Genomic DNA, 144179 nt, shown 5'->3' on the forward strand with positions numbered 1-144179 from the left:
CCACCTCAATTCGTCTCTCGTTTCTGCATCCAACGTGACGAAATCGGCATAAGAGGCGTTGCAACGCCCGATAATGGAGGGGGGCTGGAAAAATGGCTTGGATTGAGGCGGCCAGAAGGCCGATAACTCTCGCCAAATGCCGCAAGGACATCTGGGGTAAACGAAGAGCATGTCGCAGTTCTTTGCGAATGGCCTTGACCTTGGAGAGAGGGAGACTGAGGGATAATTCCACTGAATCTACTTGAAACCCTAGGAATTCCATTGACCTGGCGGGGGTCAGACAAGACTTCTCCTGGTTGACAATAAAACCCAAATTGGAAATGAGGGACACCGACATGTGTAGATGTTTCAGCAGGAGAGCATGTGATTGGGCCATGATCAGTATATCGTCCAAGTAGACGATCAGACGGACTCCTCTGCTGCGGAGCCACGCCACCACTGGACGCATGATCTTGGTGAAGCACCAAGGGGCGGAGGAGAGGCCAAACGGGAGGCAAGTGAAGCGCCAAGTTTGACCGTTCCATAGAAACCGCAGAAGGTCCCTCGAGGAAGGAGACACTGGAACCGTGAGGTAAGCGTCTTTGAGATCTATTTTGGCCATCCAGTCGCCTGGAAGAAGCAGATCTCTCAAAAGATGGATTCCTTCCATCTTGAAATGCCGGTACTGTACAAAAGCGTTTAAGGCTTTCAAATTGATGACGGGACGCATTTGGCCCCCTTTCTTTTGCACCAGGAAAATATTGCTGACCACTCCACGTTCTATCGCGCCTTTGTGCAGTAGATCTGACAGCTCCTTCTGAAAGAGGGATTGTGTCGAAATGGACAGCGGAATTGGCGGGGGATCCGGGATGGAACTTGGGTCGGCAATCAAATCTATCGTGAACCCCTGCACAGTAGATAGAACCCAGTGGTCGGAGGTCACGCCTGACCACACATGAGTAAAGAACCGGAGTCTGCCTCCGACACAATGGTCTAAAAAAGGTAACTGATGAAGGATAGAACTTACCAAAAGGCCGTCGGGCACTCGGATTTCCTCTGAAGCCACGGGAACGATAGGGGGCGCCTCGTGATGGAAAAAAGGCCGGCTGGTGTCTCTGATCCTGGAGAGATGCACGAAAGGTAAAGGAGCCTCTGCCGGAACCCCTGGCATGGAAATTGGAACGGCCGGACAGTCGGCCCCTTGAGCTGCCGGCCCTGTTGAAAAAACGCCCTTGAAAGACTCGACGCATCGATGTCTGGGCCTTATCGAGAGCCGTAAAGGCTCCTACATACTTGCCCAACTCTTTAATAAAAGAGTCGCCAAATAGCAAACCTTGGGCCTCTTTGCCCGCTTCCGTCAGAGCCAAGTTGGATAATTTCGGCTCTATTTTCATGAGTATCGCCTTACGCCTTTCAATGGCTAGTGAGACATTAACATTGCCTGCCACGCAGATGGCTCTTTGGACCCAACCCCTCAGTTCTTCTGGGTCTACTTGGCCACCTGCCGCCTTAGCGGATTCAGCCATGTCAAACATTTCAGCTAAAGGACCTGTAATGTCCAGTAACTTATCTTGGACAGCCCTTAAGGCAGCATCCAGACCTTTGCGGGGATTAAACCCCGTTTTTGACAAAAATTGGACCATCTTTGGATCCACTGATGGGGTATCACACACTTTGTGTGGTATCAATGGGCGCGGACATTCAGCCCGTAGTTTATTTTGCGCCTCCTTGCTAAGAGGGTTGCGAATGCGGGCCTCTAAATACTGCGCCACATGTGTGGCGGGCATCCATTCTGCAGAGCGGGGATGGTGCAGCTCGTCAGGGTTGAATAATAGCTCTCCGGAAGGATCCTTTAAGAGATCCACTGAAGACCCCTGATTTTGTAAGGGTTCTGGACAAATATTGTGACGGTAGTAGAAAATATCCTCGTCAAGCATTCCCTTCTTCCCATAAAAGAAAATCACCCAATATTCCACGAGTAGGAATATCCCTGGAATCGCCGAATAATCCACACATGAGTCAACTTAATGCTGGAACAAGACTGATTTACTGGTACACAGAACTCACAATTTATGCAGCAAAACTCCTCCTCTGGGCCAGGCTAGATAATTGAGTTTTAAGAATACACACAGCTCAATTATCCTAAAACTCCTCCTCTGGGCCAGGCTAGACAATTGAGTTTTACCAATACACACAGCTCAATTATCTGCTGGCCAGAACATTTACAATTCTTAACAATTTCACACAAGTACTTTCTATCCCACATACAAACATAATCTCAACATCATTGTCCGGTACACGAATACATTCATTCTTGACACTTGGAACCGAACAATATAGTCCTCAAAATAGCAGGGAGAGAATCAAACTGAAGCATATAGGCAATTGCATAAAAGTCCTTCACAATGGCCCCCCTTTTTCTCCCTGCTCCGGCAACTCGGTTGGACCTTTCCTGGTCCAGTAGGGTTGACGGGTTCAGAGCTTTTAGTCCGAGGTTAAATCCGTTTGGCGTGACAATCCATCGGCATTCCCGTTTTGCTTGCCTGCGCGATAATGAATCGTAAAGTCATAGGGCTGTAAGGCCAAGCTCCAGCGTAGCAAACGGGCGTTGTCCCCTGAAACCCGGTTAAGCCACACCAAGGGGTTGTGATCGGTGATGAGAGTGAACGCCCGGCCATAAAGGTAAGGTGTGAGCTTTTTGAGTGCCCATACCAAGGCCAAACACTCTTTTTCAATGGTGGCATAACTGACCTCCCTTGGCAACAGCTTCCGACTCAGGTATGCCACCGGGTGCTCTCCTCCATCCTCCCCGATCTGGCTTAGTACTGCCCCCAGTCCAAACATTGAAGCGTCTGTATGGACAATAAATCTTTTGTTAGGATCTGGGGTAACCAACACCGGAGCATTAACCAGAGCAGTCTTTAGTGCTTGGAAAGCCACCTCGCATTCCGGGGACCACAGGACTTGTCGGGGTAGCTTCTTTTTGGTCAAGTCGGTCAGGGGTTTGGCCAGGGCACTATAGTCGGGTACAAAGCGTCTGTAATAGCCGGCTGTGCCTAAGAAAGCCATGACTTGTGTCTTGGTGTGGGGAGTGGGCCAATTGGCAACGGCCTCGATCTTAGCCGGCTCCGGCCGTTGCTTACCACATCCTACTCGGTGGCCCAAATATTGTACCTCCGCCATACCCAAGTGACATTTGTCGGGTTTCAGGGTCAGCCCGGCCCCCCTGATCCTATCTAATACTACCCCTACGTGCTCTAGGTGCGCTTCCCAGGTATCGCTGTGGATGACGATGTCATCCAGGTAAGCGCATGCAAAGCTCTGGAGACCCCTAAGTAACTGATCCACCATCCGTTGGAAGGTGGCCGGGGCGTTCTTCATCCCGAACGGCATAACCCGGAATTGGTATAGGCCGAACGGGGTGATGAAGGCCAGTATCTTCTGCTAGGGGAATCTGCCAATATCCCTTGCATAGGTCTATTGTGGTCAGATACTTCCCTGCAGAGATACGGTCAAGCAGCTCGTCCATCCGTGGCATCGGATAGGCGTCTGTAACTGTCTTGTCATTGAGGCGCCGGTAATCTACACAGAAGCGGGTTGTCCCATCCTTCTTTGGCACTAAGACTACCGGCGAGGCCCAAGGTCTTTCTGAGGGTTCGATTACGCCTAGCCGAAGCATCTCATCTATCTCCTTCCGCATCCCTTCCCGGACTGCTTCGGGGATACGGTAGGGAGGCTGTCTCAGGGGTGCCTGTCCTGGAGTCTCTACCTTGTGTATGGCTAGGAGTGTGTATCCAGGCTCCTGAGAGAATGTGGCCTGTTTTGTTTCTAGTAAGCGGACAGCTTGATCCCGCTCTTGCGGCTCCAGCTGTTCACCTAGCTGGACTTTCTTTATCTGGGTCATCCCTTCGTTACTGCCCAATAGGTCGGGAAGGGGTAGGGTCTCTGTGTCTTCTCCTGCTGGTGCACAGATAGCGGCTACCTCCTCTGCCCGTTCCTGATAGGCCTTGAGCATGTTGATGTGAAAGGTTCGTTTCACATCTTCATCCTCGCAGCTGGCTATCGTGTAGGTAGTGTCGCATATCTGTCCTATAACTTTATAGGGGCCCTGCCAGGCGGCCTGGAGCTTGTCTGTTCGGACCGGCCTTAATACCATGACCTTTTGGCCTATCTGAAAGCTCCGGTGCCTAGCCCGTCGGTCATACCATACCCTCTGGCGCCGTTGGGCCGCCCGGAGGTTCTCTCGCACTGTCTGGGCTAATTCCTCCATGCGGTCCCTCAGCTCCAGGACATAAGGTACAACCGGGGTCCCCTCAATCTCTGTCTGCCCCTCCCAGTGATCCTTGATGAGATCTAAGGGCCCCCTCACCCGCCTTCCATAGAGAAGTTCGAAGGGTGAGAATCCGGTCGATTCCTGCGGTACCTCTCGGTAGGCAAAGAGAAGGTGTGGCAGGAATCGCTCCCAATCCTTGTATGCCCCCGTGAACGACTTCAACATTTGCTTTAGCGTTCCGTTGAAGCGCTCGCACAGGCCGTTAGTCTGGGGATGGTATGGGGAGCTAGTCAGGGATTTAACTCCACAGGTTTTCCATATCTGCTGGGTTACCTCGGCCGTAAATTGGGTACCTTGGTCGGACAGAACCTCCTTGGGAAAGCCTACTCGGGAAAATACTTTAACTAGGGCCTCTGCTACGGTCTCAGCCTGCATGTTAGAGAGAGCTACCGCTTCGGGGTAACGGGTGGCGTAGTCTACTATGGTGAGTATATACCGCTTGCCGGAACGGCTAGGTTGGGCCAGGGGCCCTATAATGTCCACGGCTACCCTTGTGAACGGTTCTTCAATAATGGGCATGGAAACTAGTTTAGCCTTTGGGTGGTCTCCCTTTTTACCTATACGTTGGCATACCTCGCACGTTTGACAATACGCCCTGACGTCGTCGGACACCCCAGGCCAGAAGAAGTTCTGGGTTATCCGATACCCTGTCTTGCGTATTCCCAAATGGCCTGCCAAGGGTACGTCGTGCCCAATCCTCAATAACTCCTGGCGGTATTTCCGGGGAACTACCAGCTGGCGTTTTTGCTTAGGCCCTGGTGTATTACCCCGGGTCTCGGTGAGCCTGTACAAGCGGCCTTCCTCCCAGATAAATTGCTCCTTCTCTAACCCCCCTTGGCCCCTCCTGGCTTTCTCTCGATACTTTCTGAGGGAAGGGTCTCCGGTCACCTCCCGCCCAAAATCCTCTGGGGTGTCCCAGGGTAGGGGTTCTACAGTCAAGGATAGGTTGGGTTGGCTTACCTGGGTCTCAGTAGGAAGCGGATGGCTCTCGGCAGCGCGACTTTGTGCTCTGGTGGTTACTGCGTGGGCCTCCTGAGCGGGGGTAGAGGCGAACGCCGAAGTCAGGGGGCCAATGTCGTTGCCCAGGATGACTTCAGAAGGTAAGTCTTTCATGACGCCCACATGAACATTGCCAGCTCCCGCACCCCAGTCTAGGTGTACCTGTGCAGTAGGAATACGGTATACTGCCCCCCCTGCCACTCTCACAGCAATTGATTTCCCCGGTTTCTCTGATGCCTTAATAAGGTGTCTTTGTACCAACGTGATGGTTGCCCCACTGTCTCTTAATCCCCGGGCGGTTTTTCCGTTAACCATGACCAGCTGACAATGGTGTTTCCTGTTGTCCGTAATAACAGATTGTACCATGAAGGCTTCGTAAAGGGTGCCCAATGGTTCTTCCTGACCCAGTTCCTGGGGATCCCAAGCCGAGTCTACACAATGGGCTGCTGCTGGTAGGCGGTACCCAGGTCGAGACCAATTTGACCTGGTGTTGTTGTCCATGGGGCAATTCTGCTTGTAGTGACCCAGCTGTTTGCACCGGAAGCAGCGTTGTTCATTGTCCTCCTGGCGTGGATAGCGAGGGCTAGATGTCACCGGTCTGTTAGGAGGTTGGTATCTAGCGGCTGGTGGGTGTGAGGGCACCGTTGGTCGTGGAGGTTGTACCCGTGGTGTGACCGGGTTCGTCTGGCGAGTATCCGCATATTCATCCGCCAACTTAGCGGCCTCTGGTAGAGTCATGGGCCTGCGATCTCTCACCCAGTCTTTGACATCCGTCTGGATGTGATTGTAAAATTGTTCCAGGAGCATTAGTTGTAAAATGTCCTCTGCGGAGGTGGCCTGGCTGCTGTTGACCCAGTTAGAGGCCGACAGGGATAACTGGCATGCCCATTCCACGTAAGAGTCTTTCGTGGTTTTGCGTGAGTCCCTGAACTTTTGTCGGTAGGACTCTGGGGTTACTGCATAACGAGCCAGGAGCACTTCTTTAACCCTGGCGTAGCTATGGATCTCCTGCTCTGGCACAGTCCGGAAAGCATCAGAAGCTTTGCCTGACAGTTTGCCTGACAATATTGCGACCCACTCTCCTCTATCTATTCGGTGCAGGTTACATTGTCGCTCAAAATCTGCCAGGTAATTATCAATGTCACAGTCTTTTTCATCAAAAGCTTTAAAAGCGCTAAACGGAATCTTCCTTGTGTCTGCTGTACTGTACTCACTGTTTGGAGAATGTGCGGCTGCTTGTTGGACTGCTGCCAATTTTAACTGTAGCTCTGCGTCTCTTATTTGTTTAGCCTCCTCCGCTAACAGGTTCATCACTTTCAGCACCACATCCGCCGTTGGGTTCGGACCGAACCATGCTAGCTTCTCTCTCATTGCCTTGTTGGCTGGTGATTCCTCCTCCTGAATCACTGGTGTCCCCATCTCTTGTACTGCTGGCGTTGCTGCAACCAAGTTCTCCTGGTCTAGCTCCATTAATTTCTGCTATAATGACCCGCTTGGTTTTGTTGCTAGCAATCCTTCCACGGACTTCCAGTAGTTCTTTCAGTGTATTTCTTTTAAGCAGGGTGTACCAGCCTTCCATTCACTGTTCCCAGTGTCTGCTTGGAATCCTGGTGTAAAGGAAAGTAGAAGGGAAAATCCCGCTGCTGCCAACCAATTGTGACGGTAGTAGAAAATATCCTCGTCAAGCATTCCCTTCTTCCCATAAAAGAAAATCACCCAATATTCCACGAGTAGGAATATCCCTGGAATCGCCGAATAATCCACACATGAGTCAACTTAATGCTGGAACAAGACTGATTTACTGGTACACAGAACTCACAATTTATGCAGCAAAACTCCTCCTCTGGGCCAGACTAGATAATTGAGTTTTAAGAATACACACAGCTCAATTATCCTAAAACTCCTCCTCTGGGCCAGGCTAGACAATTGAGTTTTACCAATACACACAGCTCAATTATCTGCTGGCCAGAACATTTACAATTCTTAACAATTTCACACAAGTACTTTCTATCCCACATACAAACATAATCTCAACATCATTGTCCGGTACACGAATACATTCATTCTTGACACTTGGAACCGAACAATATAGTCCTCAAAATAGCAGGGAGAGAATCAAACTGAAGCATATAGGCAATTGCATAAAAGTCCTTCACAAATATTAATAGCTGGGTCAACAGCTACATCAGCCAAATCATCCTCCACGTCATAAATCAGATCATCCTCCTTATTAGGTGCCTCTTCCTCTGACTCTCTGTCAGAGTCAGATAGTGGCTCAGGTAGTGACCTGGCAGTCTTCCATGCCCGCGTGGATTCTGCCTGGCGGGTACAGGCTCTTTTACGCGAACGATGCGCGTTATCATGGGATGGGGAAGGCCCATCAATCTGAGGCGTTCTGGAGGTAGACGGGAGTAAACCTATAGACGGAGCCGGGGTCTGAATAGTGGTATTAGGGAGAGCTATGAGGGCCTGCGAGATAGAATGGGTTAATGCAGAGGACATTGAACCCATGGCGACGATAATAGCATTTGATATAGATTGCTGCAGCGCCAAATTGGGATCATCCGGGTGCAGCACCTCGGATCTCCTATCCTCAGTAGGGGAGCCCTGACCTACAGGGGGAGGATCAGTAGGGGCTACAGAGGCAATGGAACTTTTCCTAGTGGACATGGTAGTATAAGAAAAAATGGCAGGAGTTTGTCACCCCAGCCAGAGAGCAGAAGAAGAAGAAGGGACCTAGAAGAGAAAAAACAGATATAGCTATAGAATATATCCTGCTAGTAAACGGTAATGTATTAAGTGGAAATAGGGCACTTACAATAGTAATATAAGTGACCGCAACGAACAGGCGAAAGCAGTGAATGTCCGGTGCGCTCAAATTGACAGATCCCTGAAGAAGCCGAAGTCTCGCGAGATCGCGGAGCCCGCAAAAAGCCGGACAGAGCTAAAGAGAAAACAGGCGCCCGAAATCTCGTCTCGCGAGATCTTGGGCGGAGAAGAAGACGGGCCGCAATGTTCGGAGCGCGCGAAATGGCGACCGAAAGGTAAATAGAGTGGAATACCAAGAGGGGGAAACCTGGAAATAGCGCGCCCCACGCCCGGAAGGGCAGAGGGGCCGCAAGGGACAGCCAGGAAAAGGGAACACAGTTAAAGGAAAACTGTAGGGAAAAACGTATATAAATAGATAATGAATACCAGGAAACCCCAGAATAATAATAAGTTATCAAGGGAAACAATAATCCTGAGAATAAAGGATTAAATCCCAATTAAGTAAAACGATATACCAGACCCTGAGCCAAAATTCAGAGCTGGAGTGTACTTATCTGCCTGGTAGCAGCAAAGAAAGAGGAGGATCCCAGGCAGACAAGGACTGATATACTGGGATAAGGGGAGGAGTTTGTTACCATGGTTTCCATTTGTTGTACCATTTTTTCTTTGCTGCTATGGTAGATTCAGTAAAGAAAGGTAAAGCAATACTCGCCTTCGTGTCTTGTGATAAAATTATGGATTAACATAACTATCACAGACAGTAAAAATACAGTTTTTAAACATACACTGTAACTTTAAAACCATACATTCCATCTCCATAAAAATTACATATTTAAACTCGGCATACATCAAACATAAACACTTCCAAAAATCACACAAATCCCTCCAGCGGATCAAAAGTTTAGTGGAAGTCCTTTATGACCGACCGCAAGCACAATTTCCTGCCCAAAACAGTTCCATAGATTTGGGCTGTGCGGTCGGTCAATTTCATGCAGAAAAACGACTAAGTCCCATCTTCGAACGGGACTTAGTCTCTGGAGCTGAAAGTTCAGTATGGAAGAAGGTAAGGGTCAGCGGCGTTCGTGTATCTGCGCATCCGATTCCAGCTCCACAGAATCCCCAGCATACACCGCTGACCGCGTTTGGTCCCACCAACAGTCCAGACATGTGGCACAGTTCTGTCACACTGTTCCTGAAGGGCAACATGTCCCGGGGCCATAGTCGTAGGGCAGGAGGCTAGCCATAAGTCCTCTACAATGCCCAGTGGCAAATGGCAGTTTGTCACACATCTCCCCTTTGGGGGGAAGACTAACCAGGCACCTGACCTTCTGTCGGTCAGTGCCTCTGTTAGTCGATCCACCAACCCACAGTAACCAGATGCCTGAGTAGCCCACCCACAACAAACAGGTACAAGGGTGACCCACCCACAAGAAACAGTTACTGCACCTGGGTATTTTGCTGTGGTGATGGGGCAACATGCTGTGGGGACTTGAGGGAGGGCAGAGGCCGACTGCACTCTGCCCAGCTGCCAGCTCTTCTGCTGGGGTGCTGAGACCATAGTCCGGCTCAGTAGCCAGAGGAACATGGGAGTCAGCAGGGGTTAACATCGCCTCTGTTAACCCTGAGGCCACGTTAGGAGTTAACTGGGGAGGGGAATTTGAACTTACCCCCTCCTCCTGTTGTCCTGGTGAGGGTAGTGGGGGATCTGGACAGGCTGTCCAGCATCCCGGTAGGTCAGGCGCAGAGACCGCGGTCCCATCTGCGCCGTCTGGGCGATTGGTGTCTCCCCTTGTTATGGTAAGCTGCCGCTGGGGAGAGAGGGTGCTTCGCTCCTCTCCCTGAAACACAGGCTGCCGCTGGGGAGGAAGGACGACACCTTCAGCTCCCTGGGGTACACACTGCCGCTGGGGGGGAAGGAGGACACCTTCAGCTCCCTGGGGTTCACACGGCCGCTGGGGGGAAGGACGACACCTTTGGCCCCCTGGGGTACACACTGCCGCTGGGGAGGAAGGACGACACCTTCAGCTCCCTGGGGTACACACTGCCGCTGGGGGGGAAGGACGACACCTTCGGCCCCCTGGGGTACACACTGCCGCTGGGGAGGAAGTACGACACCTTCAGCTCCCTGGGGTTCACACTGCCGCTGGGGGGGAAGGACGACACCTTCGGCCCCCTGGGGTACACACTGCCGCTGGGGGGAAAGGACGACACCTTCGGCCCCCTGGGGTTCACACTGCCGCTGGGGGGAAAGGACGACACCTTCGGCCCCCTGGGGTTCACACTGCCGCTGGGGGGGAAGGACGACACCTTCAGCTCCCTGGGGTTCACACTGCCGCTGGGGGGGAAGGACGACACCTTCGGCCCCCTGGGGTACACACTGCCGCTGGGGAGGAAGTACGACACCTTTAGCTCCCTGGGGTTCACACTGCCGCTGGGGGGGAAGGACGACACCTTCGGCCCCCTGGGGTACACACTGCCGCTGGGGGGGAAGGACGACACCTTCGACCCCCTGGGGTACACACTGCCGCTGGGGAGGAAGTACGACACATTCAGCTCCCTGGGGTTCACACTGCCGCTGGGGGGGAAGGACGACACCTTCGGCCCCCTGGGGTACACACTGCCGCTGGGGGGAAAGGACGACACCTTCGGCCCCCTGGGGTTCACACTGCCGCTGGGGGGAAAGGACGACACCTTCGGCCCCCTGGGGTTCACACTGCCGCTGGGGGGGAAGGACGACACCTTCAGCTCCCTGGGGTTCACACTGCCGCTGGGGGGGAAGGACGACACCTTCGGCCCCCTGGGGTACACACTGCCGCTGGGGGGGAAGTACGACACCTTTAGCTCCCTGGGGTTCACACTGCCGCTGGGGGGGAAGGACGACACCTTCGGCCCCCTGGGGTACACACTGCCGCTGGGGGGGAAGGACGACACCTTCGACCCCCTGGGGTACACACTGCCGCTGGGGGGGAAGGACGACACCTTCGGCCCCCTGGGGTTCACACTGCCGCTGGGGGGGAAGGACGACACCTTCGGCCCCCTGGGGTACACACTGCCGCTTGGGGGGAAGGACGGCCCCCTGTAACTCACGTTTTTGCTGGGGCGCAGGGATGGAATACTTTGCTATCTCTGCCCGATATTCTGCTTCCTGCTGCAGATACTCCGCCAGTTCTCTCCTCACTTCCGGTACAAGTTCCTCTGTTAGGAGGGGCCCGTAGATAGCCAACCGCCTTTTCAGTATAGCGTCAAACCGTACGTGACTATACCAATATTCCAGTTTTGCTTGGTGTTCCCAGGATGCTGCTCCTCGCACTAGGGAAGCCATCCCACCGCTTGCCACCAATGTAACAGATCCCCTTCCGTTAATGGACGCTTCCTAGCTTGCGCCGAGGACCACAAGCACCGCACTGGACACCACAACCACCGCAGACTCCACAACCGCCGTAGCTTAACTGGAGCCGCGCCGTCTTCCTTCCACCCTGAATGAACCTCCAGCATTCAGGACCGTGTGGGAAAGATCTCTCCTCCAGGGAATATGCAGAACATAGCAATCCCCAGCGTGATACAGCAATTCCCTCCAATAACGAGACGAGGCTGCGTTTTGAAGGGTTAGAAAAACATGAACTGAGCTGAACTCCTTATTGAGGGCTACCCGCCCGTATTTATGCAGGTCCACACAATGCATCATGGTTTCCTCCTCTCTGCCCTGGAGACACCCGAAGAGCAATTCAATTATCTCTCAGGACAAAGGGAATCACCAATACACATGTGGGAACAATAGGGCAGGAATTACCACCCAAATACACAAAATCCTCCCTTCTGTCTGGGATATAATTATGGATTAACATAACTATCACAGACAGTAAAAATACAGTTTTTAAACATACACTGTAACTTTAAAACCATACATTCCATCTCCATAAAAATTACATATTTAAACTCGGCATACATCAAACATAAACACTTCCAAAAATCACACAAATCCCTCCAGCGGATCAAAAGTTTAGTGGAAGTCCTTTATGACCGACCGCAAGCACAATTTCCTGCCCAAAACAGTTCCATAGATTTGGGCTGTGCGGTCGGTCAATTTCATGCAGAAAAACGACTAAGTCCCATCTTCGAACGGGACTTAGTCTCTGGAGCTGAAAGTTCAGTATGGAAGAAGGTAAGGGTCAGCGGCGTTCGTGTATCTGCACATCCGATTCCAGCTCCACAGAATCCCCAGCATACACCGCTGACCGCGTTCGGTCCCACCAACAGTCCAGACATGCGGCACAGTTCTGTCACACTGTTCCTGAAGGGCAACATGTCCCGGGGCCATAGTTGTAGGGCAGGAGGCTAGCCATAAGTCCTCTACAATGCCCAGTGGCAAATGGCAGTTTGTCACACTATGTACAAGAATTTAACTACTATAATACTGCTCCTATGTACAAGAATATAACTACTATAATACTGCTCCTATGTACAAGAATATAACTACTATAATACTGCCTCCTATGTACAAGAATATAACTACTATAATACTGCCTCCTATGTACAAGAATATAACTACTATAATACTGCTCCTATGTACAAGAATATAACTACTATAATACTGCCTCCTATGTACAAGAATATAGCTACTATAATACTGCTTCCTATGTACAGGAATATAACTACTATAATACTGCCTCCTATGTACAAGAATATAACTACTATAATACTGCTCCTGTGTACAAGAATATAACTACTATAATACTGCTCCTATGTACAAGAATATAACTACTATAATACTGCCTCCTATGTACAAGAATATAACTACTATAATACTGCTCCTGTGTACAAGAATATAACTACTATAATACTGCTCCTATGTACAAGAATATAACTACTATAATACTGCTCCTGTGTACAAGAATATAACTACTATAATACTGCCTCCTATGTACAAGAATATAGCTACTATAATACTGCTTCCTATGTACAGGAATATAACTACTATTATACTGCCTCCTATGTACAAGAATATAACTACTATAATACTGCGTCCTATGTACAAGAATATAACTACTATAATACTACCTCCTATGTACAAGAATATAACTACTATAATACTGCTCCTATGTACAAAAATATAACTACTATAATACTGCTCCTATGTACATGAATATAACTACTATTATACTGCGTCCTATGTACAAGAATATAACTACTATAATACTGCTCCTATGTACAAGAATATAACTACTATAATACTGCTCCTATGTACAAGAATATAACTGCTATAATACTGCTCCTATGTACAAGAATATAACTACTATAATACTGCTCCTATGTACAAGAATATAACTATTATAATACTGCTCCTATGTACAAGAATATAACTACTATAATACTGCTCCTATGTACAAGAATATAACTACTATAATACTGCTCCTATGTACAAGAATTTATCTACTATATTACTGCGTCCTATGTACAAGAATATAACTACTATAATACTGCTCCTATGTACAAGAATATAACTACTATAATACTGCTCCTATGTACAAGAATATAACTACTATAATACTGCTCCTATGTACAAGAATATAACTACTATAATACTGCCTCCTATGTACAAGAATATAACTACTATAATACTGCCTCCTATGTACAAGAATATAATTACTATAATACTGCCTCCTATGTACAAGAATATAACTACTATAATACTTCCTCCTATGTACACGAATATAATTACTATAATACTGCCTCCTATGTACAAGAATATAACTACTATAATACTGCCTCCTATGTACAAGAATATAACTACTATAATACTGCTCCTATGTACAAGAATATAACTACTATAATACTGCTCCTGTGTACAAGAATATAACTACTATAATACTGCTCCAATGTACAAGAATATAACTACTATAATACTGCCTCCTATGTACAAGAATATAACTACTATAATACTGCTCCTGTGTACAAGAATATAACTACTATAATACTGCTCCTATGTACAAGAATATAACTACTATAATACTGCTCCTGTGTACAAGAATATAACTACTATAATACTGCCTCCTATGTACAAGAATATAGCTACTATAATACTGCTTCCTATGTACAGGAATATAACTACTATTATACTGCCTCCTATGTACAAGAATATAACTACTATAATACTGCGTCCTAAGTACAAGAATATAACTACTATAATACTGCTCCTATGTACAAGAATATAACTACTATAATACTGCTCCTATGTACAGGAATATAACTACTATAATACCGCTCCTATGTACAAGAATATAACTACTATAATACTGCTTCTATGTACAAGAATATAACTACTATAATACTGCCTCCTATGTACAAGAATATAACTACTATAATACTGCTCCTATGTACAAGAATATAACTACTATAATACTGCTCCTATGTACAAAAATATAACTACTATAATACTGCTCCTATGTACATGAATATAACTACTATTATACTGCGTCCTATGTACAAGAATATAACTACTATAATACTGCTCCTATGTACAAGAATATAACTACTATAATACTGCTCCTATGTACAAGAATATAACTGCTATAATACTGCTCCTATGTACAAGAATATAACTACTATAATACTGCTCCTATGTACAAGAATATAACTATTATAATACTGCTCCTATGTACAAGAATATAACTACTATAATACTGCTCCTATGTACAAGAATATAACTACTATAATACTGCTCCTATGTACAAGAATTTATCTACTATATTACTGCGTCCTATGTACAAGAATATAACTACTATAATACTGCTCCTATGTACAAGAATATAACTACTATAATACTGCCTCCTATGTACAAGAATATAACTACTATAATACTGCTCCTATGTACAAGAATATAACTACTATAATACTGCTCCTATGTACAAGAATATAACTACTATAATACTGCTCCTATGTACAAGAATATAACTACTATAATACTGCTCCTATGTACAAGAATATAACTACTATAAAACTGCTCCTATGTACAAGAATATAACTACTATAATACTGCCTCCTATGTACAAGAATATTACTACTATAATACTGCCTCCTATGTACAAGAATATAACTACTATAATACTGCTCCTATGTACAAGAATATAACTACTATAATACTGCTCCTATGTACAAGAATATAACTACTATAATACTGCTCCTATGTACAAGAATATAACTACTATAATACTTCCTCCTATGTACAAGAATATAACTACTATAATACTGCCTCCTATGTACAAGAATATAATTACTATAATACTGCCTCCTATGTACAAGAATATAACTACTATAATACTTCCTCCTATGTACACGAATATAATTACTATAATACTGCCTCCTATGTACAAGAATATAACTACTATAATACTGCCTCCTATGTACAAGAATATAACTACTATAATACTGCTCCTATGTACAAGAATATAACTACTATAATACTGCTCCTGTGTACAAGAATATAACTACTATAATACTGCTCCAATGTACAAGAATATAACTACTATAATACTGCTCCTATGTACAAGAATATAACTGCTATAATACTGCTCCAATGTACAAGAATATAACTACTATAACACTGCTCCTATGTATAAGAATATAACTACTATAATACTGCTCCAATGTACAAGAATATAACTACTATAATACTGCTCCTATGTATAAGAATATAACTACTATAATACTGCCTCCTATGTACAAGAATATTACTACTATGTTACTGCCTCCTATGTACAAGGATATAACTACTATAATACTGCCTCCTATGTACAAGGATATGACTACTATAATACTGCTCCTATGTACAATAATATATCTACTATAATACTGTCTCCTATGTACAAGAATATAACTACTATAATACTGCCTCCTATGTACAAGAATATAACTGCTATAATACTGCTCCTATGTGCAAGAATATAACTACTATAATACTGCCTCCTATGTACAAGAATATAACTACTATAATACTGCTCCTATGTACAAGAATATAACTACTATAATACTGCTCCTATGTACAAGAATATAACTATTATAATACTGCCTCCTATGTACAAGAATATAACTACTATAATACTGCTCCTATGTACAAGAATATAACTACTATAATACTGCCTCCTATGTACAAGAATATAACTACTATAATACTGCTCCTATGTACAAGAATATATCTACTATAATACTGTCTCCTATGTACAAGAATATAACTACTATAATACTGCCTCCTATGTACAAGAATATTACTACTATAATACTGCCTCCTATGTACAAGGATATAACTACTATAATACTGCCTCCTATGTACAAGAATATGACTACTATAATACTGCTCCTATGTACAATAATATATCTACTATAATACTGTCTCCTATGTACAAGAATATAACTACTATAATACTGCCTCCTATGTGCAAGAATATAACTACTATAATACTGCCTCCTATGTACAAGAATATAACTACTATAATACTGCCTCCTATGTACAAGAATATAACTACTATAATACTGCCTCCTATGTACAAGAATATAACTACTATAATACTGCCTCCTATGTACAAGAATATAACTACTATAATACTACCTCCTATGTACAAGAATATAACTACTATAATACTGCCTCCTATGTACAAGAATATAACTACTATAATACTGCTCCTATGTACAAGAATATAACTACTATAATACTGCTCCTATGTACAAGAATATAACTACTATAATACTGCCTCCTATGTGCAAGAATATATCTACTATAATTCTGCTCCTATGTACAAGAATATAACTACTATAATACTGCTCCTATGTACAAGAATATTTCTACTATAATACTACCTCCTATGTACAAGAATATAACTACTATAATTCTGCTCCTATGTACAAGGATATAACTACTATAATACTGCTCCTATGTACAAGAATATAAATACTATAATACTGCTCCTATGTACAAGGATATAACTACTATAATACTGCCCCCTATGTACAAGAATATAACTACTATAATACTGCTCCTATGTACAAGAATATAACTACTATAATACTGCCTCCTATGTACAAGAATATAACTACTATAATACTGCTCCTATGTACAAGGATATAACTACTATAATACTGCTCCTATGTACAAGAATATAACTACTATAATACTGCTCCTATGTACAAGAATATAACTACTATAATACTGCTCCTATGTACAAGAATATAACTACTATAATACTCTCCTATGTACAACAATATAACTACTATAATACTGCTCCTATGTACAAGGATATAACTACTATAATACTGCTCCTATGTACAAGAATATAACTACTATAATACTGCCTCCTATGTACAAGAATATAACTGCTATAATACTGCCTCCTATGTACAAGAATATAAATACTATAATAGTGCTCCTATGTACAAGGATATAACTACTATAATACTGCTCCTATGTACAAGAATATAACTACTATAATACTGCTCCTATGTACAAGGATATAACTACTATACTACAACATAAATAAAGTTTATTAATAAGTAGATACATCTGTTAGTCAGCGCACTGTATCCGATTTAGTTTAAGTCAATACGAAGCTGTAATTTTGTAGATGCCTTACAAGTTGTTAAATTCCTTGATGCCGTTTCTGGAGATGTCTTGGACATTAAGATGCTGGCAGCAGTTATAATTCCACTTTGGCAAGCAAATTATTTGGACTCAGAAGAAATGTAAGCTGGGCAGCTGCTCGTGGGGGCGTTCCAGTGAGTGAGGCAGGACTTGCCCTTCAGAGTGGATGTAATAAATTTAACATCTTCATTCAATTCCCTTCTATTCATGACAATCTCTCCACATAGCGCCTCTCACTGGTCCAAAGTAAAAGCACCACGCACAGCTCTAATAATGCCAAATTATATGCAGTATCGAAGAGATTCCCAAATGATACTGCCATATAGAGGTAATAGTTTACTGCTATAATTCAGTACTTCTAAATGCCCAAGGATTAAAAAGGATATTCCATAAATGTCCGAGTGGTACAGGCCCTACTTATGGGTCCTCACCTTGAATGAAGACAACAGCACATGCACAACATCTTCTCTATTTACTGCTATGTAGTTTCCAAAGTTAGTCAAGCCAGTGCGCTTAACTATTATTGTAAGTTCCACAGCACTGAATCAGGAGCAAACTGCGCAGGCGCTGCCACCCATCCAGGGAGGTGGTCATGCATCACTGGCTTTTATTCATTTGTTGGAGGGCTGTTCTTAACTGGCTTCATAGTGAAGGAATATTGGATCATTCATTGGCAGTGTAGGGCGATGAAGGTTTTTATTATAAATTCCCAGGTGGTCTAGGCTGTTCAAGGGGTGCCTTATAAATGTCCTTTTGGTCTGAGGTAGTGAGGAGGTTTAATATTAGTTTCTTTGGTGGTCTAACATCTTGAAGGAGGCTTTTTTTAATTTATTTTTTATAAAAATGGGTGAAGAGTTTTATTATTAGTTTCTTCGGTGGTCTAGCGTGTTGAAGGGGTTTATAATGAATTCCTTTGTGGTCTATGGTATAAAACATTTTAGTATCGATTCCATGGTGATATAGGATAAAGGTCAATGGATAATTCACTGGTGTTGTGGGCAGTAAGATTGTGCTGAATGTGTTTTCTATAAGTTCTTTGGTGGTCTATTATAATGTCATTAGTGTTCAAAGGTGTAGAAAAGTTGTTTTTATAATAATTCCCTGGTGCTCTAAGGCGTTGATTCCCTGTTAGTTTAGGGTGTTGATGGGAATTATTATAAAATTCTTCTGTGTAGTGCATGGAAAGAATTTAATATTCATTCCCTGGTATTCTAAGGCAGTGTAGAGTGACTGGATAATGCACTGGTGGTGTAGGATGTTTGGATAATGCACTGGTGGTCTAGGGTGGTGTAGGATGTTTGGATAATGCACTGGTGGTCTAGGGTGGTGTAGGATGAATGCATAATGAACTGGTGATGTACGGTAGTGTAGGATGAATGGACAATGCACTGGTGGTCTAGGGTGGTATAGGATGAATGGACAATGCACTGGTGGTGTAGGATGACTAGATAATGCACTGGTGGTCTAGTGTGGTGTAGGATGAGTGTATAATCACTAGTGGTATAGGGTGGTATAGGATGATTGGATAATGCACTGGTGGTCTAGGGCAGTGTTTCCCAACCAGTTTGCCTCCAGCTGTTGCAAAACTACAACTCCCAGCATGCCCGGACAGCCTTTGGCTGTGCGGGCATGCTGGGAGTTGTAGTTTTGCAACAGCTGGAGGAACACTGGTTGGGAAACACTGGTCTAGGGTGATGTAGGATGATTGGATAATGCACTGGTGATGTAGGATGAATGTATAACGCACTTGTGGCGCAGGGTGGTGTAGGATGAATGTATAATGCACTGGTGGTCTAGGGTGGTGTAGGATGAATGTATAATGCACTGGTGGTCTAGGATGGTGTAGGATGAATGGATAATGCACTGATGGTCTAGGATGGTGTAGGATGAATGTATAATGCACTGGTGGTGTAGGATGAATGTATAATCACTAGTGGTATAGGGTGGTATAGGATGAATGGACAATGCACTGGTGGTGTAGGGTGGTGTTGGATGAATGGATAATGCACTGGTGGTGTAGGATGATTGGATAATGCACTGGTGGTGTAGGATGAATGTATAATCACTAGTGGTATAGGGTGGTGTAGGATGATTGGATAATGCACTGGTGGTCTAGGGCAGTGTTTCCCAACCAGTTTGCCTCCAGCTGTTGCAAAACTACAACTCCCAGCATGCCCGGACAGCCTTTGGCTGTGCGGGCATGCTGGGAGTTGTAGTTTTGCAACAGCTGGAGGCACACTGGTTGGGAAACACTGGTCTAGGGTGGTGTAGGATGAATGTATAACGCACTTGTGGCGCAGGGTGGTGTAGGATGAATGTATAATGCACTGATGGTCTAGGTTGGTATAGGATGAATGTATAATGCACTGGTGGTCTAGGATGGTGTAGGATGAATGGATAATGCACTGATGGTCTAGGGTGGTATAGGATGATTGTATAATGCACTGATGGTCTAGGGTGGTGTAGGATGAATGTATAACGCACTTGTGGCGCAGGGTGGTGTAGGATGAATGTATAATGCACTGATGGTCTAGGTTGGTATAGGATGAATGTATAATGCACTGGTGGTCTAGGTTGGTATAGGATGAATGTATAATGCACTGATGGTCTAGGTTGGTGTAGGATGAATGTATAATGCACTGATGGTCTAGGATGGTATAGGATGAATGGATAATGCACTGATGGTTGAGGGTGGTGTAGGATTAATGTATAATTCACTAGTGGTCTAGGGTGGTGTAGGATGACTATATAATGCACTGATGGTCTAGGATGGTGTAGGATGAATGTATAATGCACTTGTGGCGCAGGGTGGTGTAGGATGAATGTATAATGCACTGATGGTCTAGGTTGGTATAGGATGAATGTATAATGCACTGGTGGTCTAGGATGGTGTAGGATGAATGGATAATGCACTGATGGTCTAGGATGGTGTAGGATGAATGTATAATGCACTGTTGGTCTAGGGTGGTATAGGATGATTGTATAATGCACTGGTGGTCTAGGGTGGTATAGGATGAATGGATAATGCACTGATGGTCGAGGGTGGTGTAGGATTAATGTATAATTCACTAGTGGTCTAGGGTGGTGTAGGATGACTATATAATGCACTGATGGTTTAGGGTGGTGTAGGATGATTGGATAATGCACTGGTTGTCTAGAATGGTATAGGATTAATATATAATGCACTGGTGGTGTAGGATGGATGTATAATGCACTGGTGGTCTAGGGTTGTATCGGATGACTGGATAATGCACTGGTGGTCTAGGTTGGTATAGGATTAATGTATAATGCACTGGTGGTGTAGGATGAATGCATAATGCACTGGTGGTCTAGGGTGGTATAGGATAAATGGATAATGCACTGGTGGTCTAGGGTGGTATAGGAGGAATGCATAATGCACTGGTGGTCTAGGGTGGTGTAGGATTATTGGATAATGCACTGGTGGTGTAGGATGATTGGATAATGCACTGATGGTCTAGGGTAGTATAGGATTAATGTATAATGCACTGGTGGTGTAGGATGAATGGATAATGCACTGGTGGTGTAGGATGGATGTATAATGCACTGGTGGTCTAGGGTGGTGTAGGATGATTGGATAATGCACTGGTGGTGTAGGATAAATGGATAATGCACTGGTGGTGTAGGATGAATGGATAATGCACTGGTGGTGTAGGATGATTGTATAATGCACTGGTGGTCTAGGGTGGTATAGGATTAATGTATAATGCACTGGTGGTGTAGGATGATTGTATAATGCACTGGTGGTCTAGGGTGGAGTAGGATGATTGCATAATGCACTGTTGGTCTAGGGTGGTATAGGATGAATGTATAATGCACTGGTGGTCTAGGGTGGTATAGGATAAATGAATAATGCACTGATGTTTTTTGGTTGGTATAGGATGAATGTGTAATGCACTGGTGGTGTAGGATGAATGCATACTGCACTGGTGGTCTAGGGTGGTGTAGGATGATTGTATAATGCACTTATGGTCTAGGGTGGTATAGGATGAATGGACAATGCACTGGTGGTCTAGCGAAGTAAAATGGAGTTGTAAGGATTACTTTTACCCCTCTCATCTAGGGTCTTGAAGGGGTTTACTATAATATCCCTGATGGTCATTCACTTTATGCTTGTGCTTATGATGAATCTCTCAGGGTTTTAACCCCTTAGAGACCTATGGTGTACTAGTATGCCATGTTGATCGGGCTGGCACCAGAGCGGTGTGCGCCTAATCCGTGCAGGGGCCCGGCAGTCCTGCATTCCAATCCCCATCGGGTCCCTACTCAGCGGTGATGGTAACCTGATGGATGAGAAGGCAGCCTTCTATGGAAGCCTAGGAGATCCAGCCCCAGTCAGCAGGCAATGCATATATTGTAATGCTTTGCAATCGGTATCAGACCCCCAATAATTTAAGTATCAGAGTGGGACAAAAATAAAAAGTACAAAACAAGCACCCCTTTCCCATAATAAACACATATAAAGTTGAAAAAAAATTATAAAAACTGTGCCACTGTGTTACCTTACATCACAAAAAGTGTAATACCAAGCGATAAAAAAGCCATATGTACCCTAAAATCATACCAATCAAACCATTACCTCATCCCGAAAAAAATGAGCCCCTACGTAAGACAATCGTCAGAAAAATAAAGAAAATATAGCTTTCTCAAAATGGAGACACAAAAACATGATTTTTTTTTTCTTTAAAAAATGCTTTTGTTGTGTAAAACTGAAATAAATAAAAAAAGTAGACATATTAGATATTGCTGCATCCGTAAAGACCTGCTCTATAAAAATATCACATTATACACTCTGTCAGGTGAGCACAATACAAAATAAATAAATAAAAACTGTGCTAAAACAAAGAATTTTTTGTGATCTTGCCCCATAAAGTGTGATATTGAATAATAAAAAAATCATGTGTACCCAAAAATACAAATAAACCAATAAGAACGACAACTCTTCCGCAAAAAAATGAGCCCCTGCACAAGACAATGGGCAAAAAAATAAAAAAATATGGCGTTCAGAAAATGGAGACAAAAAAACATGTTATTTTTTTTTTCAAAAATGCTTCATTATGTAAAACAAACAAAAGAAAAATACAAATATTGTCGCGTCTGTAACAATCTGCTCTGTAAAAATTGTGTCGGAACAGCTATTTTTTGGTTACCTTGCCTCATAAAAAGCGTAATATAGAGCAATCAAAGATCATATGTACCCAAAAATAGTATCAATAAAACTGTCACCTTATCCTGTAGTTTCCAAAATGGGGTCACTTTTTGGGAGTTTTTACTGTAGGGGGGCATCAGGGGGGCTTCAAATGGGACATGGTGTCTAAACACCAGTCCAGCAAAATCTGCCTTCCAAAACTATCTGGCACTCCTTCCCTTCTATGCCCTGCTGTGTGCCCGTACAGGGGTTTATGACCACATATGGGGGGTTTTGTAAACCACCATCAGGGTAAGGGCTTATGCACACGAACGTATTTTCCTTCCGCTTCCGTTCCGTTTTCTTTGCGGACTGTATGCGGAACCATTTCATTCAATGGGTCCGCAAAAACAACGGTGGTAACTCCATGTGCATTCCGTTTCCGTATTTCCGTTCTGCAAAAAAGTAGTGCATGTCCTATTATTGTCCGCAAATTACGGTTCGAGGCCCCATTCAAGTCTGTAATAAATGTGGTTTGACGGTAGTAGTTTATCCGTCAGTAAGCGGCTTTACAAAGGTCGCACGTCTTTACGGAAAAGTCACATGTTCTTTAAAACAGTCCCATAAGATAAGCAGGGTCCTCACTGGAGTGATTTTGCGAATTTTTTTGCGACTTTTTTGCGACTTTTTAAATTGTCTAGAGATTCATTTACATAAGAAAACACGCCCACTTTCAGAAAACTGGCGAGCATAGTGTGGAGCCAATAAAAGTCGCACATTTTTCACTCCATTATTCTGACTTGAGCTAATGATAATTCTGGCCCATTGAGTTTTGTTTGGCTGTTAACCCTTCATGTGTTACAGAAAGAAATGGATTAAAGTGGAAAATCTTCCAAAAAAGTGAAATTTATAAATTTCTTCTCCATTTTCTTTTAATTCTTGTTGAACACCTAAAGGGTTAATAAAGTTTGTAAAATCAGTTTTGAGTACCTTGAGGGGTGTAGTTTCCACAATGGGGTCATTTATGAGTGGCTCCTACTATGTAAGCCCCACAAAGTGACTTCATCACTGAACTGGTCCTTAAAAAGTGGGTTTTGGAAATTTTCTTAAAAATTTTAAGAATTGCTTCCAAACTTCTAAGCCTTCTAACGTCCGCAAAAAATACAATGACATTTACAAAATGATGCCAGCATAAAGTGGACATATGGGGAATGTAAAGTAAGAACTACTTTATGAGGTATCACTATCTGCCTTAAAAGCAGAGAAATTAAAATTTAGAAAATTGCTAATTTTTCCAAATTTTTGGTAAATTTTGTAATTTTTTTTATACATAAAGGTGAAATATATTGACTCAAATTTACCAGTGTCATGAAGTACGATGTGTCACGAGAAAACAGTCTCAGAATGACTTGGATAAGTAAAAGCGTTCCAGAGTTATTGCACATGTCAGATTTGAATGGGTTAAAATCCCTCTATTTGTATTGGGCTGCACCATCCCCGTTTATGCCTTATAGAATGTAAGCTCTTGGACAAGTTTGAAAACTCCCCTCGTTCCCAGAATGGAGTTGCTCTGGCCCCGTCCGCTATGGTTCGCTGCCATTACCTGTAATCAGAGACGTGTAATTAACATTTCTCCTGTAAGACTCCCGGGCTGCAGCCTGGCACACCCGGTGCCCGCTGCATTAATAGGCAGATTAGCAGCTTGCTGGGCATTTGGCTGGCAGCGGAGCTGGAGCCAGGCCCGTTATGTGATCTAGCTGTTTATCTAGTGAGGGGGATACCAGGCTGCTCCGATAATGAATGAAACTATTATAATCTCCAAACGTTGAAAGGATTACTTAAAGGGAAATTCCATGAAATCAACACGACCCAAAATGTCCCTCTTGTGGGAAATATTTCAATAGCTTTAGGGCCTCCTACAGATACTGGGCTGAGCTAACCCTGTTCTGGTCTTCTCCCCTTTTCTGATGTCCCTACTGTGTCAGTCTTCACTGTACTGCCAGCATTCTATTCATGCCTTAAAGGAAATGTATCACCAAAAATGTTATCTGCCAGTTAAAATCAGATATCAACACATATTCTTTTTTCTAATCTTGCCTGAGCTGTTCTTAACAGAATTCAGAAAGCATTAAGAAAATTGCTTTACGGCAGCCCGAAGGGCCATAGACACAATGGCCAGGAGGGGACCTCATATTGGAGGGTTTTCTAGACATGCTCTGTGACCTGTGCAGAGGTCATTGTACAGGGAGGGAATAGATAAGCTCTGACAACCACCTGTTGTGAATGGTGGATCCTGTCTTATCTATACACAGAGGTGATATCATTACAGGCAGGATTAGTAGAACAGATAAGCAGATAACTGCGGTAAAGTGATCTGTACAGACCAAGAAGTGGCGCCTATTATTAGGCTTAGTCACCAGTGTGAAAACTGCAGGAATTTATGGTTTTTGTTTACATATAGATATTGACCAGATTTTTTTTAAAATAACATTATCAAAAATTCTTTAAAAATACATTAGACATAAAAACATGATAGGTTGTTTTCTGATGACACATTCCCTTTAATGTTGCAGAAAATTTGCAGCCATGAGTGGAGACCATGTTATGCAGATTTTTGGGGACGCAGCACAATACCTGCGCAAGTCTGAGAAGGAGAGGATCGAGGCACAAAATCAACCCTTTGATGCCAAGACGTTTGTGTATGTTACGGACAGTAAGAATCTGTACGTGAAGGGGGTTATCCAGAGTAAAGACGGGAAGAGCGCCACCGTGCAGACAGATGGGGGAAGCGTGAGTATCTGTTGTATCTTACCGGAATGTATAAGCCTGATTATAGAGATTTACGTGGTCCTACGACGGAGCGTCAATCAACCAGGTGTGAGTAAAACCACTAAGTGGAAATAATCCTGATGGTTGTTATTGGAAACAGTCAGCAAGCTTGTGGGCAGACACCCTCTAATAGTTTTTTCCTCCATCAGATGACCTTACTGCACTGCTATCTTTTCTAGGTTGTCACTGTCAAAGAAGATGATGTCTTCCCAAGAAATCCACCCAAGTTTGACAAGATTGAAGACATGGCGTTACTCACTTACCTCAACGAGCCGTCCGTTCTCTTCAACCTCAAGGAACGCTATGCCGCTTGGATGATCTACGTAAGATATTTTCTGGATGTTTCTATTTGTGATAATTGTGTGGAGATAGATCCAAGGGTAACCCTCGATAATAATATTTCTGGTTATTCAGTCCTTGTTTTTGGTGGGCCTGAAAAACATGTCATAACACATAAAAGGAGAGGTGGAGCTGACAACTGGGGTTGTCAAGAAACTGTTTGAGGGTTTTTGTCTCTCTCAGTACAGTGCAGGGTGCTGGTTTTCTAGGTAAGAGGCCTTTCATGTTACAAGTACTGTTAAGGGTCGGAAACTGCCCATAGGGTAGCCACCTCCACTAGGTGGCACTACAGAGACAGCTTTCTTTCTCTTGGAAGAGAGCTAATCTGCATATTCCTTTTCCCAGGGAGCATTGCTGAACATATAACGATCCCATTACCAGCTCTGGTGTTACGGCAGTGGGTGTGCCACTATGTCAACCCATAGATTTGACTAGGGTCTACTCCTAAGGGTATTATCCTTGCAGTCCCCCGGTTCTCACCCTTTAACCTCTATACAGGGATCTGGACTTTGCTGCAGGGGATCCACCGGGCCACTTCCTCCTGGAGAAGTCATTGTATGATTGACAGCTGACTCATTGGTGTCAAGAGACACTGGTGGGGGACACTAAGGGGACAGGCAAAATCATAGTCAGGAAAAAGCCAAGGTCAGGGCAGGCAGAATACATGCATCATAGTAAATGCTCCAAGGTCATGGCAGGCAGAGTAAGGTCAATATGGAGGTCAGGCAGCACAGAGTCACAGTCCAGGAAATAGGCAGAAAGTCGGTGCACAGGCAAACAGAGACAGCACACCTTTGCAGGATACTAGCAAGCTAGGGAACCTATTGCTCAGGCACCCTCCTAAGGGTGAGCAGCTATAGGCTGGAGCAGAATAGGGTAAGCACGCTGGCAGTTGGGAGGGCACACATACCCTATGGGCAGAGAGAGAGTGCCCTTGCCAGCAAGCAGGCTACAGCCTGCTGGAGGGACAGAGCAAGAGCAGGAGGCAGGTCCACGCCGTCAGGATACAGAAACTGGGACTGGTGAATAAACATCTGGTGCTTTGTTGAAAGAGAAACAGTACCCCCTGAGACCTACATTAAAGGCTTCTCACCGAGCTAACATTGATCTGTATGGGTGAGGGGCAAAAATCCAAAAACAGCTGTCAGCAGATGGGTTGCCTTTTCTTGGAGAAAGTGCACAGTTTGGTTTGGTTAACATTCATATTGCAAGGCCTGTTGAAGGGTTGGATATAGACTATAGCTTAACCACCTCTACTGAGTGGCACTACAAGGACAGCTTTTCTGCTCCGAGCTAATCTGCGGGTTTTTTTTTACCCAGGGAGCATTGCACAGCCTATAAGACTCCATTTAGCCACTCCAGTGCTCTACAAAAGGAGAAGCATTAGTCCCGAGATCCAAAGTGTCTCTTCTTGTGTGTGGGTCTTTAGGCTTTTCCATGATGCATTCATTGCCTGTATACATCCCATTCCTGGTTGTCCTTTTCCTAGCTTCTCATATTGGTCTTCTCCAAGGAGCTGTGTCTTCTCTTCAGGGCCGGCTCCAGGTTCATGTGAGCCCTTGGGCGATAAATCCCAGTGGGCCCCCTTGAGGCATTTTTGTACATTTACATGTCCCTCTGTGGCTCCCAAACAGTATACACTGCGTGCAGAATTATTAGGCAAATGAGTATTTTGACCACATCATCCTCTTTATGCATGTTGTCTTACTCCAAGCTGTATAGGCTCGAAAGCCTACTACCAATTAAGCATATTAGGTTATGTGCATCTCTGTAATGAGAAGTGGTGTGGTCTAATGACATCAACACCCTATATCAGGTGTGCATAATTATTAGGCAACTTCCTTTCCTTTGGCAAAAGAAGGACTTGACAGGCTCAGAAAAGTCAAAAATAGTGAGATATCTTGCAGAGGGATGCAGCACTCTTAAAATTGCAAAGCTTCTGAAGCGTGATCATCGAACAATCAAGCGTTTCATTCAAAATAGTCAACAGGGTCGCAAGAAGCGTGTGGAAAAACCAAGGCGCAAAATAACTGCCCATGAACTAAGAAAAGTCAAGCGTGCAGCTGCCAAGATGCCACTTGCCACCAGTTTGGCCATATTTCAGAGCTGCAACATCACTGGAGTGCCCAAAAGCACAAGGTGTGCAATACTCAGAGACATGGCCAAGGTAAGAAAGGCTGAAAGACGACCACCACTGAACAAGACACACAAGCTGAAACGTCAAGACTGGGCCAAGAAATATCTCAAGACTGATTTTTCTAAGGTTTTATGGACTGATGAAATGAGAGTGAGTCTTGATGGGCCAGATGGATGGGCCCGTGGCTGGATTGGTAAAGGGCAGAGAGCTCCAGTCCGACTCAGACGCCAGCAAGGTGGAGGTGGAGTACTGGTTTGGGCTGGTATCATCAAAGATGAGCTTGTGGGGCCTTTTCGGGTTGAGGATGGAGTCAAGCTCAACTCCCAGTCCTACTGCCAGTTTCTGGAAGACACCTTCTTCAAGCAGTGGTACAGGAAGAAGTCTGCATCCTTCAAGAAAAACATGATTTTCATGCGGGACAATGCTCCATCACACACGTCCAAGTACTCCACAGCGTGGCTGGCAAGAAAGGGTATAAAAGAAGAAAATCTAATGACATGGCCTCCTTGTTCACCTGATTTGAACCCCATTGAGAACCTGTGGTCCATCATCAAATGTGAGATTTACAAGGAGGGAAAACAGTACACCTCTCTGAACAGTGTCTGGGAGGCTGTGGTTGCTGCTGCACGCAATGTTGATGGTGAACAGATCAAAACACTGACAGAATCCATGGATGGCAGGCTTTTCAGTGTCCTTGCAAAGAAAGGTGGCTATATTGGTCACTGATTTGTTTTTGAATGTCAGAAATGTATATTTGTGAATGTTGAGATGTTATATTGGTTTCACTGGTAAAAATAAATAATTGAAATGGGTATATATTTGTTTTTTGTTAAGTTGCCTAATAATTATGCACAGTAATAGTCACCTGCACACACAGATATCCCCCTAAAATAGCTAAAACTAAAAACAAACTAAAAACTACTTCCAAAAATATTCAGCTTTGATATTAATGAGTTTTTTGGGTTCATTGAGAACATGGTTGTTGTTCAATAATAAAATGAATCCTCAAAAATACAACTTGCCTAATAATTCTGCACTCCCTGTAATGACCACCAGTGGCCCCTATACAATATATTGACCACTAGTGGCCCTTCACACAGTATAATGACCCCCCAGTGACCCCAAACACAGTATAATGATGCCCAGTGGCCCCACACACAGTATAATGACCCCACAGTGGCCCCCTATTCAGAATAATAACCCCCATTCGCCCTCCATTCAGAATAATGACCCCCAGTGGCCCCCACACTGGGGGTTATACTGTATGGAGGGGGCAATGGGGTCATTATATTGAATGGGGGCTCTGGTGGTCATTATACTGAATGGAGGGTCATTGGGGATCATTATACTGAATGGGGGGCACTGGGGTTCATTATACTGTGTAAGGGGCCCTCACATACCTATCATTGCTGGAGTGTAGGGGAGCGGCGGTCCTGTCTTTCACTAAACACAGCTCCCTGAGCTCCACCTGTAGCAGTGAGACACACGTCATGATGTCACCCCTGGGCCGGGCGTGGAGGAGAGAAGGAGATGTGCAGTGATGTAGCTAGAACTGACTGGGCCCCACAGCAAATTTTAGTATGCCCCCACCCCCCCAGTGGATTCGCATCACGTTTTTCCTATCGGTTTGATGTATACAAATATGCAGCACTCCACGTTTTTGCAGAGTCCAGTAAAAAATGCATACGTTAAGGTATATGTTTTTTTTACAATAGAACTGTATCATGAACGGACGCCACTGTACGGCATCAGTCTGAGGCATCTGATAACGCATACATTTTTGTATGCATCTAATGGATGGCAAAAATGGGATGAGAACCCAGCCCTAGTGTCAGAATAAGCACCAGTACACAGCGGAGCAGCGTGGCGGAGAGGGGAGGCCGCCATGTACTGACAGAGCGCTACCTGGTCCTGGTGGTCAGGGGTGAGGACTGTGTTTCCCAAAGATCATTTATCTACTGGGAAATACAGGGCACAGTATAAACATAGAAACCTAGAATGTGTCAGCGGATAAGAACCATTTGGCCCATCTAGTCTGCCCAATATACTGAATACTATGGATAGCCCCGGCCCTATCTTATATGAAGGATAGCCTTATGCCTATCCCATGCATGCTTAAACCCCTTCACTGTATTTGCAGCTACCACTTCTGCAGGAAGGCTATTCCATGCATCCACTACTCTCTCAGTAAAGTAATACTTCCTGATATTACTTTTAAACCTTTGCCCTTCTAATTTAACACTATGTCCTCTTGTAGCAGTTTTTCTTCTTGTAAATCTTCTCTCCTCTTTTACCGAGTTGATTCCCTTTATGTATTTAGCAGTTTCTATCATATCCCCTCTGTCTCGTCTTTCTTCCAAGCTATACATGTTAAGGTCCTTTAACCTTTCCTGGTAAGTTTTATCCTGCAATCCATGGACCAGTTTAGTAGCTCTTCTCTGAACTCTCTCCAAAGTATCAATATCCTTCTGGAGATATGGTCTCCAGTACTGAGCACAATACTCCAGATGAGGTCTCACTAGTGCTCTGTAGAGCGGCATGAGCGCCCCCCTCTGTCTACTGGTAATGCCTCTCCCTATACACCCAAGCATTCTGCTAGCATTTCCTGCTGCTCTATGACATGGTCTGCCTACCTTTAAGTCTTCTGAAATAATAACCCCTAAATCCCTTTCCTCAGATACTGAGGTTAGGACTGTATCACTGGTTTTATATTCTGCTCTTGGGTTTTTACGCCCCAGGTGCATTATCTTGCACTTATCCACATTAAATTTTAGTTGCCAGATTTTTGACCATTCCTCTAGTTTTCCTAAGTCCTTTTCCATTTGGTGTTTCCCTCCAGGAACATCAACCCTGTTACAAATCTTTGTGTCATCAGCAAAAAGACAAACCTTACCATCGAGGCCTTCTGCAATTTCGCTGATAAAGATATTAAACAATATGGGTCCCAGAACAGACCCCTGAGGTACCCCACTGGTAACAAGACCTTGGTCTGAATATACTCCATTGACTACAACCCTCTGTTGTCTGTCCCTCAGCCACTGCCTAATCCATTCAACAATATGGGAGTCAAAGCCCAAAGACTGCAATTTATTGATAAGCCTTCTATGTGGGACAGTATCAAAAGCCTTACTAAAGTCTAGATAAGCGATGTCTACTGCACCTCCGCCATCTATTATTTTAGTCACCCAATCAAAAAAATCTATTGGATTAGTTTGACATGATCTCCCTGAAGTAAACCCATGCTGTTTTTCATCTTTCAATCCATGGGATTTTAGATGTTCCACAATCCTCTCCTTAAGTATGGTTGCCATTAATTTCCCCACTATTGATGTCAGGCTTACTGGCCTATAGTTGCCCGATTCCTCCCTACTACCTTTCTTGTGAATGGGCACAACATTTGCTAATTTCCAATCTTCTGGGACGACTCCTGTTGCCAGTGATTTGTTAAATAAATCTGTTAAAGGGGTTATCCGAGTTATGGGAAAAAAAATAAAACCTAACAAAATTAATCAGGATATACATATACATTAGTCAAGCTTGATTTTTTGAAAAAAGAACGATCCTTACACCTTTTCCAGGTTCTGTTATTGCTGTGTTTACATGCAGCAGTAACAACAATGACTCATCTCTCCCTCATGAATATTTGTGGGAGGGGTTGATCTGTTATATTTGTGGGAGGGGTTGAGCTATTAGCCGCAGTTAGAAAGTTGGAGGTAGCCTCGGCACAAGTGGCTACTTTCACACTTGCGTTCGGGGCTCCGCTTGTGAGTTCCGTTTGAAGGCTCTCACAATCGGCCCCGAACGGATCCGTACTGCCCCAATGCATTCTGAGTGGATGCGGATCCGCTCAGAATGCATCAGTTTGGCACCGTTTGGCCTCCGCTCCGCTCAGGAGGCGGACACCCGAACGCAGCTTGCAGCGTTTTCGTGTCCGCCTGGCCGTGCGGAGCCAAACGGATCCGTCCAGACTTACAATGCAAGTCAATGGGGACGGATCCGTTTGACATTGACACAATATGGTGCAATTTCAAACGGATCCGTCCCCCATTGACTTTCAATGTAAAGTCAGGATTATACCATCAGATCGGAGTTTTCTGCAATCCGATGGTATATTTTAACTTGAAGCGTCCCCATCACCATGGGAACGCCTCTATGTTAGAATATACCATCGGATTTGAGTTACATCGTGAAACTCAAATCCGACAGTATATTCTAACACAGAGGCGTTCCCATGGTGATGGGGACGCTTCAAGTTAGAATATACTGAGAACTGTGTACATGACTGCCCCCTGCTGCCTGGCAGGTGCTGCCAGGCAGCAGGGGGCAGACCCCCCCTCCCCCCCCCTGTATTTAACTTATTGGTGGCCAGTGCGGGCCCCCCTCCCTCCCCAGTATTAATTGTAACCAGTGCGGCCCCCCTCCCTCTATATTCATCGATGGCCAGTGCGGCCCCCCCTCCCTCCCCAGAATTAATTGTAACCAGTGCGGCCCCCCTCCCTCTATATTCATCGGTGGCCAGTGCGGATATTAAATATGAGCAGTGCGGTCTCCCCCTCCCTCCCTCCCCAGTATTAAATATGAGCAGTGCGGTCTCCCCCTCCCTCCCCAGTATTAAATATGAGCAGTGCGGTCTCCGCCTCCCTCCCTCCCCAGTATTAAATATGAGCAGTGCGGCCTCCCCCTCCCTCTATTCATTGGTGGCCAGTGCGGATTCAAAGTATTGTGATCAGTGCGGCCTCTGCTCCCCCCCCCCCCCCATCATTGGTGGCAGCGGAGAGTACCGATCGGAGTCCCAGTTTAAATCGCTGGGGCTCCGATCGGTTACCATGGCAGCCAAGACGCTATTGCAATCTTGGCTGCCATGGTTACTTAGCAACAAATAGCAGCATTATACTTACCTGAAGAGCTGCGATCTATGTGACCTGCCGGGAGCTCCTCCTACTGGTAAGTGAAAGGTCTATAGGCAATGCGCTGCACAGACCTTTCACTTACCAGTAGGAGGAGCTCCCGGCCGGTCACAGACATCGCAGCTCTTCAGGTAAGTATAATGATTCTATTTGTTGCTAAGTAACCATGGCAGCCAAGACTGCAATAGCGTCTTGGCTGCCATGGTAACCGATCGGAGCCCCAGCGATTTAAACTGGGACTCCGATCGGTACTCTCCGCTGCCACCAATGATGGGGGGGGGGGGGAGAGGCCGCACTGATCACAATACTTTGAATCCGCACTGGCCACCAGTGAATAGAGGGAGGGGGAGGCCGCACTGCTCATATTTAATACTGGGGAGGGAGGGAGGGGGAGACCGCACTGCTCATATTTAATACTGGGGAGGGAGGGAGGGAGGGGGAGACCGCACTGGTCATATTTAATATCCGCACTGGCCACCGATGAATATAGAGGGAGGGGGGCCGCACTGGTTACAATTAATACTGGGGAGGGAGGGGGGGCCGCACTGGCCACCAATAAGTTAAATACAGAAGGGGTGGGGGGGGTCTGCCCCCTGCTGCCTGGCAGCATCTGCCAGGCAGCAGAGGGCAGTCATGTACACAGTTCTCAGTATATTCTAACTTGAAGCGTCCCCATCACCATGGGAACGCTTCTGTGTTTAGAATATACTGTCGGATCTGAGTTTTCCGAAGTGAAAAATCAGATCTGAAATAAACTGTTATGCAAACGGATCCGTTCTGAACGGATGCAAGCGTTTGCATTATAGGAGCGGATCCGTCTGATGAAACATCAGACGGACCCGCTCCGAACGCTAGTGTGAAAGTAGCTTGAGGATCGCGCATGCACGATCAACTCACAGCCGCACGGACTGTAATGCAGAGAGGTGGGGGCGTGGCCAAGGCTGATGATGTTCCGTTGACATGGCTTAGTCACTCCGACAAGCAGAGAGCTCCATGTCAACGGAACGTCACAGCTGATGACGTGGGCGGTCACATGACTGTTTAGTGTAGCAGAGAAACGGCACAAGATAGGTACAGTAAGTGATTTAGGAAAGCTAAGGGATAGGAGAAATAAAGCAATAAAGATAAGGTTAAGTTAACTCGGATAACCCCTTTAATGGTTTTGGTAGTTCACCGCTGAGCTCTTTTAATAGCTTTGGGTGTATCCCATCAGGCCCCTGTGACTTATTTGTATTGATTTTAGACAGCTGACTTAGAACCTCTTCCTCTGTAAAGACACATGCATCAAAAGATTCATTAGTCTTCCTTGATACTAATGAAGGTATAATACCCTAGAATCTATATAATATAAAGATATTAGCTCTACAATTAGGGGATCATTTATTATATAGAAATACGTCTATATTAGGTGTATTTCTGACACAGATGTGGCGCAAAGGTCCTTAGCACCGCAATCTGTATATTTTTCCCGCTTATGCCAGGTCTAAAAAAGGTGGTGTGGGCAGGGAAAGGGATATAGTTATGGCCATACAGTTATTGGATACCACTGCCATACATTGACCAGATAACACCTCTGTACAGTGACCGGATAACACCGCCATACCATGACCGGATAAAAGGGTATAAGAGGGCACAGTACAGGGAATGACTAGGGGCACTGCACAGGGTGTGGTAAGAGGGCACAATGCAGGGTATAAGGGGGCACAGTACGGGGTGGGGGGCACAGTCACATGACCTTGTGATGTTAGAAGGTCATTATGGTGAAACCTTTTTTCTTCTTCTATTGCACTTGTTTTTGAATACATCAATTATACTTACAGTGGGATGCAAAAGTTTGGGCAACCTTGTTAATCGTCATGATTTTCCTGTGTAAATCGTTGGTTGTTACGATTAAAAATGTCAGTTAAATATATCATATAGGAGACACACACAGTGATATTTGAGAAGTGACATGACGTTTATTGGATTTACAGAAAGTGCTATAATTGTTTAAACAAAATTAGGCAGGTGCATAAATTTGGGCACCACAAAAGAGAAATGAAATCAATATTTAGTAGATCCTCCTTTTCCAGAAATGACAGCCTCTAAACGCTTCCTGTAGGTTCCAATGAGAGTCTGGATTCTGGTTGAAGGTATTTTGGACCATTCTTCTTTACAAAACATCTTTAGTTCATTCAGGTTTGATGGCTTCCGAGCATGGACAGCTCTCTTTAAGTCACACCACAGATTTTCAATTATATTCAGGTCTGGGGACTGAGATGGCCATTCCAGAACGTTGTACTTGTTCCTCTACATAAATGCCTTAGTGGATTTTGAGCAGTGTTTAGGGTCGTTGTCTTGTTGAAAGATCCAGCCCCGGAGCAGCTTCAGCTTTGTCACTGATTCCTGGACACTGGTCTCCAGAATCTGCTGATACTGAGTGGAATCCATGCGTCCCTCAACTTTGACAAGATTCCCAGTCCCTGCACTGGCCCCACAGCCCCACAGCATGATGGAACCACCACCATATTTACTGTAGGTAGCAGGTGTTTTTCTTGGAATGCTGTGTTCTTTTTCCTCCATGCATAACGCCCCTTGTTATGGCCAAATAACTCAATTTTAGTTTCATCAGTCCACAGCACCTTATTCCAAAATGAAGCTGGCTTGTCCAAATGTTCTTTAGCCCACCTCAAGCGGCACTTTTTGTGCTGTGGGCGGAGAAAAGGCTTCCTCTGCATCACTCTCGCATACAGCATCTCCTTGTGTACAGTGCGCCGAATGGTCGAACGATGCACAGTGACTCCATCTGCAGCAAGATGATGTTGTAGGTCTTTGGCGTTGGTCTGTGGGTTGACTCTGACTGTTCTCCCCATTCGTCGCTTCTGTCTATCCGAGATTTTTCTTGGTCTGCCACTTCGAGCCTTAACTTGAACTGAGCCTGTGGTCCTCCATTTCCTCAATATGTTCCTAACTGTGGAAACAGAAGCTGAAATCTCTGAGACAGCTTTCTGTATCCTTCCTCTAAACCATGATGGTGAACAATCTTTGTCTTCAGGTCATTTGAGAGTTGTTTTGAGACTCAGACCCCCATGTTGCTACTCTTCAGAGAAAATTAAAAGAGGAGGGAAACTTACAATTGACCCCCTTAAATACTCTTTCTCATAATTGGATTCACCTGTGTATGTAGGTCAGGGGTCACTGAGCTTACCAAGCCAATTTGAGTTCCAATAATTAGTTCTAAAGGTTTTGGAATCAATAAAATGACAACAGTGCCCAAATGTATGCACCTGCCTAATTCTGTATAAACAATTATAGCACACTTTCTGTAAATCCAATAAACTTCATTTCACTTCTCAAATATCACTGTGTGTGTCTCCTATATGATATATTTAACTGACATTTTTTATCATAACAACCAACGATTTATACAGGAAAATCATGACGATTAACAAGGTTGCCCAAACTTTCGCATCCCACTGTATCACCGTTTCAGGAAACAATCTGAGCTGTGTATCAGCCACTTCACTCACTATTGGTACGAGGAAAGCTTTTTACGATACCACATGGATCTCTCTGCATAATATTTGAGGTGTTACACAATACCTGAACAAACTTTGACCTTATTTTGGGAACTTTATTTTAGGCTCTTTTACAGCTCACCAGCTGACATCCGCACAGCATTACTCCATCCTTGGAACATTTCATTGAGTATTTACAGTGCTACTACTTTTTAAATTTTTTTATATATACACTCACCTAAAGAATTATTAGGACCACCATACTAATACGGTGTTGGACCCCCTTTTGCCTTCAGAACTGCCTTAATTCTACGTGGCATTGATTCCACAAGGTGCTGATAGCATTCTTTAGAAATGTTGGCCCATATTGATATGATAGCATCTTGCAGTTGATGGAGATTTGAGGGATGCACATCCAGGGCACGAAGCTCCCGTTCCACCACATCCAAAAGATGCTCTATTGGGTTGAGATCTGGTGACTGTGAGGGCTATTTTAGTACAGTGAACTCATTGTCATGTTCAAGAAACCAATTTGAAATGATTCGAGCTTTGTAACATGGTGCATTATCCTGCTGGAAGTAGCCATCAGAGGATGGGTACATGGTGGTCATGAAGGAATGGACATGGTCAGAAACAATGCTCAGGTAGCCCGTGGCATTTAAACGATGGCCAATTGGCACTAAGGGGCCTAAAGTGTGCCCAGAAAACACCCCCCACACCATTACACCACCACCACCACCAGCCTGCACAGTGGTAACAAGGCATGATGGATACATGTTCTCATTCTGTTTACGCCAAATTCGGACTCTACCATTTGAATGTCTCAACAGAAATCGAGACTCATCAGACCAGGCAACATTTTTCCAGTCTTCAACAGTCCAATTTTGGTGAGCTCGCGCAAATTGTAGCCTCTTTTCCCTATTTGTAGTGGAGATGAGTGGTACCCGGTGGGGTCTTCTGCTGTTGTAGCTCATCCGTCTCAAGGTTGTGCGTGTTGTGGCTTCACAAATGCTTTGCTGCATACCTCGGTTGTAACGAGTGGTTATTTCAGTCAACGTTGCTCTTCTATCAGCTTGAATCAGTCGGCCCATTCTCCTCTGACCTCCAGCATCCACAAGGCATTTTTGCCCACAGGACTGCCGCATACTGGATGTTTTTCCCTTTTCACACCATTCTTTATAAACCCTAGAAATGGTTGTGCGTGAAAATCCCAGTAACTGAGCAGATTGTGAAATACTCAGATCGGCCCTTCTGGCACCAACAACCATGCCACGCTCAAAATTGCTTAAATCACTTTTCTTTCCCATTCTGACATTCAGTTTGGAGTTCAGGAGATTGTCTTGACCAGGACCACCCCCCTAAATGCATCGAAGCAACTGCCACGTGATTGGTTGACTAGATAATTGCATTAATGAGAAATAGAACAGGTGTTCCTAATAATTCTTTAGGTGAGTGTATATACAGTACAGACCAAAAGTTTGGACACACCTTCTCATTCAAAGAGTTTTCTTTATTTTCATGATTATGAAAATTGTAGATTCACACTGAAGGCATCAAAACTATGAATTAACACATGTGGAATTATATACATAACAAACAAGTGTAAAACAACTGAAAATATGTCATATTCTAGGTTCTTCAAAGTAGCCACCTTTTTGCTTTGATTACTGCTTTGCACACTACCAGTCTGGTAGGTGGGCTCGACATATTTTTGATCAATAATATGCGCTAAGAGCTTCTTCACTGCTTTGCAGTAACTATATGGCGTCATGTATTTGACCCTGTTCACACATTCACCTGTTCACTCAGTCTTAGCGCAATTAGTGTTGTGCTGCTACTTTATTTGTTTGCTGTACTTCATTTTTATTATATATATTTTTTTCTAAGTACCAGATATCCCTTTTATTAATAAATCTTATTGATCTTACTGTAGATTCAGTCTATGTGATTCTATCTATAAGAGTGCCCATTCACTTTTCCTCATTAAAATTCACAATAGTCTGATCTTCTAGTTTGGTCAATAAAGTCACTCTATTTACTTCTCTGATGGGTCTATGACTGTTGATAAAGTCTTTGTCATGGATCGTGTTGCAGAAAACTGGAAGTTATAAATAAACATCCGACTGACTTGATCCCAAATTAAGGAACATATGGGTGAGCCCTATAAAACCCCTAGAGCTCTCCCTGACTGCTTTGCCCATGCAAAGATCTTTATGATGGATAATTGCATGCCCTCGTACCTAGACTGTGTGACACCTGAAAACCCTATAATAGTGAGGGGACACGACCACCGGCTCCCTGCACTTAATACGGAGGGAGTCAGTGTCACCTAGAATCAAGCCAGCACGGAAACACAAATAAAGGAAAAGACTTATCTGAGGAACCAGAAGTTGCAGAATCTAGCAGTGAACACAATCCAGGAAGTAGTATAAACCGCAAAGTGAGGCAGTATGGGAGGGAATATAAAGGGAGGCAATTTGTGTAAATAAATGACAGCTGGGAGAAGGAAAAGAGATGACAAAGTGAAACCAAAACAAAGAACATTATGCAAGAGGTACAGAAGAACGTCTGCCAGAGCTTCTCAGAGAGCTGGCGGTGACAGTCTTTTTTGGTTCTAGACGTATTCTGGATTGTTCTGTGTGACGGTCAACCCCTATAAGTGGCTGCCTGTGTACAACCCTGAGGTGGTCAACGCTTACCGAGGCAAGAAGCGTATGGAAACCCCACCACACATCTTCTCCATCTCTGATAATGCCTATCAGTTCATGTTGACTGGTAAGAAAAATAAGATTTGTCTATTCTAAAAAATATGTTTATGGTAGTGGATTATGGGCTCATGCATATAGGCATATTCTATCTCCATATGACCTCTTAATATTGCATCTGTGGACATCCTGTGGTGCATGCTGTGCCTTCAGATGCCTCCTATTTCATACACGGCTTTGATGCCTAATTATAGAAATATTCTCGGCATTGCTTTTATGGGAGAACATCTTCATAATAAGCTGATGTATTTTAGGGCACAAAATGTCCATTTGACTATAGTATGTGCACGAGCCTTTGTACTACTTACAGTCAAGATCTTCTTGATTTTAAATACTCAAGACCAGAGATAGACATAATGTTAATTCTGTAATTCTGTTTCTTCTTGTCCAGATCGAGAGAACCAATCTATCCTTATCACGTGAGAATATTTTTGTAATTTTTTATGCAGTTAGTTATATAATCATAAACTCCATGGTCAAAATGATAGACAATGCAATGGAACTCTGATGGATCCTATGGAAAGTCCATGGGCACTGGTGGAACTCATCGTATGACTGGTCTGGTACTGTGTCATGGCTAATAGGGCCTAAGGCGACTCTCCCATACATGCCATCTTCTATTGGAATACTGACCACTCACAACCTCAAAAACACTCAAAACATGGAGGGAAAAACATTCGGACAAAAACACTAACCTAAAAAACAAAACAAAACCCTGTTTTAACATAATACTTTAGTATCTAACCCCATCCCTTCCTAATCTTCCCAGTATAGGTCTATGGTAGGGGAGATAAAAGTAGTTCCACAAAAAAAAAAATTCATTTAAAATATTATAAAATATTAATTGAAAAATGTCTCGGGAATCTTGCATGGACATTTTTGGATGGAGTTTGGATTTTAGTTAGTGCTTTATAATTGTTATTCTTTTTTAATTCATTCAGTGGAGAATCGGGTGCAGGAAAAACGGTCAACACCAAACGGGTCATTCAGTATTTTGCAACAATTGCAGTTACTGGGGATTCTGGGAAAAAGAAAGAAGCCGTCTCTGCAAACAAGATGAAGGTTAGATTCCATGGTGTTTACCGGCACAGTGTCCACTGGGGGTAGAGCTGACGTGGCTTGTGGGTTTGGCGGGGCGGCAGTTGTTTGGACTCACGTGTAATTTCTATGAAGATGTGTCAAACCTTAGACTTCTGTCTAAGGTTCTTTAATAAGCTTCTTTCCTGTTGATCTCTAGGGGACTCTGGAGGATCAGATCATCCAGGCTAACCCTCTCCTGGAGGCCTTCGGGAATGCCAAGACCGTCAGGAACGACAACTCCTCTCGCTTTGTAAGTCACCAGCGGGTCCGCAGCTTATTATAACACAAGGAGAATAAATTCTAAAAAGATTACAGAATTAAATAAATGTAGTATTGAGTCCATCAAGCCCTTTTTATTAATTTTTGAGGAAAATCCATCAACATTTTTTTTTTTTAAAACAAGTTTTCATGAGTTAAGTCCTTACCTGTAATGAAGGAATTTCTTGAAATTCATTTTAAGTCCAGTTTGCTAAATGTTTTGAAAAAGTTCAATTCAGATATGAAGCAATTCTACCCAAATCAAATATGCTCCCATAGTCCTGAAAGTTTGTATATAACACTCTCCCCCACGTAATGCTTCTCTGGAAAAGAGACACGCTAGGCTCTATGTCTGTCTCTCTTCTCTCTTCACCTGAAACGAATCCCAAAAATTTAGAGTTTGTTACAATCTAAACTTTTTTGGAAATTTTGGATGAAATTCAAACTGGTACAATCGATTCACTCATCCTTACCTGGAATCCAATTCTGAAATAAGCCAAAAAAATGCAGGTTTAAAGGGTAACACTATTTATTTTTTTAATGCCTCTTTTATCTGTAAAAACAAAACCTCCTGGTAATATCCCGAGACATACGTCAAAGTAATCATTTATAACGCAGGGGAAATTCATCCGAATCCACTTTGGGGCCACCGGAAAACTGTCCTCCGCAGACATCGAAACATGTGAGATACAGAATAAATGTCTTATTGTAAATTTAGCTGTGTTTTATTATTATTTATAATTAATATTATTATGTTGTATAAAATAGATTTTATTCTTATTAGTATTTAAATATTTTTTGTATAAGAATTATTGAAACTTTTATTATGTATAATTGTTTACTCTTATGAATGATATTATTATTATTATTATTATTCAGTATGAATTATTTATATTTTTACTGTTTGTAATGACTTATTCTTGATATGTAAAGTTTATTTTTATTTGTATTACTTTTAATATCTATTTTTATTATCATAACCATTATTATTGTTAGGCTTGCCCTGCACATGAGCTTTCTGTCAGAGGTCAGCCTTTGGAGGATTTCGTGATCTATACCTCTGACCGTTGGATCCAACATATGCCACTCTATAGCAATACATTAGTACATGTCGCCCATATGATGTCAATAGCACAGTATGTTTTTTTTTTTTACTGGAAACCTCTAAAGGGAAGAAAATGCAGGCCTGGTATGTTACGGTCATGTTCTCACATATCGGATTTACCATAGACGCACGCTCTTTTGCTCTTCGTCTGGTCAATGGGCCCCCCCCCTCACGGTTCATTAGTTTAACAGAGACATTTAAGTAAGATGCACCAATTTAAGAGGCGGCAGCCTTTTTTGAGATACGGCTGGTGTTCTTGAAACCAATATTTGTCATATAAAATGGCGCAGGTTGTTATATAATGCACTCATTTTATTGTCTTTTCTTCCATTTTCTAGATATGGTCATTTGGTCCAGTTTCTGGCCACCACATAGTTCAGGAGCGTCTCCCTTATAGTTTAATATAAGCCCCCGCGCCTACGTATTATATGTGATTTCTCGATGTTGATGTTATTCCTTGATTGATTTCAGCTCATGGTTCAGATCTTCTTGTATGCGTTTCTTGCAGACTTGCTGGAAAAGTCCAGAGTGACCTTCCAGCTTCCCAGTGAGCGCAGCTACCATATATTTTACCAAATCCAGTCCAACAAGAAGCCTGAGATTGTAGGTAGGTTGTCATGTTTAAACTCAGAAACACAAATGCAATAGCACTCTGCAACCAGCACTCTGCCCTGCCTCTATGCTGGATTCTGAATGAGGCATTGGTGTACATTTTGGCCAAAGCGTAATAAGCCACTCACCACGTCAAGGTCGCCTCTATGGGCCATGATAGCCACACAAAGTCCAGGGAGCGCAGGTATAGCATGCACGCCTGGCACACTCTGCTTTTAACCCCGTCCGGTGCCGTGACAGCTTTCATCGGATTCGGGGATGCAAGCACCAACATGCATGCTGAGCCCACTATATACTTCTCCTGGAGCCAAATGGCTACTGGTAGGCACTATAAAAGTAGACTCAGTTTTATACTGACTTTAAAACCAGCCTCCAGGGCTGGTGAGTGGCTTATTACGCTTTGGCCAAAATGTACACCAATGCCTCATTCAGCATCCAGCATAGAGGCAGGGCAGAGTGCTGGTTGCAGAGTGCTATTGCATTTGTGTTTTTGAGTTTGTATTTTGCCATAGCAATGTGCACCTGCATACAGGGTTGTGCTGACTGAATCCCCCACATTTTTTCTAGGTTGTCATGTTTCTAGGTTGAACACATGGCAGTTCATTTTTCATTGCCATGACTTTTCCAGAAATGGAAAAATATGGATGCTTTCTTCCAGAAATAATGCCTCATCTGGTTGTATCTACTCATCTCCAATGCAATATCATGCACAACCTGTGGACAGGTGTGGCGCTATTCTTGGAATAAAGCAACAACGGAGATAGCTGTAGCATACTTGCTCTCATGACTAGAGAGGGTTAAACCCCCCTCTCACTAATTTTTAGCAATTTTTGTGTCTAGAAATGCTGCTGATTACCACCAATCCCTATGATTATCATTACACAAGTATGGGGGAAATCTCTGTGAAGAGTATAGACGATGAAGCAGAACTCATAGCAACGGACGTGAGTACACAAGAGCCAACAGGAATGCAGCAGAATTGTGTGCAGGTGCAGCTCTGGATGTGATTGGAGTATAGGTCATGAAATAGAAAAGACTCATGATCATTATAAGATAATTAAAGCAGAGTTGCCCAGCATTACTTGAAGGTTTCAATCTTTTCTCAACCTTCATCTATGCTCTGTATCTACGCAATTGCTTTTAAATGGCTTTTGTTTCAAGATAATGCGACGAGTTAAGAAATTTGAGTTAAGAGTGTGTGTCTTGCCCCTGCTACATCTGTACCAAATTGAGCATCAGAGACCTTTTTGCTCCCTGCCATAGACTGTCAGGTTTCCCACCATAGTTGGATCATCTCCTGAGAAATAAATGGCTCGCAGAGCACTGATTTCTTGGCACCAGAGATAGCCCATTTGACCATAGCTGGTCCAAAGCCATAGGACATATCTTTCACTTGTGTTGTTCTCTTAGGAAGCCATAGACATCCTTGGCTTCAACCAAGAAGAGAAAATGGGGATCTACAAGTTGACAGGTGCTGTCATGCACTACGGCAACATGAAGTTCAAGCAGAAGCCTCGTGAGGAACAAGCAGAGCCTGATGGCACAGAAGGTAAGAAGGTTTTAGGGCTCGTAGATGAAACATGATCAGAGGACTGGTCCAGGAAACTGGTAGATACCTACACCAACAGTGACCATAAAGACCAAAACATGATGCTGCTGTGTCTACAGAGAAGAAGGAGAAATCCACCCAATTAAAGAAACTGATCATGTCAACTAAATATTTGGGGCTTCTTTGTAGTGAAGGGTCAGGATTTGCTCAGGCTAGGTCCACGTTTGTATTTCTTGAAGTACTGTATGGGATGAAGGAATGGAGGCCACCTATTTCAGCCTCCGTATTGGTTCAATGTGTGAAGACAGCTTTATTCATTTGTCATTATGTTCTTTGAATACTGGACACACTTCATTGCAGATGCAGATAAAGTAGCTTACTTGATGGGTCTCAATTCCTCGGATCTGGTCAAATCTCTCTGTAATCCAAGAGTTAAAGTTGGAAATGAGTTTGTGACAAAAAGCCAAAATATACAGCAGGTAAGAACAATAGTCAGATTCCTATGAGCTCCAGAATCACAATATGCCGAGGATTGACTCTCAACCAGACCACTATCCATTTCCCAACTGTAGGACTCAATTTTGTGGTCTTTTTCTTTGGTGAATCTTGGTGAAAATTAGAAAAAGATGAAGTAAATAATCAATGACATTTCCCGTTTAGGTCAACAACTCGATTGGAGCTCTAGCCAGGTCAGTTTTTGAGAAACTTTTCCTTTGGATGGTGATTCGTATCAACCAGCAGCTTGACACAAAGCAATCTCGGCAGTATTTCATTGGGGTCTTAGATATTGCTGGATTTGAGATCTTTGATGTAAGTGGTGGATTTTACAACCTATAATTCGATATTTGATATTTCAAGTCTTGTCCCTAAGTGATAAACATTTTGCCTTTTTTTGGTCAGTTCAACACTTTTGAACAACTTTGCATCAACTTCACCAATGAGAAGCTGCAGCAGTTCTTCAACCACCACATGTTTGTACTGGAGCAGGAGGAGTACAAGAAGGAGGGGATCGAGTGGGAGTTCATTGACTTCGGCATGGACTTGGCTGCCTGCATCCAACTTATCGAGAAGGTATTTCTATCTACAGAAAGTCCCCAAAAGTCAAGAGCAAACTTGTCCATTAGGATTAACACTGAAGAAAAGTAACCTGGGCTGTAGAGTCCATAAGCCAAACCTCTGGGTCTAACTCCTCTATATTTCCACATATTTCCACATCCCGACTTTAGCTCTGACTCAGACTTCATAAATAGCTCATGACAGGGGTGCACCTAGCCTTTCTGCTGCCTGAGGCAAAAACTTAAATGGCGCCCCTCCCCCTAATGCCAATTTCTTAACCTAACCCCTTTGCCACAATGAAAGTGCTCATTGCCCATGGCCCTTATGCTGCCCCCCTTTTGCCCCTAGCTGGTGCTGCCTGAGGCTATGGCCTCATTTGTGGTGTACACCTGGCTCATGTATAATTAATAACAAATTTCATCTAGTTTCACACTAACTGTAGACATCTCCGGCAGGGAGCAGTCTGCTGGAGATGTCTGGATCCGGTACTGCTTGACGCTACTTGACACCCACCAGCCCCATTCATTCACCGGCAATCCAGCAAACTTTCCAGAGAAACGGCCGGACGAAAACTGCTGCGTGCTGATGTCTAACATTAGTGTGAAACTAGCCTAAATCTGTAAGGAGTAGCCTGCTGGAGATGTCTGGATCTGGAACTGCTGGACGCTACCTGACACCCACCAGCCCCATTCACTATAATGCAATATTGTCACAATCATGCAATATTTTTGTTTTGAAGCTGAAGATGGAGTCAATATTTCTTCCTACTTCACCCAAAATTGACTCCACAACTGAGACTCCACAGCTCTTAAAGTAACTGAGATATTACAACCATCTTTAACCTATTGATCTGTCTGTTCCTTTAGCCGATGGGAATCTTTTCAATCCTCGAAGAGGAGTGTATGTTTCCGAAAGCTTCCGATACTACCTTCAAGAACAAACTCTATGACCAACATCTTGGGAAGTCACCTAATTTCCAAAAGCCTAAACCGGGCAAAGGGAAAGGGGAAGCTCACTTTTCTCTGGTGCATTATGCCGGCACTGTAGACTATAATATCACCGGTTGGCTGGAGAAGAACAAGGACCCCCTGAATGAGACCGTGGTGGGACTGTATCAGAAGTCTTCTGTCAAGCTTCTCGCCAATCTCTTTTCCACTTTTTCCTCTACTGAAGAAGGTGGATTTCAGGGTCAACGCACAAAAGATTTCATGATTGTTCTCATCTAGTCAATTTTTACAAATAATCCTTTCCTTTTTGTTTCTTTGTCCTGCTGCAGCCGGTAAAGGAGGGAGCAAAAAGAAGGGGTCTTCTTTCCAGACTATGTCCGCATTGTTCAGGGTACGACGTCCACCAAAAGTTTTTTGATGAGGAAAAGAAATGCATCCCTGTTAGAATTTATGTCATATGTAATATTGCAGGAAAATCTGAACAAGCTGATGACGAATCTGAAGACCACTCATCCACACTTTGTCCGCTGTCTAATCCCTAATGAGAGTAAGACACCAGGTAAAATTTAGTGAATGGAGATGGACATGACTCGGATCTCAACAGCTGTCTTCCTCCTTCCTGTGTCTCTCTATGGTCGTTCATTGTTGTCTTAAAGGGGTTGTCCACTTTTTTACTATTGATGACCTTTTATCAGGATATCAGATCAGTGGAGGTCTGACTCCTGTCAGTGATCAGCTGTTTGAAGAGAAGGCGGGTCTTCTAGGAATTCTGGAGGAGATGAGAGACAACCGCCTGGCGCAGCTGATTACGTGCACCCAGGCCATCTGCAGAGGATACCTCAAGAGGGAGGAATTCAAGAAAATGCTGCAGAGAAGGTCACTATATGAGTGCTGCCTTCTCTGCTCTGGTGACCAGGTGTAATTACAAGTATGGCGTCCCCATACACTTCTCTGGGATGACTGTCTGTTCAGGTGAATTCTACAGAGCCGTCCACTGAAGTGAATGGGGGCACCATACTTGTAATTACACCTGGTCACCACTGCTAGGGTGAGCGGGTTAACAGAGCAGAGAAGGCAGCACTGATATGAGCACTGCTTTTTCTTCAAACAGCTGATCGGCAGGGATTCCGGGAGTTGGACCCCCACTGATCTGATATTGATGACCTATCCTCAGTGGACAACCCCTTTAAGAACTCTTCAAATCATGTACTGTAGGATGTAGAAAATTATCATAGATTTGGACCATTCAACGAACCACTAGACCACAGGACGTGTTATCACAGGGACATTGAAGCAGAGGAGCTTCAGGCATCTGATCTGTAAGGCTGAGTGTGAACACCATATATAATGTATGGTATAGGAGCTTCGTATGGATGCATTCCTGCTCTCTGGATTTAGGAGAGGTTCACCCACTGGAAGCTGAAGCCCGGTCTTGGGTCCAGCATGGGTGGAGGACGGTGAGACCCCAACCAAGCTGCGGCGGTTCGTGGGGTCTGTGGTGGTTACGGTGTTGAGCTGGGGGGTTGGAGCCCTCAGGAAGCACTAGGAGCATCCATCAACGGAGGTTACCAGTCGGGGTGCTAGGAGATCCGTTACAGTCAGTTCTTTATGTAATGTCAGACATGATCTAAAGGAAAACAGTCACCTCCAAAATGCCCCCTAATCTGCCTGCAGTACCTCACAGCTGAGGTCATCTGGTTTCTAACGATATCCTTTGCTAATTCCTCTGATGGGGGTTGTATGACGATAATGGCCCCCTAGTAAAACAGGGCCCTTCATGGGGTGGTCCTTTAGATTAATTTCTTCTGGTGGGCCCAACCAAGGGACCAGTGTGAAGTTGATGGGTTGTGTCTGGTATTTCAGCTGAGCCGCACCACCACAGACGACCTGTGCACAGGGGTGGCGCCATCTTTAGAAGAAAGCAGCCATGTTTTTCTAATCCTGGACAACCCCTTTAAATCTGTGATTGTCTTTTCAGGTGAGATGGATAACCACCTCGTCATCCACCAGCTGCGGTGCAATGGTGTACTGGAAGGAATACGAATTTGTCGAAAGGGATTTCCGAGCAGAATTCTCTATGGGGACTTTAAGCAAAGGTTAAAAAAAAAAACCTGACCATCTTAATTTCCATAATTAGGTCACAAAAAATTCTTATCCCATAGGTACAGGTCCATAGCTGTCACCTAGGAAGATTGTGGGTGTGGCATGCAAAGCCCCGCCTCAAATATTGTCCACACCCCCACATTGGCCCTCACATTTAATAGTAGAACCTGACCCCTGTAGGACTCAGGTCTCCAGTCAAGGGTCAGGCATACTCTGGGGCCCATTATAAGACTGGCCCCGCACCCCTTTCCCTATAAACTGGGGGAATAAAATATTCTACTATTTCCGTGTCAGGTACAAGGTCCTGAACGCCAGCGCCATCCCTGACGGGCAGTTTATTGACAGCAAGAAGGCCTGTGAGAAGCTGCTCGGCTCCATTGATATCGATCACAGCCAGTATAAATTTGGCCACACAAAGGTTTGTATGATCAGAAGATGGGAAATCCTCACCATGTTCAAGATACCTGCTTGCTGTCAGTGAATGAATGTATCTGATTAATTAAGAACTGAGAACTCATCCTGTCCGGATTCGCTACATACGCAATCATCTGAGGGTGATACATTGTAGCAAACCATATGTCGCAAACAGATTTTAACCCTTTAATTCTAAAGTATTTGTGTGTATTTTGTCCTAGGTCTTCTTCAAAGCGGGTCTACTAGGTATTCTGGAGGAGATGAGAGACGACCGCCTGGCGCAGCTGATCACGCGCACCCAGGCCATCTGCAGAGGATACCTCATGAGGGAGGAATTCAAGAAAATGCTGCAGAGAAGGTCACTATCTCAGAAGACGTCTCTCATACAGTCTGCAGATTTGGTCCTAGATGAGGACAGGGCGTCATTGCCCAAAGTAACTGATCAGATCCCAGCTCTCATTTCATAGGCCCTATGGAAAAGGAAACCTATGGGGGAGAATTATTATGTAGGCACTATAAAACTACATTGTGTATAGCCATACTATTATGTGGGCACTATAACACTACATTAGTATGTATGCACTGTGTCTGGTATTGCTGTATAGCAGTACTATTATGTGGGCACTATAGGTTACACTACAGTGTCATGTAATCATTGTGTCTGGTACTATTATATTGCTATATAGCAGTACTATTAGGTAGGCACTATAGGTTACACTACAGTGTCATGTAATCATTGTGTCTGGTATTATTATATTGCTATATAGCAGTACTATAATGTAGGAGCTGTTGCTAACAATACATAATTATGTATGCACTGTGTCTGGTACTATTATATTGCTATATAGGAGAAGCATTATGTGGAGACAATACCTAACGTTACATTATTATGTTGACACTTCGTTCAGGAGTATTATATGGCTCTGTGGTGGGCACTATTACTTGGGCACTGTAGCTACTACTCTGTGAGAGACACTTATGGCACTATATGACAGTACTATTATCTGGTTCTGGTAACCAGCACTGCGCTATTAAGCATCACTATGTCTAGCGTTATTGTATGGCTCTGCCACACTGGCACTGTTATGTGGGCACATCTAACACTACGCTTGGACATATTCTATCTTTTTCACACATGGATGCATAAAGTTCCACAAAAGATAGAATATGACCTAGACTTGGCGGCAAAATGCTGTTCACAGACCTATTTTAGTCAATGGTTCTACAAAAAAGACGAATGCAGCATGGACGTCATACAGTCATGAGAATGCACCCTGGTAGAGGTATGTCATATGTCCTAGGAAGTTCGGAACTCTGGGCAAATTATAAAAGTAGAAAGTGGTGGAGGGCACATTTTTCCAAATTGGCCTTCTAATAATGTCCAGAGCCACAGTTAATAGTCCAATAAATTCCATGATATTCCACATTTTGGGAAGGGGCCATTTCCTTTGAACAGTAGAACAGTAAAACAAGGGTGTCCTAGTATGTATCATGACACGCACTCTTACTCTGTTCACAACAGAGACTCCATCACAACAATTCAGTACAATGTCCGCTCCTTCATGAACGTCAAGCACTGGCCATGGATGAAATTGTTCTTCAAGATCAAGCCGCTCCTGAAGAGTGCCGAGACTGAGAAAGAACTGCAGACCCTGAAAGAAGAAGTGCAGAAGATCAAGGAGGAACTGGCCAAGTCAGAGGTTCGAAGGAAACAGGTGGAGGAGAAACTGGTGTCCCTGACACAAGAGAAGAATGACCTTCTACTCCAAGCCAATTCGGTACGTCAACATTTCTGGCCAAAAAATAACCAACCATTACTTTATATTTTTTTATATTTTAACCGGAAAAATCTTGTCAGTCCATGACTTTGCTTATCCTGAATAATTTCTTTGACTCCAGTAACATTCAGAGCAGCTTTCACCCTTCCATCTGCACACACTATTACTCCATTGTGTTCAAACATGACAGATGTCTACATGTCCCTCAAAGGAAGGCATTAAGTGATCTCAGCAAAGCCAAAAATCTATGGAATAAAATAAGGATGTAAATAAATATTTTTGTTTTCTTTAAAATAGGAAAATCAGAATTTGGCTGATGCAGAAGAAAGATGTGATGAGCTAATCAAGACCAAGATCCAATTGGAGGCAAAAGTGAAGGAACTGATGGACAGAATGGAAGATGAAGAGGAGATGACTTCTGACCTCACAACCAAGAAGAGGAAACTAGAAGATGAGACCAGGGAGCTGAAGAAGGACCTTGATGACCTGGAACTGACCTTGGCCAAAGTGGAGAAGGAGAAACATGCCACAGAAAATAAGGTCATTAAAATAATTTCATCATATTCTTCAGTATTATAGTAGTTATATTCTTGTACATAGGAGGCAGTATTATAGTAGTTATATTCTTGTACATAGGAGCAGTATTATAGTAGTTATATTCTTGTACATACAAGCAGTATTATAGTAGTTATATTCTTGTACATAGGAGGCAGTATTATAGTAGTTATATTCTTATACATAGGACGCAGTATTATAGTAGTTATATTCTTGTACATAGGAGGCAGTATTATAGTAGTTATATTCTTGTACATAGGAGCAGTATTATAGTAGTTATATTCCTGTACATAGGAGCAGTATTATAGTAGTTATATTCTTGTACATAGGAGGTAGTATTATAGTATTTATATTATTGTACATAGGAGGCAGTATTATAGTAGTTATATTCTTGTATAAAGGAGGCAGTATTATAGTAGTTATATTATTGTACATAGGAGGCAGTATTATAGTAGATATATTCTTGTACACAGGAGCAATATTATAGTAGTTATATTCTTGTACATAGGAGCAGTATTATAGTAGTTATATTATTGTACATAGGAGGCAGTATTATAGTAGATATATTCTTGTACACAGGAGCAATATTATAGTAGTTATATTCCTGTACATAGGAGCAGTATTATAGTAGTTCTATTCTTGTACATAGGAGCAGTATTATAGTAGTTATATTCTTGTACATAGGAGGCAGTATTATAGTAGTTATATTCTTGTACATAGGAGCAGTATTATAGTAGTTATATTCTTGTACATAGGAGGCAGTATTATAGTAGTTATATTCTTGTATAAAGGAGGCAGTATTATAGTAGTTATATTATTGTACATAGGAGGCAGTATTATAGTAGTTATATTCTTGTACATAGGAGGCAGTATTATAGTAGATATATTCTTGTACACAGGAGCAATATTATAGTAGTTATATTCTTGTACATAGGAGCAGTATTATAGTAGTTATATTATTGTACATAGGAGGCAGTATTATAGTAGATATATTCTTGTACACAGGAGCAATATTATAGTAGTTATATTCCTGTACATAGGAGCAGTATTATAGTAGTTATATTCTTGTACATAGGAGGCAGTATTATAGTAGTTATATTCTTGTACATAGGAGCAGTATTATAGTAGTTATATTCTTGTACATAGGAGGCAGTATTATAGTAGTTATATTCTTGTATAAAGGAGGCAGTATTATAGTAGTTATATTATTGTACATAGGAGGCAGTATTATAGTAGTTATATTCTTGTACATAGGAGGCAGTATTATAGTAGATATATTCTTGTACACAGGAGCAATATTATAGTAGTTATATTCTTGTACATAGGAGCAGTATTATAGTAGTTATATTATTGTACATAGGAGGCAGTATTATAGTAGATATATTCTTGTACACAGGAGCAATATTATAGTAGTTATATTCCTGTACATAGGAGCAGTATTATAGTAGTTATATTCTTGTACATAGGAGCAGTATTATAGTAGTTATATTCTTGTACATAGGAGCAGTATTATAGTAGTTATATTCTTGTACATAGGAGCAGTATTAAAGTAGGTATATTCTTGTACATAGGAGCAGTATTATAGTAGTTATATTCTTGTACATAGGAGGCAGTATTATAGTAGTTATATTCTTGTACATAGGAGCAGTATTATAGTAGTTATATTCCTGTACATAGGAGCAGTATTATAGTAGTTATATTCTTGTACATAGGAGCAGTATTATAGTAGTTATATTCTTGTACATAGGAGGCAGTATTATAGTAGTTATATTCTTGTACATAGGAGCAGTATTATAGTAGTTATATTCTTGTACATAGGAGCAGTATTATAGTAGTTATATTCTTGTACATAGGAGGCAGTGTTATAGTAGTTATATTCTTGTACATAGGAGGTAGTATTATAGTAGTTATATTCTTGTACATAGGAGGCAGTATTATAGTAGTTATATTCTTGTACATAGGAGCAGTATTATAGTAGTTATATTCTTGTACATAGGAGCAGTATTATAGTAGTTATATTCTTGTACATAGGAGCAGTATTATAGTAGTTTTATTCTTGTACATAGGAGCAGTATTATAGTAGTTATATTCTTGCACATAGGAGCAGTATTATAGCAGTTATATTCTTGTACATAGGAGCAGTATTATAGTAGTTATATTCCTGTACATAGGAGCAGTATTATAGTAGTTATATTCTTGTACATAGGAGCAGTATTATAGTAGTTATATTCTTATACATAGGAGGCAGTATTATAGTAGTTATATTCTTGTACATTGGAGCAGTATTATAGTAGTTATATTCTTGTACATAGGAGAAGTATTATAGTAGTTATATTCTTGTACATAGGAGCAGTATTATAGTAGTCATATTCTTGTACATAGGAGCAGTATTATAGTAGTTTTATTCTTGTACATAGGAGCAGTATTATAGTAGTTATATTCTTGTACATAGGAGCAGTATTATAGTAGTTATATTCTTGTACATAGGAGCAGTGTTATAGTAGTTATATTCTTGTACATAGGAGCAGTAATATAGTAGTTATATTCTTGTACATAGGAGCAGTATTATAGTAGTTATATTCTTGTACATAGGAGCAGTATTATAGTAGTTATATTCTTGTACATAGGAGCAGTATTATAGTAGTTATATTCTTGTACATAGGAGCAGTATTATAGTAGTTATATTCTTATACATAGGAGCAGTATTATAGTAGTTATATTCTTGTACATAGGAGCAGTATTATAGTGGTTATATTCCTGTACATAGGAGCAGTATTATAGTAGTTATATTCTTGTACATAGGAGCAGTATTATAGTAGTTATATTCTTGTACATAGGAGCAGTATTATAGTAGTTATATTCTTGTACATAGGAGCAGTATTATAGTAGTTATATTCTTGTACATAGGAGCAGTATTATAGTAGTTATATTCTTGTACATAGGAGCAGTATTATAGTAGTTATATTCTTGTACATAGGAGCAGTATTATAGTAGTTATATTATTGTACATAGGAGGCAGTATTATAGTAGTTATATTCTTGTACATAGGAGCAGTATTATAGTACTTATATTCTTGTACATAGGAGAAGTATTATAGTAGTTATATTCTTGCACATAGGAGCAGTATTATAGTAGTTATATTCCTGTACATAGGAGCAGTATTATAGTAGTTATATTCTTGTACATAGGAGGCAGTATTATAGTAGTTATATTCTTGAACATAGGAGCAGTATTATAGTAGTTATATTCTTGTACATAGGAGCAGTATTATAGCAGTTATATTCTTGTACATAGGAGCAGTATTATAGTAGTTATATTCCTGTACATAGGAGCAGTATTATAATAGTTATATTCTTGTACATAGGGGCAGTATTATAGTAGTTATATTCTTGTACATAGGAGCAGTATTATAGTAGTCATATTCTTGTACATAGGAGCAGTATTATAGTAGTTATATTCTTGTACATAGGAGCAGTATTATAGTAGTTATATTCTTGTACATAGGAGAAGTATTATAGTAGTTATATTCTTGTACATAGGAGCAGTATTATAGTAGTTATAGTATTGTACATAGGAGCAGTATTATAGCAGTTATATTCTTGTACATAGGAGCAGTATTATAGTAGTTATATTCTTGTACATAGGAGCAGTATTATAGTAGTTATAGTATTGTACATAGGAGCAGTATTATAGCAGTTATATTCTTGTACATAGGAGCAGTATTATAGCAGTTATATTCTTGTCAATTATCTTTTTATTGAGCAAGGTCAAGCATAATATTACAAAGTTGACTTTACATACACAATGATACAAGAGCATATTCAGTGCAATAAATCAACAGAGGATAGGCACATCCTTGTATTCAGTCATGAACTACATATGCAGATGTTACAATGGAATAACCCTGTCTTCCATATAGAGTTAGTAAATAAGGCACTGTATCCAGACAAACGAGGAGACCCTTGTCTGCACTATGTCGTTGCGTCACGCATAGATTATAACCTTGTAAAGTGCAAATTACTGCGTGTATGAGACCTTCAAGGACCTCTAGGAACAGCGAGGCAACAGGCCTCACCAACATGAACAAAAACAGTAAAGATCTCTAGATACTTTATTGAGCAGTTAATAGGGTCGACGTGCGAAATTGCAACCATGGACTCCACATCTTAACGTGTTTCTCATGAGATCTGGAATCCCAGCTAGCTAATTCCTCTAAGCGCTGTATATGATCTACCTTGTGTACCCAGTGTAGAATGGTAGGGGGTTCAGTACTAAGCCATCTCTGAGGGATGAGCAATCTTGCTGCTTGAATTAGCTGTGTGGCAAGGCAGCCTCTAGATGGGGAAAGCACCTTTGTGGGTAACCACAGAAGGACCAGTTCAGGCGTTAATGTTATGTCAGTGTGTAAGATCGATTCAAGTGCATTAGAGATTCCGTCCCAAAATGGTTTTATCTTAGGGCAGAACCAGAAAATGTGTGAGAGGTTACCTTCCCCTGAATTACACCTCCAACACTGATCCGTAGAGCAGAGACCTCTTGAAAACATCTGCTTGGGCGTCATATACCACTGGGTGAGCACCTTAAAGGAGTGCTCCTGTACCTTGACGCACCTGGAGAAGCCATGTGAGTGCGCGTATAGCTGGAGGATATCCGTCTCAGAGAAGGTTCTGTCCAACTCTAGTTCCCAAGTTTTCAGATACTGCGGGAAGTATAGCAGTTATATTCTTGTACATAGGGGGCAGTATTATAGTAGTTATATTCTTGTACATAGGAGCAGTATTATAGTAGTTATATTCTTGTACATAGGAGCAGTATTATAGTAGTTATATTCTTGCACATAGGAGCAGTATTATAGTAGTTATATTCTTGTACATAGGAGCAGTATTATAGTAGTTATATTCCTGTACATAGGAGCAGTATTATAGTAGTTATATTCTTGTACATAGGAGCAGTATTATAGTAGTTATATTCTTGTACATAGGAGCAGTATTATAGTAGTTATATTCTTGTACATAGGAGCAGTATTATAGTAGTTATATTCTTGTACATAGGAGGCAGTATTATAGTAGTTATATTCTTGTACATAGGAGGCAGTATTATAGTAGTTATATTCTTGTACATAGGAGACAGTATTATTGTAGTTATATTCTTGTACATAGGAGCAGTATTATAGTAGTTATATTCTTGTACATACAAGCAGTATTATAGTAGTTATATTCTTGTACATAGGAGCAGTATTATAGTAGTTATATTCTTGTACATAGGAGCAGTATTATAGTAGTTATATTCTTGTACATAGGAGCAGTATTATAGTAGTTATATTCTTGTACATAGGAGCAGTATTATAGTAGTTATATTCTTGTACATAGGAGGCAGTATTATAGTAGTTATATTCTTGTACATAGGAGCAGTATTATAGTAGTTATATTCTTGTACATAGGGGCAGTATTATAGTAGTTATATTCTTAACCATATTTCTTTTTATTGAGGTAAGAAATCAAGGCCACAAGCCCACACAAGACAACTGTTTCATAACATTAAGAGTCACAATAGTTATCCAGCATACAAGTCATGTGTAAGCAATACCAGCTATTATCATCTTCATCAAAAACATACATCAGAAGAAACGAAAAGAAGGAAGGAAGAAGGGAAGGAGAAGTGAGGGGATCCTGCTCTATCATGTGAAATTCCTTTGTGATTTCCACGGGGACCATAGCTTTAGGAAACAATGGCGAGAGTTTGTTTCCCAATGTGCCAGTTCCTCAAAGCGGTAGATTTGATCTACCTTGTCCGTCCACATATCTAGATTTGGAGGGGAATCGGTTTTCCACAAAAAGGGAATTAGTAGTCTAGCTGCTGTAATCAGCATTGTAGGGAGATTATTTTTGGCCGGGGTTATCGTGCTATTAGGGCACCATAGTAAGATAAGTTTAGCATCTAGTACGACTTTGGTTTTGCAAACACTATTAATCATTGATTCTACCAATTTCTAAAACGATTGAATCTTATGGCAGAGCCACCAGATATGTGATAGTGAACCGGTTTCTATGCCACATCTCCAGCACACCTCGGGTACCTCAGGGTTAAGTTTGTGCAAGAATTCAGGAGTTTTGTACCATCTACTTAGTAGCTTAAAAGAATTCTCCTGAACTCTCACACAACGACCAAAGCCATGAGAATGAGCAAAAACAAAGGCTCTCTCTGGTTCCGTCAGGGTCATAGAAAGCTCTCGCTCCCACGAAGTCAAATACCCAAGTTCTGGTGGTAAGAAGGAAAGCATTTCTTTATACATCTGGGATAATGGCCTAAGAGAAGGCTTAGGAGCCAGGACTTTCTTCTCAAGCCAAGAGTGGGGGCTGCTGCTAGCAAAGGTTCCAACGCATAATTTGGTATCTCTCTTAAAATCTGCCAAGTGGAAAAAGGGGGCTGTCTTGATTTCGGGGCGATCCAATATTAAATCCCACTGCAAACTACCATCTGGGAGAAGGACATCCCGCAGGAACAAGCCAGCGAGCCTAGACCAAATCCCAGAGGGGCTTGACACAGAAGGATGAATATAGCTCTGTAACAGTTTAAGAGGCATACAGGGGTTAGGGAAGCTAAACTGCTGGGATTTGACCATTTTAGACCATTCTACTAGCATTCCTTTCCAAACCGGGGATGAGGCGTAATGGTTAGCTGAAAAGGGCCTAACACCCCATAGAGTGAGTTGATCTTGGTTGGTGAGTAATACAGATTCAAGCCGTGAGCAAAGGGAGCTAGATTTACATGTTAGGGTAGATACACATCTACATAACTGAACAGCAGTGTAATATGACTTTACATCAGGCATCCCAAAGCCTCCAAACTTCTTATCTCTTGTAAGGACAGAATAGGCAATGCGTGGCGACTTGCCATTCCAGAGAAAGCGCGTGAACACCCGGCGGACCTCTGAGAAGTATGAGTTTGGCAGCCATACAGGAATGGCTTGTAGCAAATAAAGAAATTTGGGGAGAATGAAAGTTTTCAGATAGTTTTTCCTCCCTATCCATGAAACAAAAGGGAGTTTCAAATTTTGTAAGTGGGTGCGAACCTCTTGTAGGAGTGGGGTATAGTTAAGGGATGCTAGGTCTAGAGTATTGGCCGAAACATGTGTTCCTAAAAACGTAATGTCTCTGGAGGCCCAGGTAAATGGAGTGGAATGTTTTAAACTGTTGACTACAGATTGGGGGCAAGAAATATTAAGTGCCATGGATTTCCCGTAATTTATTTTGAAGTTGGATACAAATCCGAAGTCCTCAAAAGTATTCAGCAACTTGGGCAAGGCTTCTACAGGGTTGGAGGTCATGACTAAAAGGTCATCCGCGAATGCTGCAGTAACATGAGTTTGTGGGCCAATCTGAAGGCCTCTAATAACAGGGTCTGATCTAATTTTACACAGAAGGGTTTCCATGACCAGTACAAATAGAGCCGGGGAGAGGGGGCACCCCTGTCTTGTCCCGTTGGTGATGCGAAATGGTGGGGATAATGCTCCATTGACTTTGACCATGGCAGAGGGGGCCGAATAAAGGGTGTTGACAGCACTGATAAACTGGTCCGGGAGGCCAAACTTCGACAGGGTCCGCGACATAAAGAGCCAGCTGACCCTGTCGAAGGCTTTTTCCGCATCTGTGCTCACTAGGACTAAAGGCTTAGAGGATCTCTTGGCCCAATTCACTAGGTGTAGAAGCCGCACCGTGTTTTCCGACCCCTGTCTGCCATGGACAAAACCTACTTGTTCTTCATGCACAATGTCAGGGAGAACATCCTGAAGCCTGGTAGCCAGAATTTTCGCCCACCACTTCACATCATTATTAAGCAAAGATATTGGCCTATAGTTACTGCAGCATGTTGGATCTTTGTTTTCCTTATGGAGGACAGTAATGTGCGCCAATAAGGAATGAGGAGCGAGAGAACCCCCTGTCAGAAGGTAGTTGCACAAGTTCCTGAAACGTGGGATTAAAACTTCCTGAAAGGATTTATAGTATGCAATGGAAAATCCATCAGGACCGGGGCTTTTACCCGATGGGATAGACATAAGGACCTTGTGAACCTCTGAATCGGAAATAGGCTTAGTCAGGAGGGAAGTTTTTGATGGGGATATAGAGGGGAGGTCTAGAGACTGCAAGAATTTATCAGTGGCCTCGGATAGATCTCCAGGGGTAGTCCCATTAGGGGGTGGCAAATTATATAAGGCCTCATAGAAGGCACAAAACGCCTTAGCGACATCTGGGGTGGACTTATGTATTTTGCCCTTGGAGTCTTTAATAGAGGAAACAAAGGAGTCAGAGAACTGCTTCTTGGCAATTGCCGACATCAGTCTGTTTCCTCTATCCCCATGAGCATAGGCCTTGAATCGGGAACGGAGGACCAACTTTGCTGAGGTGACATTCAATAAATTTTTTAGTTTTGTTCTGGCTTCAGTTAGTTCTGCTAGGGTACTTATAGCCCGAGATTCCTTGTGGGAAGATTCTAGACGAGATATGGTCGCCAATAAGGCGTCCAGGGCTAGTGTCCTTTGTTTTTTCACAAAGGCTTCCAAAGCTATGAGTTCCCCCCTTAGGACCACCTTATGGGATTCCCATAGTATAGAAGGAGAAGGAGGTGAATCTGGGGTGTCATTAAGTGTGAAAAATTCAGATATTGAGGCCTTAAGTTTGTCTGCGTGTCTAGGGTCTAGAATCAGGGTATCATTAAGACGCCACAATCGCTCCTTTCTCTGCGGGCTAGACAGGGAAAAATTTACAATGACAGGGGCATGGTCGGATAATGTTATATTACCTATCCGGGCTCCAGAGACATTACGTACATACGAACTAGACAGGAAAATGTAATCCAATCTGTGGAAAGAAAGTTTGGCATGTGAGTAAAAAGTATAATCTCGGCCCTTGGGGTTTAGGGCCCGCCAGACATCCAATACTTTAAGTTTTTTCAGGGAAATTTTCAATCTTTTCAAGAGCCTATAAGATACAGAAGGTCTGCCCGCCGAGGTGTCCACCGCTGGCTCCAGAGCAACATTGAAGTCGCCCCCCAGTACTAATAAGCCCTCTGAGAAGGAGGATAACGCAGCAAGGGTCTGAACGAGCCATGGTACTTGGCCTTTATTGGGAGCGTACAAGTTAGCAAAGGTCACTGGAGATTCGCCCAATAAACCCTTTATAAAAATGTACCTGCCCTCTGGGTCTGCTGAGATGGCCGAGTGTTTAAAGGGGAGGCATTTATGCACAGCTATACTAACCCCTCTACTGGCGGAATCATGAGTACTGTGAAACCACTGGACAAATTTCTTAGGGGGAAGCTTAGGAATCTTGCCCGTTCTGAAATGGGTCTCTTGCAAAAAGGCCACAGAGACCTTATCTTTCAGAAGGAGAGATATTGTTTGAGACCTTTTACATGGCTCGTTCAGCCCGTGCGCGTTTAGTGAGGCGACCACTATAGAAGACATTTCTGAATACATTTAGGTGAGTAAATGCATAATACAACCATGGAAGTATGAAAGAGCACACATATGATATGAGCAGGAGAAGGGAAGGAAGGTAAGGAAAGCACAAAAGAACAAAAAATGAACAAGGGGACATTAAACATGTCAAGTTGACCAGTGAGTAATTCAGACATGACACCCGTCTGAGGAAGGTTAGTACTCTACCTATCACCAGCCAAGACAGGGTTGGACTGGCGAGGGGGCAAGTAAAGCACCTGTGGTCTGAACAAAAGAGACCAAAACAAAAAATGTGTCCAGCATCTTAATCCGTCCGGACATCACCCTGCAATGAGGAGCAGAATGCATTATCCTAGAGGTAGCGTCCCGTAGCAGCAATAATACGGTACAGAACCGTTAAAACATAACATTAAGCCCAACTAAGAGATAGGCCATAAAAATAAAAATAAAAATGCAGAAAACCTTTAAAGTGTAGAGAGGCCAAGTCCGCCTTTAGTAACCTGTGTAACAGAGGTGAGTAACAGTCATCTCCTATTCTGGGGAGGTAAAAATATCAGCAGGTATGCTTACAAGCAACTCTAATCAGGTGGGATCTCTGTCCATCCTGCCGCGTCCCGAACGATCCGGTTTGCCTGCGGACGCCGTCTGCCATGCGGTCACACGAGGTGGTGCGGGAAGGGCGCCATCTTGGTCAGCTGGTCACCATGAGGGGATCTCTATCGGAGGGACATCCAGGGACCGCCAGACAGAATCCAGGTCAGCAGGAGAGCGTACGGTGAGTAGCTTACCATTCCTGGAAATCGCCAACCCAAAGGGGTACAACCAGCGGAATGGGGTCGAGGTTTTCCTCAGGATATCCAGGAGAGGCCTGAGAAGGCGCCGCTTGGCCAGGGTGGATGGGGCGATGTCTTGGAACATCTGAATCGGGGTATTTTCGTACTCCAGTACCTCCATTTCTCTTTGGCTTTTAAGGATGGCTGCGGTATCAACGTAGCTCAATAAGCCGCAGATTACGTCACGTGGCGGTTCTTGCGGTTTAGGCCTAGGGCGCAGCGCCCTGTGTATGCGCTCCACCACGATTCCCGCCGCTCTATCAGGATCCAGCAGCTTAGAGAACAACACGTGCTACAGTCGGTAAGGCCTCGGCTGCAAACGACTCAGGTAGGCCGCGGATGCGGATATTGCGCCGGCGGCTGCGGTTTTCTTGGTCTTCCAATTTCAGGAAGGCATCGTTTAGCAAGGCCTTGTGAGACGCCAGCACCTCCGACGCTTTACTCTCATACGTCATGATGGCCTCCTGAGTGGCTTCTAAAGCCACCACTCTCTGCCCCAGATGCTTCATGTCGTCCTTGATATCAGACAGGTCTTGTTTCAAGGGCGAGAGGGCCGATTCAAGGACCCGGCGCAGGGTTCGCTCTGAGAGAGGTGGGTCTCTGGGTCTTTTGTCCGAGACATCGGAGCCGCTGCCTGCGTCTGACAATTCCCCGGCGTCAGAGTCCTGTGCAGCAGACGTTGCCATATTGGGGCCTTTCTGCGCCGTGAACCTCGACGTTTTCCGGAGAAACTTCTCCATCTCTGGCTGTTTGGAGCGCAGTGGGGTGGACTCTGAGCTTCCTCTGTTCTTTTCTCTGCCAGGTTTCCCCATAATCAGGCAAATTATGAGCTTTTATAGGGCAAATGAGCCGGAATGCTGGAGGAGCTCAAGCTCGTGCGGCCATTCAGCAGCGTGGCTCGGCTCCGCCCATAGTAGTTATATTCTTGTACATAGGAGCAGTATTATAGTATTTATATTCTTGTACATAGGGGCAGTATTATAGTAGTGATATTCTTGTACATAGGAGCAGTATTATAGTAGTTATATTCTTGTACATAGGAGCAGTATTATAGTAGTTATATTCTTGTACATAGGAGGCAGTATTATAGTAGTTATATTCTTGTACATAGGAGCAGTATTATAGTAGTTATATTCTTGTATATAGGAGCAGTATTATAGTAGTTATATTCTTGTACATAGGAGCAGTATTATAGTAGTTATATTCTTGTACACAGGAGCAGTATTATAGTAGTTATATTCTTGTACATAGGAGGCAGTATTATAGTAGTTATATTCTTGTACATAGGAGCAGTATTATAGTATTTATATTTTTGTACATAGGAGCAGTATTATAGTAGTTATATTCTTGTACATAGGAGCAGTAATATAGTAGTTATATTCTTGTACATAGGAGCAGTATTATAGTAGTTATATTCTTGTACATAGGAGCAGTATTATAGTAGTTATATTCTTGTACATAGGAGCAGTATTATAGTAGTTATATTCTTGTACATAGGAGCAGTATTATAGTAGTTATATTCTTGTACATAGGAGGCATTATTATAGTAGTTATATTCTTGTACACAGGAGCAGTATTATAGTAGTTATATTCTTGTACACAGGAGCAGTATTATAGTAGTTATATTCTTGTACATAGGAGCAGTATTATAGTAGTTATATTCTTGTACATAGGAGCAGTATTATAGTAGTTATATTCTTGTACATAGGAGCAGTATTATAGTAGTTATATTCTTGTACATAGGGGCAGTATTATAGTAGTTATATTCTTGTACATAGGAGCAGTATTATAGTAGTTATATTCTTGTACATAGAAGTAGTATTATAGTAGTTATATTCTTGTACATAGGAGCAGTATTATAGTAGTTATATTCTTGTACATAGGAGCAGTATTATAGTAGTTATATTCTTGTACATAGGAGGCATTATTATAGTAGTTATATTCTTGTTTATAGGAGCAGTATTATAGTTACCGCATATTCTTGTAAATTGAGGCAATATTATAGTAGTTATATTATTGTACATAGGAGCAGTATTATAGTAGTTATATTCTTGTACATAGGAGCAGTATTATAGTAGTTATATTCTTGTACATAGGAGCAGTATTATAGTAGTTATATTCCTGTACATAGGAGCAGTATTATAGTAGTCATATTCTTGTACATAGGAAGCAGTATTATAGTAGTTATATTCTTGTACATAGGAGCAGTATTATAGTAGTTATATTCTTGTACATAGGAGGCAGTATTATAGTAGTTATATTCTTGTACATAGGAGCAGTATTATAGTAGTTATATTCTTGTACATAGGAGCAGTATTATAGTAGTTATATTCTTGTACATAGGAGCAGTAATATAGTAGTTATATTCTTGTACATAGGAGCAGTAATATAGTAGTTATATTCTTGTACACAGGAGCAGTATTATAGTAGTTATATCCCTGTACATAGGAGGAGTATTATAGTAGTTATATTCTTGTACATAGGAGCAGTATTATAGTAGTTATATTCTTGTACATAGGAGCAGTATTATAGTAGTTATATTCTTGTACATAGGAGCAGTAATATAGTAGTTATATTCTTGTACATAGGAGCAGTAATATAGTAGTTATATTCTTGTACATAGGAGCAGTAATATAGTAGTTATATTCTTGTACACAGGAGCAGTATTATAGTAGTTATATCCCTGTACATAGGAGGAGTATTATAGTAGTTATATTCCTGTACATAGGAGCAGTATTATAGTAGTTATATTCTTGTACATAGGAGCAGTAATATAGTAGTTATATTCTTGTACACAGGAGCAGTATTATAGTAGTTATATCCCTGTACATAGGAGCAGTATTATAGTAGTTATATTCTTGTACATAGGAGCAGTATTATAGTAGTTATATTCCTGTACATAGGAGCAGTATTATAGTAGTTATATTCTTGTACATAGGAGCAGTATTATAGTAGTTATACTCTTGTACATAGGAGGCAGTATTATAGTAGTTATATTCTTGTACATAGGAGGCAGTATTATAGTAGTTATATTCTTGTACATAGGGGCAGTATTATAGTAGTTATATTCTTGTACATAGGAGCAGTATTATAGTAGTCATATTCTTGTACATAGGAAGCAGTATTATAGTAGTTATATTCTTGTACACAGGAGCAGTATTATAGTAGTTATATCCCTGTACATAGGAGGAGTATTATAGTAGTTATATTCTTGTACATAGGAGCAGTATTATAGCAGTTATATTCTTGTACATAGGAGCAGTATTATAGTAGTTATATTCTTGTACATAGGAGCAGTATTATAGTAGTTATATTCTTGTACATAGGAGCAGTATTATAGTAGTTATATTCTTGTACATAGGAGCAGTATTATAGTAGTTATATTCTTGTACATAGGAGCAGTATTATAGTAGTTATATTCCTGTACATAGGAGCAGTATTATAGTAGTTATATTCTTGTACATAGGAGCAGTATTATAGTAGTTATATTCTTGTACATAGGAGCAGTATTATAGTAGTTATATTCTTGTACATAGGAGCAGTATTATAGTAGTTATATTCTTGTACATAGGAGGCAGTATTATAGTAGTTATATTCTTGTACATAGGAGGCAGTATTATAGTAGTTATATTCTTGTACATAGGAGACAGTATTATTGTAGTTATATTCTTGTACATAGGAGCAGTATTATAGTAGTTATATTCTTGTACATACAAGCAGTATTATAGTAGTTATATTCTTGTACATAGGAGCAGTATTATAGTAGTTATATTCTTGTACATAGGAGCAGTATTATAGTAGTTATATTCTTGTACACAGGAGCAGTATTATAGTAGTTATATTCTTGTACATAGGAGCAGTATTATAGTAGTTATATTCTTGTACATAGGAGCAGTATTATAGTAGTTTTATTCTTGTACATAGGGGCAGTATTATAGTAGTTATTCTTGAATATAGATTTTAGTAATTTTACTTCCCTCACTATAGGAGTATAAGGACTTGTTCACACAGTGGAGTTTGCTGATGTAGTTTTGCAGCAGACACCACTCCAACATTCCAGCAGTGACCATACGATGCCCGCCTCCAATTTTTTTTCAAAATCTGCTGTGTGAACATACCTTAAAAGCAACGTGCAGTGTTTCCATGAGTTTTCCATTTACCTCCCATTAGGTGAAGAATCTGACTAAGGAGATGGCTGCATTAGAAGAGGCAATTGTGAAACTAAACAAAGAAAAGAAAGCCATCCAAGAGGCTCATCAGCAGACATTGGATGACCTACAGGCAGAAGAAGACAAGGTCAACAGTCTTACAAAGATGAAGATGAAACTGGAGCAACAAGTGGACGAAGTATGTCAGCCTAACAAATTCACTGTACAGATCAGAGGTGAATCAAAGACCAGACATTTCAGGCTTAGATTTGTCATATGAAATATTTGTCTGTCTGTATTTCAGCTGGAATCTGCGCTCGATCAGGAGAGGAAAGTCCGTGCTGACCTGGAGAGAACTAAAAGAAAACTGGAGGGGGATTTGAAGCTCAGCCAGGATACCATAATAGACCTGGAGAATGATAAAGTCAACTCAGAGGAAAAACTTAAAAAGTAAGAAAAACTCGTCAACCTTCAAAATAGTGACATTTTACCATGTGCATGGTCATTCCCAGGCTCCATCTTTCTCTCTTTGTCTTCTGGAAGGAAACATTCGAAGGATGTTGGATTAAATGATGCCAAAAAAGTATCTCTTGGTCTCCACATCCCAACAAAGCATTAAGATCTGGGGTTTCAAACTTGTTTTCAAAATGTTGCTGGTTACCATGTGTCTTACATTTTCTTTTTTATTAATATGGTACCCCAGAAAGGATTTTGAAGTTGCTGAGATACAGAGACGAATGGAAGATGAACAGATGACCAATGTTCTACTGCAAAAGAAAATTAAGGAACTACAGGTATCGTCATAAAGAAAGGGTTGGCTTTAGTTCTACATGGTTTACATAATCGCATTCAAGCTTGAAGGTCCAAAAACATATTTTTTTACCCAGTACAATCAGGTAGGAAATCCTCCCAACAATAAAAGGGTTTTCCACCTTGACAAACCCTACGTGTTAGAAAGGTCCCTTGACAAGAAGCTGATCCCAGAGTTTCTCACTGCTAGGACCCCCAGAGATCAGCTGTAATCTGCAGATAAACTTGTTATTAATTAGTTTAGTTTCCTTACAGCGCCACCACAGGGGAAATGAAGCATTGCACAGTGCCAACTCATGTCAGAGGGTTATTTTCTGTATAATGTAGTATAGGACTAGTCCTCCAGAGCCTGTCACATTGGGTATGGAATAGTGCATCCCTGTACTCCACCCGCACCACTATCCCTAATTACTTGGATAAGGCTACTTTCACACTAGTGTTTTAGTTTTCCGGTATTGAGATCCGTCATAGGGGCTCAATACCGGAAAAAAACGCTTCAGTTTTGTCCCCATTTATTGTCAATGGGGACAAAACTGAACAGAACAGAATGCCCAAAAATGCATTCCGTTCCGTTTAGTTGTGTTCCTATACCGGAGAGCAAACCGCAACATGTAGTTTGCTTTCCGTCCCCCAATGCAAGTCAATGGGGACGGATCCGTTTTCTCTGACACAATAGAAAACGGATCTATCCCCCATTGACTTTCAATAGAGTTCATGATTGATCCGTCTTGGGTATGTTAAAGATAATACAACTGGATCCGTTCATAACGGTTGCATTATCAGTAACGGAAGAGTTTTTGCTGAACCCTGCCAGGTCCAGTAAAAACGCTAGTGTGAAAGTAGCCTAATCCGCCCTAAATGGTGGCCCCAACTTGGCGATGGTCCCTAACTAGTGATGAGCGGCAGGGGTCATATTCGAATTCGCAATATTTCGCGAATATTTTGTAGAATAATCGTGAATTCGAATATTCGTTATATTTTACATTCTTTTTTTTTTACAAAAAAATCGGCAAGGTAATGATCACATAATATGCGAATATTACGCGATCAATAGAGGCGTGGGTCAAAAACGAAAATATAGCACTAAATTGAATAAAGTGCTATATATTGGTTTTTTAGAATATTCGTCATTTCTTTTCATCTGAAGTCATGATTCCTCCCTGCTTAAGTTGCTTGACAAGCAACTTAACCCCTTAGGGACTTAGGACATACCGGTACGCCCTGTTTCCCGACTTTAAATCGCGATTGCAGCGCGGCGGGGGTTAATCGCAACAGGATGTCCACTGTAATCATTCAGCAGGCATCCTGTCACAATTCAGACCTGCGGTTTGCGGCTTTTACCTTATCCGGCGGGCGGTGCCATCGGGTCCCCATGCGGCTGTAGGGGGGACCCGATGGCATGGAAGGCAGCGCGATGCCTTCCTTAGGCATCTGCGCTGCCTTCCAGTGACGAGCCTGTGGGATCCAGCCCCCTGGATCTCACAGGCCGGAAGCTGTATGAGTAATACAAACTGTATTACTCATACAGCCAATGCATTCCAATACAGAAGTATTGGAATGCATTGTAAAGGGGATTAGACCCCCAAAAGTTGAAGTCCCAAAGTGGGACAAAAAATAAAGTAAAAAAAAAGTTGAAAAAATAAAGTTTTCCCCCCAAAAATGAAAAGTTTCAAGTAAAAATAAACAAAAACGTAATTTTCCCCAAATAAAGTTAAAAAAAATTGGTAAAGAATAGGGGGAAAAAAAAAGTATACATATTAGGTATCGGCCGGCTCTATAAACATTTCACATGTCCTAACCCCTTAGATGAACACCGTAAAAAATAAAAACTGTGCTAAATAAACAATTTTTTGTCACCTTACATCACAAAAAGTGTAATAGCAAGCGATCAAAAAGTCATATGCACCCCAAATTAGTGCCAATCAAACCGTCATCTCATCCTGCAAAAATCATACCCTACCCAAGGTAATCGCCCAAAAACTTTGACATTAAGCACATGACGCTGGCACTGAGCTTGATTAGCCCCTCTGTCAGTGGAGCTTGTTGCACTGCCGTAGAGAGAAAGGTGAGTACATGATAGAGCCACTCCCCTCTATGATCTCATAGCAATAGGTCTTGATTTATTTTTGTGTATTTTACTCTGCTAAAGGCTAGTAATGAAGAACTACATGAAGAAATCGAGTCAGAACGGGCAGCTCGGGCCAAAGTAGAGAAGCAGCGGGCAGAATTGTCTAGAGAGTTAGAAGACATCAACGAAAGACTGGAAGAAGCTGGAGGAGCAAGTGCCGTTCAAGTCGAAATGAACAAGAAGAGGGAGGCAGAATTCCACAAACTGCGTAGAGATCTAGAAGAAGCCACCTTACAGCATGAATCTGTTGTGGCCACCCTGAGGAAAAAACAGGCCGACAGCATGGCTGAACTTGGAGAGCAAATCGAAAATCTTCAACGGATCAAACAAAAATTGGAGAAAGAGAAGACTGAGCTCAGGATGGAAACAGATGACTTGGCAGGAAACATGGAGTCTGTCTCTAAATCCAAGGTGATAACTTGATAAGATTTACTAAGATTTACATTTCATAAACCCTCCTAAACCTGATAAGCACTGCAATCAGATCAAATTTATGTAAGAGGTGAATGGCAGTCCATGCAGCAGAAAATCTAATTGACGCCAGTTATGAGATGGTGTAGAGTTGCGCTATAATTTACCCTAGTTTCTGCTGTAAATTATACTATATTTGTAGGATTTTCAAAACTTAGCGAGAGAGGTGAAAAATTGCAAAATGTCAACAATTTTTGCCCAAATATGGCTTTCACAAAAATGTGCAAATTTTTTTTATGGCAAAAAACTAGTGCACATTGACAAATTCCCCCCATAGAGTTCCAACTTTACCAATTACTGTACAGGAAAAATTACTTATACTGGCGTTTTTGAGAGGCGCAATTTTGTGCATTTGCTGCCTGTTCGTTTGCCAGTATTTCAGATATATACTTCAGTTTTATAGTGTAAATTATGAAAAATTTGTTAGGAGAGGAGGCCCAGCTCATTCCACTAAGCCAAATCCAGTTTTTAAAATGGTTGTGAGCAGCAGATAATCTAAAAAAGTCAAAAATTTTACAGCACAAATGGTATGTGCCAAATTTACGACAATTTTTTACACCAGAAAACTGGTGCAGAGGCCATGATAAATGTGTTATCTCATGGACATTGATGGCCAGTTCGCATTGTTCGCCCGCGAACACATGCGAGCTGCCATCTTTTCTCACAAGTCTGGCGAGGCACAGGTAATCCCTTACCTGTGCCTGTGCGTGAGCCGGTCTGAAAACAAATGCGGTCACCGGGAGCAGGCAGTTCCAAGAACAGCCCGATGAAGGCCCCCGGCGGCTGTTCTTGGTTCAGCCTGCTCCCGGTGACCGCATTTGTTTTCAGACCGGCTTGTGCACAGGCACAGGTAAGGGCTTACCTGTGCCTCGCCGAACTTGTGAGAAAAGATGGCAGCTCGCATGTGTTCGCGGGCGAACAATGCAAACTGGCCATCACTGCTCATGGACAAACCAATGATCACTTTATTACTCAAACATGTTTCCAGGGTTGTATTTTCTAATGCTTAAAAAGGCACAGAACCCCCAAAATAATGCAATTATATTCTAGGCTAATCTAGAAAAGATGTGCCTGCTGTTAGAGGACCAACTTTCTGAAATGAAGACTCAACATGACGACAACGTCCGTCTTATCAATGACCTCACCACTCAAAAGGCTCGCCTCCAGAATGAACATGGTTTGTAGAGTTCAGTTGTTTCATGGTTGAGGAAAGTATCCAGAAATATCTCTGGAAGATTAGTGTTTTTACAAAACCTATAACTCAGCCAAATGAATTCTAAAACCTTGGAAATATTGGCTTCTAATGTTAACACTCTCATCTTAGGGGAATTATCTCATTTGGTGGAAGAAAAAGAAGCTTTTATTTCTCAACTAAGCAGAGCCAAAACAGCCTTTACTCAACAGGTCGAAGACTTCAGAAGACTCCTTGAAGAAGAAACCAAGGTAAAATGGCTTCCTTCAGTCCAAAAATGATCAACATGTTAAAATGTGTGGTTATAATTGTATCACTTCTTTCAGGCTAAAAACGCCCTTGCCCATGCTCTTCAGTCCGCTCGTCACGACTGTGATCTTCTACGTGAACAGTTTGATGAGGAACAAGAAGCTAAAGCCGAGCTTCAACACATGTTGTCCAAATCCAACAATGAAACTGCAACGTGGAGGACTAAGTATGAGACAGACGCCATTCAACGGACTGAGGAACTTGAAGAAGCCAAGTGAGTTATGACATTACCCATCTATCTCCAACCTAAATGGCTCGAAGTTCTGATGTTCTAAAGTTGTACAGCTTTCTAATACACCTTGTTTTGAGAGGTCTTCTTGCTGTCGGTAAATGAAAACATTATTTTTAGATTCCGAGGCTGAAAACGTTTCTTGACCTATTACTTCTCACAGCTGAGGGATTGCTACAACATAACCAGTACAAAACTCTCTCCTGATAGTCTGCTACAATGTATCAGGGCAGGCAAAATGTATCAGCCCGAAAACCAGGTTGTTTAGATACACTGGAACAAACCTTCAGTTGTAAGCCTGTGCAGGTTTCCAGCCTCTGGATGTATACAAAAATATATCCATTCCCTGATAGCAGAGATTTTGAAAAACTTTTAATTATGCAAAACACAAGCTCTCTTTAAATAAAGCAGAACAATCTCTTTAAGTCAATGGCAGTTGTATAATAATGACCATATAATTATGACCATATAAAATCGGGTTATACAGTATCTATGATATGTACATGGTATTTTGCGATTTTGTTTTGTCGCTAATATGTTGTGCTATGTGATAGGAAGAAACTAGCTCAACGTCTTCAGGAAGCTGAGGAGCACGTCGAAGCCATGAACTCCAAGTGTTCTTCTCTGGAGAAAACTAAGCAGAGACTACAGATGGAAGTAGACGACTTAATGATGGACGTAGAGAGGTCAAACACAGCGGCTGCTGCTCTGGATAAGAAACAAAGGAGCTTTGACAAGGTAAGTACGTCTGCTTACCTAATAAGTCAATAAGTCTCACTGTGGTTGTGGTATGGATATTCTCTTCATGGATCTTGTTCTTGCAGGTTATAGGGGAATGGAAACAGAAGTGTGAAGAGTACCAGACTGACCTGGAGATCTCCCAAAAAGAATCAAGGACTATGAGCACAGAACTCTTTAAGATGAGGAACACATATGAAGTCACCTTGGATCAACTTGAGACAATTAAACGCGAGAACAAAATTCTCCAGCGTAAGTTGCTGCTTTGTTCCTCAAGAATGATAAGTTTTATATGGGTAGATCATGTGGAAAAGTACTTTCTGTAACTGAACGCTTTTGTATTTTCATATAGAGGAGATGTCAGACCTGACCGATCAAATTATTGAGACTACGAAGAGTGTTAGCGAGCTGGAAAAAGCCAGAAAGCAGGTGGAGCAGGAGAAAGCCGACTTGCTCTCTACTTTAGAGGAGACCGAGGTATGTCCTTTAAAAACAAAATGTCACCAGAAAATAAACAGTTTAGTTTTTTTTACATTTTCCATAGTCTGTGTACAGTACTGTGCAATAGTTGTAGGCAGTTGTGGAAAATGCTGCAAAGAATGCTTTTAAAAAATAGAAGTGTCAATAGTTTATTTTTATCAATTAACAAAATGGAAAGTGAACAAAGGCATGAAAAGTCTAAATCCAATGAATATTTGGTGTGACCACCCTTTGGCTTCTTCTAGGTACAATTGCACATAGTATTTGAAGGAGCTTGGCAAGGAGATTGTTTCAAACATCTCGGAGAACTAAGCGCAGATCTTCTGTGGATGTAGGCTTGCTCAGATCTTTCTGTCTCTTCATGTAATACCAAACAGACTGGATGATGTTGAGTTCAGGCCTCTGTGGGGGCCGCATCATAACTTCCAGGACTCCTTGTTCTTCTTTACACTGAAGATAGTTCTTAATGACATTGACTGTATGTTTGAGGTCATTGTCCTGGTGCAGAATAAATTTGGAGCCAATCAGACTCCTTCCTGATGGTGTTGTATGATGGAGAAATATTTTTCTGTGTTTCTTTGAATTGAGGACAACATTAATCCTGACCAAATTCCCATTAGCATTTGTTGAAATGCCGCCTCAAACTTGCAAGACACATTATGCTTACCTCCTTTCGAAAATGGAAGATGTCCAGCAGTGTCATCAGTTAAGAGCTTAAGAAACCAGTGGAACCCAGGTATACCCATCTACTGTTCAGAGAAGTATGGCCAGAAGTGGTCTTCATGGAAGAATTATGGCCAAAAAGCTATACCTTTGATGTGGAAACAAGACCACAACCCCAAGCATATAGCCAACGTCATGAAGAACTATCTTCAGCACATGGAGTCCTGGACATGATGATTTGGCCCACACAGAGCTCTGTTCCCAACATCATCCAGTCTGTCTGGGATTACATGGAGTGACAGAAGGTTCTGAGCAAGCCTACATCCACAGAAGATGTGCTTAGTTCTCCAAGAGGTTTGGAACAACCTCCCTGCTGACTTCCTTCAAAACCTGTGTGTATCTAGAAGAATTGATGCTGAAGGCAATGGCTGGTCACACCAGATACTGACTGGATCTAGATTTCTTGTTTCTGCTTTCACTTTACATTTTGTTAATTGATAAGAATAAACTCTTAACACTTCCACTTTTGATTATTTTTTTATTTTCATGAAAGCAATTAGCATTACTTTGCAGCATTTTTCCATACCTGTATAAAACTTTTGCACAGTACTGTATCTATGTATTTAAAAAAATCCTGAACTTTTGCAGTTTTTACTCTGAACACTAAGCCTCATAATAGGCTAACACCCACAATAGGTGATAGTCACAGTTCATCTCCATTCTTTCCCTGCACAGGTCACAGAGCACACCCAAAATACTCTGCCATCTCCAATCTACATGTACAGTCAGGTCCATAAATATTGGGACATCGACACAATTCTAACATTTTTGGCTCTATACACCACCACAATGGATTTGAAATAAAACGAACAAGATGTGCTTTACCTGCAGACTGTCAGCTTTAATTTGAGGGTATTTACATCCAAATCAGGTGAACGGTGCAGGAATTACAACAGTTTGCATATGTGCCTCCCACTTGTTAAGGGACCAAAAGTAATGGGACATAATAATAATCATAAATCAAACTTTGACTTTTTAATACTTGGTTGCAAATCCTTTGCAGTCAATTACAGCCTGAAGTCTGGAACGCATAGACACCACCAGACGCTGGGTTTCATCCCTGGTGATGCTCTGCCAGGCCTCTACTGCAACTGTCTTCAGCTCCTGCTTGTTCTTGGGGCATTTTCCCTTCAGTTTTGTCTTCAGCAAGTGAAATGCATGCTCAATCGGATTCAGGTCCGGTAATTGACTTGGCCATTGCATAACATTCCACTTCTTTGCCTTAAAAAAAACTCTTTGGTTGCTTTTGCAGTATGCTTTGGGTCATTGTCCATCTGCACTGTGAAGCGCCGTCCAATGAGTTCTGAAGCATTTGGCTGAATATGAGCAGATAATATTGCCCGAAACACTTCAGAATTCATCCTGCTGCTTTTGTCAGCAGTCACATCATCAATAAATACAAAAGAACCAGTTTTATTGGCAGCCATACATGCCCACGCCATGACACTACCACCACCATGCTTCACTGATGAGGTGGTATGCTTAGGATCATGAGCAGTTCCTTTCCTTCTCCATACTCTTCTCTTCCCATCACTCTGGTACAAGTTGATCTTGGTCTCATCTGTCCATAGGATGTTGTTCCAGAACTGTAAAGGTTTTTTAGATGTCGTTTGGCAAACTCTAATCTGGCCTTCCTGTTTTTGAGGCTCACTAATGCTTTACATCTTGTGGTGAACCCTCTGTATTTACTCTGGTGAAGTCTTCTCTTGATTGTTGACTTTAACACACATACACCTACCTCCTGGAGAGGGTTCTTGATCTGGCCAACTGTTGTGAAGGGCGTTTTTTTCACCAGGGAAAGAATTCTTCGGTCATCCACCACAGTTGTTTTCTGTGGTCTTCCGGGTCTTTTGGTGTTGCTGAGCTCACCGGTGCCTTCCTTCTTTTTAAGAATGTTCGAAACAGTTGTTTTGGCCACACCTAATGTTTTTGCTATCTCTCTGATGGGTTTGTTGTGTTTTTTCAGCCTAATGATGGCTTGCTTCACTGATAGTGACAGCTCTTTGGATCTCATCTTGAGAGTCGACAGCAAAAGATTCCAAATGCAAACAGCACACTGGAAATGACCTCTGGACCTTTTATCTGCTCATTGTAATTGGGATAATGAAGGAATAACACACACCTGGCCATGGAACAGCTGAGAAGCCAATTGTCCCATTACTTTTGGTCCCTTAACAAGTGGGAGGCACATATGCAAACTGTTGTAATTCCTGCACCGTTCACCTGATTTGGATGTAAATATCCTCAAATTAAAGCTGACAGTCTGCAGTTAAAGCACATCTTGTTCGTTTCATTTCAAATCTATTGTGATGGTGTATAGAGCCAAAAAATTTAGAATTGTGTCCATGTCCCAATATTTATGGACCTGACTGTACTTATGGTGCACGTGGTTGCTGCAAAACATCTCTCTAAATGCTGTTAAGAGCAGTTCAGGCAAGATGGCCGCCACTATAATCATGTATACAAAACAGAATCAAACTGTCTACAATCAGAAAATATTAACATGTAGACAAGAAGAAAATATATAATGTGACCGATCTAGAACAATGCAATAGAATCTACAATTTTGGTTTGTAGTGAATTGGCCAACCAAAAGACATGATCATCATGGCAAAACCTTCAGCTCCATGTAGGTCATACCACCAGTAAAGACTAATGGCTTAATTTCTGAAACAACCCAAGCAATGATATGGAGATAGGGTCATCTATGTCAACCTCACGGTTTAATTCACTACTTAGCATTAACCCAAAAGAGTTTCTTTCTCTAGGGAAGTCTGGAGCATGAAGGAGCAAAAATTCTTCGTATCCAACTGGAGCTGAACCAAGTGAGGTCAGACGTGGACAGGAAATTAGCTGAAAAGGATGAGGAGATTGACCAGCTGAAACACAGCAGTCAGAGGACAATAGATGCCTTGAATGCAACTCTTGAGTCTGAAGTAAGGAGCAGGAATGATGCTATGAGGGCTAAGAAGAAAATGGAAGGAGACTTGAATGAGATGGAGATGCAGCTTAGTCACGCCAACCAGGTGGTGGCTGAGAGCCAGAAACAGCTGAAGAACCTACAGACAGAGATCAAGGTCTGTTCTTATCACCAAAAACTGTAATTCAATCTATTAATCATATATATTTAGGTTTAAAACAACCTTGAATATTATTTTCGTCTTAAATATCGGTTGCTCCACTACTTTGTCTTGTCTTGAATAGAAAAACCAAAGACTTTGCTGTTTTCATACAGGAATCCCAAATACAACTGGATGAGTTGGCTCGTGCCAATGACGATCTGAAAGAAGACTTCAGTGTGATTGAGCGAAGGAATCTCTTGCAGCAGACAGAAATTGTAGAGCTACAGACAACCCTAGAGCAGACCGAGAAAGTTCGAAAATTGGCTGAACAAGAACTTCTGGATGTTACTGAGAGAGTCCAGCTTCTACACAGTCAGGTAATGCCTTATCATATCTTCAGACTGTTCATGTAAACTGCTGGGCTCAATATTAGGTTAGCTTTCCAACTAATGGGTAATATGAAACCACATGGGCTCTTATCTCCACAAAAATATGACATAGAAGGAGGTGAGCAAGCGTGATGTGATGGTGAGAACATGACTCTGTATGCTCATGCAGTGCATGTTATAGAAAACGTCTAATGTCCTCTAGCTTTTACAGCAGTAAAGGGTCAATATGGCAAAGCATCAATGCCTAATTATTGTAGCTTTTAATATTTCTTCACAATGACTTCCAAATTTAAAATATTTAGAACACTGGTCTACTCAGTGCCAAGAAGAAGCTGGAAAGTGATGCAGCGCAGCTCCAGTCTGAAGTTGAAGATGCTGTCCAAGCATTGCGTAATGCAGAAGAAAAAGCTAAGAAGGCAATCACAGATGTAAGATTTTCTTTTATTATTTACTTCACCCTCCTGAATCACCATAATCTATGTATGACTCCTTGAGTTCCATAATATTGGGGAAACATTTGGTGATTGTTTGTATGCTACTACTTTTAGCAGATTGGTCAAATACAGACTTATGTTACTGTATGCTGCACTTACCAAGTGGTTGTCATCTGAGCAGTCTGTGTTGTAGTAGATCTGAAACTTTCCCACCATGACAGGAGCCATTTACTGAGATGATGTTTTCAAGCCATCTATAGAAGGCATTTTCATAATTTTCTTGAAGTGTTACAATTAACCAAAATGGTCTCCAAAAAGGACACTCATTGGTGCCCTCTGCTTCAGAAACATGGTGGTCACTAATGAATTCTGTGTGAACAAATACCTGATATTCCCATGTAAAGCAAAAGAATAACCCCCTGCTTTGTATCTTACCAAGGCCGCCATGATGGCCGAAGAACTGAAAAAAGAGCAGGACACCAGTGCCCACTTGGAGAGGATGAAAAAGAACATGGAGCAGTCGGTGAAGGACCTTCAAAATCGTCTTGATGAAGCCGAACAGCTGGCTTTGAAGGGTGGAAAGAAACAACTTCAGAAACTGGAGGCCAGGGTGGGTACTACCAGGATTGGTTTTTATATTAGATTGTAGAAAGAAGCCAACTTCTGTGTGTTCATGGCATAATGGTAGATGGACATGCGTTTCAAATTTTCTTTGAACCATCACTTTTGGTGTATAGCTTTAATACAAGTATCTAGAAGTTAAAGGAATGAACTTAGCAGCCTTAGGTTCCTTTTATATATAATCTTCTACATTGTCTACATTCATATGTAAAAATTGCCCCAGTTCACCAAAGTTCAGATTCTGAGGCCCCAACTAGAGATGAGCGAAGCATTCAAAAATTCAATTCGGCTGCTTTGCTGCATTTTACAAAAAGTTAATTTCATAATGAATTACTTTGTCATGAAGCGCATATCTTTGTAAGATCGTGGCATCTGACATCAATATTACAGTGTAAAATACCAAAAAATAATTATTAAAATCATACTTGCCCTCATCCATTTGATGGCAAAGAGCCATCCTTTGCCATCTTGATTGTAGACCCATAGCAAAATCTAGATGAGCGAATCGAAGTTGACTAAGTAGAATTGTAACGGACCGTTTCAGCAGACAAGGGGTTAAAATCCATTTAGGCGATGTGCCCCTTTCTGAGAGACAGGCCCAGCTACTGCAGGACACCAAATTCCCGAACTGGATACAAAGTAGCACTCCAAACTGGAACCTCACGAATAGCTGCTAGCAGACGAACAGGAATCCGCTTACACTCCTGGCAATCAGTCTCTAACAGCATACAGCGGATCCCCCCAATAACGAGACAAGGCTCCGTGTTGAGGGTCAAGCAGTGGTCTGAGGTGCTGGCACACCCAGCCTGGTTTTTATTACAGTTGTTGCAAATACAGGTCCGCCCACAGGGGTTTGAAATACAGCCAATCAATATGTTACAACACATACAATGTAAGTACACGCCCCTAGGGGACCAGAATGAAGACTTGTGACATAGGACAGATATGCAGCACTGTAGGATACACAGAGACAATACATCCCCACAATGCATCATGGTTTCCTCCTCTCTGCCCTGGAGACACCCGAGGCGTAATCCAATTATCTCTCAGGACAAAGAGAAATCGCCAATACACATGTTGGAACAACAGGACAGACATCCCCATTTAAACACACAATGGGACAATGGCACAATAGAAACACACCCAGCATTTTCCTCCCAAGCTGACAAGTTACACTTATTATAAATTGTTACAACTTTGTGAGTTTACATTGGCCATACATATAACTTACATCAATTTAAACAGTATAACTTGGGGACAAACCTATCCAAAATTCACTTGAATAGGTTCAGGGGTTTAAAAGTTAGTATGGGCCATAATCCTGAGGCAAGAGGCTGATAAACAGGCCTCTCCAAAACCCAGTGGCGAGGTTGGTTTCGCCACACATCTCCCCCCCCCCCCCAGGGAAGACTAACCAGATACCTGACCTCATGCCGGTCGGTACCTGAGTTAGTCTGGCAGTCCACCCACACCCCAATACTGGACCTGTTGCATTTGGTAGCCTGTCTCTGTCCAGTGAGTCCACCAAGGTTATGTTGGAAGCTGGTACTCCCGTTCTCTGTGTTGCTCCCTGGCTTAGAGTCTGGTTGTTGGAGGGGGAGACCGACTGTCTCCCCTTTGGATACCCAGCTTTGCTGCTGGAGGGGGAGACCGACTGTCCCTACCCCCTGTGCTGTAAGTGCAGAGACAATGGTCCCATCTGCACTGTTGTGGGGCTTACTGTCTCCCCCTGGTGCGTTAAGCTGCCGCTGGGGAGAGGGGGTAACAAGCTCCTCTCCCATACATACTTCCAGCCGCTGGGGAGGGCGACCGACCGTCTCCGCTCCCAATACAGTGTCCTGCTGCTGGGGAAAGGAGACTGGGCTCTCTATTCCCTGCTGGACACTCTGCCGCTGGGGAATGGAGACTGGGCTCCCAATTCCCAAAAAAATCACTCTGCTGCTGGGGGGCAGGAACAACTACCTCTGCCCCCTGTAACTCAGCCTGCCGCTGGGGAGGGAGGACGCTGCTCTCCTCTCCCTGCATTTCACACTGCCTTCCCGGCATATCACTCTGCTGCTGGGGGGCAGGGACAACTACCTCTGCCCCCTGTAACTCAGCCTGCCGCTGGGGAGGGAGGACGCTGCTCTCCTCTCCCTGCACTTCACACTGCCGCTGGGGAATGGAGACTTGGCTCCCAATTCCCTGCAATTCACACTGCTGCTGGGGAATGGAGACTGGGCTCCCGATTCCCTGCTGGACACTCTGCTGCTGGGGAGGGGAGACTGAGCTCTCTCTGTCCCGCAACTGTAACTTCCGGTGGAGGTCCACCCAACGTGGCAGCTGACCGTCACCTTCTGCCCGGTATAGTAGGGTCTTGAACACTAGACTCCTCACGAACTTCACGTATTTCTCAGCTGGATTGGGTCCGAAGAAGTTCAGCCGCAACCACATCATACGGTCAAATTCCTCCACAGAGTATCTGTACTCCACTGCTGGTTCCATTGTGGTGCTTTTAGGGTCACTGTACTGAGACATGCGTTGCCCTTAAGTTGTAAAATCCAAAGAAATGGTGTCTCCTGTAGCTGGCCTTCTGGCTGTAGGAGCGATCCCGCTGCTTGCCACCAATGTAACGGACCATTTCAGCTGACAAGGGGTTAAAATCTGTTTAAGCGATGTGCCCCTGTCTGAGAGACAGGCCCAGCTACTGCAGAACACCAAACTCCCGAACTGGATACAAAATAGCACTCCAAACTGGAACCTCACGAATAGCTGCTAGCAGACGAACAGGAATCCGCTTACACTCCTGGCAATCAATCTCTAACAGCATACAGCGGATCCCCCCAATAACGAGACAAGGCTCCGTGTTGAGGGTCAAGCAGTGGTCTCAGGTGCTGGCACACCCAGCCTGGTTTTTATTACAGTTGTTGCAAATACAGGTCCGCCCACAGGGGTTTGAAATACAGCCAATCAATATGTTACAACACATACAATGTAAGTACACGCCCCTAGGGGACCAGAATGAAGACTTGTGACATAGGACAGATATGCAGCACTGTAGGATACACAGAGACAATACATCCCCACAATGCATCATGGTTTCCTCCTCTCTGCCGTGGAGACACCCAAGGCGTAATCCAATTATCTCTCAGGACAAAGAGAAATCGCCAATACACATGTTGGAACAACAGGACAGACATCCCCATTTAAACACACAATGGGACAATGGCACAATAGAAACACACCCAGCATTTTCCTCCCAAGCTGACAAGTTACACTTATTATAAATTGTTACAACTTTGTGAGTTTACATTGGCCATACATATAACTTACATCAATTTAAACAGTATAACTTAGGGACAAACCTATCCAAAATTCACTTGAATAGGTTTAGGGGTTTAAAAGTTAGTATGGGCCATAATCCTGAGGCAAGAGGCTGATAAACAGGCCTCTCCAAAACCCAGTGGCGAAGTTGGTTTCGCCACAAGAATTCATTCCGAATTTCAGGAAAAATTCTATTTGCACCGAATTCGATGGCTGCTGCACGTGTAAGGACATGGAGCAGGGAACTCTGGGAACACGGGATCACCCATAATGCCATGCATGCAGCCAATCAGCAGCCAGCCAGCCCTGTGATGTCACAGCCTATGGGGATTCGCTCTGGTAGTTAGGATTAGCGGGGGCAGCACAGGGGCAAAGTACAAGTTCTTGGTTCAAAACATCAGTGTTTATTCACACATGAAAGCAAAACAAAAACGCAAGTTGCTTGGTGATCGTTCACACACATGAAAAGTTCATATATAAAACAGTCACCTTTTCTCCTGGGTAATATCTTAACACCCTGTTGGAAGAACTTGTCAAGTCCACAGGCAGGGGTCTGAGGCCTCCAGCCCGGCTCAAGCCGCGGATCCCAACACAGCCCTCAGATCACAGCACACAGACCTCCTGAGCAACACTGTCAGACGGAGGTAATACTCTTCACCTGGCAGTGCTGGCTGGCTTTTATGCTTGGCAAAACCCGACCTGGAATATGGGGAGTAGTTACCCACCCAGCACTTTGACTACTCCCAGTAAGAGCTGTCCCGCTATTCCAGCCATACTAAGTATCAAGGTGTCAAACAGCAACTGCTGCTGCCACATAAAAAATGGCTCTTACTCCACCAAGGCCAGGAACCTCGGTGACACGTACCTATCATCCACGATGATTCCTTGTACCTTCTTACACAGCCCTATAAATAGTTTCAGCCATCTTGGATTCTGCCTTTTTTCAGTGTACTTAGTGCAGGAGAGACATCAGCAGGCGCTAGGAACAGTGCTAGGAAAGACTTCATTGTGCTGATAAAACGATTTACAAGTTCAGGGAAAGATTATTCAAGGTGTAGGGAAAGGATAGGAAGGAATCATTCCACAGCATTTATGTAGAACAGGGTTCAGTAGGGGAGGTTACAGCCTGGGTAATAGGAACAATCCTATTACACCTTGCTGCACTGACTGCGGATCCAAATTGCCATTATTCAGTTCTGTAATTCCTAGTAATGACTAGTTTGGCACTCAATAATATGTGGCCTATCAGATTTGCAGGAGTACTATGGAATTGATGAATTCCCAAAAATTGGAGAGCTAGTGCGGATGAGGGCAAAATTGTGAATGAAGTGATTTGGGAGATCAAATTGAATACTTGTTGTCAATAGGCAGTTATTTAGGGCACTCCCACAATATATGGTGTAGAGTCCCTCCAATAAGAAGCTGACGCTCCGGGGTACATTTTACTCAATCTGTCAGGCGTGTAATAACATCTCAGTAGCATTTTTATTCCTGCATTTGAAGTTTGAAATGAGGAAACTTATGGCTTGAGACCACTCTTTCCAGGGCCGGACTGGGGATAAAAACCAGCCCTGGAAAAAGTTTCAACAGCTGGAGGCATCCTGGTACGGAAACACTACAGTAGACCATTACAGTAGACCATTATTAAGAATAATCAAAGAACTTTACTTTAAAGAATGGAAGACACAGTTTCAAACTCTTACTTTATATTAGTTACTCAACACACACAAAAGCAGTAGTTGATGAATAGTGCAAAAAAAACTTAAGAGGGCAAAAAAAGTGCAAATAAACCTTTTGAAGTAAAAAGTGCAAAATGTTATTGTAAAGGGGGGATATTAATCACCAATATTTATGCAAATATCGATAATTAATATTCATAAATGGAAGGAGCCGTCTAGTGATAACTCCGCCCATTTATGCCTTTATATAACATCAATACTTTCGCTATGCTTTACACTGATCGCAAATGCTGGCTGCATGCGCCTTACTATCACTATACTACGGCGGCGACTACTAAAAACACCATACACTGCATTATGAACAATAAGGAATATTTATTACACAATACAATTATACACGTCTAGCAATACGCTAATATCTATACATATTCATGGATCAATGGATATGAATATATATACATATAGACGTACACACCGCAGTACAGAAACAGTACTACCATAAACACAATACAAGCCTAACTACTCTACACAGCACAATCCCAAATTCCACCCCACACACTATCTATTCATTGCAATAATACATTCATACACACAAATATCAGTAACCCACCCGACTATTCACTGTCCCTACGGGGTACGACGAGGGTTAATGGTGGCCTCACAGGGGTGTAAGCCGACCACAAACACAAAGGGTTAACAATGGGGATAATATCAGAACTGTACAGCAATGCAAGGGTAAATACCCTGCAAGTGTACAGTGAGGGGGGGGGGGGTGTGGCAGGGTTTGAGCAGGGGTTACCACCAGGGGTTAATCAGGGTAGGGAAAGGGTTACACGGTGGAGATACAGTGGGGGTCATCAGGGGGGTGTAACTGAACCACAAATACAATCAGGGGAACCAGTGGCACAGGATCAGGGGTACAAACAAGGATACAATAAGGCAAGGGTTTGGGGGATCAGGGTGTCCAGTAACACGGCAAGGGTAAATCAGGGCCCAGGGTACACCTCAGGGGCAAGGGTTATAAGGCAGGGCCCAAGGTGCACATCAGGGACACAAATATAGGGGTTACAGGACCAGGGGTGATACTTAGGCCTTATCCAGGTGGTCATCATGGAGCTCCTCTCTCCCATGCGTCTCTGAATCTAGTCTGGTTGCAAGAGAGGGCACCTCTGTCCATTTGGGGTTTTATAGCCCAAAAGCAACCCCCTCCTCCTTCCTCAGGCATGTGACATCATAGTGTGCCTTAGTCCTCCCCCCTAGTCCCAAAAATGCAGGGAGTAATGGGCAAGGCCATGGGGCAGAGGTGTGGAAAAACAGGTATTTGATGTCTCTGATTAGAAGGTCCCCTCACAACGGTGCCACAGAGTCTGATTGCTTTGGGCCTGAACAAAAGGGGACTAGATGCTAATCAGCTGTTATCCTACAGGCTATCAGCACAAGTTTTTCTCTAAACAACTCTGTTGATAACAGTTGGAATTGCATATATGCATATATATATATCCACAGATGCTTGGGGCACATCTATAAACACATACAAAACCGGGGGTATGAATGGGCAGCAATAAGCCCACATACATACTGTCATGCTGACATAAGTGTATATACATAGACACGTGTGCAAATACATACACACATATCTATATATACACACACCCTCGCATATATCTGGGGCATCACATCATATGTCCCCACTTGCCATACAGGGCCAATATATATACACGGTCATACAGGAAATATATACTAACTATAAGGGGACACATATAAGGGGGCACATATATATACTAATATAAGGGGGATTATAAGGGGGCACAGCTTCCAGGGACCACATATTTCCCACAAGGGCCACCATGAGCCCCTGGGGATCACCATGGGCAGACGTGCGCAGATGCTGGGCACATCTGCGCACATCGTCCCATGATGCTGTGGTTAATGTATGCAGATATATACCATACATGACCGCACGTGTTTGCAGGCATGCATGGATATATGCATACGTCTCAACCGTTCCTCAACAGTTACACTAAACAATAATGCACCACATCGTCAACACGGATTGGCACTGTAACAGTCTCTTCAGCTTGCGCCCTGCTTGCGCCAGGCCCGAGGGGGTAGTTGTAGCTGCTGAAGCACCTCCATATCACTATATACACTATATGAAGGGCAGGGGCTTAAGTAAAAAATAAAAAAAGGCCACTTGTCATAATTTCAAAAAATGTTTGTACCACAAAGCTTACTTTTCTAGAAGTCCTAACTTGTTCTCCACAATTTTTTTGATACTGTAATTGTAAACAGGACAGAATCCACAAATATGACTTTTTTGGTTTCGCCGTACATATTATGGTAAAATTATGTCATTACAAGACTTTACAGACTCTAATATGCAAAGAGACAAAGCACTACAACCCCCAGTATGCAAAGGTAACCCTGACCCTGCACTGGTGAGCGGGCGGACTGGTGAATAAATTGTATCGGTGAATAAATTGCGCTGTCACCGGCGGGATGGAGGGGGGGTTGGGCGCGTGCGGACTCGCGGCGCGCTTGTAGTGGGTCGGCTTGGGCAGGGCCGTCTTTAATATTGATGGGACCCTAGGCGAGAATTTACTTGGTCCTCCTGGATCCTGCCTTCCCACACCCTAGCAGACAATCACGCCCTCCACCACTACATATAACATAGCTTACAGTGAATGACTGTAAATACTTACAGTTCTGAAGACTCCAGCAGGATCAGGATCAGTGCTCTGGGCAGTGGCTCAGCTCACCCTAGCGTTACAGTGCCTCCCAGCACCCCACAGTATGCAGTATAGCACCCCACAGTATGCAATACATAGTATAACATCCAACAGTATGCAGTATGGCATACAGTATAGCACCCCACCGTATACAGTAGAGCAGTATAGCACTCCACAATATACAGCACCCCACAGTATACAGTAGAGCAGTATAGCACTCCACAATATACAGCACCCCACAATATACAGTAGAGCAGTATAGCACCCAGTATACAGCACTCCACAATATACAGCACCCCACAGTATACAGTAGAGCAGTATAGCACCCAGTATACAGCACCCCACAGTGTACAGTAGAGCAGTATAGCACCACACAGTATACAGCCCCCCACAGTATACAGCACCCCCAGTATATAATCTCATATAACAGCCCCAGGTATATAATCTCATACAGCAGCCCCCCAGTATATAATCTCATACAGCAGCCCCTCCAGTATATAATCTCATACAGAAGCCCCCAGTATATAATCTCATACAGCAGCCCCCAGTATATAATCTCATACAGCAGCCCCAGTATATAATCTCATACAGCAGCCCCCCAGTATATAATCTCACATAGCAGCCCCCCGCCAGTATATAATCCCACAAAGCAGCCCCCCAGTATATAATCCCATACAGCAGCCCCCCCCCCCGGGCCTCAGTATATAATCTCATACAGAAGCAGTCCCCCCAGTATATAATCCCACACAGCAGCCCCCCCAGTATATAATCCCACACAGCCTCCCCCAGCATACAATCCTCAGACCCTCCCCAGTAGTCACATCCACCTCTCCAGTGCTGACACTCTTTCCCCTCTACAGAAGCTGCTGAGCAGCCATCCCTGATCTTCCTACTCTGCAGACAGTCGGCCTGTGATAGCAGAATGCTGCCGACCCACGTGACCTACCCTTCTCCTGCAGGCTGCAGCAACACTGAGTCCTGGAAGAAAGAAAGGACCTTTGACTACCTCATAGCCATGTGACCAGTAATATAGCTATGTTACTAGTCACATGGTGATGATGTCACGTAAGGTCCTTTTTCACACAGCTCTCACTCTCTCACAGTTCGCTCTGGAGTGCCGGTGTTCTGTCAGAATAATATACCTTCACGGCACGCAGGCAGCATGGCAGCACCCCCCTGTAGCTGACAGCCCGACACCTGGGGCGGACGGCCCCCTTCCCCGCGGCACGCCACTTGATGTAATTGAAATTGTGGGCTTGTTGCTGTCGTCTGTGCCCGGCCGTGCGGCAGTCAGGGCTACTGGCTTAACGGGAATTTTCCTGGTATGCCGGTAGACCAGTCAGGCCCTGACTCTTCCTCAGAGTATGTCTTTCTCAGGTCTAATTCACACATTAAGATGGGCCTAGACTTAACAAAGGTCGCCTTATCATTAATCAGGTCGTAAATGTACCTTGTAGAATGTGTTTTGTGAAGTGTTTGGTTTTGAAAAAGTCTCTGAATATCTGAGTTAACCTTGGGGGGGGGGGGGGGGGTTAAGTGAGAATCATGGTAATGTCTCAAATAGTTGAATACCTCCTTGTGTGACAGGGGAAGAGAGGTTTGGATTGTCTCAAAAGGGAGTAGCGAATTGCCCTGAACAATCTGATCTAGAGTGTCAACACCTGCCTTATGCCCCTTTGAGAGGTTAATGTTCTCAATATTGTTTTCTAGAATTTGGAGAGGAATCAAGTTATATGGGAAAGCGTCCAGATCTCCATCGGAGCGGTGGAAGCATTGCCATAGTGTCCCAGCATATGCTATAGTTAGGAGAGTGGGTTTGGCAGGCGCGTGACAGCATAAAAGCTGCACAAGATAGTTTTTCAGCGAGTCAGGATCTATAGAAGCTGACTCAATTTGAATCCACTGTTTGCTGGTGGAATCATTCCACCATTCCCTTTAGAAACGACAGACCAATTGCACAGTGGTAATCCTTTATGCTAGGAAGACCCAGACCCCCAACATTTCACCTTCTAGTCATCAAATTGTGAGCTATTCGAGGTTTACCCGATTTCCATAAGTAGTTATTCAGGATTGTTTGCGCTTTCTTAAAGAAGGTTTATGGGATAGAGATAGGAAGTGCTCTGAACGTATATATGTTTGGGTAAGGTCATCATTTGGAACACAGCTATTCTTCCCACCCAGGATATTTCTTTCATAGCAAGGCTGTTGAGGTCAAGCTCAAGGGTATTCAAAAGAGATTCATGATTTTGCTTATACAGGAGGGAACAAGGGGTGGTAAGTTTGATGCCCAGATAAGTTAAGTTAATTCTGACGTTTGCAAGTCCAGAGGGTAAAGGGTTTTCAGTTGTCTGATTTCGGAAATGGGGATGTTGATAGGGAGGACTTGTGATTTAGACTCATTGATTTTGTAATATGACAGTAAACCAAAGTGGGAGATCACCTGTAAGGCCCTCCCAAGAGATTTAGACGGATTTGATAGAGTGAGAATAATGTCATCTGCATAAAGCGAGATGGTGTGGGTGGAGGGGCCCACAACAAAGCCCTCTATCTCATCTGTGTTGCGAATATGTTGGGCTAGGGGCTCCAAGGCTAAAATGAAAAGTAGGGGCGAAAGTGGACATCCCTGGCGGGATCCGTTGGTGATTGTGAAACTATTAGATAACATCCCATTCACAAAGACCTTTGCAGTAGGGTTAGAGTAGAGGCTGGAGATAGCATTCAATATGGGGCCTTGAAAACCCATCATGTCTAGGACCGAGAAGGCAAAAGGCCAGTGAAGGCAGTCAAATGCTTTCACAGCATCCAGGGTCACCGCTAGGAGGGGGGATTTGTGGATTTCAGCATCATTAAAGAGATCTAATACTCTGCGGATATTATCGGAGGCTAACCTGCCCTTAACGAAACCTCTTTGGTCAGATTTGATTAGTAGGGGGAGAATGGGGGCTAATCTAGAGCCAATTAGTTTAGCAGATAGTTTACTGTCCGAATTCAATAGGGAGATAGGTCTGAAATTTTGTGGAGTGTCTGTGGATTTGCCCGGTTTGGGAAGTGTTATGATCTGGGCTTGCAACATTTCTGTAAGGAAGGGTGAACCCGACAGACATTTTTTGAAGATAGCTGTTAATTGGGTGTAAAGCAATTAGTGGAATTGTTTATAATATTCATTTGAGAGACAGTCAGGTCCAGGGGATTTACCTTGAGGAAGGGACGATATTAATTTTGGAATCTGCAGGTCAGTTAGAGGGGCGTTTAAATCTTCTTGTTGGGTTGGTGAGAGGGAGGGTAGGGAGACTTTTGCTGGAAAGTCTGAAACTAGTTCACCATAATTCTCTGGCAGAGTGATTGTGTCCCTGAGATTGTACAAGTTCAAGTAGAAGAGTCTAAATTGTTCGGCAATATCTCTTAGATCTATCAGTTTTGCTTTGGTGAGAGGTTTGAGTAATATGTGGGATCTTGGATTTGCCTTGTTGGGATTTGAGTTGTCTGGCTAATAAACGTCCTGTCTTGTTACCTTGCGCAAAGTATTTAGATCTCAATCTAAGCAACCCCTTCTCATACTCGCGTAGCAGCAGCGTTCTTAGTTTATCCCTCTCTAGTTTCAATTCTTCTGTTAGTGGGGCAGAAGGTTTTTGTTTATTCATCGACACCAGTTTAGTGATTTTTTTCAATTTGTGTCTTAACTATTAATTCTCTTCTTTTCTTCTCTATGTGGTTTATCTTAATAAGTAAGCCACGGATAAAGGCTTTGTGGGCTTGCCACTGCCACAGAGGCCCCCTAGAAATGGAAGATGGGTTACTTCAGGTTCTGGTAGACTGAGAGTTGTTGATAGAAGACATGTCCCACAGTCTGTGGCTCTCCATAATTCATTTGCAGCACTTTCAGAGTGCAAGAGCAACATGGAGGATGGCTCAGGCACAGGGGGTGAGAAACAATCATCTCCCATACCTAAAGTATGTAAGACTGCAGTCAAAGACAAAAAGGAGAAGGTGAGGACTGATAGTAAGCAGCTGTTGGTGGGCGATTCCATCATAAGAGGTGTGAAGTTTGAGGAAAATGGTGTTGTGAGATGTCTCCCTGGTGCTACCGCTAGCAGGGATAGACAACGGATCCTTAATATTGTTAGGCAAGCAAAGCAGTAAAGGGAGGTGGATGCTATTGTCCATCTTGGGACAAATGATCTGGCTTGCAATGAGGTTTCAAAGGTGAAGGAAGCTTTTCACACACTTGGAAATGATATACGGGAGGTTGCATCAACTGTTTCATTCTCTGCAGTTTTGCCTGTGCATAACCTTCAGCATGACAGGAAGATGCGCATTAAGGAATTCAATGTATGGCTTGGTGAATGGTGTCTGAACCAAGGGTTTGGCTTTGTGTCTTATGTTAGCTCTCGTTGGAATGGAAAAGAACTGTACAAGAAAGATGGTTTGCATCTTTCTCTGAAGGGAACGAATGTCCTCAGTGAACAGTTCCAAGTATTTGATAAGGAGCATTTAAACTAGGAAAGGGGGGCAAAAGAGTGATAATCCAGCAGTCCGACTGCCCTCCGGAACAATGCCAGAAGATGCCAGTAGCACAAAGGTTAAGAAATGACAAGCTCAGATTCTTGTCTACAAATGCTCGCAGTTTAGGGAATAAGATCAATGAACTTGAGGCTATAATGGCATTTGAGAATATAGATTTAGTGGCTGTTACTGAGACGTGGTTCAATGGGAGTAATGACTGGGATATAACAATACCAGGGTTCTCTCTATACAGGAAAGACAGAGAAGGCAAGAAGGGGGAGGGGTGACCCTATATGTGAAAGATAGCATTAAATCTAATTTGATACAAGTTAGCGAGACCAATTTAGAGTCAGTTTGGGTTACCTTGCAGCTTGATAATCATAAGGTAACTCGTGTAGGTGTGATATATAGACCACCTAGCCAAGTCAAAGAATTAGATGATCTACTAGTTGAGGAAATAGCTAAAATGACATTGAAGGGGGAAGTTATCATTATGGGAGACTTTAATCTTCCTGATGTAAACTGGAAAACCAAAATAGCTCGTTCTGCCAGGAGTACAGATATTCTAAATTCCCTACTGGGATTATCTCTACAGCAATTACTTGAGGAGCCAACCCGGAAGGAGGCCATTTTAGATTTAGTATTCACAAATGGGAATTTGGTATCTGATATTACTGTAGGGGAAAGCTTGGGATCTAGTGATCACCAGTCAGTGTGGTTTACTATAAGTACAGTGACTGAGTCACACTACAGAAAAACAAAAGTTTTAAATTTTAGAAAAACTGACTTTTCTAAAATTAGATTAGTGCTATACAAGTCCCTTTCAGATTAGAACGGTTTCAATGGAGTCCAGGAGAAATAGGACTACTTAAAAGTGGCACTATTGAAGGCAACAGAAAATTGCATTAGGCTTGTCAGTAAAAGCAAAAAAAGGAAGAGACCACTGTGGTACTCAGCAAAAGTGGCCAAAATCATTAAAAACAAAAAGATAGCATTTAGTAATTATAAAAAATAAAAAAACGAGCTTCACAGACAAATTTATAAGATTAGCCAGAGAAAGGCCAAACAAGTTATAAGAACTTCTGAAGCACAGGCAGAAGAGAAATTAGCTCAGTCAGGGAAAAAAGGCGATAAGGCATTCTTCAGATACATAAATGAAAAAAGGAAACTAAAACAAGGAATTACCAAATTAAAAACAAAAGGAAGGTATATGGAAGAAGATAAAGAACTAGCTGACTGCCTCAATGAATACTTCTGTTCAGTTTTTACAAAGGAAAATGAAGGAAAAGGACCTCAGTTAGGAAAGAAGACTAATGATTCTTTTGATGCATGTGTCTTTACAGAGGAAGAGGTTCTAAGTCAGCTGTCTAAAATTAATACAAATAAGTCACAGGGGCCTGATGGGATACACCCAAAGCTATTAAAAGAGCTCAGCGGTGAACTAGCAAAACCATTAACAGATTTATTTAACCAATCACTGGTAACAGGAGTCGTCCCAGAAGATTGGAAATTGGCAAATGTTGTGCCCATTCACAAGAAAGGCAGTAGGGAGGAGTCGGGCGACTATAGGCCAGTAAGCCTGACATCAATAGTGGGGAAATTAATGGCAACCATACTTAAGGAGAGGATTGTGGAACATCTAAAATCCCATGGATTGAAAGATGAAAAACAGCATGGGTTTACTTCAGGGAGATCATGTCAAACTAATCTTATTGATTTTTTTGATTGGGTGACTAAAATAATAGATGGCGGAGGTGCAGTAGACATTGCTTATCTGGACTTTAGTAAGGCTTTTGATACTGTCCCACATAGAAGGCTTATGAATAAATTGCAGTCTTTGTGCGTGGACTCCCATATTGTTGAATGGATTAGGCAGTGGCTGAGGGACAGACAACAGAGGGTTGTAGTCAATGGAGTATATTCAGACCATGGTCTTGTTACCAGTGGGGTACCTCAGGGATCTGTTCTGGGACCCATATTGTTTAATATCTTTATCAGCGAAATTGCAGAAGGCCTCGATGGTAAGGTGTGTCTTTTTGCTGATGACACAAAGATTTGTAACAGGGTTGATGTTTCTGGAGGATACACCAAATGGAAAAGGATTTAGGAAAACTAGAGGAATGGTCAAAAATCTGGCAACTAAAATGTAATGTTGATAAGTGCAAGATAATGCACCTGGGACGTAAAAACCCAAGAGCAGAATATAAAATCAGTGATACAGTCCTAACCTCAGTATCTGAGGAAAGGGATTTAGGGGTCATTATTTCAGAAGACTTAAAAGGTAGGCAGACAATGTCATAGAGCAGCAGGAAATGCTAGCAGAATGCTTGGGTGTATAGGGAGAGGCATTACCAGTAGACAGAGGGAGGCGCTCATGCCGCTCTACAGAGCACTTGTGAGACCTCATCTGGAGTATTGTGCTCAGTACTGGAGACCATATCTCCAGAAGGATATTGATACTTTGGAGAGAGTTCAGAGAAGAGCTACTAAACTAGTACATGGATTGCAGGATAAAACTTACCAGGAAAGATTAAAGGACCTTAACATGTATAGCTTGGAAGAAAGACGAGACAGAGGGGATATGAGAGAAACTGCTAAATACATAAAGGGAATCAACAAGGTAAAAGAGGAGAGAATATTTAAAAGAAGAAAAACTGCTACAAGAGGACATAGTTTTAAATTAGAGGGGCAAAGGTTTAAAAGTAATATCAGGAAGTATTACTTTACTGAGAGAGTAGTGGATGCATGGAATAGCCTTCCTGCAGAAGTGGTAGCTGCAAATACAGTGAAGGAGTTTAAGCATGCATGGGATAGGCATAAGGCCATCCTTCATATAAGATGGGGCCAAGGGCTATCCATAGTATTCAGTATATTGGGCAGACTAGATGGGCCAAATGGTTCTTATCTGCCGACACATTCTATGTTTCTATGTTTCTATATAATAAAAGGGTCTGCTACTGACCCTTCATTGAAGAGAAAGAATTCTCGCAGTGACTGAGAAATTTCTGCCTGATAATTTGGGAAGTGGTATAGTGATGTTTTATTTCTCCATACTGGTGCAGTCTGATTTTGGTATTGGTCCTCTAAGGTAATTGTAATGAGGGCATGGTCTGACCCACTAATTAGTCCAATTTCAGACTTCTTGGTGTGGAACAGAGTGGTGTGATCCACTAAAAATAAATCTATGCGGGAGTATGAAACATGAAAGGGAGAGAAAAAGGAGTAATCTCTCTCTTGACTGTGTTGAGCATGCCAAACGTCAATGAGACCCTCAGAGTGGATGAAGGAAGCCAAGCTGCTTGTGGAGCGCCTGGACGGATTAGTGGAATCTAAAAAGGGATCTATGATGGACTTAGTCACCACATAGAATTAGTTTACCCTTTTTGATTTTTTTGATCTGTCTATTTAATTTATGAAGAATCGACATTTGTCGTTCGTTGGGGGCATAAATGTTGACCAATGTGTACACAATGTTATTGATAGAACAAACCAAAATAACGTATCTCCCTCCTTGGTCCACCTTTTGAGAAATGGGAGTAAAAGAGACTGAGTTTCTAATAGCTATGAAAACCCCCTTGCCTTTTTAGAGTGGTGTGTGTGAGTTTTTATAGGGAATAAGCGATGTCTTACTCTGCTAGCATCACTGTTGAGGAGGTGGGACTCCTGGATGCATAAGATGTCTGCCCCTTGCGTCACTGCCTCCTTCCACAGAAAATTTCTCTTTTGAGGACAGTTTAAACCTTTCACATTCAATGACATTATTTTAACCCCCATGGTACTGTACATAATAAGATTTATGCTGGGAGTGAAATATTGCTTAAGAGAGTTGGTCTGGTGAATACTTGAGTGAATCAACGCAAATAACATAAGAAAACAAAAATAGTTGGAATACAAACATATTAACCAGTACGGTGTTACCCATTTGTAGGTAGAAAGGGCGGAAAGTCCTTTCAATGAAGTTGAGAGTGTAAAGGCTGACCGTTGGTTGAGAGGACCGCACCTATGAAAAGAACATATTAAAGAGAGAAGAACCTCCATAAATGCAAGCTGTGTGACCCAATAGTTGTCACGCTCCCTAGGGGGGAGTACGGGAGCTTTGAACCTGTAATAAAAGGTTAGACATAATGAACAGGTTTAACAGGGGAGTTTTCAATACGGCTTTGCACAGTGCCTCAGGTTTTGCGGTTTCTTCTGTAGGACACTTGTTTCCACTCCTGTGGGATTTGCGGGAGATGCGTAGGGTTCCCTTTTTCTGGGTATGAAGGTGGGATTCTCCACTCTTGGAGCAGCTTTTTGCTCTCTTCATTGGTGCGAATGGCGTGAAAGTTCCCATCTTTGGATATTAGTAGCTTAAAGGGAAAACCCCAATGGTACGCTATGTTGGAGTTGCGTAGTGATAATGTTATGGGCAGGAGGGATCTCCTCTGTCTTAAAGTAGATGTCGATAGGTCAATGAACATTTTCACTGACTGAAAAGGTGAAGGTAGAGTGCCAGCTTTCCTTGCTGCATACATAATGGCTTCTTTGACATGAAAGAAGTAGATCCTTGCTAGGGTGTCTCTAGGGACATCGGGACCCAGGTGTTCTGGTTTGGGGTTCCTGTGGGCCCTGTCTATAATTAGATCATGTTCTGTCAGATCTGGCAAAGGCTTGCTGAATAACTTCTTTATGTAGGCAGAAAGGTCTTGGGGTTGCACCTCTTCAGGTTTGCCTCTGAGTTTGATGTTATTTCTGCGTGAGTGATCTTCAATATCAGTCTTTTTTTTTATGGCTTCTACCTCTTCTGCCATGTCGTTATGAGCGTCTATTACTGCATTTTGGGAGGTAGCAAATTCACCCATTTTTGACTCCACATGTAGTACCCTATCCTCCCCCTCTTGAATTCTGGCGGACATTGGGTTAATCAACGATACAATGTCCTTCTGCAGAGAGGTTTTTAGCGCCATCAATACCTATTTTAAAGTTTCCTCTTAGGGCGGTTTATCGGAGGTTGGGAAGCTGCTAAATGAATCTGTTTGTGAGCTAGGGTACATACTGGGCCCTTGTGAGGCACAGACCAGAGCAATGTCAGAAACGTCAGTTTTTTTAGGGCTGGTGAGCGGAGACTTGGTCTTGTCTGGCGCCATGATGGAAATCTGCTTCTGGTAGCGGCGGAGGTCTTGTGTCTTCTGGCGTAGGTGGGAGAGAAGGAAGGGTAATCTCTTGAGAAAGAGGGGTCTGCTCTCTCTGGTGGGGAGAGCGATCCGGGCGCTTGTGCAGGGGACATGCTGAGGATGGAAGCCGGGGAAGCTGCCTTGCTGTCTGATCCGGCGCCAAGAGTCCAAGTTCCCGCTGTTGAGCCTTGGAAGGGTTCTTTTAGTCTTCCCCATGCTGTCAGTGGGTATTTTAGTGGGATTTGCCGCTGGTAAGGATGGTCTAGGTGAAGGTCCTGCTGTGTAGAAGTCGCTGTGGTGCAGGAGCAGATCATTCTCGGCTGCCTTATTAGCCATTGTGTGGTGAAGTGTGAAAATGACACCTATTTTCTGCCGTGTATTAGTGGCACAAAAAAAATTGATTTGCCGTTCAGTAGTGCAGTCATATGTTCTAAAGCCCTTTTTGTCGTGTATTAGTGGCAAAAGAAAAATATATTTGCCGTTCAGTGGTGCAGTTATATTTTCTAAAGCCCTTTTTTCCATGTATTTATTTTTGGGGTGTTTTAATTTCCTTTTTAATTTATTTATTTATTTGATCTGACAGTATGTCAGACAGAGAAGTGCCAGGCCCTGCAAAGGGAAGTGGCAGAGGCCTAAATGTTTCTGGCGCAGGCAGAGGTCGCAGCAGAGTAAGTGGGGGTGGCAGCAGGAGTCGCAGCTAAAGGCCTGAACTCCCAGTGTACTCTAGCGGTCGTGTCTTGACCAGCAACCCAGCGGTTCTTGAATGGTTGACTCGGTCATCTACTTCATCCCAACTGACATCAGACACCCCCAGCCAAGAGTCGGTGGGTTCGTCAGACACAACCCTTAGTTGGCATGGCCCGGGAGGAGGCCCTGTGCCCTCACCTGTCCTCAACCTGCCTCTGTCCTTTTCTGTTCCCTCAGAAAGAGAAGTATTATATGCTGTGGCTGAGCCCCACTATACAGTGAGGACGAGCTACTAGAGGACAGTCAGCAGCTACTGGCCAGCCAATATGTGGAGGAGACATCCGCCGCTTCCTCCGCTAGGCGGGCAAGAAGTGATGAGGAGAGTGGCGTGGGAGCTGGTGTTGCGAGCGGTCAGGCTCCTGACCCAGAGACCGTTGAGGAGGACATCAGTGACGTGCAGACAGTACTCAATGATGATGATGTAGCTGATCGCACTTGGGAGCTGCGTAAATTTGTGGCTTCATCATCATCGGGAGAAGAGGGTGGCAGCTTGCCAGTGAGGCAGCGGCGGAGCCAGCAAGTCGCTAGCGTGGATGGGAGTCAGCAAGGTGGCAGCAGTGGGAGGTCGGTAGCCAAACGTGCCCGGGCTAGACCACTCGCTTTGCACCGTGGTTCCGATGTGGTTGTCCAGCCTGCCGCTGCATTATCTAGTGGCACGCACCTGGTTTCAGGCAGTCAAGGCTCCACCACCTCAGCCGAAGGGAGCTGTCTGTCCTTCCCATCATCTGCTAGTCCTGATTCTCCTGCTCCTCCACTTACACCTCATCAGTCATTCCGTCAGCAATCGATCACCGAAGCGATTGCCAAGAGACAACAGTAGGCCTGCACTCATCCAACGGCGCAGAAGCTGAATGTGCTCCTGTCCAAGTTGCTGGTGCTGAAGTCCCTCCCTTTCCAAGTGGTGGACTGTACACCTTTCAGAGAAATGATGGCTTGTGCCGAGCCAAGGTTTAGAGTCCCAAGCCATCATTTCTTTGCCAAAAAGGCAGTACCAGCCCTGCACAAATATGTAGAACAGAAGGTGGGCCAGTCCTTGAGCCTGCCGATGTCCGCCAAAGTGTAACTACGGTCAGGGACAATACACCCACTGGGTGAATGTGGTTCCTGCACAGCCACACCATCAACTTGGCCAGGTGATACAGCTTCTGCCTCCACATTGTCACGCCGTTGGTCCTGCGACAATGTCCGCCTCTGCCTCCTCATCCTCCACCGTGTCCTCAGTCTCCACTTCAGGGACAATTTACAGTGCTCCTCCAGCATACCACATGTGCAGGGCACGGCAGTGTAATGCTGTTCTGCACCTCGTTTGCCTGGGTGAACGGAGTCACACAGGGGAGGAACTGCTCCGTGTCCTTCATCAAGAAATCAAATCCTGGCTTTCTCCACGACAACTCAAAATCGGAACCATGTTGACCGACAACGGGAAGAACATGGTGTCGGCGCTGCATCAAGGAGGGCTGAGCCATGCGCCCTGCATGGCACATGTGTTCAATCTGGTTGTCAAGCGGTTCCTTAAGTCTTCCACCCATATGCAAGACATCCTAAAAATGGCCAGGAAACTTTGCATGCACTTCAGCCACTCGTACACCGCAAAGCACACCCTCCTTGAGCTGCAGCGGCAGAACAGCATCCCGCAACATCGGCTGATATGCGATGTTTCCACCCATTGGAATTCCACTCTCCATATGTTGGACCGACTGCACGAACAGAGAAAGGCCATAAACAATTTCTTGATGATCCAAGCGGACAGGAGTACTCCCCTGTGTAATTTTGATGTCAGCCAGTGGCAGCTTATGCGTGACACCTGCTGATTCCTCAGGCCCTTTAAGGAGGCCAACGTTATTTGTCAGTTGCCAGGACTACGGGATGAACAACGTCATTCCACTGCTTCATGTCCTGGAACAGATGCTGCTAAATCTGGCTGGTCAGGGGAATGGAGACGTGGCACCTAGATCTGACGGCCACATGAGCCCTGTGGGGGCTGAACTGGAGGAGGAGGAGGAGGAGGACATTGGAGCACAAGCAATGTGTAGCGAAATGGGTGATTTTTACACACGGGTGATAGGAGAGGAGGAGCAGGAGCAGCCAGAGGAGCTATAGGGTGATGAGGAAGACGAGGCAGAGGACCCAGACACACCGTGGCCGTATGCAGTGGAGATGGATGCAGGGAGTCCCTCCAAGTCACTTTCACAAATGGCCCAATGCATGCTCACTTTCTTGCGTAGTGACAGCCGAATTGTCACCATTCGGCAGAGGGATGACTTCTAGCTCTCCACCTTGTTAGACCCTCGCTACCGGTCCAAAATGGGTGCCTTTTATACACCCGCTGAGAGGGAGGACAAACTGAACTACTATAGAGCCATCCTATGTAGTCAGTCGGCCGCTGCCTATCTGCTCCATTGTCCATCCTCTTGCAGGTCTGACCGGGGGGTCCCTCTGGGCTCACGTTCCTCTGCCATGGCTGCTGTGGCGGAGGGGGGTAGGAGCAGTTCCAGCTCTATCAGCAGCAACTTGAGTCTAGAGTCGCTGATGAGCAGCTTTCTTCACCCGCCTAGTGAAGAAACTACTCACAAGCAGCAGCAGCTAGACCTGGAGCAGGACATGAACTAGCAGGTGGTGGCATACTTGGACAGTACACTGCCACCCCACATTGAAGATCCGCTGGACTACTGGGCAGCCAAACTGGATTTGTCGCTGCAACTAGCAGAGTTTGCCCTGGAAAATCTGTTCTGCCCAGCCAGTAGTGTGGCATCAGAGCAGGTGTTTAGTGCGGCGGGGGCCATAGTTACCCCAAGAAGAACTCGCCTGTCTACCCAAAATGTGGAGAGACTGACCTTTTCTCGAGATCAATCAGGCATGTATCGGCCAGGATTTCCACCCACCAATGCCTGATGCATCAGACTAGATCATCCATGGTGCCACACCAACACTTTGACAAAATAGACCGGTTTATTCTGGCTACCTGCCTCAGCTACTATTCTGATGCTGCCACCCACCTGATGCCACACATCGGATGCCAAGTGTTCCTTCTTTCACCCACCATCTTCAGCTGGTACTCGTATTGCCATCCACCTCTCCACTCTGTCACCGGGTCACTCTGTGGTCTCCTGATGCTGCTGCCACCTCCTCACTATGTCACCTTTCCACTCTGTGGTCTCCTGATGCTGCTGTCACCTCCACACTGTCATTGTGCCACTCTATGGCCTCCTGATGCTGCCGCCACCTCCACACTCTGTCATTGTGCCAGTCTGTGGCCTCCATTCAGATAAACAGATTTCTAGCACGAAGGAGATAAAATCTTACATGTTCTTTATTGAATATTCAAAATGTACACACGGTGCAGTGAAAGAGGTCCCTCTGTGTCCCTGGTCAGACCGACATGTTTCGAGCCAGCCAGCTCTTAGTCATGATCTGTAAGCTGTATGGGTCTGGACACACATATGGGACTCCACCTCCAATCAGGTGCATGGGAAAGGGTAAAGGGGGGATGGGAAACAATGTGCAGGTGATCGGAGGCGGGGCCGCAAACGGAAACCAAGCCCAGGCAGCAACCTGCTTTAAACATAGTGAAATATACAGAGTGAAAAAACCCAACACAAATAGATACAAAAATGAAAGTTCTTTCACGTATAAAACTTTTGGGCACTAAAAAGGCTGTAAAACAGCCCAGGAAAGAGCTAGAGGGCTGCAAAAGGCAGCAACATGTAGGTAAATCCCCTGCAAACAAATGTGGATAGGGAAATGAATTAAAATAAAAATTCCTCTCCCAGCCCCAGAGGGTCCACTAACACCACCACGACCATGTCCACGTCCGCGTCCGCGTCCCTTATTAGATGTTTTCCTCATTGTTCCCATTCACCACAATTTTGAGAATGGCAAATTTGGGAATAGTTTTTCAACCCAGAAAAAAAAGTCTGCTTTTACGGTCACTACAAATAACTTGACCAGCTAAAACTGTGCAGATTTGCTTGAATAGAAATGTGAGACCTGTTTTTTTTTTTTGCACTGTGTGACAGGTATAGGTTTAATCACAGAACCAGACTTCTATCTGCACGGTAGCGTGTGTCTTAGGTTTTTCTGAATCACACTATCAGTACCTTCAATGTAAGATATCCTTTTTGGGATAGATTTCAAGTAGGCCTCAAATACCAGAAACTAGTTATTTGGAGAATGGCAAATTTGGTAATAGTTTTTCAACCCAGAAAAAAAAGTGTGCTTTTACGGTCGCTACAAATAACTTGACCAGCTAAAACAGTACAGATTTGCTTGAATAGAAATGTCAGGTCTATTTTTTAGGCGCTGGGTGACACAGGCTCAACTTGCCCCTGATGTAGTATATGGCCAAAAAATAACCACACTGTTGATGGTTAAATGCACTTGGGTGACACAGGCTCAGCCTGCACCAGATGTAGTATATGGGCAAAAAATAATCAGACTGTTGATGGTTAAATGCACTTGGGTGACACAGGCTCAGCCTGCACCAGATGTAGTATATGGCCAAAAAATAACCAGACTGTTGATGGTTAAATGCACTTCGGTGACACAGGCTCAGCCTGCAGCTGATGTAGGATATAGCACAAAATAACCACACTATTGATGGTTAAATACACTTGGTGATAGCTCGTGCTGGCGCATCACAAGTCACAAAATGGCCGCCGATCACCCCAGAAAAAAAGTGATCTAAAAACGCTCTGGGCAGCCTCAAAAAAGTGAGCAAGTCAATACTAGCACTTCAATGATCCACAGCTGCAGATCGATCACAGAATGAAGTCTTTTGGAGGAGTTAATCTGCCTAATCTCGCCCTAACGTCGCAGCTGCAACCTCTCCCTATGCTTGAATCAGCAGAGTGACGTGCAGCGCAACGTGACCCAAGCTTATATAGAGGCTGGGTCACATGCTGCACTGGCCAATCACAGCCATGCCAATAGTAGGCAAGGTTGTGATGGCCTCTTGGGGCAAGTAGTATGACGCTTGTTGATTGGCTGCTTTGCAGCCTTTCAAAAAGCGCCAAGAAAGCGCCGAACACCGAACCCGAACACGGACTTTTACGAAAATGTTCGGGTCCGTGTCACGGACACCCCAAAATTCGGTACGAACCCGAACTATACAGTTCGGGTTCGCTCATCCCTACTAGCAACCATGCGTGAAAATCGCACCGCATCCGCACTTGCTTGCGATTTTCACTCAGCCCCATTGACTTCTATGGGGCCTGCGTTGCGTGAAAAACGCACAATATAGAACATGCTGCAATTTTCACGCAACGCACAAGTGATGCGTGAAAATAACCGCTCATGTGCACAGCCCTATAGAAATGAATGGGTCCGGATTCAGTGCGGGTTCAATGCGTTCACCTCACGCATTGCACCCACGCGGAAAACTCGCCTGTGTGAAAGGGGCCTAAAGGTTCTTGCACCTCAACCTCCACACAGAAGAGCGTTCTGGGATGTTCCTCCAGCTAGTAGTACTCCTGTACCTCGACATCCTCCACAGCCTCATGCTGCAGCTCCACCCAGCTGTAGGCTAAGTCCAGTCACTGATCATTGGCCAGCTGCAGATATATACTGGCACTGTGCTATGAGGCATCCACAGACTCACACAGAGTTGCCATCAGCTTTCCCTTTATGCTTGGTTTACACCAGCCAATCAGAGATGCAGGCAGCCCTCCTCCCAATATACAGGGAGTGCAGAATTATTAGGCAAGTTGTATTTTTGAGGATTAATTTTATTATTGAACAACAACCATGTTCTCAATGAACCCAAAAAACTCATTAATATCAAAGCTGAATATTTTTGGAAGTAGTTTTTAGTTTGTTTTTAGTTTTAGCTATTTTAGGGGGATATCTGTGTGTGCAGGTGACTATTACTGTGCATAATTATTAGGCAACTTAACAAAAAACAAATATATACCCATTTCAATTATTTATTTTTACCAGTGAAACCAATATAACATCTCAACATTCACAAATATACATTTCTGACATTCAAAAACAAAACAAAAACAAATCAGTGACCAATATAGCCACCTTTCTTTGCAAGGACACTCAAAAGCCTGCCATCCATGGATTCTGTCAGTGTTTTGATCTGTTCACCATCAACATTGCGTGCAGCAGCAACCACAGCCTCCCAGACACTGTTCAGAGAGGTGTACTGTTTTCCCTCCTTGTAAATCTCACATTTGATGATGGACCACAGGTTCTCAATGGGGTTCAGATCAGGTGAACAAGGAGGCCATGTCATTAGATTTTCTTCTTTTATACCCTTTCTTGCCAGCCACGCTGTGGAGTACTTGGACGCGTGTGATGGAGCATTGTCCTGCATGAAAATCATGTTTTTTTTGAAGGATGCAGACTTCTTCCTGTACCACTGCTTGAAGAAGGTGTCTTCCAGAAACTGGCAGTAGGACTGGGAGTTAAGCTTGACTCCATCCTCAACCCGAAAAGGCCCCACAAGCTCATCTTTGATGATACCAGCCCAAACCAGTACTCCACCTCCACCTTGCTGGCGTCTGAGTCGGACTGGAGCTCTCTGCCCTTTACCAATCCAGCCACGGGCCCATCCATCTGGCCCATCAAGACTCACTCTCATTTCATCAGTCCATAAAACCTTAGAAAAATCAGTCTTGAGATATTTCTTGGCCCAGTCTTGACGTTTCAGCTTGTGTGTCTTGTTCAGTGGTGGTCGTCTTTCAGCCTTTCTTACCTTGGCCATGTCTCTGAGTATTGCACACCTTGTGCTTTTGGGCACTCCAGTGATGTTGCAGCTCTGAAATATGGCCAAACTGGTGGCAAGTGGTATCTTGGCAGCTGCACGCTTGACTTTTCTCAGTTCATGGGCAGTTATTTTGCGCCTTGGTTTTTCCACACGCTTCTTGCGACCCTGTTGACTATTTTGAATGAAACGCTTGATTGTTCGATGATCACGCTTCAGAAGCTTTGCAATTTTAAGAGTGCTGCATCCCTCTGCAAGATATCTCACTATTTTTGACTTTTCTGAGCCTGTCAAGTCCTTCTTTTGACCCATTTTGCCAAAGGAAAGGAAGTTGCCTAATAATTATGCACACCTAATATAGGGGGTTGATGTCATTAGACCACACCCCTTCTCATTACAGAGATGCACATCACCTAATATGCTTAATTGGTAGTAGGCTTTCGAGCCTATACAGCTTGGAGTAAGACAACATGCATAAAGAGGATGATGTGGTCAAAATACTCATTTGCCTAATAATTCTGCACTCCCTGTATATGTAAACATGGATGCAATCTACCAATACAATATTCAGGGCTATCAAAATTGGTTGGAAGCTGCAGAAACTTGTCCACCCATCAAGAACTGTAGAAGTCAGAAATACCGAACTGAGTAATATTATAATACATCTTTAGAGAGGTCAGGGCTTCATTTCTTTCTGATACAAACTATAAAAACCCCTACATAGACATGTTACATGAAAAAAAAATCTTTGCTGCCTGCAGCGACCACTAGAGGGAGCACACTGCCTACTGCATGTCCAATTAACTCAATAATAAATCTGTATGCAGAGAGCTCCCCCTGGTGGCAGCTGAAGGCAGTAAAGATTTTTTTTATGTACGTACAGTATGTCTATGGCATCAGAAAAATGGACTCTTGCTGCAAGGAATGAGTGGATACCGCATAAAAACTAGAGTTTCTAAAATTAGAATAATTTATAATTGTTCCAGGTCCGGGAACTGGAAAATGAGTTGGACGCCGAGCAGAAGCAAAGTGGTGAGAACACGAAAACTTACAGGAAAGTGGAACGGAAACTTAAAGAAGTGGTCTATCAGGTGAGGAAATGAGGCGTGCGTCAGACGTTATCTTCCTTTCAGACAGATTTATTATAGACTGGCAGTTTTGGTGGTTGTTATTGGAAACAGTCAGCAAGCTTGTGGGTGGACACCCCCTAACAGCTTAGTGGAGTTTTTATAATGCGGTGGCAGTTTATTTATTTTTTTGTGCCCAGGGTCTGGTGTACAGAATGCAAATCACCAGAGTAATACCTGTGCAGAAGCTTAACAAGGAGAGAATGCTGGGAGATTTCAGCTCTGAGGGTGCAGAATTGTGACTAGATAATGAACATAAATCTTTATTTCCCTTAGTCAGAAGAAGACAAGAAGAATGTCCTGAGACTTCAAGACCTGGTCGATAAGCTACAGGCTAAAGTCAAGTCGTACAAGAGACAGATGGAGGAACAGGTGTGTACTCCAGCTCTCCTTACCTTCAGGACCTCGACGGTTATCATGAGCTCTGGCAGCACACTGCGCTCACGAAGTCCGAGCCGCCAGATCGTACGATAACCGGTTACGCAGTCTAAGACTGTATGCTGCTGTGGCTGATTGTGGGAGGATGCTGGGATCCTAGTCTAACCAGACCTAACTCCTCGTGCGGAGAGTCGGGTCGTTTACATAGCAGGTTTTTTTATATATATTTTTTTACATTTTTTTAAATCCTTTAAAACCGTGCAGGATAAATGATAAACATTGCTATATATCAAACAATTTCAGAGGCGGTGATACCAATTATGTATAGATTTCTTACTGTTTATATTTTTTTTTATATTTGTGGGTTTTTAATATTTAAAAAAATGTTAATTAACCTTTCTTAGCCTCTCTAGGGATCTCGACCTGCAACCCTTAAAGAGCATCTGTCAGCAGTTTTGTACCTATGACACTGGCTGACCTGTTACATGTGCACTTGGCAGCTGAAGGCATCTCTGTTGGTCCCATGTTCATATGTGTCCGCATTGCTGAGAAAAATTATGTTTTAATATATGCAAATGAGCCTCTTGGAGCAACGGGGGCGTTACCATTGCACCTATAGGGCTCAACTTTCTCTGCAACGGCTGCACCCTCTGTTCTTTGATTTGCAGGACCAGGCAGGCATGATGACTTTTATACTGCCTGGCCCATCTATCAAAGTACAGAGGGGCGGCAGTTGCAGAGAGAGCAGAGCCTCTAGGTGTAATGACACCGCCCCTGTTGCTCCAATAGGCTCATTTGCATATATTAAAACATAATTTTTCTCAGCAATCTGGACACATATGAAGATGGGACCAACAGAGACGCCTTCAGCTGCCAAGTGCACATGTAACAGGTCAGCCGGTGTCATAGGTACAAAACTGCTGACAGATGCCCTTTAATCACTGGTGTAATACACTGTAATGCTTCTGTATTACAGTGTATTGTGCTGTTTGCGGTTATCCTTTGACACCCTGATGACACGACAACCACTTGGGGCCCCACCATTGCATCGTACAGGACTGAACGGTAACAGAGGGATCCTTTCCCACCGTGTAGCCACAAGTCAGCTGGCTCCTGCCGTGTGTAAAGCGGACACAGCCCCTGACTCCACACCATGCAATAGCTGTGCTCCAGGGATGGACATTTATGTCATGGGGCACCTCGGGGTGGGGTAATAATTTATCTACAGGCGATACCCCATTTCTGGTGATGGGTCCCCCTCACACAGAGTCCTTCTCTTATGTGCCATTTTATAGGAGGAACAAACCAATGTTTATCTGGCAAAACTGAGGACCCTTCAGCACGAGCTGGACGAGGCCGAGGAGCGAGCGGACATTGCTGAATCCCAGCTCAACAAGCTCCGAGCAAAGAGCCGCGACTTTTCTACCAAGGTATTGATGGCGACTTGTCATCAGGTTACCTGGAGGATCTGTCCTGAAGACCGTTCTCCCCGATAAGGCTTCATGCATGACCATGTCCTTTTTGCAGTCCGTGTGCTGCATTTTATTTGCAGACCTAACAATGGGTCCAGGGTCTGCATTTTGCGTATCTATTCTATTCTTTTGTGAAGCAGACACACGGAAGCACATATAGCAGATGATCCGTGTGCTTTCTCTGCAAAGAGATAGAACATGTCCTATACTTATCCGTAAAATGCGGCTCGTGCACCCATTGAAGTCAGTCCCACCTCACAGACAACGGTCTAGCTCCACCCCCACCTCACAGCTAACAGCCTAGCTCCACCCCCACCTCACAGACAACAGCCTAACTCCACCCCCACCTCACAGACAACAGTCTTACTCCTCCCGCACCTTGCAGCTAACAGTCTAACTCCACCTCCACTTACCAACAGTCTAACTCCACCCCATCCCACAGTCTAGCTCTACCCCCACCTCACAGACAGTTTACCTCCACCCCCACCTCACAGTCTAGCTCCACCCCCACCTTACAGCTAACATTCTAGCTCCACCTCCATCTTACAGCTAACATTCTAGCTCCACCTCCACCTTACAACTAACAGCCTAGCTTCACCCCCACCTCACAGACAACAGTATAACTCCACCCCTAGCTCACACCTAACATTCTAGTTCCACCCCTCACCTCTAACAGCCCAGCTCCACCCCTCACCTCTAACAGCCCAGCTCCACCCCCACCTCTAACAGCCCAGCTCCACCCCCACCTCTAACAGCCCAGCTCCACCCCACCTCTAACAGCCCAGCTCCACCCCTCACCTCTAACAGCCCAGCTCCACCCCCACCTCTAACAGCCCGGCTCCGCCCCTCACCTCTAACAGCCCAGCTCCGCCCCTCACCTCTAACAGCCCAGCTCCACCCCTCACATCTAACAGCCCAGCTCCACCCCTCACCTCTAACAGCCCAGCTCCACCCCTCACATTTAACAGCCCAGCTCCACCCCTCACCTCTAACAGCCCAGCTCCACCCCTTACCTCTAACAGCCCAGTTCCACCCCTTACCTCTAACAGCCCAGCTCCACCCCTCACCTCTAACAGCCCAGCTTCACCCCTCACCTCTAACAGCCCAGTTCCACCCCTCACCTCTAACAGCCCAGCTCCACCCCTCACCTCTAACAGCCCAGCTCCACCCCTCACCTCTAACAGCCCAGCTCCACCCCTCACCTCTAACAGCCCAGCTCCGCCCCTCACATCTAACAGCCCAGCTCCGCCCCTCACCTCTAACAGCCCAGCTCCACCCCCACCTCTAAAAGCCCAGCTCCACCCCTCACATTTAACAGCCCAGCTCCACCCCTCACCTCTAACAGCCCAGTTCCACCCCTCACCTCTAACAGCCCAGCTCCACCCCCACCTCTAACAGCCCAGCTCCACCCCACCTCTAACAGCCCAGCTCCACCCCCACCTCTAACAGCCCAGCTCCACCCCCACCTCTAACAGCCCAGCTCCACCCCCACCTCTAACAGCCCAGCTCCGCCCCTCACCTCTAACAGCCCAGCTCCGCCCCTCACCTCTAACAGCCCAGCTCCACTCCTCACCTCTAACAGCCCAGCTCCACCCCTCACCTCTAACAGCCCAGTTCCACCCCTCACCTCTAACAGCCCAGCTCCACCCCTCACCTCTAACAGCCCAGCTCCACCCCTCACCTCTAACAGCCCAGCTCCACCCCTCACCTCTAACAGCCCAGCTCCGCCCCTCACATCTAACAGCCCAGCTCCACCCCCACCTCTAACAGCCCAGCTCCACCCCTCACATTTAACAGCCCAGCTCCACCCCTCACCTCTAACAGCCCAGTTCCACCCCTCACCTCTAATAGCCCAGCTCCACCCCCACCTCTAACAGCCCAGCTCCACCCCTCACCTCTAACAGCCCAGCTCCACCCCTTACCTCTAACAGCCCAGTTCCACCCCTTACCTCTAACAGCCCAGCTCCACCCCTCACCTCTAACAGCCCAGCTCCACCCCTCACCTCTAACAGCCCAGCTCCACCCCTCACCTCTAACAGCCCAGCTCCACCCCTCACCTCTAACAGCCCAGCTCCACCCCTCACCTCTAACAGCCCAGCTCCACCCCTCACCTCTAACAGCCCAGCTCCGCCCCTCACCTCTAACAGCCCAGCTCCACCCCCACCTCTAAAAGCCCAGCTCCACCCCTCACATTTAACAGCCCAGCTCCACCCCTCACCTCTAACAGCCCAGTTCCACCCCTCACCTCTAACAGCCCAGCTCCACCCCCACCTCTAACAGCCCAGCTCCACCCCACCTCTAACAGCCCAGCTCCACCCCCACCTCTAACAGCCCAGCTCCACCCCCACCTCTAACAGCCCAGCTCCACCCCCACCTCTAACAGCCCAGCTCCGCCCCTCACCTCTAACAGCCCAGCTCCGCCCCTCACCTCTAACAGCCCAGCTCCACCCCTCACCTCTAACAGCCCAGCTCCACCCCTCACCTCTAACAGCCCAGTTCCACCCCTCACCTCTAACAGCCCAGCTCCACCCCTCACCTCTAACAGCCCAGCTCCACACCTCACCTCTAACAGCCCAGCTCCACCCCTCACCTCTAACAGCCCAGCTCCACCCCCACCTCTAACAGCCCAGCTCCACCCCTCACATTTAACAGCCCAGCTCCACCCCTCACCTCTAACAGCCCAGTTCCACCCCTCACCTCTAACAGCCCAGCTCCACCCCCACCTCTAACAGCCCAGCTCCACCCCACCTCTAACAGCCCAGCTCCACCCCCACCTCTAACAGCCCAGCTCCACCCCACCTCTAACAGCCCAGCTCCACCCCCACCTCTAACAGCCCAGCTCCACCCCCACCTCTAACAGCCCAGCTCCACCCCCACCTCTAACAGCCCAGCTCCGCCCCTCACCTCTAACAGCCCAGCTCCGCCCCTCACCTCTAACAGCCCAGCTCCACCCCTCACCTCTAACAGCCCAGCTCCACCCCTCACCTCTAACAGCCCAGTTCCACCCCTCACCTCTAACAGCCCAGCTCCACCCCTCACCTCTAACAGCCCAGCTCCACCCCTCACCTCTAACAGCCCAGCTCCACCCCTCACCTCTAACAGCCCAGCTCCGCCCCTCACATCTAACAGCCCAGCTCCACCCCCACCTCTAACAGCCCAGCTCCACCCCTCACATTTAACAGCCCAGCTCCACCCCTCACCTCTAACAGCCCAGTTCCACCCCTCACCTCTAATAGCCCAGCTCCACCCCCACCTCTAACAGCCCAGCTCCACCCCTCACCTCTAACAGCCCAGCTCCACCCCTTACCTCTAACAGCCCAGTTCCACCCCTTACCTCTAACAGCCCAGCTCCACCCCTCACCTCTAACAGCCCAGCTCCACCCCTCACCTCTAACAGCCCAGTTCCACCCCTCACCTCTAACAGCCCAGCTCCACCCCTCACCTCTAACAGCCCAGCTCCACCCCTCACCTCTAACAGCCCAGCTCCACCCCTCACCTCTAACAGCCCAGCTCCGCCCCTCACATCTAACAGCCCAGCTCCACCCCCACCTCTAAAAGCCCAGCTCCACCCCTCACATTTAACAGCCCAGCTCCACCCCTCACCTCTAACAGCCCAGTTCCACCCCTCACCTCTAACAGCCCAGCTCCACCCCCACCTCTAACAGCCCAGCTCCACCCCACCTCTAACAGCCCAGCTCCACCCCCACCTCTAACAGCCCAGCTCCACCCCCACCTCTAACAGCCCAGCTCCACCCCCACCTCTAACAGCCCAGCTCCGCCCCTCACCTCTAACAGCCCAGCTCCGCCCCTCACCTCTAACAGCCCAGCTCCACTCCTCACCTCTAACAGCCCAGCTCCACCCCTCACCTCTAACAGCCCAGTTCCACCCCTCACCTCTAACAGCCCAGCTCCGCCCCTCACCTCTAACAGCCCAGCTCCACCCCCACCTCTAACAGCCCAGCTCCACCCCTCACATCTAACAGCCCAGCTCCGCCCCTCACCTCTAACAGCCCAGCTCCACCCCCACCTCTAAAAGCCCAGCTCCACCCCTCACATTTAACAGCCCAGCTCCACCCCTCACCTCTAACAGCCCAGTTCCACCCCTCACCTCTAACAGCCCAGCTCCACCCCCACCTCTAACAGCCCAGCTCCACCCCACCTCTAACAGCCCAGCTCCACCCCCACCTCTAACAGCCCAGCTCCACCCCCACCTCTAACAGCCCAGCTCCACCCCCACCTCTAACAGCCCAGCTCCGCCCCTCACCTCTAACAGCCCAGCTCCGCCCCTCACCTCTAACAGCCCAGCTCCACCCCTCACCTCTAACAGCCCAGCTCCACCCCTCACCTCTAACAGCCCAGTTCCACCCCTCACCTCTAACAGCCCAGCTCCACCCCTCACCTCTAACAGCCCAGCTCCACCCCTCACCTCTAACAGCCCAGCTCCACCCCTCACCTCTAACAGCCCAGCTCCGCCCCTCACATCTAACAGCCCAGCTCCACCCCCACCTCTAACAGCCCAGCTCCACCCCTCACATTTAACAGCCCAGCTCCACCCCTCACCTCTAACAGCCCAGTTCCACCCCTCACCTCTAATAGCCCAGCTCCACCCCCACCTCTAACAGCCCAGCTCCACCCCTCACCTCTAACAGCCCAGCTCCACCCCTTACCTCTAACAGCCCAGTTCCACCCCTTACCTCTAACAGCCCAGCTCCACCCCTCACCTCTAACAGCCCAGCTCCACCCCTCACCTCTAACAGCCCAGCTCCACCCCTCACCTCTAACAGCCCAGCTCCACCCCTCACCTCTAACAGCCCAGCTCCACCCCTCACCTCTAACAGCCCAGCTCCACCCCTCACCTCTAACAGCCCAGCTCCGCCCCTCACATCTAACAGCCCAGCTCCACCCCCACCTCTAAAAGCCCAGCTCCACCCCTCACATTTAACAGCCCAGCTCCACCCCTCACCTCTAACAGCCCAGTTCCACCCCTCACCTCTAACAGCCCAGCTCCACCCCCACCTCTAACAGCCCAGCTCCACCCCACCTCTAACAGCCCAGCTCCACCCCCACCTCTAACAGCCCAGCTCCACCCCCACCTCTAACAGCCCAGCTCCACCCCCACCTCTAACAGCCCAGCTCCGCCCCTCACCTCTAACAGCCCAGCTCCGCCCCTCACCTCTAACAGCCCAGCTCCACCCCTCACCTCTAACAGCCCAGCTCCACCCCTCACCTCTAACAGCCCAGTTCCACCCCTCACCTCTAACAGCCCAGCTCCACCCCTCACCTCTAACAGCCCAGCTCCACCCCTCACCTCTAACAGCCCAGCTCCACCCCTCACCTCTAACAGCCCAGCTCCACCCCCACCTCTAACAGCCCAGCTCCACCCCTCACATTTAACAGCCCAGCTCCACCCCTCACCTCTAACAGCCCAGTTCCACCCCTCACCTCTAACAGCCCAGCTCCACCCCCACCTCTAACAGCCCAGCTCCACCCCACCTCTAACAGCCCAGCTCCACCCCCACCTCTAACAGCCCAGCTCCACCCCCACCTCTAACAGCCCAGCTCCACCCCCACCTCTAACAGCCCAGCTCCGCCCCTCACCTCTAACAGCCCAGCTCCGCCCCTCACCTCTAACAGCCCAGCTCCACCCCTCACATCTAACAGCCCAGCTCCGCCCCTCACATCTAACAGCCCAGCTCCGCCCCTCACCTCTAACAGCCCAGCTCCGCCCCTCACCTCTAACAGCCCAGCTCCACCCCTCACATCTAACAGCCCAGCTCCGCCCCTCACATCTAACAGCCCAGCTCCGCCCCTCACCTCTAACAGCCCAGCTCCGCCCCTCACCTCTAACAGCCCAGCTTCACCCCCACCTCTAACAGCCCAGCTCCGCCCCTCACCTCTAACAGCCCAGCTCCGCCCCTCACCTCTAACAGCCCAGCTCCACCCCTCACATCTAACAGCCCAGCTCCGCCCCTCACATCTAACAGCCCAGCTCCGCCCCTCACCTCTAACAGCCCAGCTCCGCCCCTCACCTCTAACAGCCCAGCTCCACCCCTCACCTCTAACAGGATATGGGATAAGTGTCTGACCAATTGAGGTCCGACTGCTGGGCCCCCGTGTTCAGCTCTATGGGGCTGCTGGGTATATCTCTTACATAAAGCTGAGTGGAGCAGTGGACACACATGCTTGGTCACCACTCCATTCCGGGAATGGGCCCCTCTTCTCATGACTGCAGGGGGGGGCGGACATGACAGTAGTTGGACCCCCACTGATCAGACATTTCTTTCATGGGAAAACCCCTTTAACGAGCTATTCCAAAAACATTTATCAGGCGTTCAGCGGATAGATGATAAATGTAAGATCGGCAGTGGTCCATCCACTGGCACGCCCCACTGGTCCCCTGTACAGGTGGCCACGCCCCCGCCCCACATTATGGGACTGATGGAAGAGACAAGCATGATTGGTGGGGAGTGAGGACCACCATGACCACGTACCACTGCTAATCACTGGGTATCCCTTTAAATTCTGATTGATTAGTGCTTCTGATTATCTACGTGTTGGGGCCAGTTAGTATCTCTGTGTCAGTAGTTACTGTACTGTAGTTCTACCCTTGATGCTCTCCTTTTCAGTTGGTTGTTCTGGGGTGGTAACAGTTTTCTTGTGTCCTGCAGGTGAAGGACGGAGGCGTCTGAATAAAGGTCATCGGTCGGCTGCACCTGAAGATTGTGTCCCACCTCATATCGCTTTGTGATGTAGATAATAAATAGTTTTGTGCCTTGTAAAGCGTCTTCTGACAGTTTTTTTATTTTTATGGCGATCGTTTCCTGATGGTTTTCAAGATCTCTGCTTGCAGTGGATCAGGAACTCCTCCTGACGTCCTGTACCCCTGACATGCTGAGGCCATGCGGGGTCGGATTTCCGCTGTGGGTTTCACACTACGGTGAGGAGACCCAGAATATATATATAAATCCGCTCCGCAGGTCGGTCTCCGCTGCAGTTTTCTACGTCTGTTTGCGTCTCATCCACTACTGTAGGTTTTCCGCACGCCATTCTCCAGCGCTGATTCCCATTATAGTCAATGAGCAGTGTGAACAGGCCCTCATGGTAGCCGTGTTATGATCGCATGTCCATCACGATTGTGGTAATAGAAGAGAGGGTTCAAAATGGGCAATCCTGCAACCAGTCCGAAAAAGGGTTAAAAAGGATTTCCAAGACTTATGAGCTATCCTCAGGAACACCCCAAAATAAACAGGAGTGCCCCCCCCCCCCCCCCCCCAATACCATCATCAAAGGGATTTTCTGAGAGTTTTTAACTACTCAGGACCGGTGGGGGTCCAACATTCGGGGCCCCTTCTGATCAGCTGTTTGAGAAGGCACTGGCATTTGCAGCACAAGCATAGCACCATACATTGTATACTGGCGGTACTTGGTATCGCGCTCAGCTCCATTCACTTTTATGGGGCTGAGCTGCCCCTAGGCGGCGTGACCGATGAACGCAACGTCACATGGACTAGGAAAAGCTGAGAGAAAGCCGTAACACTAATGCGAGCGCCGGTGTCTTCTCAATAGGCTAATCGGCAGGTAGCTGTGGGTAAGGGTGTCGTGGTGACAGAACGCCCCTCACCATGATTCTATGACCATTTGCAATGAAGGTAACAATTCAATGACAGCAAGCAGAGGTGTTTTAACCCTGGATTCATTAGTATTATATTGGGAATACATAACTCTCACTATACTTAGGATACCGTGTATGTAAATGTCCATGGCATCCGCTTAACCCCTTTATGACCACATGTAACCCTTTTTTCCTTGCACCATCTGCGACACCTCCAGCTTTCACACTCACTCGGTCACCAGCTCCTCCAGGCATAAACTCTAAGTGGACTCTAAGGGACGACACTCAGGTCTTCTGTGGTTTAAAGCTTTATTGAGGTGGAGTGCACTTGGCTGGAGCCTGTAATACAACAGGGAAACACTGCCACATGTGGTATACAGCCAGGTCACCAGCCGACCTCCTTCACAGTAAATGTCTGCACTCTAAATATATTATAAAACAGTGATCGTATAGTGGATTTTACATTGAACAAGTATATGAAGATAACAGCAACATACCTGTAATACAACAGGGAAACACTGCCACTATGTGGTATACAGCCAGGTCACCAGCCCACCTATATCATAACAGGCAGTCATTATATTACATTCCCACATACATGTTACAGGATATAACAAAGCATACAGAAAAATGAACAAGAGAAAATCATTTACAAAGATATTGCAGCTGGGTGACCTGGAATACAGCATGTCTTACAGCCATTTTAGGAAGAGCACATGGCTCTCTAACTCTACATCATCTACTCAGCCTAGCATGTGCTGCAGGGCTTCAAGGCTGCTAAAAAAAACATACAGTCACCTCTTTACATTCTACAGAACTATTTTGGGTAGATATCATAACTTTTTACAACAGATAAATGAACTTTAGCTTTAGAGAACTTAGACAGAGATCCTACCTCCTTCACAGTAAATGTCTGCACTGAGGAGACCAAACCAAGTAGCAGAATACACAGGGGGCTTTCTGGAAGAGTCCACTGTAAAGACTCTGTCTGTTAAAACTTTCCTCGGTTATCTAATAGCACATTTAAGAGGTTTATTTAACATGTTCTGACTCTCTGTTAACAGCTTATGAATATATGGAACTATATTTAACAAGTGCTCATTGCTGCAGCTCCTGTATATTGGTATGACCCTATTGCAAACCTGCAGACTGGATATTTGGTGAAACTTCATGTGGTTCATATCGACTGTACTACATTTTACCCCTCCTGAATTTCACCAAATATATAACACTAAACAGTACAATATAACGTGATAGAAAACTCCAATGAGAACAAAATTTTATACTTCAGTTTGGACATTCTAAGGTATGTGAGCATATGTCTATACAGGATAACTGTTTTTTGGACTCTCTTCTGAAGGACCACTTAAGGACTACTTGGAGGGTTTGCGCTCCCCTCACGTAGTAAGTATTACAAAGTGCCTCTCTACACAATGCTTAATGCAAGAAATATTACAGAATCCCCTTTGTTAAGACATACAACTTTGTGCTCCTCAACTCAGCACCTGCATACTGCAAAACATGTTTTGTTTTGTTTTTCTGTGATATCTACCTTAAATGTCTACATTTATTTTTTTAGTTATAAGGAACTACAGTACTACTACTTCTAGTAACTCTCCTTCTTCTAGGCACCTAGATATCCTGGTATTCACTGAGCAGATCAGTCTGTTTACTGGTCTAACAGTTCTTCCAACTCTTGTTTGAGTTCCCCTGTTTGAATCAGACTGGCTTAGATTGGTCTGCTTCTTCTCAGATGATGGTTTAGAATTCCAAGTTTGAGCAGTTTGGCCCTCTGACAAAGATAATGTCTTGAATAAGTCACCTTTATGACTGGTTTGTAAGTCTTGTTTATCATGGCAAGGATCAAAGTCTGATGGACCATCTCTTAGAATGTCCTCTGGTAGGGATATCCCAGTGTCTTTGGCATTTTGCAAAAGCTCTTCATCAGAACCAAATAATACTGAACTACATTCTTCGGTTCCTGATATCAGGTCAAGAATTCTCTCTGTATTTCTATTGTGATTATAACTGAAGGAATCTACTTGTTCTTCATCAATCTGTTCTTCCACCTCATAATCCGATAAAGCGGAAGCCACCTCAGACAATTCTTCTTCTCCCAAATCAATGGGTAAAAAGTTAACTGGTAAGATCAAGTTGCGATGAACTACTCAGACTTCTCCAGTCTTTAAGTTATGTATCTGGAAGATATGCGTCTTTGGGTTGGTGTTAACAACTCTGTAAACAGTTGACTCCCAAATATCATCAAGTTTACGTTTTCCTCTCTCTTTCTTATTCACAAGAAGAACGTGGTCTCCAATACTGATTGGTAAACCCTTGATCCTTTGGTTATATCCTCTGGTCTGTTTGTTTTGCTCTTTGCTAGAATGTTTCTGTGCTATTTCAATTGCTTCCTTCAAGTCTTTTCCTAGAGCAGCAACAAATTCATCATAGTCCTTGACCGTTTCATCTCTTAACACATTCCTGAACATTATGTCAACAGGCAGTCTAGGAGTTCTTCCAAACATGAGGAAAAAAGGTGGATAACCCGTGGTTTCATGTACAGTACAGTTATATGCAAAAGTTAGCGTTTGAATCATCTGTGGCCACTTATTCTTTGATCTTCCTAGTGTACGGTTGAAACGCTCTACTTGACCATTTCCCATAGGATGGTATGGTGTTGTGTGAGATTTCTCAATACCAGCAATCTGTAAAAGTTCACTAATTAGTTCACTTTCAAAGTTAGCTCCTCTATCAGAATGCAATCTTTCTGGAAATCCATAGATGCAGAAGAAATTGTCCCAAAGTTTGCGTGCCACTTGCTTTGCAGTTTGGTTCTGACATTGGAATGCATGAGATAGTTTTGTAAAGTGGTCTGTACCACTAACACATCAACACTTTCATTTCTGCTGTTCTCTGCGGACCAAAAATCAATGCATACAAGTTCTAATGGATGATTTGTAACTATGGATTCAAGAGGGGCTCTTCCTTCTGGCTCTGGAGTCTTGCTCACTACGCATCTCTTGCACTGTCTCACATAGTTTTTGATGTCTGCTTCCATGTGAATCCCAAAAAATCGTTCTCGGGCCAAAGAGATCGTTCTGTCCTGACCTTGATGTCCAGCGTCATCATGAATACCCTTTAGAACATTACTCCTAAGTGAATGAGGGACAACAAATTGATACATTTTGCTTCCTGATCTATGTTTTGAAATCCTATAAAGAATTTCATTATTTAACTTCAATTTATCCCAGTGCTTCAACAACCGCAAAGTGTTTTGAGATTCAAAACGGCGTTCTCTTCTGGATGGTCTTCTCCTTTGAACAAAATATATGGCCCTTGCCAGTTCATCATCTTCATTTTGTTTCCTCTGAAGGTCTCCCAACGAAAATTTGGGGAGTGGGACAATTTCCTTCTGCAGCACAGCATTCACATGTTGTCCTAGCAGGACTGTATATGGTTTGGTAACATCTCCTGGTCGCAAATGATTTTCAAACATAGCTTTAACTTCATTGTTCGTAATTGAAACTCCCTGATGGTTCACTGATAGCTTAAATGACTCCTGAATAGAGTCCTTCTCAACAGTTGTACACAACTTCAGTAAATCTTGGTATGGTTCGCTTCCTATCTTGCTGTTGATACTTTGTCTGACAAATGGCTCTCGACTCAGAAGATCAGCTGGAATATTCTGTGTTTCTGGCACATATTTTAAATCAAAGTTGTAAGGTGCGAGCTTGGCAACCCATCTTTGTTCACAAGCATCCAACTTTGGCTTGGTCATAATGTAGGTTAGAGGATTGTTGTCTGTCCATGCTGTGAATCTGTGTCCTTTTAACCAGTGGCTAAATTTGTCACAAACTGCTCATTTTAAAGCTAAAAATTCCAATCGATGAGCTGGATATCTTGACTGAGATTTTGTTAAAGTTTTACTGGCAAAAGAGATAGGCTGTACTTTCTTCCCACATTCCGATAGTTGACTGAGTACTGCTCCAAGTCCACCCATAGAGGCATCAGTAGCCAAAATAAAGGGCTTTTTAAAGTCTGGATGCTTCAATGTCACGGTCTTCTGAAAAGCATCCTTCAAATTTTTAAACGCATTCTGACATTCTTCATTCCAACTTTCCAGACTCAGCTTTCTTGTCATCGCCTGCTTTCGCTTGAAACGTTTTGACTTCCCTTTTCCTTGTGTTGGCTCTGATGTTAGGTTGTACAGTGGTTTTTCTATTCTTGAAAACCCTGGTATGAAGTGAGAATAATAATTCGCCAATCCCAGAAATGATCTGACCTTCTTTACCGATGGTGTTTTGCCATCTTCTTCCATCAGGTCATTTGCAGCAACGCTTGTTATCGCTGATACCTTATCTGGATCTGTGGCAATTCCTTCTGGTCTTATGATATGGCCCAAAAACTTCACAGTGCTTCTTAAAAATTTGCATTTCTTTGGTGCTAACTTTAAATTGTATTCACGTAATCGGCTGAAGACCATCTGGATTCTCTCAAGAGCTTCTTGTTCATTCTTGCCGAACACCAGCAAATCATCTAGATAGCATAACAACCCCGGATACTTTTGGTCACCAAAAATTGACATCATCATTCGAGCAAAAGTTGCAGGACTGTTGCATAACCCTTGTGCCATACGGTTGTACTTAAATAGCCCAACAGGTGTGATACAAGCTGTGTACTTTTTATCATCCTCATGGATTGGAATGTTGTAAAAACCCGATGTTAAATCCATTGTACTGAACCAACAGTTTCCACTAAGGGATGCCAGAGCATCAGCCTGATTTGGTAAAGGATAGGCATCCTTAATTGTTCTTGCATTCAGCCATCGGAAATCTGTACAGATTCTGGGTTCTCCTGATGGTTTCCATGCCAACACAAGTGGTGATGCCCATTCACTGCTAGACGAATAATTTGCTTTTCTTCCATTTCATTCAAAACTTCACACATTTTTTGAAAGTGTGCCGGAGGGACTCTTCTATAAGGGAGACGAAAGGGTCTGTCGTCAGTTAGACGTATTCGATGACAAAAGCCCTCGGCCTCTCCACAATCCAGCCTTCCTCTAGAAAAGATCTGTTCATTAGAAACAATCAGCTCACCTAACTTTTGCTTCCAGTACTCTGACACTTCACATGAGTCTATATTCACTTCCTCTAATCCAAGATTTTTCAGCATTGTTCTTATATTTTTACATTCAGAATCATCTAATGTATAACGTTTATCTTTCCTTTTAGTGCTATTAAGAGTATCTTCTTGTGCTGAGCATTGCTGGGATAGCAGTACTTCTTCTTTGCCACCAAGATCAAGATCTTCTAAAGCTATACAAGGGTGTACATCAGCTATTTTTGCATTTCTTCTAATTGTGATTTGCTTGTTGACTGTATTAATCAATTTTACAGGGATCCATCTGTCGCCCCATAGTGGTGTGACTGTACGCCCTATCAGGACATTTCTTGGACATGTCTTGGATGTAGTGGGCTCCACAATAACTGTACTACCAACTGATAACGCTGCCTTCTTTTCAAGTTTTCCCCACACTAAATGCTCTTGAAATGGTTGCATAGTAATGCAGGAATTAGGCTTTACAGTGCCCACTTTCTCTGGGATCCTATCACCTCTCCATCGGGTCACATTGGCTAGTAAATTCATGAAAGAGCTCGGCCTGGCTTCACTACCCTCCTCAGGAGTAGCTAACATTGCCCAAAAACTCTCATCTTTCTTAAACTGGTGAGTAATATGCCTAATCACATTTGTTCCAATAATTATATCATCTACTTGTCCTGGTACTACTAGCATTGGAACAATCATTTTACAGTCAAACATTTCTAGGTGTATGTCATAAACGGACTTTGGCTTTACTTTAATACCACCACAACCCACAAGTACAATATCATTTAGTATGGCAAAGCATGGTTTCAGCAATTTGGACTGTATAAGTTGCTGCTCAGTTTGCTCACTGATGCTACACACCATTGAGCCACTGTCAATCATAGCAGTTAACTTACACTTTTCTTGAACTGTAACAGTAGTATGGAACAAGTTGTCATAGGGAGCAATTTTCTGCAAGTGTTGAAATATCACCTGTGTTCCTTTTGGCCTTTCCTGAACACACTGATTATATAACACTTCCATATCTCCAGATTCATCAGTAGATGGGGTCTGGGAACTTGGGCCTACACCATACCCCTCTAAGTGCAGGCTTTCTAGTTTAACTGTTGAGACCTTTTCATTGGACATGCCTGCCTCTGGTGGCCAGGTTGCCAGCAGAGGAAGCACAGGTTGTTCATCATACAATGTGCCTTGGTAGAGTGGTTACTGTTTTTACAGATGTGACAAGCAGCAGGCCTTTTTCCAGGAACTGCAAAACCTGCTGCTGGTGCCCCAGGATGTTGGCAAGTATATTGAACTGGTACAACCTTTTCAAGCAATGCAATTAATTTGTTAATATTCGAATCTTCTTCCCCCTTACTGTATAAGGGGACTATGTTCTTTACCTTAGGTTCTGTAGGGGTTAAGTCCTCAGAAAGTTCACATTTTTTTGTTACAAGACTCTGGGTCATCTTATTCTCAGCCCTCAACCTTTTGTCTCTGTGGTAACTATCCATCATCTCCTGTACCTCACTGACTGTCCATCTCTCGGCAGGTTTACACCTAAGGCTACTTTCACACCTGCGTTCGGGTGTCCGCTCATGAGCTCCGTTTGAAGGGGCTCACGAGCGGCCCTGAACGCATCCGTCCGGCCCCAATGCATTCTCAGTGGAGGCGGATCCGCTGAGAATGCATCCGCCTGCCAGCGCTCAGCCTCCGCTCCGCTCAGTGAGCGGACACCTCAACGCTTCTTGCAGCGTTCGGGTGTCCGCCTGGCCGTGCGGAGGCGAGCGGATCCGTCCAGACTTATAATGGAAGTCAATGGGGACGGATCCGCTTGAAGATGACACCATATGGCTCAATCTTCAAGCGGATCCGTCCCCCATTGACTTTCAATGTAAGTCTGGACGGATCCGCTCAGGCTACTTTCAGACTTAGAAATTTTTCTAAGTTATAATGCAGACGGATCCGTTCTGAACGGATGCAAACGTCTGCATTATAGGAGCGGATCCGTCTGATGAAACATCAGACGGATCCGCTCCGAACGCTAGTGTGAAAGTAGCCTAAGCATGCTTTGCAATTCTGATTCTGGACAGTGTCAGATAAACATCATTGCTACCTCATGCCCTGGGTCCTCCACACACTTTCCCCGCCTTTTTAGACATTGATTAGCGAGATCAATGACACGGTTTAAATGAATCCAGTAATCTAGGCTACTCTCACCAGGTTTAGGCAGTGTGGAATAAAAGTCTGCCAAGGGAGTCACGGTGGAGATAACTTCCCCAAAATGTTGTTTCAGTAAATTGTAAATAGCACTTGGGTCCTTCTTTATATCAATAGTTGGATTATTCCTCACCCCAATTTTCACTAGTTCTTTTGCACGGCCCATCAATTTATCCATTATCTCTTTACCACGCTCAACAGTTTGGTAACCTTTCTTATCAAGAAAAGACTGCATCATCTCCTCCCACTCATACACACTACACTTATCACTCTCATCTCCCCGGAATATTGGCGGTTCTTTTACATTTGCTTTTAGTACAAAATTTAATTTAGCCCAATCCTGAGTTTGCTGGTAACTCTCTGGTGTGAAGGAATCCTGTTTGCTATTATGAGCTGACAGACCTTCTATTATAGAGTGGCTAGTCTTTGCAAGATACTCAGAGGGAATAACACTTACAGATCAGGCTGTATTTTCCTCAGATCCTGTCTGGCTTTCTCCAAGGCCCGTATGCCCTATAGCTGGCTTTATCCTTGGGTAGGGAAAACTTCCTCTGAAATAAATCCTCTTGCTGTAAATATCCTTCTGCCCTTCAGCTTTCTACTTAGCTGGATAAAAGTGGCTCTGCACTGTACTTTTCAAGGTGCTAGATAACTTCTTCTCCTGGGTGCCAGCTAGGAACCTGGGCTATCTAGCTGCACCACACTCTCCCTCTCTGGACTGGACCTGACTATATATACTAGGGGGTTACCTAGCTCCCTCTACTGCCTAGGAGGAGGAACTACACCCCTAACAGGCCTGGTACACAGGAAAATATGAAAATACACATCACAATGCAATATAAAATACCATAACCATGTTCCACAGGAGGTGGAGAACAACGTGACCCAATTGACCCTTGAGTAGTGCCCACCCTTACGTAGTGGGACACTACATAACCTGTTATAACCTCCTCCAGCCGTGCTAAACACACGTTCAGACAATACACTGGCTGCAGGGCAGGCCAGCACCTCTAAGGCCATGTGCCCAATTTGGAGACCCAGAAGTTGTAGGGGGAAGAACCATCAGTCAGTATGTGTAGGCGTGTGCAAACATACTGCCCCACCATGTCGCACGTCCCCATGATGTTCACGATCCAATTGGATATCTTCTCTATCAGGTTTCGATGTTCTTTTCTGCGCCTATCATGTTGATCATGGTTAGCGGCGAATCAGGGTTCCACTCCAGAGAGGGAGCGTGAGAAAGGGATACTACATCCAAGGGAGGTCAATGGATGAAATTCAATGTGATCGAGTGGAAATGTGGGACAAAGTATTGAAGCAGAAGCTTCTAAGTTAAGGAGGGGCGCGCGGCAATTACCCACTCCTGACTCCCAGAGGTAGTGACGATATAAAACAATACAGGACTCTTAAGATGCCCTGTTATTGGAATGATTATTAAAAATTATAGGGAATGTCACTGGGGTATTTTGGATTTGGAAACGTTAGCCAGGAGAGGCCCTGCTGCCGCTTTGTTGACTCTAGATAACTTCTGCCTGATCGCACGTCCCCGTGACATCCACGATCCATTTGGATATCTTCTCTATCAACTTTCGATATCCTTTTCTGAGCCTACCATGGTGATCACGGTTATCGGCAAGTCAGGGTTCCATGCCGGAGAGGGAGCGTGAGAAAGAGCTACCACATCCAAGGGAGGACAATGGATGAAATTAATTGTTGATCGAGCGGAAAAGTGGGACAAATTATTGAAGCCGAAGCTTACAAGTGAAGGAGGTGGCGCACGTCAATTAAAGAAGAATTTTTGAAATTTATGTCCCTGTCACCTATGCAGAGCAGGGGTTTAATCACGGCAAAAATGGTCAAATGTCACCCAAGGATGTAACATACAAATTAGTGAAATGTTTTTACCTGTCTACTAGGTAGAGCACGGGTATATCACACCCAAGAATTGGTGAATTTCACCTAAGTATGTAACAGACAAATTAGTGAAATGACATAAAAAATATGTACAAATAAATAAAAAAAATCTTGATTTATGAGGTGGAGCTCCATATGGAGTAGGAGTTTGAGGAGGCGGTGGACGTAGCGGTGTAGGTGGAAGCGGCGGTGGAGGAGGACGAGGTAGCCAACACTGGTTTTTGGTTGTATTTTTTATATTTTTTTTTTATTAGGGTACATCCCAAAAGAGTGGAAAATATCCAAAATACAACAATGAGCAATTGCGCTGTAGTATAACAATGGCTGGGTGAGGCCGGTATACATGTCTATTCTGCACAAGGTAAGGACAAGTCCTGTGGGATCCATGCCTGGTTCATTTTAATGAACGTGAGCTTGTCCACATTGGCTGTGGACAGGCGGCTGCGCTTGTCTGTGATAACGCCCCCTGCCATGCTAAACACACGTTCAGATAATACACTGGCTGCAGGGCAGGCCAGAACCTTCAAGGCGTAAAGGGCAAGCTCAGGCCATGTGCCCAATTTGGAGACCCAGAAGTTGAAGGGGGCAGACCAGTCATTCAGTACGTGTAGGCGTGTGCACACATACTGCTCCACCATGTTGCACAAATACTGCCTCCTGCTAAGACGTTCCATATCAGCTGGTGGTGCTAGTTGTTGTGGCGTGCTGCAAAGCTTTTCCACATTTCGGCCATGCTAACCATGCCTTCTGAGGTGCTGGTGGTGCCCCAGCTGCGTTGGCGACCTCTTCCTCCTCCTCTGCCTTCGCCTTGTGCTTCCACTGTTCCCCCGCTGTCAGGTGGGAATGCCACCAGCAGCGCGTCTACCTGCGCGCTCTTGTACTCGCGCATCTTACGATCACGCTCCAGTTACGGAATTAAGGACGGTAAGTTGTCCTTGTAACGGAGATCCAGCAGCGTGGCCACCCACTAATGAGCACAAGTTAGAATGTGGGCAACTCGGCGGTCGTTGCAAAGACACTGCAGCATGTAATCGTTAATGTGTGCCAGGCTGCCCAGAGGCGACGAAAAGCTGTCCTCTGTGGGAGGTGTATCGTCTGTGTCCTCTGTATCCCCCCAGCCACGCACCACTGATGGCCATGAGCTGGTTTGGGTGCCACCCTGCTGTGAGCACGGTTCCTCCTCCTCCATCTCCTCCATCTCCTCATCCTCCACCTCGTCATCCTCCAGAACTGTGCCCTGGCTGGACAATTGTGTACCTGGCGTTTGTGGGTGCAGGAACCCACCCTCGGAGCCACTTGGGAATGACTGGCCGGAACCCCTACGAAATGATCCCTCTTCCTCCTCCTCCTCCTCCTGTGCCACATCCTCTTCCATCATCGCCAGAAGCGTTTTTTCAAGGAGGCATAGAAGTGGGATAGTAAGGCCTTTATCACACGGGTGTTGCGGGAAAATGTGCGGGTGCGTTGCGGGAACACCCGCGATTTTTCCGCGCGAGTGCAAAACATTGTAATGCGTTTTGCACGCGCGTGAGAAAAATCGCGCATGTTTGGTACCCAAACCCGAACTTCTTCACAGAAGTTCGGGCTTGGGATCGGTGTTCTGTAAGATTGTACAGGGAGTGCAGAATTATTAGGCAAGTTGTATTTTTGAGGATTAATTTTATTATTGAACAACAACCATGTTCTCAATGAACCCAAAAAACTCATTAATATCAAAGCTGAATATTTTTGGAAGTAGTTTTTAGTTTGTTTTTAGTTTTAGCTATTTTAGGGGGATATCTGTGTGTGCAGGTGACTATTACTGTGCATAATTATTAGGCAACTTAACAAAAAACAAATATATACCCATTTCAATTATTTATTTTTACCAGTAAAAACCAATATAACATCTCAACATTCACAAATATACATTTCTGACATTCAAAAACAAAACAAAAACAAATCAGTGACCAATATAGCCACCTTTCTTTGCAAGGACACTCAAAAGCCTGCCATCCATGGATTCTGTCAGTGTTTTGATCTGTTCACCATCAACATTGCGTGCAGCAGCAACCACAGCCTCCCAGACACTGTTCAGAGAGGTGTACTGTTTTCCCTCCTTGTAAATCTCACATTTGATGATGGACTACAGGTTCTCAATGGGGTTCAGATCAGGCGAACAAGGAGGCCATGTCATTAGATTTTCTTCTTTTATACCCTTTCTTGCCAGCCACGCTGTGGAGTACTTGGACGCGTGTGATGGAGCATTGTCCTGCATGAAAATCATGTTTTTCTTGAAGGATGCAGACTTCTTCCTGTACCACTGCTTGAAGAAGGTGTCTTCCAGAAACTGGCAGTAGGACTGGGAGTTGAGCTTGACTCCATCCTCAACCCGAAAAGGCCCCACAAGCTCATCTTTGATGATACCAGCCCAAACCAGTACTCCACCTCCACCTTGCTGGCGTCTGAGTCGGACTGGAGCTCTCTGCCCTTTACCAATCCAGCCACGGGCCCATCCATCTGGCCCATCAAGACTCACTCTCATTTCATCAGTCCATAAAACCTTAGAAAAATCAGTCTTGACGTTTCAGCTTGTGTGTCTTGTTCAGTGGTGGTCGTCTTTCAGCCTTTCTTACCTTGGCCATGTCTCTGAGTATTGCACACCTTGTGCTTTTGGGCACTCCAGTGATGTTGCAGCTCTGAAATATGGCCAAACTGGTGGCAAGTGGCATCTTGGCAGCTGCACGCTTGACTTTTCTCAGTTCATGGGCAGTTATTTTGCGCCTTGGTTTTTCCACACGCTTCTTGCGACCCTGTTGACTATTTTGAATGAAACGCTTGATTGTTCGATGATCACGCTTCAGAAGCTTTGCAATTTTAAGAGTGCTGCATCCCTCTGCAAGATATCTCACTATTTTTGACTTTTCTGAGCCTGTCAAGTCCTTCTTTTGACCCATTTTGCCAAAGGAAAGGAAGTTGCCTAATAATTATGCACACCTGATATAGGGTGTTGATGTCATTAGACCACACCCCTTCTCATTACAGAGATGCACATCACCTAATATGCTTAATTGGTAGTAGGCTTTCGAGCCTATACAGCTTGGAGTAAGACAACATGCATAAAGAGGATGATGTGGTCAAAATACTCATTTGCCTAATAATTCTGCACTCCCTGTATTATTTTCCCTTATAACATGGTTATAAGGGAAAATAATAGCATTCTGAATACAGAATGCAAAGTAAAATAGCGCTGGAGGGGTTAAAAAAAAATAAAAAAATGTTTAACTCACCTTAGTCCACTTGATAGCGCAGCCGGCATCTGCTTCTGTATTCTTTCTTTAGGACCTGGGTAAAGGACCTTTGATGACGTCACTCCGGTCATCACATGGTACGTCACCATGGTAAAAGATCATGTGACGTACCATGTGATGACCAGAGTGACGTCATCAAAGGTCCTGTAACTGTATTTAATGCTCACCATAGGTCCTTCAACAAAGGAGACACAAGGAGATGCCGGGCTACGCGAGCAAGTGGATTAAGGTGAGTTAAATTATTTTTTATTTTTTTTTAACCCCTCCAGCGCTATTTTACTTTGCATTCTGTATTCAGAATGCTATTATTTTCCCTTATAACTATGTTATAAGGGAAAATAATAATGATCGGGTCTCCATCCCGATCATCTCCTAGCAACCGTGTGTGAAAATCGCACTGCATCGCACTTGCTTGCGGATGCTTGCGATTTTAACGCAACCCTATTCACTTCTATGGGGCCTGCGTTGCGTGAAAAACGCAGAATATAGAGCATGCTGCGATTTTCACGCAACGCATAAGTGATGCGTGAAAATCACCGCTCATCTGAACAGCCCCATAGAAATGAATGGGTCGGTATTCAGTGCGGGTGCAATGCGTTCAACTCACGCATCGCATCCACGCGGAATACTCGCCCGTGTGAAAGGGGCCTAATGCTGAGAACAGCGTTATCGCCACTGGCCATGTTGGCGGAGTACTCGAAACAGCGCAACAAGGAACACAGGTCTCGCATGGAGGCCCAGTCATTGGTGGCGAAGTGGTGCTGTTCCGCAGAGCGACTCACCCGTGCGTGCTGCAGCTGAAACTCCACTATGGCCTGCTGCTGCTCGCACAGTCTGTCCAGCATGTGCAAGGTGGAGTTCCACCTGGTGGGCACGTCGCATATGAGGCGGTGAGCAGGAAGGCCGAAGTTACGCTGTAACGCTGACAGGCGAGCAGCAGCAGGGTGAGAACGCCGAAAGCGCGCACAGACGGCCCGCACTTTCTGCAGCAGCTCTGACATATCGGAGTAATTTTTAAGGAACCTCTGCAACACAAAATTCAGCACATGCGCCAGGCAAGGGATGTGTGTCAAACCGGCTAGTCCCAGAGCTGCTACAAGATTTCGCCCATTATCGCACACCACCAGGCCGGGCTTGAGGCTCACTGGCACCAACCACTCGTCAGTCTGTTGTTCCATGCCCATCCAAAGCTCCTGTGCAGTGTGGGGTTTGTCCCTCTCTGAATTGTCCTAATATTCCCATAATAATGGCCTGGACATGTTGGGAGCTATAGCCCTCTCCCTTTATACCCCCTCCCTGAAATATTCTCTGATATTCCATAATACCTGGCTGGACTTGCTGGGAGTTGTAGTCCTCTCCTCTTGTACCATCTCCCTGTAATGTCCTATGACATACCTGTCTGGACATGCTGGGAGTTGTAGTGCTCTTCTCTTATACCTCCTCCCAGTAATGTCCTCTGACGCTTGTATATACAGTAGATGATGGTTTCCATTCTTTGTGCTGTATCGTCATCCAATGCCCCTGGTGTCTTCTATTTAGGGGTTATGAAAGTGGACACACTTTAAAATTAATTAAAGGGGTTGTCCGCTTTTTCTATATTGATGACCCCCGCCGATCATTTGTATGAAGAGAAAGCACGGCTCGTACGAGAGCTGCCTGCCCTTCACTATTTACCTGCTCACCGTCGACATTGCAAGGGCAAGCGGTGTAATTACAGTTCCACCGTCTTCAGTGACCGGCGGGGGTTCCAGCAATTGGACCCCTCCGATCTGATATTGATGACCTATCCTGAGGTCACGTTTCAGACAGTGACGTCTTTAGCAACCTTTCACCATTGTGTGCAATAGGGGCTGAAACATTAAAGAAAAGGTCCATTTAACAGTAAAAAAATATACACATATCGTGTCACCAAACATGTAATGATGTGTGCAATAAAGTTATTTTGTCAATTAATATAAACAGCATAAAAAATGAAAGCTGCAGTAGAAGTTCATTGTGTCGTCATAAAAAATATATAAATTAAAAGGGTTGTCCAGCTGGAATATCCTGAGGACGGCCATCCCTATCTGAGCGGAGGGGTCCAACATCTTGCACTCCCACCAGTCAGCTGTTTCAGTGCAGCTCTAGAACACTGCACAGCGCCTTCCATATTGTAGTGGCTGGACCTAGGTACTGCAGTGCTGCCGACGCTCACTGCACAGCAGACAGGGCTGTTTAGTTCTGGCACCAGCACCACAGCTGATTGGTATGGGTTCGTGGTGTGGGACTCCCACAGATCACATAGTGATGACCATTTCCTAAGGATTGGACAACCCCTTTAAGGGGTTAAAAATTCTGACTGGACAGAATTTAAATATTATTCTGAAATATATGAGGATGTGGAAGATTCCTACCTCGCTCTGTTTATTGCACATTCCTGGGCAGTTTACCGGCTGTATATAGCTGTAATCTGACCTCGTGAACGAGATATCTGATCCAAGTCATTTGAGGATACGGCTCTGACCGGATTCTGGAATTACCTCCTGGGAGAACGTACACTGCTCACGGGCTCTGAAGGAAGATCGGTGACAAGCCTGCACCTAGGCCAAAGGACATCCATATGTCACGTTATCAGTGTGAGTAGTACCAGCGGTAATAAGAATAATAATGCATAGTAAATACACTGCAATTAAAGGTAACGAATACGTGTATGTTTTACCTGAAGTGACCCTGAAGTTTTATCAGAACATTTTTTGGGATTTAAAGGCTATGTATACCTTTGAAGGAATTTTTTTTTTATGATTGCATGTTGCTAATTTTTGGTTAAAAAAACATTTTTCCAATTGGCCTTTATTAAAAAATATTGAGCTAACTGTTTTTCTAGCTGTGGGACTGCTACTTTCACTTTCACTTTATGCAGGTCATCTAATAACCCTTATCTCTAAACTAATAAAAGGTCATAAACACTTATTTAAGCCACATTCTTATCAGTAAGATAAGAACTGAGCTATAATGAGTGTTTAGAATGTCAGAGAGCAGAAATAAGGAGCCCATCAGCTCCTGGTCTGATGGAAAAGAGAAAATTCAGAGGTTGCTGCTAGAGCATCTCAGCTCTGTACAGAAAAAAGGACTCCATATATTTAATAAAGACCAATTTAAAATATTATTTTTAGCTCAAAATGAGTACAATGCAAAAAATAAAAAAGCAAATTGCCCCCAAAGGTGTACATGGCCTTAATTACATGTATGGGCTATTGTGTACTCCTAAAAACGAGTTCACTGGTTTAAACATCAGCATGCTCATCATTCCTTAAAGGGGTTGTGCACCTTTGGGGGGGATTGGCATACCCCCACCCCTTGGTTGACTTGCAAAGAAAGCATACTGACCTCCCGGCTCCTTCTCTCCCCGGGCTCCGCTTCTCCGTTCACCTCCCAGGATGTAAACTTCCTAAATTTGACGCCAATTGCAGGCTGCAGCGGGGACCATTTGTGACCATTTGACATGACACAAGGCGAGTAGGTCACCGCCGCGGCCTGAAGTTGGCTACAGCAGCGTCATGGAAGTTGACATCCCGAAAAGCAGATGCCAGGGAGAGAAGGAGCCAGCCCCGGAAAGCAGGTAAGTTTTCTTCTCTTCACAGGTTCGCCAAACTTTCTTAAGGTGCACAACTTCTTTACTAGACTTTAAGTTACAGTGATGAGGAGTGATACAGAGATGGGGAGGTAACCTCTACAAAAGCTAAGAAAGAGAATCTGTCATCGGTTTGGAAAGGTCTTTACATTCTCTAGATTATGTAAAGACCTTCCTAAATTCAGAGACTTATTGTGATGTTTATTACCATGGACGGCGCCTTCTGCGTTTTCCACAGAAGATTGGGATGCTTCAGTTCCCTTCTTCACATGCATTGGGCCTCCTGCTCATCCCGGGCGCAGAATATTGTACTTTCTATTACACACACAACGTTGCGCAGTCCATGTGGTTGATGGAGTTGAATCAAGAGCATTTTATCAATCTGCCCCATGGGATTTGCTCATTTTAATGCGACATTCTGTTCAGCGGCCAAGAAGGGATTTTTCAATCTGTCATTACAGCAGAATCTGAAGCGTCGCCAATGTATCGCACAAAAATGTCCTGGCAGCAACCGTGTGAACTCAGAGGCATCACAAACTGCCTGGCCAACGAAACCTCAGCTAACGTGAAGATATTACTTACCTTCTGCAAGCCTATGGTATCACCGGCTTAGCACTCACAGATGCATTTTAGTAGACGGCATTAAAGGGGTTCTGCACTTTGTTTTAACTGATGATCTATCCTCTGGACACCCGGGACCCCCGCTGATCATTTTTTTGAGAAGGCAGCGGCACTCCAGCAGCACCGCAGCCTTCTTACTGTTTACCGCCGGCCCAGTGATGTCACGACTAGCATCAACTGGCCTGGGCGCGGCTAAGCTCCATTCAAGTGAACAGAGCTTAGCCCCGCCCACGCTAGTTGATACTAGTCGTGACGTCACTGGGCCAGCGGTAAACAGTGAGAAGGCCGCGGCGCTGCTGGAGAGCTGCTGCCTTCTCAAACAGCTGGTTGGCGGGGGTCCTGGGTGTCGGACCCCCGCCGATCAGATGCTGATGATCTATCCAGAGGATAGATCATCAGTTAAAACAAAGTGCAGAACCCCTTTAACCTGTTTAGGACATAGGGCGTACCGGTACGCCCTAATGTCCCGATCCTTAAAGACACAGGACGTACGTCCTATGTATTTCAGATCACCGCCGCTCGGCGGGCGGTGATCGGAACCCGGTGCCTGCTCAAATCTTTGAGCAGGCACCTTGGGACAATGCGCCGGGGGGTCCTGTGACCCCCCCCCCCCCCGTGTAGGCCATCGCAGCAAACCGCAGGTCAATTCAGACCTGCGGTTTGCTGTGTTTCCGGGTTATTCGGGTCTCTGGGGACCCGATAGCCCGGAACAGGATGGTGATCGGTGGTGTGACATCACCTCTCAGGATTGCTTCTCATTGGTCGGCTCGGCGGGCGGGAGGGAGGTTCAAATCATCGCAGCGTTCCTCTCTCCTTGGCTCCTGGACTGAAAAGAAGGAAGAGAGGAGCGCTGCGATGATTTGAACCTCCCTCCCGCCCGCCGAGCCGACCAATGTTGTCTCAGAGCCAGCACCCCCCATCTGTGCAGAGATCAGGATCCAGCATCCCATCTGTGCCCCAGCACCACCAGGTATTTAGGGAAAGGCTAAGGACAATTTAGTTAAAGAAAAAAAAAAAACTGTTACTGATTGAATCACCCTAAATCGGGTGTCTGGGGTCCACAGCACAGCTGTGTGACCCTAGACCCCCCAGGGGTGCTGCAGCTTGACCCCCTGCCCCCCTCCCCCCCACAACTTTTTTGGGGCGCAGGCAGTTTTTTTTTTGTGCGTACGCTGACTTTGGCAGGCACTCTTAGCGTCCGGCCACTGTTAGCGCATCGCACACCCCACCGCTGATCAACTTCGGACGGTTGATCAGCGATTTTGAAATTTTTTATATTTTTTTCGCACATTTTTTGCCCTTTTTTTTGTCTGTTAGGTTTAGGCTAAGTTTGCGAACACCCGTGCCCCCACACACACGCACACTGAATAAAGATTTACACGCACACACACACACACGCAGACACACACTCTCCTATGGCCCACCAGATGTTCTCGGCCGAGGAGGCATACGTTCAGCTTGCCTCCGACTCCGAGAGTCCCTGTGAGGACGAGGATGACCCCACTTTCCCTTTGTCATCCGCGTCCTCCTCATCATCTAGCGATGATAATGAGCCCCCAAGGCGGCGGAGACGCCGCTAGGCAGAGCAAGGGGACCGCCATGCTAGGGACCCTGTGGCCCACCCTAGTACGAGCAGCTCTGGGGCTCGTACTAGTTTTCCAGCCCACCAGTTAAATCCACCGGAGCCCCCTGCCGGTGAACTTGTCTGGTGTACCCCAGAGCGTTTTGAGCCCGTGATTCGTGACTTTGTAGGCCAACCAGGAATCCAGATTTCCACAGTGGGCTTCACTGACTATTTTAGTCTTTTTTTCCAGTGACCACTTTGTAAATCTAATGGTAGAGCAAACAAACCTGTACGCCCAACAGTTTGTTGCTCAACACCCGGGCTCCTTTTTGGCTAGGCCCGGTGGCTGGACCCCGGTGTCACGACTGTGACTGATCCAGACAGGTCTGCGAGGAGAAGGTCGCAGCGACTTGCTACTCGCGATAGCTTGTGAGTTTGCTCCGTGGTTCAGGGTATGTCATCTGGGTTTTGCCTTGTGAACCTTTTTGTCCTGACTGGGAGTTTGTAGGCATCCTTCTCAGGTGAGTCCTGTCTGCCACTCCCAGCTACTATATTAGTTTCACTTTCACTTGCAGTCATTGCCAGATATAGTCCTTACTTCCAGTTCTATTCTGACCTTTGAAGGAGATCGTTTGATGGTGTTGCTGTGGAGCTCTTGTCCGGCGTGGACTGTCGTGATTGGGATCGCCTTCTCTGCTTGTGACTGGATAAGTCTATCTCTGCTATAGTTTGTTTGTTGCTGTCTTCCCCTGCTGTTCTCCTAGACATGAGTGATGGTGACTAGTGCTCCCATCGGCCTTTCCCCACTCTAGGCTTTAGGGTGACTGAGGGTTTAGGCATCCTGCTCGCCGCACGGGTTCACACCTCGTCTAGGGTATCAGGGCAGACAGGTGCCAGCTTAGGGTTAGTCAGGGGTGGCCATACTATTCCCATCCGTAGATAAGGGTCCCCCTACCCCTCCGTCTGGTGCGACACGACTGCTGCTGGGGTAGCGGTCGTGACAGTATATCTCTTGAAGTGGCAGGATTAAAAACAACAGTGCGGCAGCAGCAGCAGCCATCCTTGGGTTCCACCGTTGCTACGGGAAACCAAGGTACTCCTGAGCCAAAGTGGCTTTACCTGATAGGTTCTCAGGAGGGAGAGATCAATTTGTAACCTTCAGAGAAGCTTGCAAATTGTTCTTCAGGTTACGCCCTAGATCCTCCGGCGGTGAGGAACAACGGGTGGGTATTGTAATTTCTCTCCTGCAAGGAGATCCGCAGGCTTGGGCTTTCTCCCTACCATCAGACTCTCTGGCCTTACGATCAGTGGAGGAGTTTTTTGAAGCCCTGGGTCTCGTATATGATGACCCGGACAGGGTCTCACTGGCTGAGTCTAAGCTACGTAGACTTCGGCAAGAGAACCGGTCTGCTGAACTATATTGTTCCGAATTCCGTAGGTGGGCTACTGATACGTTATGGAATGACTCGGCCCTTAGGAGTCAGTTCTGCCAGGGGTTGTCTGGAAAATTAAAAGACGCGCTGGCGGTATACGAGGTCCATGGGTCTCTGGAGGCTGCTATGTCTCTGTCCATAAGAATCGACAGACGACTCAGGGAGAGACTATTACATTTTATGGAGGCCTCTATAGGGCAGGGATCGGTTTGTTATGATCCAGTCGAACCAATGCAAATAGGGGGCGCCACTAGACGGGTGAATCCTCCTAAGTTCCGCTGTAGGTCAGAGGTTTGTTTTCGTTGTGGGGGGAGGGGTCATTTTGTAAAGGTTTGTCCCTCAGAACCCAAGAGACCACAAACAAAGGAGCCGCCGGGAAAACTAGAGTCCCCAGATTGTGCGGAGGATAACAGTCTGGGCGTATTCGTTTCCTCCATACGCATGTCTCAGTTTTTGTTGTCCGCTACCGTTGAGGCGGGCAATAAGACTGAGATCTGTTCCATCTTTTTGGACAGTGGGGCGGGGGTCAACTTGGTGGATTCACGGTTTGCTCAGGCTCTGGGTTTTACTCCAGAACCGATACGCAGAACTATTCCTGTTTTTGCCATCGACTCCTCCCCTCTTACTCAGAAAGAGTTAACTCAATTCATAATATCCATCTGCAGGTAGGGGACCTCCATAAAGAGCATATCTCGTGTTATGTCCTGGACGGTCTTCCGGCTCCTATGGTATTGGGGCTTCCCTGGCTGGTGACTCACAATCCAGTGGTGGATTGGCAGGCCGGGGAGATTGTGGAGTGGAGTGAACATTGTAAGGACAACTGCTTGAGTAGTAGGTGCTCTACACTCTCTGTAACATCTTTACCTGCTTTTCTGTCAGATTTTATGGATGTGTTCTCTGAGAAGGGTTGTCAGGGGTTACCACCTCATCGTCCATATGATTGCCCGATTAATCTACTACCTGGGGCCAAACTACCTAAAACCCGGTTATACAATCTTTCCAGCCCGGAGAGGAAGGCTATGAAAGATTATATTTCGGAGAGTTTGGCTAAGGGACACATCAGACCCTCTTCTTCACCTGTGGCTGCAGGGTTCTTTTTCGTTAAAAAGAAAGATGGGGGCCTACGTCCTTGCCTGGATTTCCGGGAATTAAACCGGATAACTATCCGAGATCCCTATCCTCTTCCTCTCATTCCCGACCTCTTTAATCAGGTTGCTGGTGCTAAATGGTTCTCCAAAATGGATCTCAGAGGAGCCTATAACCTGGTTCGCATCAAAGAGGGGGATGAGTGGAAGACGGCTTTTAATACTCCGGAAGGGCATTATGAAAATCTGGTCATGCCATTTAGTCTTACTAATGCGCCTGCGGTATTCCAACATTTTGTCAACAATATTTTTAGTCACCTTATCAGGAGATTTGTTGTGATATATCTTGATGACATCCTGGTCTATTCCCCGGATCTGGATACACATAAGATCCATGTGAGACAAGTGCAGCAGATATTAAGGGCCAACAAATTGTTTGCTAAGTTAGAAAAATGTGTGTTCGCCGTAAAAGAACTGCCATTTCTGGGGTATGTGTTGTCAGATTCAGGTTTCCGCATGGATCCAGAGAAAGTCCGGGCGATTATAGACTGGGATCTGCCTGAGAACCTGAAGGCATTGCAACGCTTCCTGGGGTTTGCCAATTTTTATAGAAAGTTTATAAAAAACTATTCCTTGGTGGTCAAACCACTGACGGACATGACCCGAAAGGGATCCGATTTGTCCAAATGGTCACATGCAGCCAAAACTGCCTTTGCATCTCTGAAGGAGAGATTCACCTCGGCCCCTATTCTCGTACAGCCAGATGTCTCGCTTCCTTTTATTGTAGAGGTTGACGCATCAGAGGTGGGGGTGGGAGCGGTACTATCTCAGGGCCCGTCCCCTGGTGAATGGCGTCCGTGTGCTTTCTTTTCAAAGAAATTGTCTACTGCAGAAAGGAACTATGATATTGGCAACAGGGAACTTTTGGCTATTAAGTTGGCTTTTGAGGAGTGGCGTCATTTTTTGGAGGGGGCGGTTCATCCCGTCACAGTGATTACTGATCACAAAAACTTATTATATCTGGAGTCTGCTAAACGTCTCACCCCTAGACAGGCTCGGTGGTCGTTATCTTTTACTAGGTTTAATTTTGTAATAACCTATCGCCCGGGGGCAAAAAATACTAAGGCGGATGCATTGTCTCAAAGTTTTCCTGGAGGGTGTGATGTTGAGGTACCAGAGCCCATTTTGCAAAAGGGGGTGGTGGTCTCGGCATTACACTCAGGTTTGGAGGGGAGGGTGTTGGAAGCTCAGGGGGACGCCCCGGCCTCCTGCCCCTCGGGTAAACTGTTTGTGCCAGAAAATTTACGACTGAAGATACTAAAAGAACACCATAACTCCACACTGGCAGGACACCCAGGTAGTAGGGCAACCTCTGAGTTAGTGTCTCGTCGGTTCTGGTGGCCTAAATGGCGCCAGGAGGTGTTGAATTTTGTGTCTGCATGTGCTACCTGTGCTCGTTCTAAGGTAGATCATACTCGTCCGGCAGGGCGTCTTTTACCTCTGGCCATCCCCAACAGGCCTTGGACGCACCTGTCAATGGATTTCATTACGGATCTACCAGTATCAGCGGGGAAGACTGTTATTCTTGTAGTTGTTGACAGATTCAGTAAAATGGTGCACTTTATTGCTCTTGCCGCATTGCCTAATGCTAACACACTGGCTCAGGTTTTTATTGACCACATCGTGAAGCTTCACGGGGTCCCTTCCGATATTGTTTCGGATCGTGGTACCCAATTCGTTTCTAAATTTTGGAAAGCTTTTTGTTCTCGTTTAGGGGTTCATCTGTCGTTTTCTTCATCTTTCCATCCACAGTCCAACGGTCAGACTGAACGTACCAATCAAAACCTAGAGACATATTTGAGATGCTTCGTTTCCGAAAATCAGGAGGAATGGTCATCTTATTTACCGTTAGCCGACTTTGCCATTAATAATCGTCGTCAAGAATCCACCGATAAGTCACCATTTTTTGGTGCGTATGGTTTCCATCCTCAGTTTTGTACGTTTAGTGAGGGGGGGCCGTCTGGGATTCCCGAGGAGGAACGATTTGCGTCTTCACTTTCTTCAGTGTGGCAGAGTGTGCAAGAAAGTTTGAAGAGAATTGGTGGTAGATTCAAACGTGCAGCTGATAGGAAGCGCTCTGAAGGTCCGGACCTTGGGGTGAATGACTTGGTGTGGTTGTCTACCAGAAATATCAAGTTGAAGGTTCCCTCGTGGAAATTAGGTCCGAGATTTATTGGTCCTTATAGGGTAATTAAGATCATTAACCCGGTGGCTTTTCGTCTGGAGCTACCTCAGACTCTAAGGATCCATAATGTCTTCCACAGATCTCTGCTTAAGAGATATGTAGAACCTCCTGAACCATTGCCACTACCGCCTCCACCGGTGGTTGTTGATGGCAGTCTTGAGTTTCAGGTAGAAAAGATTGTTGATTCACGATATGTTTGCCGCTCTCTTCAGTACCTGGTGCACTGGAAAGGTTATGGTTCCGAAGAGAGAATGTGGGTTCCAGCATCAGAGATAAAAGCGGACAGACTCATTCGGGTTTTTCATAGCTCCCATCCGGAGAGGCCTGGTCTTGAGGGTCCAGGGGCCCCTCGTAGAAAGGGGGGTACTGTCACGACTGTGACTGATCCAGACAGGTCTGGGAGGAGAAGGTCGCACCGACTTGCTACTCGCGATAGCTTGTGAGTTTGCTCCGTGGTTCAGGGTATGTCATCTGGGTTTTGCCTTGTGAACCTTTTTGTCCTGACTGGGAGTTTGTAGGCATCCTTCTCAGGTGAGTCCTGTCTGCCACTCCCAGCTACTATATTAGTTTCACTTTCACTTGCAGTCATTGCCAGATATAGTCCTTACTTCCAGTTCTATTCTGACCTTTGAAGGAGATCGTTTGATGGTGTTGCTGTGGAGCTTTTGTCCGGCGTGGACTGTCGTGATTGGGATCGCCTTCTCTGCTTGTGACTGGATAAGTCAATCTCTGATATAAGTTTGTTTGTTGCTGTCTTCCCCTGCTGTTCTCCTAGACATGAGTGATGGTGACTAGTGCTCCCATCGGCCTTTCCCCACTCTAGGCTTTAGGGTGACTGAGGGTTTAGGCATCCTGCTCGCCGCACGGGTTCACACCCCGTCTAGGGTATCAGGGCAGACAGGTGCCAGCTTAGGGTTAGTCAGGGGTGGCCATACTATTCCCATCCGTAGATAAGGGTCCCCCTACCCCTCCGTCTGGTGCGACACAACTGCTGCTGGGGTAGCGGTCGTGACACCCGGTCAGTGCAGCCGAGATGAGGACATTTTGGGGCCTCGTGCTGCATATGGGCCTAGTCAAGAAACCTAGTGTCAGGCATTACTGGAGTGGGGACGTCCTCTACCATACTCCACTTTACAGTACGGCCATGACACGCTCCCGGTTTGAGGCCATCCGGTACAAAATCAGGCCGGTCATCGATCACTTTGGGGCCAAATTTGTATAGGCCTATGTACCTGGAAGGGAGGACGCGGTTGATGAGTCTCTCATTGCTTTCAAGGGGAGACTCCTTTTTTGCCAGTATGTTCCCTCTAAGCGGGCGAGGTATGGCGTGAAGCTGTACAAACTTTGTGAGAGTACCTCAGGGTACACTTACAAGTTTCGTGTGTACGAGGGCTGAGATTCCCGTATTCAACCCCCAGAATGTCCCCCCACTCTTGGTGTTAGCGGGAAACTTGTGTGGGACCTTCTGCACCCAATGCTAGATAAGGGTTACCACCTGTACGTGGATAACTTTTATACTAGTATCCCCTTGTTCCAGTCCCTCGCCGCCAGATCCACGTCCGCTTGTGGGACCGTGCGGAAAAGTCAACGCGGCCTCCCTACCTACCCCCTCCAGGTACCTATCCCCAGGGGTGAGACCCGTGCCCTTAAGAGTGGAAACCTGTTGCTGGTCAGATAGAAGGACAAGAGGGATGTCCTTGTACTGTCCACAATTCATGGTAACGGCATCACCCCTGTCCCTGTGCGACGGTCCTCAAGCCCGATTGTATCATCGACTACAATCGGTATATGGCAGAAGTTGATCTCTCTGATCAAGTCCTCAAGCCATTTAACGCCATGCGCAAAACCCGGGCATGGTACAAAAAAGTTGCGGTCTACTTTGTACAGGTTGCCTTGTACAACTCTTTTGTGCTGTCCCAAAGCGCTGGCAACACAGGGACATTCCTTCAGTCCTCAAGGACCTTATCTTTTCTGACGGGGAAAGAGCAGGCCGGAGTACCTCGGGAACTGGAGGCGCCAGGATCGTCCCTGGCCAACACTTTCCAGGTGTGGTCCCCCATACTGGAACGAAGGGACGGACCCAAAAAAAGTGCAGAGTGTGTCACAGGAGGGGGATACGGAAGGACACCCCTACTCAGTGTGACACGTGCCCCGTGTCATCTGGGCCTCTGCATTATTGGTTGCTTCAGGGAGTACCACACTTCATGGAGTACAAAATTTATATCCCAATTTAGCCACTGACAATCGGATAAAAAACTGGTTCTCAGATTTGAGTGACTAAAACAAAAAAAATATTATTTAGTAAAACTAAAATAAATAAAAAAAAGTAGACATATTAGGTATCGCCGCGTTCGTAAGAATCTGCTCTATAAAAATACCCCCCCAACCCTTCAGATGAACACGGTCAAAAAAATAAAATAGAAACTCAGCAAAAAAAGGTATTTTTTGTCACCTTACATCACAAAAATTGTAATAGCAAGCGATCAAAAAGTCATATGCCCCCCAAAATAGTGCCAATAAAACCGTCCTCTCATCCCGCAAAAAATGAGCCCCTACCTAAGATAATCGGCTAAAAACTCTTAGACTATGGAGATACTAAAATGTTTTTTTTTTGTTTATAAAAAGATAATATAGTGTAAAACATAAATAAATAAATAAAAAGTTGAAATATTAGGTATCGCCGTGTCCGTAATCTGCTCTATAAAAATACCCCCCCAACCCCTCAGATTAACACGGTCAAAAAAATAAAATAAAAACGGTGCCAAAAAAGCTATTTTTTGGCAAATTTTCCATTTTAATCCGTTTTTTTCCAGTAGCAAAGCAAGGGTTAACAGCCAAACAAAACTTAATATTTATTACCTTGATTCTGCAGTTTACAGAAACACCCCATATGTGGTCGTAAACTGCTGTATGACCAAACGGCAGGGCGCAGAAGGAAAGGAACGCCGTATGGTTTCCGGAAGGCAGATTTTGATGGCATTTTTTTTTTAGCACCATGTCCCATTTGAAGCCCCCCTGATGCACCCCTAGAGTAGAAATGCAGCGTCCCACTCAGAACACGTGGGAACTGTAAAATTACTGTGAAACGGCATTACCATATTGCATGTCATTTTGTACTACAGCATCTGTTGTGTCCCTGTTCATAGGCTGGCTAGGTGTAATTTATACATCCCACCACTAGATGGGGATAGCACTTAGGTCATATAAATACTTAGGTCAGGCCTAGTGGGACAGATTAGTAGCCAGTCAGTTTGTTGTTGAGTTTGAGAGAGTGCAGATCTAGCACTTCTGCTCAGGTAAAAGTCTAGTCCAGGAAGGGACAAAAGAAAGACAAAAAACCAAAGGATAAAAGCCACAAACCAGGCATAAAAGACCTTTGGGAATCCAGGTGAAGGATACTTTAGCTACAGGCAACCTCACCAAATAACTCTGGTTTACTAGGGACCTGAAGCAAAGTCACCTACCAGAACTACTGATACAGAACCTTCAAGAGCAGGCCTATTTTCATTTTTACATTATTGTTTTGTCCTCCGTCATGTTCCAAAAGCCATAACTTTTTTATTTTTCCGTTCACATAGCTATATGAGGCCTTTTTTTTTCCGGGACAAGATGCATTTTTTAATGCCACCATTTAATTTACCATGTTTTGTATTAGAAAAAATTGTTTTATATGTAAAATTGGGAAAGGGTGGTGATTCAAACTTTTAATATAGTGGTGTTTATTGAAACTTTATTTAACTTTTTTTTTTACAGCAATTAGCCCTCGTACATGGGATCTTTTGATCCCGTCTCCTATTCACGATAATAGAGATCTATTACGTTGAATAGGATTTTTACACACTCCATTCTGCGCTATTCCTCGTGCATAGCTCAGTATGGAGAAAGCCATGGCAGGCCTGAATAGCTTCAGCAGCGTCCATTCTGCCATGGCAACCGATCGGAGCCCCGCGATTTAACTGCAGGGGCTCTGATTGGAAGGAAGATGGAGGCGCATCACGTCACAGGTGCCGCGATGAGCCTTGATCGCGGTACCTGAGGGGTTGAATGGCAGGGGCGGCGCGATCGCCGCTTCCTATTAGTGCGGCCGGATGCCGGCTGTATCACATAGCCGGCAGATCGTGCGTATGGAGCGGCCTCACTGCAGAGGCCTGCTCCATACATCCCCTGTCACGCAATGACATACCTGTACGTCATAATGTGTGAAGGGGTTAAAGACGTAACTACTTTTAGATTTTTTATTTTTTTTGGGGATATTTCTTTGAATATTTGTATAATAAAAAAATTGTGATTATATGCTTTCATCTTTTATCCTTCAGCGCTTTCTGGAGCGGGGATACCCTTGGACCAGCAAAAGGGTAGAAAAAGAGACAATAGTACGGTCTGTCCGCGCCAAATTAAAATTAAAAAGCGGCATATGGCACGACCACAAGGCCATTCAGAAAAAGTATTGCGACCTGAAGCGCCTACACCCAGTGCAGGTCGATGAGTATAGTCGGCGATTACGCCCAGGTACAATGCTTACATGATTTTTGTATTTCTCTCTACAACACTCAGTAATGTATATATTCAGTAATTCTGCTAATCCGTACAGATGTAGTATGGTTAACACACAACCTCTTAACTCAAATTTCTTAACTCATCACGTAATCTTGAAACAAAAGGCATTTTTTAAATATCTTAACGTATTTAATTGCATTAAGTTTACACAACACGTCTCATAAAGCAATTGTGTTAACTGTACTACATCCGTATTTCATGCCTTTTCAAATGATTACTTAATACCTGTCGTGACACGTACAAAATCTTCTGGTTTCATCATATATCTCTACCTCGCTGAGATTGTGTATATATATATTGGTATACACATAGCACGGTACTGATGTATGATGTCACCAGATGATTTCATACGTTTCACACGTTTATATCTACATAAACTGCAAACATCATTCAGCATTCCGGTCAACGTCCCCGACCATTACATACATCCCCCACTTAATTTGCATGGGATTCAAGATTATGTACAGTACAGACCAAAAGTTTGGACACACCTTCTCATTCAAAGAGTTTTCTTTATTTTCATGACTATGAAGGCATCAAAACTATGAATTAACACATGTGGAATTATTTACATAACAAACAAGTGTGAAACAACTGAAAATATGTCATATTCTAGGTTCTTCAAAGTAGCCACCTTTTGCTTTGATTACTGCTTTGCACACTCTTGGCATTCTCTTGATGAGCTTCAAGAGGTAGTCCCCTGAAATGGTCTTCCAACAGTCTTGAAGGAGTTCCCAGAGATGCTTAGCACTTGTTGGCCCTTTTGCCTTCACTCTGCGGTCCAGCTCACCCCAAACCATCTCGATTGGGTTCAGGTCCGGTGACTGTGGAGGCCAGGTCATCTGGCGCAGCACCCCATCACTCTCCTTCATGGTCAAATAGCCCTTACTTTCAAAGTTCTCCCAATTTTTCGGCTGACTGACTGACCTTCATTTCTTAAAGTAATGATGACCACTATTTTTTCTTTACTTTAGCTGCTTTTTACTTGCCATAATACAAATTCTAACAGTCTATTCAGTAGGACTATCAGCTGTGTATCCACCTGACTTCTCCTCAACGCCACTGATGGTCCCAACCCCATTTATAAGGCAAGAAATCCCACTTATTAAACCTGACAGTGAAAACCATTTCAGGGGACTACCTCTTGAAGCTCATCAAGAGAATGCCAAGAGTGTGCAAAGCAGTAATCAAAGCAAAAGGTGGCTACTTTGAAGAACCTAGAATATGACATATTTTCAGTTGTTTCACACTTGTTTGTTATGTATATAATTCCACATGTGTTAATTCATAATTTTGATGCCTTCATAGTAATGAAAATAAAGAAAACTCTTTGAATGAGAAGTTGTGTCTAAAATTTTGGTCTGTACTGTATATATATGTATGTATGTTCCGCAAAAACGCAACCATCGATTTAAACAAAACTTGGTATACACATCCCTTGCTACCTGGAAAGAAATCTTGCAGGGTCTCGGCTCTCTACGACGTACACGAGATATTATCTAATACAAGCCTGCCAGCCTTTCACTTAAATCCTAACTGCCAATTGACAGGAGCTGTGGAGTTCACAGTTAAAGGGGCGTTCACCGTGAAAGTCACTGTGTATTAGGGCGGTCACCATCAAAGTCACTGTTAAAGGGGTGGTCACCGTCAAAGTGACACTTAAAGGGGAGACTTTAAGCCTCCTTCAAATTATAAAGTTACCTTGACAACTAAATCAACATGGAGGGAGGGCGGTTTGGCAGCAGATCTTCAAAATGCGGCTTAGCAGACAGTCTAACGTTGGCAGCCACAAAAAAATTATATACCCAACATAACACCATCCAATAACCCCTTATCTAATTTCCAAACTGTTGTTTGGTTTACCTAAACATCCATTACCCAGTCACAATACCCTATAGGGCACCTTCCTAACAAATCCCATGTTACCTCATCCTACCTTGTAACTTAGACAATTTTTTTATTTTTTTTAAAAGGTAAATCCACAATTGGTATAATTCATAATACCATGCAGATTCCACCATATAGGAATTTCTTGATCTTTACCTTGGTTATGGTTTATGAGTTGTTTGTGTAAATTCTTAACATTGTGTCATTATTACAGATAAACCCGTTCCCTCGGTCCGCCACCACAAAAAAAAAAAAAAAGATGATCGAGGAGGAGGAAGAAAATGTGGAGGCGCCCATGGAGGATGCCGTTGAAAATGTGCAGGTCACTTCACCCCCAGATACAGGTGATACAGAGGCCACTGAGGAGGAGGCCGGACCTTCCCAGCCACCTGATTCCGCCCCCCCAGCTCTAGAAGAGGAGGAAGAGGTGGTCTACACCCCCCACCGGGAGGGTAAATATGTGCACACATTACTATAATTTGATATACATAACATATTCACAAGCATCCCACGATCCCCCCAACACCCTGCATCTCCGGAGCTGTAATGCACATGTCTAATGAATCTGACAAATAGCAGCCCTTAGTTAACATGGCTGCCTGTTTAGCTGAGTTGCATTTGCACCCCGGTTCACAAACGATTATGCCTGGGGGCAGGGTGTTTGTTGGTCCGTCCCTCTGCATCAAGTCATGTTCCGCTGAGGCCTACGCTTAATGGCCGGTCGTGAAGTGGTTAAAAGTGGTAACAATGAGGGGACAACAGAAACTAGTGTTATATTGAAATAAAATAAAATGCACTATTTGTCTTATAAGTAACCCTAATTTTAATTATAATATTATTTTTTTCCAGTAGTGAACATGGCTATAAAAGAATTGGAGGCCACCAAAAAGGAGTTCAGTAAAGATGTTGCGGAGCTTAAGAAAATGCAGCATCGCTTTAATAAGAGGATGCGGCAAATGGAGGAAAAAAACCTTCAACAGCTCCGAAAACTGAACAAAATATTATTGGAGCTGAAAAAGTTGCCATAGAGGCTTGCTTTATTATTTTTGTTATAATAAATACATTTTTTACAGTTTGATAACGTGTGTTGTTTTTTTTTTTATGTAATGTTACGGTGTAATTTTAGACATTTGTTGTAAGGCCCCTTTATTCCAGGGTCAGGACAGACAGAAGAACAGACAGCATTAGGTACACGGTAACACTGTAGTATATGTCAGGACCTACAACAGCAAGTATCGGTAACGGTGGAGTATAAGGCCCACACATAAGTCATCAGGGTCAGGACAGACTTCAGCATCAGCAGCAGGTAGATGTTAAGGGTCCAGTATAAGGCCTACACATAGCTCGGCCTAACTCAGCACGACAGCCAGCAGCAGGTTCGAAGTGTGCAGCCAGCAGCATGTTCGAAGTGTGCAGCCAGCAGCAGGTTCGAAGTGTGCAGCAGGAATTTGTTTCAAGGAATGGGCCCCCACCAGACCAGGACAACACCGAAAATAAACCAAGACACCTCTGACAGCATCATGTTGTAAGCGTGCAGCAGGAATGGGCTAACATGAAAAAAAAATACACTATTTGACTTTCAAAAATTTTTGTTTAAATAAAAAAATAATAATTAAACAACAAGAAAAAGAAGTACAAAATTAGCTACACACGACACGACGCATTCCATTGACTGATAGAACTTTCAAGATCGGACACATCAAGTCTGTGGGAGATAAATGTTTTTAATACCATTTTAACAATAACAATATCAAACATTTTAACAATAACAGTCATTTTTGGCTTATTTTTTATTTTTTTTCATGAAATGCATATGTTTTATTATTTTACGGTTCCTCTGATCCATTCTCCGAACCTTTTTTGAAACCCGCTGCAGAAGCTTATGTAGAGCCAATCAATTCTTTTCTTGCTCCTTCTAGTACTTGGCCATTCGTTTATGGCATTTATTGATTACTGTATGTTTAAAAGAAAAGAAAATATTGATGCAATTTAGTTTATCAGAGAATTAGTGCATAGTGTGGAGTAGGTGTATAAACACTTAAGATTTACATCTAAATCCAAAAGTTACACATGTTTATGGTCATTATAGTGTTTTTTAGATTAGAGATAGTTCGGATACCGTTTAATGTTATTTTTTTGGGTAGTTTATATTTATTAGCTACTTTAGACACTTACGCCACTTGCACACGACCGTATGCCCTACGAGACATACAGTCCAAAAAATAAAATCGTATCAATATAGATAATAATCGTATCTACGAATATTTCAGAATTCGTGATCTACAGAACAATCCTTGTGCTGCATGCAACATCTACACAAACAACATATATATGCTTTAAGAGAATATTACTTACAGTAAGGGCTCATTCAGACGGCCGTATGCTGTCCGCAAAAATACTGAATGCTATCCGCTATCCGGATAGCATTCAGTATTTTTGCGGAC

The 144179-nt window shown here is 44.4% G+C and overlaps 1 protein-coding gene across 1 annotated transcript; it reads left to right on the top strand.

Moving 5' to 3' along the window:
* The first annotated feature begins 25440 nt into the window (after positions 1–25440).
* LOC121005827 (myosin-1B-like) lies at positions 25441–109631 on the top strand. Its single transcript, XM_040438588.1, has 46 exons — positions 25441–25644; positions 25863–26006; positions 39182–39338; positions 39720–39747; positions 40270–40390; positions 40566–40658; positions 41285–41348; positions 42280–42378; positions 43224–43327; positions 43794–43932; positions 44293–44411; positions 44593–44742; positions 44833–45003; positions 45855–46164; positions 46265–46326; positions 46407–46494; positions 47914–48031; positions 48333–48456; positions 48674–48810; positions 49975–50230; positions 50528–50770; positions 65246–65422; positions 65528–65673; positions 65927–66017; positions 68183–68572; positions 69683–69809; positions 69957–70075; positions 70151–70347; positions 70917–71100; positions 71187–71352; positions 71453–71577; positions 75072–75380; positions 75539–75742; positions 76057–76182; positions 76628–76798; positions 102619–102723; positions 103036–103131; positions 104433–104591; positions 105417–105958; positions 106111–106378; positions 106461–106840; positions 106993–107292; positions 107523–107822; positions 107872–108166; positions 108830–109123; positions 109206–109631. Exons 1-46 carry the CDS (start codon positions 25441–25443, stop codon positions 109629–109631), a joined length of 8628 nt encoding a protein of 2875 aa, XP_040294522.1.
* Positions 109632–144179: the final 34548 nt, after the last annotated feature.

This window comes from Bufo bufo, chromosome 6, assembly GCF_905171765.1.
Source record: "Bufo bufo chromosome 6, aBufBuf1.1, whole genome shotgun sequence".
Classification (NCBI taxonomy): Eukaryota; Metazoa; Chordata; class Amphibia; order Anura; family Bufonidae; genus Bufo; species Bufo bufo.

Coding starts and splice junctions, on each gene's coding strand:
- LOC121005827 (XM_040438588.1), top strand. CDS start 25,441: ATGAGTGGAGACCATGTTATGCAGATTTTTGGGGACGCAGCACAATAC. Junction 50,231..50,527: donor TTCTACTCCAAGCCAATTCG/GTACGTCAACAT, acceptor TCTTTAAAATAG/GAAAATCAGAATTTGGCTGA. Junction 103,132..104,432: donor AGAGACAGATGGAGGAACAG/GTGTGTACTCCA, acceptor GCCATTTTATAG/GAGGAACAAACCAATGTTTA.